At 41.8% G+C, this 144179-nt stretch overlaps 1 protein-coding gene across 1 annotated transcript; it reads left to right on the top strand.

The window, feature by feature from the left end:
• Positions 1-39136: 39136 nt before the first annotated feature.
• Positions 39137-90437, top strand: BLK (BLK proto-oncogene, Src family tyrosine kinase). The gene is made up of 13 exons (XM_075201213.1): positions 39137-39431; positions 55913-56015; positions 57371-57425; positions 60692-60785; positions 62149-62250; positions 63115-63218; positions 66714-66863; positions 69274-69423; positions 70799-70978; positions 71663-71739; positions 76875-77025; positions 88643-88774; positions 89920-90437. Exons 2-13 carry the CDS (start codon positions 55914-55916, stop codon positions 90120-90122), a joined length of 1500 nt encoding a protein of 499 aa, XP_075057314.1. The 5' UTR covers positions 39137-39431; position 55913; the 3' UTR covers positions 90123-90437.
• The last annotated feature ends 53742 nt before the right edge of the window (positions 90438-144179 follow it).

Below are 144179 nucleotides of genomic sequence, written 5' to 3' on the forward strand. Positions count from 1 at the left end.
GTCTGTCTGTGTGTGTGTGTGTGTGTATGTTAGGGGACTTAGACTGTAAGCTCCAGTGAGGCAGGGACTGATGTGAGTGAGTTCTCTGTACAGCGCTGCGGAATTAGTGGCGCTATATAAATAAATAGTTGATGATGATGGAAGGCTGACATAAGCATAACCATTGAGTTATTGACATTAATAATAAACAGCTGTATAGTGAACAAGCCTGACTAACCTGCTTTGTTCCATAGTCAGGCTTGTTCACTATACAGCTGTTTATTATTAATGTCAATAGCTCAATGGTTATAAGCTTATCCTACTCTTTATACTGCATATGTTTAATAAATTATTAATTTTTTATGTACTTGGTGCTTTGCGCTCCTCTTTTTGTGGCAAGTTTTGACATAAGAGCAAACCTTATAACATGATGAAATAAAGTACAGTCTGCTGCCCCCAAAATTCTGCGACCCTTAGCTAGGGCCTACGGGCCTGATCCATTGAGGATTGCAATTTGTGTTTTTTTTTAACACGGACAGAAATCACTCGCACGTATTCAAGTACAAGCGGATCTGAGTAAATGTTTCCTGTTGAGCACTGGTGTAAGTACACTCTGCCTATTCAGCACTCACCGTATGCAGACATACTGGACACACTGTAGGATACACTCAATGGATATGTACATATAAAGTCACATCAGGATGCACAGAAACAAAATTAAATACATTAACACCTGTTAATAATATAATCTTCAATAAAAAGACACCAAAACATTTTTCTTTCCTTTTTACATTTAGCTGGTGCAAGGCTGTGTAACCTCTACATAATCCCCGGATAGGGCACCTGAAATATAAAAGAAGCTCCAACTTAGCTGATAAAACACACATCCGTTCTTCCTCAGGTATCTTGTGCATTTTGGACATAATTTGAAAACTCTGTAAAAACACCCATCAATGCTTTCTTTCCATTATTCAAATCCAGAAAAGGCCGACAATATTTTTAGGGTGTTCCGATATTCCCAGATGAAATCAACAATCTCCTTCTTTCTTGAAGCCGCTACCGATGGACGTTCATTTTAAGTTGTTTTAATTCTTCTGGTTGCAATCTGCTCTGTGCAAAGTTCACTGCTTGCCACCAGTATTAACAGAGGTAATATGAGGGGGCCCTGCTCACTAGCTTACAATGTATATGACAATAGGAGTGTGATATAGGGGTAAGTGCCACAGAATGTATATTGGTCAGATGGCATTGGGAAATAGTGCTTAGTGGTCTATGATCCAGTCACACAACAATGTTGGTTTGGGGGTCAGTAGGCCGAGTGTATAAGGAAAGTAAATGTTTTGTGTGAATTGTGTAGAGTGGTCATTCGGTAGAATAGATTAATGAGGTCAGAAGGGAGGTGCAGGAATTTGGTAAAGAGGTGAGCTTACAGGTAAAGCGTGAGAGTTTAGAGGTTAATGGAAAGTCTTACACAAGGGTGGGCACTCCACAGAGCGGGTGCTGCCCGATTTAAAGTCCTGTAACTGGGAATGGGAGCGGGTATGGAGCATGGATGAGAGTCGCAGATCTTAGGAAGAGCGGAATGGTCGAGTTGGGAGATATTTTGAGACAAGGGAAGGGACTTATGTTAATGGGTTTGTATGCTAGTAGAAGGATTTTATTTTGGATTCCACAAAATATAAGCAACCGATTTAGTGACTAAGACAGAGCGGTAGGAGAACGTTTTGTGAGAAAAATTAGTCAAGCCCCATTCAAAATAGATTGTAGGGATGAGAGTCCAGATAGGGGACAACCCATAACAAGGGAACTGCAATACTAGATGCAGGAGATTCCAAGGGCTAGATTTACTAAACTGCGGGTTTGAAAAAGCGGAGATGTTGCCTATAGCAACCAATCAGATTCTAGCTGTCATTTTGTAACATGTACTAAATAAATGATAACTAGAATCTGATTGGTTGCTATAAGCAACATCTCCACTTTTTAAAACCCGCAGTTTTGTAAATCTACCCACAAGTGTCTTGTGTGATATATGTGTATTTTCTGGAAATGTCTCTTAGATGTATGTTAACTGGATTTATATACTGATTGGATGTACAGAACAAAGGACAGTTCTGAGTTAAGAAATGTCACGGAAATGTCACGGAACAGACCGTGATCCAATTTGGCAGGCAGTGACCGGAGAAATAGATTAATGAAGTACACAGTTTTATTTTGCCAAATAATAACCTTAACAACAGGCTTGTCACAGAGGATGCAGGTATATGTCTGGAGAGGTTGTACAATGGCAGCATAGTTTATAAATGGGGTTGGCAGTTACATGTAGCAATTTCGGACTATATGCCAATAATCTTTAGTGCAAAACTCCAAACCAAATAAAACACGGCAGTTTCCGGGTGATAGAATGGAATTATCACCCCCATAGAGGGGGCTGAATGATGTATAACTCACAAGGGACACTGGAGAAACTGTGTTCCACAAGGCGAGCTGAGGAATTTATACGTCTATAGAATGACAAATCCTAATCTACACAGCAGGCGATGTAGTAATCCTCAGGAGAACATACTATAATATACAAGTGATGGTAATATAGGTAGAAACATCTGTAAATTATCTCTGTATAAAGAGAAAGTTCTGATGTCATCACCTCTGTGTTCATTAGGAAAACTGGTACATTATAGGGATTAATGTGCTCCCTACTGTAAATTATAACGGACATTAGAAGTAAACTTGGATTTTGATGACTGATATAGAAGCCTTCTGCAGTTATAACGTATAATGTTTATAGTTCAAAACAGAAAAAACCCTGCATTAGAAATAAGTGATCGGTTAATTCCAAGCCCTTAATAACATATTAATATACCCTTAAATTGAGCTATTTGTCTGTCTCTGGTGTTTTATAAGTAGTAAATGAACTTAGTCAGTACAGAAAAAGAAGAAAAGAAACTACATTTCTATTAAAACAAAAACAACAAAAATAAAGTTGTTTTGTTTTAATATTTTGAAAATAAAAGTTACTTTTAATAAATGTGCAGTGATTGATCCTTAGTGGATTAAGCTATAGATCCTTCTCAGTAGGTATCACAGTTATAACAATAGGAGGACCTCCTAGAAAAGTAGTTTCTTTTCTTCTTTTCCTGTTATAACTGATAATGTGACGGAGCTCCTTATAATGTACAATCAGGGTATAATACACTGTATATAATTCACATGAGTTCTCTTCCAGTCTTCAGCATCTGCAGTGATACTGTCAATGACTTCTAATTAGGGATGTGCACCGGCCACTTTTGGTGTCTCGTGTTTTGGGTTCGGATTTGCTTGATGTTTTGGGTTCGGATTTGTTTTGCAAAACACCTGTCGAAAGGTTTTGGTTCGGATTTAAGGTTTTGGATTCGGATTTATTTTGAAAAAAGCATAAAAAGTTCCAAAATCAAGTTTTTGGGCTTATTTTCACTCCTACACTATTATTAACCTCAATAACATTCAATAACAATCATTTCCACTAATTTCCAGTCTATTCTGAACACCCTCACACCTCACAATATTGTTTTTAGTCCAAAACATTTCATCGAGGTAGCTTTCTGGACTGCATAGTGGAGTGGTCCGGTACCCAATTTGGTACCGGGGCCACAATATATCACCCTCAACTGATCTCAATTCCACCAAAAAAGTATCTGGACTGCGTAGTGGAGTGGTCCCCACAATATAATAAAAAAAAAACAATTGTTCTGAATTCCACCAAACAAGTATCTGGACTGCGTAGTGGAGTGGCCCCCACGATATAATAAAAAATCCCTCAACTGGTCTGAATTCCACTAAACAAGTATCTGGACTGCGTAGTGGAGTGGCCCCGGTACCCAATTTGATACCGGGGCCACAATATAATAATAAAACCCTCAACTGGTCTGAATTCCAGTGCACAGATGGCGGACACCGGATGGACGTCTAAAACCAACATAGCAGTTAAGGGCGCAGTTCCTCTTTTTTGTGACTGCACAAACAATTAACGTAGTAATAGAAATGACAGTTTTTTTTTTTTTAAATAGAGAAAGAAAGAAGGTAGTACTAGAAATGGCAGTTATTCGAATCCCCAGGAGAGTCTAAGTGGGGTGAGCCACAGAGAGATTATTTCCCTCAGTTTCTCTAACAGGTTGTCAGTGTTGTGCCTCTTCTTAATACCTGTGTGTTACGAGCCGCGGCAGTGCCCAGCCGCCGCGACTCACTCACCCGCGTCCCGGCCGTCGCCATGGCGACCGGGACGTCATTTCCGGCCATAACCCGGCCGTTGCCGGGGCAACCAGCAGACGCTTCAGAGCTGCGTCCCGGCAATAGGAGGAAGCCGGGCGCAGCGATTCTACAGCCTGTGGGCTAATTAAATAGGGGCAGATCATAGGAGGCAATTACAGGCATTAGCCTGCAACTGTGCAGGCCAGGGACAAGCCCTGATTGGCTCTATTAGTGACTGCTCTATTAACCTGCAGGAGTGTGTTCAACCTGTGATTGGTTCAGCTGGGTATTTAAGGCAATGAGGTCTGCTGCCTCATTGCCGGTTATAGCTTCTGTGCTCCAGTCTGCTGACCTGCTTGTTCCAGTTCCTGTATCCTGTATCTACGTTTGACTTCCCGTGTATGACCCTTGGCTTCGTATTGGACTTCGCTTGTGTTTCCTGTGACCCTGATCCTTGGCTTGTTTACCCGTTCTGCTACTTTGCCTGTGACCTCTGACCTCAGCTTGTTCATCATTACTGTTACCTGCTGCCGGCCTTTGACCTCTGCGTGGACCTGACTCTTCTTGCCTGGGTTCTCCCCAGCCGGTACACACTTCACGACCCTCTGTCAGTCTGCAGCCCAGTCTGTCCCCACCATCAGGGGCTCCAGTGAACACCTGACTGGCAGAGTAGACTCCGGGTTGTGTTGTGCCAGCTGGAGGGGTTCCTAACATTATAACCGGCCCACTCACGGAGACAAGATTAGGATGGATGCAAGTGGATCCACACCGTCTCCGGCACAAACCCTAGCAGGCCATGTTGAGTCTTTGTATCAGATGATGCAGGGATTGGCTGAGCGTATGTCTGTTCAAGAAGAAGCCACAAAAGCTTCACAATCTCCTCCAGATCCCATCTGTGAGCCCAAAATGAATTTACCGGATCGGTTCTCCGGAAATAGAACCTTGTTTCGGAACTTCAGGGAGAGCTGCAAGCTCTATTTTCGGATGAGACCCCGCTCCTCCGGTTCAGAGCAGCAACGAGTTGGGATTATTATTTCCCTTCTACAGGGTGACCCCCAGTCTTGGGCGTTTTCTTTGCCACAGACCAGTCCGGCCATGCAGTCCGTAGACTCCTTCTTTGAGGCATTGGGTTTACTGTACGATGACCCGGATCGAGTGGCCTCCGCGGAAGCTCACCTACGGTCCTTGAAACAAGGCAGACGGTCGGCAGAAGAATACTGCGCGGAATTCCGTAGATGGTCACCTGACAGTGGATGGAACGACCCTGCCTTACGTAGTCAGTTCCGTGTCGGCTTATCTGAACAGATTAAAGATTCGCTAGTGCAATACCCGTCTCCTAGCTCTCTGGAGGATCTGATGCACCTCTCCATTAAAATTGACAGGAGATATAAAGAGCGGAAAACTGAAAAGGAAACGTCATCACCTCCATCCGCCTTCGTTCCTATCTCCCAGGATGGTGAGGAACCAATGCAATTGGGAGCATACCGTCTTTCCTCTGAGGAGAGAGACAAGAGACGGTCACAAGGCTTATGTTTATATTGTGGCGCAAGAGGCCACTTCTCCCGTTCTTGCCCAAACAAGTCGGGAAACGAGCATGCCTAAGGAACGAGGGGAGAGTTCACTTAGGTCTACAAATTGTCTCCCAGAAAAATGCACTATTGGTCCCTGCACAGCTCACGTTCAGTGCTCGTTCTACGAAACTATCAGCCTTCATTGACAGTGGAGCTGCTGGCAACTTCCTTGACATCGAGTTTGCCCGCTCTGCTGGGATTCCGCGGATTAAACTCCAATCTGCCATTACGGTATGTGGCTTAGATGGTAGTCCGTTGCCAGGAGGCAAGATTACTTGGGAGACCCCACCACTACAGTTGAACGTTGGCGCTCTCCATTCGGAATCCATAGTCTTACGTCTTATCGAATGTCCATCGGTTCCTTTAATTCTTGGCCACCCTTGGCTATCCTGCCATAACCCCGTCATGGATTGGGCAAAAGGAGAAATTGTCCAGTGGAGCCCCCATTGTACACAGTCTTGCTTGACACTACCTCTACGTATTATTCAGTCTATTCCGGAGCAGCTCCCTTCTCAGTATCATGACTACTGGGATGTTTTCTCCAAAAAGGCTGCTGACACACTACCACCGCACCGCAATTTCGACTGTGCCATTGAGCTCATTCCGGGCTCTAAATTACCCAAGGGACGCTTGTATCCTCTCTCCGGTCCAGAGACCAAATCCATGCAGGAGTATATTGACGAAAACTTGGAGAAGGGCTTCATCAGGCCATCCAAGTCCCCAGTAGGAGCAGGGTGTTTCTTTGTACCCAAGAAGGACGGTGGACTCAGACCCTGTATCGACTATCGAGGGCTGAACCTTATTACGGTTAAGAACACCTACCCCCTTCCCCTCATCTCCGTTCTTTTTGATCAATTAAGAGGAGCCACTATCTTCACAAAAATTGATCTTCGTGGAGCCTATAATCTCATACGTATTAGAGCAGGTGATGAGTGGAAGACGGCGTTCAACACGCTCTCGGGCCATTACGAATACCTGGTCATGCCGTTTGGCCTGAGTAATGCTCCTGCCGTATTTCAGGATTTGATTAATGAGGTGTTACGTGAGTTCCTGGGACACTTTGTTGTTGTTTACCTTGATGACATCCTCATATATTCAAAATCGTTGTCTGCGCACCAGGGTCATGTCAGACAAATCCTACAGAAATTACGGGAACATCACCTCTACGCGAAACTCGAGAAATGCGAGTTCGAGGTCCAGAAGGTATCCTTCCTCGGTTATCTAATCTCCTCAGAAGGTTTCTCCATGGACCCAACCAAGGTCCAAGCAATTCTGGATTGGATTCAACCGAATAACCTCAAGGCGGTCCAGAGATTCCTGGGATTCGCCAATTACTACAGGAGGTTTATTGGCGGCTTTGCTGATATCGTGGCTCCTATTGTCACCTTGACCCGCAAAGGAGGTGATCCAACTGTTTGGTCACAACAGGCAATAAATGCATTCAAAACCCTGAAGAAAGCTTTTGTGTCTGCTCAGGTTCTCAGACATCCGGATCCTAGGGTACCGTTTGTTCTTGAGGTAGATGCTTCTGACGTCGGTGCTGGGGCTGTCTTGTCACAAAAAGACCCCCAGACCCACCGCTTGCATCCATGTGCCTTTTTTTCCCGTCAGTTCTCATCAGCGGAAACCAACTATGACGTGGGAAACCGAGAATTGCTGGCAATTAAATGGGCCTTTGAGGAATGGCGACACTGGTTGGAAGGCGCTGCACACCAGATCTCCGTTATAACGGATCATAAGAACTTACAGTATATACAGTCAGCCAAACGTCTGAACCCCCGACAGGCTCGGTGGTCGCTGTTCTTCACTCGGTTCAACTTTATTATCACCTATCGTCCTGGTTCCAAAAATATTCAAGCGGACGCCCTGTCTAGAAGTTTCCTGGCACATCATGCTCTGGTCACCTGCTCAGAGCCTATTGTTCCTGTGTCTATGATTCATGCCGCATTAACTCAAGATTTGAGCTGTACCTTACAAAGGTTCCAGAGGTTGGCTCCTGATAACACTCCGGCAGGATGTTTGTTTGTCCCAGTTCATCTAAGGAAGACAGTCCTTGCTGAGGCACACAACAGTCGGACTGCTGGGCATCCTGGAGTCTACAAAACACTGGAAATCCTTTCCCGTACGGTATGGTGGCCGTCTCTGTCTGCTGACGTCAAGAGTCACGTCCGGTCCTGTGAAGTTTGTGCCAGGAACAAAGTTCCCAGGACTCGCCCGGTAGGTCAGTTAGTTCCGTTGGCCGCCCCTGGTAAACCCTGGACCCATCTGTCCATGGACTTTATAGTCGATCTGCCACCCTCTGCGGGACACAATACCATTTGGGTCGTGGTAGACCGGTTCAGCAAGATGGCACATTTCATTCCACTCACTAGGCTGCCTACTGCTCGAGATTTGGCAGTTTTGTTCATTCAACACATTTTCCGCCTCCATGGACTCCCTACAGACATCGTCTCCGATCGGGGTTCCCAGTTCATAGCGCAGTTCTGGAGATCATTCTGTACCCTCCTGGGAATCAAGGTCAGTTTATCATCTGCCTACCACCCTCAGTCAAATGGGCAGACTGAAAGGGTTAACCAGTCCTTGGAGAAGTTCTTGCGATGCTACATATCAGAGTTCCATGACAACTGGTCCTCCTTGTTGCCCTGGGCAGAATTTGCCTGTAACAACTCCTGTCACTCATCCACGAAAACCTCTCCGTTCTTTTGCAATTATGGTTTCCACCCCAGATCTAACTCTTTGTATTCACTCCAGTCCGTTGGTATCCAGGAGATCCGTTCCACTGCCAGGGATCTCAGAGTTGTCTGGAAGAAAGTACATTCATCTTTAAAACATGCCTCACTTATTGCAAAAAAAAATTCGGACCGACACCGTACCCCCTGCTCCCTTAAGGTTGGCCAGAAAGTCTGGCTGTCTACAAAAAATATCAGGCTCAGACAACCTTGCAAGAAATTGGGCCCTAAGTTCATCGGGCCGTTCCTTATCATCAAGCAGGTGAACTCCGTCGCATTTAGGTTAAAAATTCCAGGCTCGTTAAGAATTCCAAACACCTTTCATTGTTCTCTATTGAAGCCAGTGCTTTATCCTGGTCAAGCCCAGTCTTCAAGTGTGCCTGGGAGAGGTCCCAGTGGGCCACAAAAATTCGTGATTCAAAAGGTCCTTGATTCTAAAAATGTTCAAGGACAGGTGCATTTCCTTATACAATGGAGGAATCGCGGATTAGAAGAGCGATCTTGGGTTCCGCGGAGACAACTCCATGCCCCAAAGAAACTGAAGGAGTTCTTCAAAAAATTCCCTAGGAAACCAGGATGTCGGGGTCCCTCGACCCCTCCTCAAGGGGGGGGTACTGTTACGAGCCGCGGCAGTGCCCAGCCGCCGCGACTCACTCACCCGCGTCCCGGCCGTCGCCATGGCGACCGGGACGTCATTTCCGGCCATAACCCGGCCGTTGCCGGGGCAACCAGCAGACGCTTCAGAGCTGCGTCCCGGCAATAGGAGGAAGCCGGGCGCAGCGATTCTACAGCCTGTGGGCTAATTAAATAGGGGCAGATCATAGGAGGCAATTACAGGCATTAGCCTGCAACTGTGCAGGCCAGGGACAAGCCCTGATTGGCTCTATTAGTGACTGCTCTATTAACCTGCAGGAGTGTGTTCAACCTGTGATTGGTTCAGCTGGGTATTTAAGGCAATGAGGTCTGCTGCCTCATTGCCGGTTATAGCTTCTGTGCTCCAGTCTGCTGACCTGCTTGTTCCAGTTCCTGTATCCTGTATCTACGTTTGACTTCCCGTGTATGACCCTTGGCTTCGTATTGGACTTCGCTTGTGTTTCCTGTGACCCTGATCCTTGGCTTGTTTACCCGTTCTGCTACTTTGCCTGTGACCTCTGACCTCAGCTTGTTCATCATTACTGTTACCTGCTGCCGGCCTTTGACCTCTGCGTGGACCTGACTCTTCTTGCCTGGGTTCTCCCCAGCCGGTACACACTTCACGACCCTCTGTCAGTCTGCAGCCCAGTCTGTCCCCACCATCAGGGGCTCCAGTGAACACCTGACTGGCAGAGTAGACTCCGGGTTGTGTTGTGCCAGCTGGAGGGGTTCCTAACACTGTGATACATAACTACACACACTCGGCAAAGCTTTTAAAAATTATATGCAGCACAGGAGAGTACCACTGGACTGGAGTTATACAGCAGTACCACTGGACTTATACTGCAGAATCAGTGAAATTTGTAATATGGCAGTAACAACAATGGACTTATACTGCAGAATGAGTGAACTTTGTAATATTGCAGTACCACTGGACTTATTCTGCAGAATGAGTGAACTTTGTAATATTGCAGTACCAATGGACTTATACTGCAGAATGAGTGAACTTTGTAATATAGCAGTACCAATGGACTTATACTGCAAAATCAGTGAACTTTGTAATATAGCAGTACCACTAGACTTATACTGCTGGATCAGTGAACTCTGTAATATAGCAGTATTTTTTTTTTTTTTTTATAATTACTTTTTTTGTAATTTTTTTTATAACTTTTTTTGAAATTTTTTAGAATTTGGGAATAATGGGGAAATAACTATGCCCTTAGAAGGACAGAGCACAGGACACAGCACCACTGGACTGAACAGGACACAGCACAGGACCCAGCAGCACCACTGAACTCAGAAGGACAGAACACAGGACACAGCACCACTGGACTGAGCACAGCACAGCACAGCACAGCACAGCACAGCACAGAACTGAACAGCACGAGATATAGCAGGACAGAGGACCACCTAACACACCCTCCCTCTACCCTGATCAATGCCCGAGTGAAGATGGCGGCGACTAGCGGGGAATTTATATGATCCGAGTATCGCGAGATCCGACAGCGGGATTATGACTCAGAGTCTCGGTTTCAGTTTTGCAATTGGCGGGAATACCCAGATCTGTCTCGGATCCGGCTCGGAACGGCAACGCTCGGGTGGGCTCGGATTTCAGAAATCTGAGTGCGCTCATCTCTACTTCTAATGTACGTCAGTCATAAAACTACTGGCCCGTTAGTCTGTATCCTTTATATACAGAGTTTAAAAGTTGAACAACGTGTCAATTTAATATTTTTAGCAAAATTGCACAAAACACCAACAGAATGTTTTCAAATGCTTACTACGGCCTATGGGAATGACTGTCTGTCTTGTGTGTGTGTGTTTGAGCGGCACAAAACATTTAGCAAGGGACGTGAGAATGTGGAAGATGATGAAGGCCCTGGACGACCTTGCACTTCAAGAACCAAAGAAAATGTAGAAGAAAAAAAAATCAGTCAGGTTGTTTGAAAAGACCGCCGTACGAATGATAGCTGAATCTATGAACATTGACAAAGACACCGTATGGAAATTTTGCGTGAGGATCTTAACATGATGAAAGTTTGTACAAAGATGGTCCCAAGGGTTCTCACACCAGAGCAAAAAGAACGTCGCAAGGAATGTTCTGTTGACATTCTGCAGTAACTTGACACAGATCCAAACCTGTTTCATAAAGTAATCACTTGTGATGAGACCTGGATCTTCCAGTACGATCCTGAAAACAAAAGACAGTCGATGCACTGGAAAACACTGTTATCACCAAGCATGAAAAAAGCTTGTCAAAGCAAGTCAAAATTCAAAGCAATGCTCATTGTTTTATTCGATATCAAGGGTGTAATTTTGGAAGAGTGGGTTCCAGAAGGCACAACAGTTAATCAGCATTATTATAAGGAAGTTTTGAAAAAGCTGAGAGGAAGAGTCAGAAAGAAACGGCCGCAAATGGGGAAAAATGGTTTCTTTCTTCACCAGGACAATGCTCCTGCTCACACAGCACTTTCTGTGAAGCAGTTTTTGACCGACAAACACATTACTACACTTAAACATCCTCCATATTCGCCCGATTTAGCACCTTGCGATTTTTATCTTTTCCCAAAAGTTAAATCAGTGCTTAAAGGGACACATTTTGAGTCAGTTGATGCTGTAAAGAAGGAAACAGTAGATATGTTGAAACAAGTGACAGACATTGATTTGCTCCATGCCTTCGACCAGTGGAAAACAAGACTACAGCAATGTATTAGTGCAAATGGGGAGTATATTGAAGGGGACAAACATTAAATTTGTAATACCAATAAATAAAGGTGAGTTATTTAATCAGTCTCGTTATTGAATAGTCATACCTCGTATATTGTCTTGCAACTGAAAATCAACACTTACCCTGCACTGCAAATGATTCCACTATTTACCCAAATACTCTCATTACAAGGAGCAACATTTGCACCCCTGCAGGTGCTGCCATTTTAATAGCATCGTTAACCACCAAAATTTCAAGATATCCCAAAACAGCATTTCTGCTGCACGGCCGCAGTTTTGCCAATCGACCTTTAAGCCCTAAATACGGCTGTAGCACTGTGCTCAAAATATAATACAGCTATTCTAGGGCTCCTTGTGAAGCTTAACTGTGGTTCTGAACTTGTTAATTGCTATTAATCTGCTTTGTGTCAATATTGTTTGCAGGCTTATTTAAACACAGACTATAATTATATCCGCCAGTTCCCTGCTTGTACAACACTCTATGAGCGGTCCAGGTTAATGACTCTCCATTGTGATTTGCTAATTAATGCCAGCAAGCGACTCTGCTCGTTGAAATGAATGGTGACAAGGGCAACACATTTAGAAAGTAATTGAGTTTCATTTGTATCCATAGGCGCGGTTCCCCGGCAAAACCTCACATTCCATTACATTGTTTGCACTAATGGGGTGTGTTATTGCACCAATTTAGCCTGTGCTTAGATTTATGTTTGCAATTGTATATTAGAGCCACACCAAATGTGTCAGAGGGGAAAAATATTACTCAATGAATAGAAACGAAACTTTGTGAAACACAGATTTCACTAATAGTCACAGTAATTGGTGACAGGACTAAAAACTGCCCCGGAAACAGGGCTGGGCAACATTGGTACATGTGCCCAACAGCGCAGGACATCTTGCTGAGCAGTAGAGAGTTCCGCCATTCATTGGGCAGCTTAAAGTTCTATCTATCTCTTGGTACCGCTGTACTCCAGGGTAGTAGTTGGAGCAGAGTGAGCGGAATCCTCAGCATGAGGTTATATAAAAAGCGAAGTGGGGAAACTGCGTGACTCTAGCTACCTTTCCCTTACTCTATCTTTTGTAAGCAGGGTATAACTGAGAATAAAAGAGCAAAAAAAACCACAGTAAAATTAATAGTTTGGTTCCTAACAGCTACTTACAAAAATCTGATTAAAATTAGATCAGACTGCTGCTCCTAAAAAGGAGGTTACTCTGCCTTCATTATTTAAAACATAATTGCCAACTCTCCCAGAATGTCCAGGAGACTTCCGAAATTCGGGTCGCACTCCCGGACACCGCTCAGATCCACTCTGCTTGTTTGAGAGAATAGAGGGGACATCAGGGAGTTCTTCGGGGGCCTGGAGGGTATAGTTGTGTACTCTCCCGAAATGTCCAGGCGACTCCCGATTTACTATGAGTTCTCCCAGACTCCCGGGAGGGCAGTTAAAACTCCCGCATCCTACCTACGTACCCTGGTGGGTGGGGGCGGGGCTTAATGACATAATTCACAGCGAGCACGTCCTTACTGTACTCATCCTACACTTGCATGACCAGGCCCTACCCTGTTCCGCCTCTCTAGGTATATGGAGATGCATGTCTTTAATAGGGATGAGCGCACTCGGATTTATGAAATCCGAGCCCACCCGAACGTTGCCGATCCGAGTCGGATCCGAGACAGATCCGGGTATTGGCGCCAAATTCAAATCTGAAACTGAGGCTCTGACTCATAATCCCGTTGTCGGATCTCACGATACTCGGATCCTATAAATTCCCCGCTAGTCGCCGCCATCTTCACTCGGGCATTGATCAGGGTAGAGGGAGGGTGTGTTAGGTGGTCCTCTGTCCTGGTAGATCTCGTGCTGTGCTGTTTAGTTCTGTGCTGTGCTGTGCTGTGCTGTGTTCTGCAGTATCAGTCCAGTGGTGCTGTGTGCTGTGCTCTGTCCTTCTGAGGTCAGTGGTGCTGCTGGGTCCTGTGCTGTGTCCTGTTCAGTCCAGTGGTGCTGTGTCCTGTGCTCTGTGCTTCTAAGGGCATAGTTATTTCCCCAATATTCCCCTGTGTTTAAAAAAATAAAAAAAAGTTATTTAAAAAAATACCAAAAACTAATTTAATTTTTTTCAATTACCACAAAATTTGCACAACCAATCTTGCAGTATAAGCCCATTGGTACTGCAATATTACCAAGTTCACACATTCAGCAGTAAAAGTCCAGTGGTACTGCAATATATATTACAAAGTTCACACATTCTGCAGTATCAGTCCAGTGGTGCTGTGTCCTGTGCTCTGTCCTGCTGAGTTCCGTAGTGCTGCTGGGTCCTGTGCCGTGTCCTGTTCAGTCCAGTGGTGCTGTGTCCTGTGCTCTGTGCTTCTAAGGGCATAGTTATTTCCCCATTATTCCCAAGTTTTTAAAAAATAAAAAAAAAGTAAAAAAAATTTAAAAATTAAAAAAAAAAAATATAATTATAACCAAATTTGCAAAACCAATCCAGCAGTATAAGTCCATTGGTACTGCAATATTACAAAGTTCACACATTCTGCAGTATCAGTCCAGTGGTGCTGTGTCCTGTGCTCTGTCCTGCTGAGTTCCGTAGTGCTGCTGGGTCCTGTGCCGTGTCCTGTTCAGTCCAGTGGTGCTGTGTCCTGTGCTCTGTGCTTCTAAGGGCATAGTTATTTCCCCATTATTCCCAAGTTTTTAAAAAATAAAAAAAAAGTAAAAAAAAATTTAAAATTAAAAAAAAAATATATAATTATAACCAAATTTGCAAAACCAATCCAGCAGTATAAGTCCATTGGTACTGCAATATTACAAAGTTCACACATTCCGCAGTATCAGTCCAGTGGTGCTGTGTCCTGTGCTCTGTCCTGCTGAGTTCCGTAGTGCTGCTGGGTCCTGTGCCGTGTCCTGTTCAGTCCAGTGGTGCTGTGTCCTGTGCTCTGTGCTTCTAAGGGCATAGTTATTTCCCCATTATTCCCAAGTTTTTAAAAAATAAAAAAAAAGTAAAAAAAAAAAAAAAATTAAAAATAAAAAAAAAAATATATAATTATAACCAAATTTGCAAAACCAATCCAGCAGTATAAGTCCATTGGTACTGCAATATTACCAAGTTCACACATTCTGCAGTATCTTGTGCTACATATAATGGAGACCAAAAATTTGGAGGATAAAGTAGGGAAAGATCAAGACCCACTTCCTCCTAATGCTGAAGCTGCTGCCACTAGTCATGACATAGACGATGAAATGCCATCAACGTCGTCTTCCAAGCCCGATGCCCAATCTCGTAGTACCGGGCATGTAAAATCCAAAAAGCCCAAGTTAAGAAAAAGTAGCAAAAAGAGAAACTTAAAATCATCTGAGGAGAAACGTAAAGTTGCCAATATGCCATTTACGACACGGAGTGGCAAGGAACGGCTTAGGCCCTGGCCCGTGTTCATGACTAGTGGTTCAGCTTCACCCACGGATCTTAGCCCTCCTCCTCCTCCCCCCCCCTACAAAAAATTGAAGAGAGTTATGCTGTCAGCAACAAAACAGCAAACAACTCTGCCTTCTAAAGAGAAATTATCACAAATCCACAAGGCGAGTCCAAGGATGTTGGTGGTTGTCAAGCCTGACCTTCCCATCACTGTACGGGAAGAGGTGGCTCGGGAGGAGGCTATTGATGATGTAGCTGGCGCTGTGGAGGAACTTGATGATGAGGATGGTGATGTGGTTATTGTAAATGAGGCACCAGGGGGGGAAACAGCTGATGTCCATGGGATGAAAAAGCCCATCGTCATGCCTGGTCAGAAGACCAAAAAATGCACCTCTTCGGTCTGGAGTTATTTTTATCCAAATCCAGACAACCAATGTATGGCCATATGTAGCTTATGTAAAGCTCAAATAAGCAGGGGTAAGGATCTTGCCCACCTAGGAACATCCTCCCTTATACGTCACCTGAATAACCTTCATAGTTCAGTGGTTAGTTCAGGAACTGGGGCTAGGACCCTCATCGGTACAGGGACACCTAAATCCCGTGGTCCAGTTGGATACACACCAGCAACACCCTCCTCGTCAACTTCCTCCCCAATCTCCATCAGATTCAGTCCTGCAGCCCAAGTCAGCAGCCAGACTGAGTCCTCCTCAATACGGGATTCATCCGAGGAATCAGAGGTTGAGGATGAGGACGACATCTTGCCTCAGTAGAGCCTGTTTAGTCTGTACAGGGAGAGATGAATAGCTTTTTTGGTGTGGGGGCCCAAACAAACCAATCATTTCAGCCAAAGTTGTTTGGTAGGCCCTGTCGCTGAAATGATTGGTTTGTTAAAGTGTGCATGTCCTATTTCAACAACATAAGGGTGGGTGTGAGGGCCCAAGGACAATTCCATCTTGGAACTTTTTTTTTTGCATTATATGACCAATCAACAGTCGTTTGCCATGTTCACGCAGTCCAGGTACATTTATTGGTGCGATTCATAAAAGTTCAGGGTTTTTAATATATTGTGGTGACCCACTCCTCTACGCAGTCCAGGTACATTTATTGGTGCGATTCATAAAAGTTCAGGGTTTTTAATATATATTGTGGTGACCCACTCCTCTACGCAGTCCAGGTACATTTATTGGTGCGAATCATACAAGTTGATGGTTTTCTTATTATATATATTGTGGTGACCCACTCCTCTACGCAGTCCAGATACATTTATTGGTGCGAATCATAAAAGTTCAGGGTTTTTAATATATACTGTGGTGACCCACTCCTCTACGCAGTCCAGGTACATTTATTGGTGCGATTCATAAAAGTTCAGGGTTTTTAATATATTGTGGTGACCCACTCCTCTACGCAGTCCAGGTACATTTATTGGTGCGATTCATAAAAGTTCAGGGTTTTTAATATATTGTGGTGACCCACTCCTCTACGCAGTCCAGGTACATTTATTGGTGCGATTCATAAAATTTCTGGGTTTTTAATATATATTGTGGTGACCCACTCCTCTACGCAGTCCAGGTACATTTATTGGTGCGAATCATACAAGTTGATGGTTTTCTTATTATATATATTGTGGTGACCCACTCCTCTACGCAGTCCAGATACATTTATTGGTGCGAATCATAAAAGTTCAGGGTTTTTAATATATATTGTGGTGACCCACTCCTCTACGCAGTCCAGGTACATTTATTGGTGCGATTCATAAAAGTTCAGGGTTTTTAATATATATTGTGGTGACCCACTCCTCTACGCAGTCCAGGTACATTTATTGGTGCGAATCATAAAAGTTCAGGGTTTTTAATATATATTGTGGTGACCCACTCCTCTACGCAGTCCAGGTACATTTATTGGTGCGATTCATAAAAGTTCAGGGTTTTTAATATATATTGTGGTGACCCACTCCTCTACGCAGTCCAGGTACATTTATTGGTGCGAATCATAAAAGTTCAGGGTTTTTAATATATATTGTGGTGACCCACTCCTCTACGCAGTCCAGGTACATTTATTGGTGCGAATCATAAAAGTTCAGGGTTTTTAATATATATTGTGGTGACCCACTCCTCTACGCAGTCCAGGTACATTTATTGGTGCGATTCATAAAAGTTCAGGGTTTTTAATATATATTGTGGTGACCCACTCCTCTACGCAGTCCAGGTACATTTATTGGTGCGATTCATAAAAGTTCAGGGTTTTTAATATATATTGTGGTGACCCACTCCTCTACGCAGTCCAGGTACATTTATTGGTGCGAATCATAAAAGTTCAGGGTTTTTAATATATATTGTGGTGACCCACTCCTCTACGCAGTCCAGGTACATTTATTGGTGCGAATCATAAAAGTTCAGGGTTTTTAATATATATTGTGGTGACCCACTCCTCTACGCAGTCCAGGTACATTTATTGGTGCGATTCATAAAAGTTCAGGGTTTTTAATATATATTGTGGTGACCCACTCCTCTACGCAGTCCAGGTACATTTATTGGTGCGAATCATACAAGTTGATGGTTTTCTTATTATATATATTGTGGTGACCCACTCCTCTACGCAGTCCAGATACATTTATTGGTGCGAATCATAAAAGTTCAGGGTTTTTAATATATATTGTGGTGACCCACTCCTCTACGCAGTCCAGGTACATTTATTGGTGCGATTCATAAAAGTTCAGGGTTTTTAATATATATTGTGGTGACCCACTCCTCTACGCAGTCCAGGTACATTTATTGGTGCGAATCATAAAAGTTCAGGGTTTTTAATATATATTGTGGTGACCCACTCCTCTACGCAGTCCAGGTACATTTATTGGTGCGATTCATAAAAGTTCAGGGTTTTTAATATATATTGTGGTGACCCACTCCTCTACGCAGTCCAGGTACATTTATTGGTGCGAATCATAAAAGTTCAGGGTTTTTAATATATATTGTGGTGACCCACTCCTCTACGCAGTCCAGGTACATTTATTGGTGCGAATCATAAAAGTTCAGGGTTTTTAATATATATTGTGGTGACCCACTCCTCTACGCAGTCCAGGTACATTTATTGGTGCGATTCATAAAAGTTCAGGGTTTTTAATATATATTGTGGTGACCCACTCCTCTACGCAGTCCAGGTACATTTATTGGTGCGATTCATAAAAGTTCAGGGTTTTTAATATATATTGTGGTGACCCACTCCTCTACGCAGTCCAGGTACATTTATTGGTGCGAATCATAAAAGTTCAGGGTTTTTAATATATATTGTGGTGACCCACTCCTCTACGCAGTCCAGGTACATTTATTGGTGCGAATCATAAAAGTTCAGGGTTTTTAATATATATTGTGGTGACCCACTCCTCTACGCAGTCCAGGTACATTTATTGGTGCGATTCATAAAAGTTCAGGGTTTTTAATATATATTGTGGTGACCCACTCCTCTACGCAGTCCAGGTACATTTATTGGTGCGATTCATAAAAGTTCAGGGTTTTTAATATATATTGTGGTGACCCACTCCTCTACGCAGTCCAGGTACATTTATTGGTGCGATTCATAAAAGTTCAGGGTTTTTAATATATATTGTGGTGACCCACTCCTCTACGCAGTCCAGATACATTTATTGGTGCGAATCATAAAAGTTCAGGGTTTTTAATATATATTGTGGTGACCCACTCCTCTACGCAGTCCAGGTACATTTATTGGTGCGATTCATAAAAGTTCAGGGTTTTTAATATATATTGTGGTGACCCACTCCTCTACGCAGTCCAGGTACATTTATTGGTGCGAATCATAAAAGTTCAGGGTTTTTAATATATATTGTGGTGACCCACTCCTCTACGCAGTCCAGGTACATTTATTGGTGCGATTCATAAAAGTTCAGGGTTTTTAATATATATTGTGGTGACCCACTCCTCTACGCAGTCCAGGTACATTTATTGGTGCGAATCATAAAAGTTCAGGGTTTTTAATATATATTGTGGTGACCCACTCCTCTACGCAGTCCAGGTACATTTATTGGTGCGATTCATAAAAGTTCAGGGTTTTTAATATATTGTGGTGACCCACTCCTCTACGCAGTCCAGGTACATTTATTGGTGCGAATCATAAAAGTTCAGGGTTTTTAATATATATTGTGGTGACCCACTCCTCTACGCAGTCCAGAAATTACCTCGTTGCAACGTTTTGGACTAATAACTATATTGTGAGGTGTTCAGAATACACTGTAAATTAGTGGAAATGCTTGTTATTGAATGTTATTGAGGTTAATAATAGCGTAGGAGTGAAAATAAGCCCAAAAACTTGATTTTTAAACTTTTTATGTTTTTTTCAAAAAAAATCCGAATCCAAAACCTTAAATCCGAACCGAGACCTTTCGTCAAGTGTTTTGCGAGACAAATCCGAACCCCAAAAATAACGAAAATCCGGATCCAAAACACAAAACACGAGACCTCAAAAGTCGCCGGTGCACATACCTAGTCTTTAATAGGCATAAAGCTATATACGGGTGCCTCTCTGGAGCACCTGCAAAGTATGGAAACGCGTAACTCCAACTATGAATCAACCAACCTGCACAACAACATCTATCTCAGGTTAATACGCTCGTAGCGTCCCTTTGCCTTCCACCCAGGCAACAATGGTATTGCCCTAAATTTCAAATCCAACTAACTTCCCCCCAACCCCCCAGTAATCACCACCACTGGAATGGTGACTCGCTGCGCACTGAGGAAATGACATCCAATCAGTGCAGCCTGGACTCCTCGCCTATGAAGTCATTGGGTAGGACAGAAGAAAATGCAATTTATTCAAGTGCTGAGTAAATGAGCTTGGGGTGATGAAATCCAGCCCCCTCCCAATCCAGCACTACATCAAAAGACACCCCCTCAATGACCACAGAGATGACCACAGCCTTCTGTGCAGAAGCAGGTAGGATCTCACTGCTGGAGCCTCCAAAATCAATGTGCCCTAGGCTGAAGCCTAGTCAGCCTATTGCTTAATCAGGGGCTGACCGTGACTCACCAATTCAACAACCCTGACCCTGCGCCTCCATCACTCTCAGAGCTAAAGGTCCTAGCATGGGACCATAATTCATGACCAAACCAAATCAGAACCTCTTACAACAGAATCCCCTGTGACATTCAATGGACTTGTCTTAGTGGACATCACTGTTACCTGAACCATAGACTTCCTAACAGCTCGTACAACCTGACTCCTCCGCTGGAACCACAACTTCAGAATCACTTTTAAACTCTGTGAGGTCAGAAAATGAATTAGAGCATCGGTTGTCCGAACTATGAAAATCCAGAGATATCTCCTGCATAAGGCTAAGTATCACAGAGCACCACAGTCCCCATAATTCAAAATGGGAACTGCTGTCTGGGCCAATATGAATAAATGTTAATAAACAATATTTATGTTCTTACAGACTTGGGGATGCAGTGGTAGAGAGCTTGCTTTGCAAATATGAGGCCCTGGGCTAAATCCCCAGCATTTCCATGTTTTAACGCAAAAAAACCTTTTCTGCTTAAATTCTGTGTTTCACGTTTCATGAAGCCAAAAGACGCTTTAATATTTCACAGCACTGAATGGTTAGCTGGCTCCCCCTGGTGTTGTCTTTCGGTATTAGGAATACACAACTATTCTTGTTTCTCATTTGTTTTATACGTCACACTAACTTAAATCTATCACTTGTCACTGTCATTAATAAATAATAACATGAAGAAATACTTCATACACTAAAAGTTCACTGATAGGTGAATTATTTTATGTACATTCTGCTTATGGCACCCTTACATTCATCATTATCATCATCATCATCACCATTTATTTATATAGCTCTACTGATTCCGCAGCGCTGTACAGAGAACTCACTCACATCAGTCCCTGCCCCATTGGAGCTTACAGTCTAAATTCCCTAACATACACACACACACAGACAGAGAGAGACTAGGGTCAATTTTGTCAGCAGCCAATTAACCTACCAGTATGTTTTTGGATTGTGGGAGGAAACCGGAGCACCCAGAGGAATCCCACGCAAACACAGGGAGAACATACAAACTCCACACAGATAAGGCCATGGTCTGGAATTCAACTCATGACCCCAGTGCTGTAAGGACGAAGTGCTAACCACTAAGCCACCGTGCTGCCCACATTGGACCTAAATCATGCAATGCTCACCCACATACATGGAAAATCATGGGCCTCAGTGTACATGCCGATATGATTTACTTATAAAGTGTGCTTGCTTCATTTTTATACAGAAGTTTAGTAAAATACATAAACCTAAGTTATCTAAACATTTGTTGATGTAAGTGAGCGCCAACACATTGCTAAAGTACAATACACTAATAATAACATACAGACAATATAACATAATGCAATCCACATACTTCAAAAGAGTTACGTTGTGAAATTCTTTGTCTTGTACATCAAGCGTTTCAAGAAATCCTCTTTAAGTATCCTACAGGAGGTGCGCCGTTTGTGGAATAAACAACGCTAATGTCTCTTTAAATGATCTACTTCAACTATGTCTACTTTTCTGAAGTCAATATGGAATCTTTACCCACACACAGCGCTATCCAATGACTTTGTCCAACCGCCATATGACCAAATCTGTGGTCATAAACGTGAGAGCCAAAGGAGACAAATCAGATCATCCGCGTGTACGAGTGACCAGATCATAGACTAGGTACCTACCACGTCCAGGTCGGCCGGTGGCTTCATACACATGCATCCAGTGACGTAACTACAAGGGTGGCAGCAGCTACGATTGTTATCGAGGCTCAGAGACCATTGGACCTGTGCGCGTTGGCCATCACCCCGGATGTATCATCTGTGTGCCCACATACACTGCCGCACAGAGTAAATATACATTCCTGTTTTTCATATTTTGCTCTTGCTGGATACCCGGTAGCTGAATCTATTATTAGTATAATGCTGCATTTAGGATCCCACAAGGGGGAAGTAAAACACAACTAAACGAGAAGCAGGAAAAGTAGACACGAATTCACGGCCAAGGTACTCAATGGCCATGGCTTAGGGCAAAGCCCTCTTGGGCGACGTCACATGTCAGTTTACGCCGATGTGCCAAGATTTCTGCCTGGGGGCATGGGTTTTGCGGAGGAAGATGGTTGCATTTGCGGAAGAGCCGATGAGAGGAGGTGGGCAGGTGAGGACGTTACTAGCAAAGTATGAAATAGCAGCATTGGTGCACCTAGTTCTAGGGAGAAACACAAGATTTCATTTTGCAGAGTGAAATTACTAACATGAGATGAAGAGGTACGAGGGCGCATCGCGATGGGGTGTTTTGTGGTGTGCAGGACGCAACACCGACATTTACACTGTCTAAAAACACTTGATCTTTGCACCAAATCAGAGATCAGATTTCGCCTTGTAATTTATTTTTGAAACTTTTTTTTTATTGCCCAATCTGAGTCACATTAGAAAAAAATAGAACTTAAAGAAACAAAATATCTCATTAAGTAGTCATCCAGCTCCAACGTCCTAGACAAATCTGTGACTAGGCAAATGTGTATTATGTAAAATGAAACTTGCAAAAGCCAGTCCAAAAATCCTTCGCACCACAACTTTGAAAAACTTCAGCCTCCGACACTTCCGTATTGACCTAAGTATGAGTTCTTAAAATGATGTGACACCCACGGTCCAAAGTGTAGAGTCAGAAGGGCCGATACAGAGTGGAGCGCATGAAATCGCTCTCTGCATGCCCAGAAAGTGAGTGCAAGTCCTATGCAGACTTGTGCAATTCTGGCTCCGCCAGGAGAAGTGGGACTATGGAAGAACGGATCATACAAACGCTGACCAAGTACACAAAATGTGTGTTCAGGCAATTGCGGCTCATGCAGACCTGCAGAAACACACCGCCTCTTAGGAGACAGGTGTATAGTATTTGCTATAGGGCATGTACGTGCTAATGATGATGACTTAAGATGTGTATGAGATGTGTACGGCTCTCCATATGGGAGGAAATACACTTGGTTCCATCAGATCTCATTGAATCCTACCTGATTAGAGTGGCCTGTGAGTCCAATACCTGTCAGTAGTGGTGCCCCTCTCTCCCATGGTGCTCCTGCCACCGATGTATAACTTAGAAGGCAGGGGGTGAGGGTGGCATCCTCTCCTCCTCAGTCTGGGAATGTGGCACTTGGCCGTGACATCATAGTCAAGCAACACGCTCCCTGTTTAACTCTGACATGGAGGAGCAACAGCTTCACGTGTTAAAAGCCACTGTCTGCTTTTCATTCATGTCAGCGGCCAGAGCTCAGTGTGACATTATCATTCAGGGGTTTAGGCGCCCCCTAACCATTAGTGCCCTAGACAGACGCCTAGGGTCACCTAATGATAGTGCTGTCCTTGGTGCTAAGATATAAGGAGTCATGTGCTAAAATTGTTTGACTCCTATTTATCAGGTAGATCCCAGGTTTGTCAATCTCTGGTTCCAACTCTAAAACCTAAATGTTTCCTGTGGGGTCCTTCAAGGCTCCGTCCTGGGATCATTACTGTTTTCTGCCTCATTCTATGACTTACCTGCAGTTTGTATGTCTACTCCCCTACACGACGAGACTATCCTGTGTGCCCACAGATCAAGCCTGTCTGACCTTAGTAATGTACTGAAACCATGAATCATTTCATGATGATCAGTGGATTACTGAACACTGATAAAACAGTATTGTTATTTGGGACAAAGGCTAAAGTTGCAAAGTGTCAATCACCGGTGCTACAAACTATATAAAGTATAAATATCTGGATATATGGCTTAACTTATTCCTATCAGTTAATTTACATTTATTCTAATTTGGGTCTGCTCTAGAGAAACAAATGCTCCCTACCGCTAATGAATAAAATAAAGCAATGAACTAGGCTTCATTGAATCTTCCTCATTCATGGAATTGGAGTAATGTGAAATATGATATATCCAATCAACAATATACTTATGCTTACATAAGCATGCAACATCTTATTGCCATATGTTAGGTAAATCGATGCTTCCTTTATGTCTAGTTGCCTTTAAGTTTTTCATAACTAATCTGTTTTATCTTCCGTTTAACAGAACGCAGATCGAGCAGGGGGTCAATGCAGGCTGAACGCTGTGTAGACGCGTCCTTAGACGTTTCTTACCTGCAATCACTGAGGATATAGGATAGACTGCCAGCAGTCTCCAGCGATCTATGATCCTGTCTCTGTGTATGTGTATTCACGCACAGCATTCCAAGCTTCCTCTTAGACGTTGCATAGACAACAGCCCAGAGAGCTAATCATTGACAGGAGCATAAGTGCATCTGAATGTGGCAAAATGAAACCCAACAAGGTACATTTACAAACGGCAAAAAGCAGAGCCGTAACTAGGGTGGTGCCGGCGGTGCCGTCGCCCAGGGCGCAAGCCCGAGGGGGCGGAGCAGCCGCCCGCTACCTGCCTCTGTGTCCTGGCTCTGTGAATGCAGGCTGCAGAGTGCCAGCGAGCCCATGCTGTTCAGGTTCCACCCATGGAAACTAAATATGTGAGCCTCCTCTTCTAACCTCCCCTGGGACAGTCTCTCTCCCTCAAATTCGCCCCATCTCTGAGTGTGACAGACAGCGGCATACCTCCAGTTTCACGGACTTTGGAGGGGGTGGAGCTTATCCGAAAGTGGGCGGAGCTTCACCTCTGTACATCTTCTGTCTCTGTAACACATCCCACTGTGTGTCACAACTTGTGTCTCCTCCCCTTTCCTTCTCTGCTTGGGAGAGCCTCTGTCCCCCCTTTGTGTGTGTGTGTCAGCCTCTGGCCCCCTCCCTGTGTGTGAGTGTGTATGTGTCAGCCTCTGGCCTCCTCCCTGTGTGTGTGTGTATCAGCCTCTGCCCCCTCCATCAGTGTATGTGTGTGTCAGCCTCTGGCCCCCTCCCTGTGTGTAAGTGTGCCAGCCTCTGCCCCCTCCCTCTGTGTATGTGTCTTTGTATGTGTCAACCTCTGCTCCCTCTCTCTGTGTGTGTTCATGTGACAGCCTCTGCCCCCCTCCCCTTTGTGTGTAACAGCCTCTGCCACCCCCCATGCAAGTGAAAGCCTTTGTCTCCCCTCCTCTTCACCCCTCCCCGCCACATGTCACAGTATGGCTGGCATTTGTGTAGAGGGGGTGACCAGACTCCTCCTGGCTTCTGGACTCTGCCCTCTATCCCCATCACGACGTCATGACGCTGCTAGTGGATTCAGAGGAGCCGAGAAGAGCCAGGAGCTACAGCGGCGGCTGGACTGGGAAGGTAGAAGAGGACTGTCTTAAAACAGCAGAATATAGAAGAAGAATAGCGAAGAAGAATACAGACGTATAGAAGAGAAGGTAAATATGAAGCAATAAATTGTCCACAGTCACATATGCAAAATCTGGAAAACAAAGTCACTTTAATACTACAATCTGTGCTTTTTCCCCACATGCCTCTGTTATATTCCCAGCACACCAAATAATTTAATATTCTACACCGTGCACTGCTAGCATCTCTCCATAGAAACACAGAATTTGACAGCAGATAAGAACCACTTGGCCCATCTAGTCTGCCCTATGGTAACCTCAAACCTTATTTGATCATTAGTTCTTTGTAAGGATATCCCTATATATATCTCAAGCATGTTTTTTTTATATATTTTTAATATGCAGGAAAATATATGGCTGATATCACCATCAGATGAGTTGTACCTCTCCCAATACACCATCACCTTTCACTCTGCCAAGAGTGTTGTTTGTACATTTTGTTTGGGATTGTGAGGGTAGTATGTACAGGAAAAGGCTACACTGTCTGGAATCGCTATATTACTTTTATTTTTGTTTTAAGCCAATTTTTTTGGTACTCATAACTAGAGCGGCTTACACCTGTGTCCCAGACCAGGCCCAGGTACAACAACTAGAGAAGGAGAAACACGCCACCTGACCTGTCTCAGGGTACAGTGGACGGACCAGGATTTTCATTTGCACCTCATCACTGAGAGAAGGACAGTAAGTCAAATTATTAGTTTTTGTGTGTATATATATATATATATATATATATATATATTGCGTAGTGTGTATAGGTTTTCTTCTAGATACAAGTTTTTTCACCATTGTTGGGGCTCTAGAAGGAAAAGTGCTAGCCACACCCCAACAGTAGGTTGGCCACACCCACTCAACAAAGGTCACTCCCACTAAGATGGGGGGCGCCGGTGCCCTGTCTCGCCCAGGGCACTAAAATGTCTAGTTACGGCACTGGCAAAAAGTGAACACAGTCATTATGTTCTTTTGCACAATTGCATCCAGTTTTGCAAGAAAGCGCAGCCCCGGATGAAAGCATCTGCACGGTGCAGAACGTTGCACCATCTAATGAGATGAATTAGCGAATTTAGCGCATCGGATGCAGATTAAGTGCACAAGTGCGCCTAGTTTGCACTGGTGGGCATGGCAAGAAATGGGTTTGGAGGAGAGGGGAGGAGAGAACGGGGCAGCCTGAAGCATCTAAAGGGCTAGGCACACGCCTGGAGGTGTGGCCACTCCCCTCATTGTGCATGCCATGTCCCCATCAGGCCATGGCCACACCCTCATTGTGCTGTGCCACGCCCCCTGTCCCAATACTGCCTACCCAAATGTTGGGACATGTTTTGCACATTCTAATTGCACTTCTGCAGTAAAGCACATATCTAGACCAATGTAACAGAAAGCTTGAAATACCCAACAGTGACCCATGTAATAAAGACAGCACCACTGTGCCCTCGTTATCATGGTTCATTGAAGATAATATCAGTATTTATTTTAAATTGTATTTTAGGAGATTATATCATGGCATTGTTTCAATTATAGCAGAGTGCTGACCTAAAGTGATACTTGGTTGGACTTTGACCTATTTGCTGTTTGCACCCTGCAAACAGACGAAACTGAGCACAGATTGACTTTGTGTTTCCAAAGACCTAAAAGAAGGTGTGCACCTTTAAATGTGATTGGCAGACGAGTAGGCGCATTGGCACACATAAAGATGTATTGAGGGTCCGCTGATTTTGTGGTTTGTAAACTAGCCACTGATATAGAATTGCCAGCTAGAATCAGCGTTCTGCACCAAGTTAATATTTGCTGACAGCCGTGTCATGTTAACATGACCTCCCAATGCAAGGTTTACCGCCTGAAGGCAGGCAAACGCTGCAGTCAAACTAGGTTGAACCGCCCCACATATAGGTTCGAGGATCTCCAATTGGTAAAATTTGCTTATTTGAGCCTCACACAATTTGACACATTAGTTTAATAATCAGAAAAAAATAAAACTTACACAGCTGACTGATTTGAAAGTATTCTTCCTTTGTTAATGTCAAGGTAACAAAGAAAGTAAATTTTAATTACCTGTCTCTGGAGGTTCGTTCCCACTGTTGGGAGCAAGATGGAGCGTGAGTTTGAACAGTCACCAGAGGCTGGAAATCCTGATGCCTGACCAGACGTTGTACCAAGATAGGTGTTATACTAAAGATGATCTGGAAAGAGTGATCTTTAATCAAGTCGGGTCAAATATACAGGAAGACCAAGAATATTAACACAGTTCCAAGGGTTAAAGAGTAACTGTGGCTGGATCATGTAGAAATAACTTATTGTAGATATTTATTGTAATTAGGGGTGCAGGGCACCGCTGTATATCATTGCAATTGTATTGGGTTTTTTTTTATATTGGGTTGTACTTCTGTATTTCTATATAGGAAATGTGTTTCTACAACTGTTTGAAGGCAGGTAATCTCATGTTAATTAGACCATTAAATCTCAGTGACCAACACCTCTGTTCAGCCTGAAAGCACAGGAGGGGGTAATTACACTTGCTGTCAAGCTTTCCTATGTCTCTTAAGCTATCCGATCGAATTTACATGCGAACGATGGTCCGATCGCTTGGTCCATGGACTGCATACACACTAGCCTTGTTTTAGACTATAAAGGGAAGAGCGGACGTCCCTTTAGCGACTTTTTACAACCATGTTGTCGTGAGCAATAATTTTAATTTCGTACACACTGAAGCATCATTTGCGGGGCATGTAACGATATACCAAAGACATTAGCCTAAAGGGGCAGAGCTTTCACTATAGTTAACACCCAAAGCCGCATAAAAAGAGAGGGCAACACTGTCTCTTCATACATTCCTATAAAATAGAAGTTTATTACCATACATACAATTTAGAAAAACATTTAACTGCTAAAGTGCAATGCAATGATTATTCCCTAATAACAAAATCTCTTCGTATGTAATGTATGCTCCATTCTCTGCGGGCATCATCGCTGATTGGTCCACAGCAGAAACTAACGCCCATGTCTGAGTGTATAAAATGACAGAGGAACCTGTCTGGCGCAGAGGGGCGTGAGAAAATGGCGAGTGAGAAAGTGTCAGGGGGTGTTAAGGTTGAGGAGAAGGTGTCAGTGGGTGTTAAGGTTGAGGAGAAGGTGTCAGTGGGGGTTAAGGTTGAGGAGAAGGTGTCAGTGGGGGTTGTGGGTGAGGAGAAGGTGTCAGTGGGGGTTGGAGCTATGGAGACGGAGACTGAGTCAGAGATGGTGCTGGAAAGGCCAAAAAATGTTGAAAAAGTTAAGGTTGGGGATGGAGATACTCAAGAAGAGCAAAGAGCAAATCCAATGAGCCCAAGGGAGGTGGAGATGATGGTCAAAGTACTGGACCAGGACGACAACGACATTAAAAAAGGTGAGTAGCACATTAGTGTACCTGTTTGAAGGACTTTATTTCATTCTAGTTTCACACAAAGCAATGTAAACGCCTAATTTGTAACAGGTTTTTTTATGTCAGAACGAAGAATTAACGGTGAGAAGGCCTGTTTAGATACCACTTGTCGAAGTCGTATAATTGGATGAACAAAAGTATATTGGTTAATATTGTTTTGCTGTGCGATTGCGATCAGTATGTCAGGTAACACGCTGTGATTGCACGGTAAAATACTCACGCACACACACACTCTAACATTTTGTTATTAATATATTTCATATTTATATTGATTCCATTCCACAGTGATTTGTGAGCAGGTACTATGTAGTTTATTTTTAGTTAATATATTATGATTATATGTACATTTTAGTGTTCAGGTTACAGGAAACGTGTCATGTCTGGTATCATTTTAATCCCCTATTCATCAGCAGTTGTCCGGTTGCTTCGCCGAAGAGATTGCACATTGCTAACTCTAGTTAGCAATGTTAGGGAATAAATGTTTAAAGAAATACTGACTATAAAATGCTAATAGACTAGTTGTAACTGGATTCTTGGCGGGAAGGTCAGAGCACAACCCCTGGAGAGATGACCCCCACCTTTGAATATTTTAGTTTGAACTAGCCTATGACCTGCAGCACTTTGGACCTTCCTGATACCTGGACCAATAGAAGCAAGCCACACCATCTGCATTGTTTTCACTGTAACACTGAGTGTATATAATACAGCTCTAACTGGCACTGGCCTCAGTCTTCTCTGACCACAGTATTCTGGAGTGAAGTACTGTCCGCTGGTACCAGTGGGAGCGCAGCGTAGCGAACGCATGTGGGCGCGGTATGTATGTATCTTTTTGGTATTGGCTGTACTGTATTATAATTATGTATTGAACTGCTAAATTTTACATCTGCTAAAATAAATTAGTTTGTGCTTTGGAAACACAATACAATCACTTGGGCAATGCTTATTTGAAAACAATAGAATTACTTTAATACACTGATACCACTAATGCAACACCTGTTATCAAACAAGGAAAAATTGAAAAAGAAAAAGATATGAAAGAAGTTAGACACAAAGGTATTTCAGTGAACATGTATAGACAACTAAATGCTTTGGGCTCATACCTGTACCGTTATAATAACCAAAATGACGCCTGTTTTCCAGAATGTATGGAGGTTAAGCCCGCTATTATGGCGATTGCGCCACAGGGACCAAAACATAAACTGATCTCGAGCAGTGTGCAAGGTGAGAAAATGAGAGTATTTGTGGCGTTGGATATAAATTACAGATATAGAAGTTTAATGGTAAACATTTTTTATTTCCTTGTTTCGTAGGTAAAGAAATGAAAGGGAACAGAAACCCAAGCGACATCACAAACCAGTAGTGCCTTTAAAGTGTAATACTATTTTTTTCACTTGTCGTATTGTAAAAAGTTTTGTACTTTTTTTCCTGCAATAAAACTGTTGCATGAACACTGTGTGGTTTATTCTGGGTATTTCACAAATATTAGTTAATAAAGGTTAATATGACTTTATAACTTTAATAGTTTATAAAGGTTAAAGTTTATAAAGGGTAAATATGAATACATTGCCAACATAGATGCACAGGGCAATAACACATGTGCTTTATACAAGTGTAATGGTCTGCAGCCAGACAGGTGCAATATACATCTATACAAAACACAGGCCTGTGATGTGCGGATACCGCACCACGTGGGACTGGGACAGACATAAAAAATTTACATACACACACCCCCCAGGTCGAGGAAGTATCGGAGGATTGTCGTGGATCGGACGGAAGTTTATACACACTACACAATGGAAACGAGATTGGAATGAAAATATTTAACGGTACGACCAACCAAATGAGGCGACAATCGTCCATTTGGGCAGACTTTTTGACCATCGTGTCACTGCACACACTGACCCGACTTTTGAACGAGCGGTCGTATGTCGGCTGGTTGAGCCGATTATTGGATGAAAACCGTGTAGTGTGTACCTAGCTTAATAGAGGATACAAGTGATGCAGGAAATCACAGCAAGCATTACTCTTGTAAGTTAAATTGCGTTAAATGCAAGATTCGAGAAATGTCACATCCTGATGCTAATATCTAAATGGAATATTTCAGACTTTTTGGTGCCTGGTCGGAAAAGGGGGCTGGTTTACCCCCTGTCAGGCTGTGTCCAAAACTGTATAAAAAAAATCACTGTTTGATCATGTAATGTATTATTATTCCATCTGTAACTTCTGGAAAGATTGCTAGTACCAGAAACTGGTGTGTAACTGTCCTTATAAGGGATACTTGAGCTAATAAAACATCACTGCTTCAAGATCCAACTTTGACCCCTACTTACCTGCAGAAATTCCTGTGACCTACAGATTAGTTGAATCTAATCAATTATCCAGCTGTTCTCAGGTTGGAACCCAGCATGCCAGTACCAACGCTCTCAGGGAAGGGCTGGCAAATTTTAGTCCAGGGGGCAAGACTCCACTCATCAGCCTATTAAAAACATTTTAAAGGAAAAAAAATACAAGTGGCCTAGTGACCCAGCCCAAGGTAGCCCAATATGGGACCGGCCCGGGGGCAAGTAAACCCACCCCTGCCCCCCAACCCAGCCTGCCCCTGAATGGGTTAAGTGTTTAAACACTTAACCTGCGGGGTCCCGACATTGCCACTTTATATTAACATTCATTGAGGTCGCGATGACGTCAAACTACTGGCGAACAGCTGTCCATTTGGAATAGCTTGCTGTCAGTATGCTGGTCTCATCGGTGATTTGCAGTGTCAGTTTTCAGGTAAGTCTGTTTATACTTCAATCGGTTTTTGCTCAATTCGGATTTTATTTGCAGGAGTTCATGGTGTCGGATTTTTCATTATCGTTCCAGCGTACCCAACCCGAATGTACAGCTGACTTTATGCCTTGCTCTTTTTTTATTTAACTTTTTTTTTATATTGATGGCTTGGTGGCTACATCTGCATTCTTTTAAATCCTCCTACCGAAATAGCTTTACTCATACGGGGACGTCGGTGGTCGCAAAGTTCGGCGGCCTGTTCTTCTTGTCAACTGCCGCTTGTATTCGGACTTAGCCGACTCCTCTAAAAGAATACCTGTGTTTGTCTTGTTTGATGGAATGACCTACATAAGATATGCTGATCATCATCTGTCTTGCGGTAGGAGCACCTATGTTTTTACTTAATAAATATTTTTAGCTACTACCGAAGGAGATATTTCTCTTTTTCTTCTCCTCTCTATGATTATTTACCGAGACGTTTGAAGAAGAAAAAAAGATTGTGTGTTTCTTTGAAGCAGAGCCGGATTTAGACCACTTGGGGCCCTAGGCAAGATACTGGTTTGGGGCCCCCTCCCTGAAAAAATCCATAGCACTATAGTTTTTTAGCATAACATATACCCCTATTCAGCGGCTGGCTGGAAGACTTTAGCCCAGGGGGGGGCAAGCACAAATCATTGGCCCATAAGTAGCGGCCCATTTTAAAAGGGTGGTCTCACCGCCAGCCCTGGGAGGGCCCTCTGGGGACCGCTGGGCCCTCGGCAATTGCCTAGGTTACGTAATGGTAAATCCGGCCCTGCTTTGAAGTGCCATTATCCAAGAATCTATGGTGTAAGTAGAACCCCCTGCGGGAGATTTCCCACATCGTATGAAAATTAATTACTACACCTGGTGGAACATCCATCAATTATACTGAATCAATTATATTGAATCATTATTGTCGATGAAAAGTTTTATCTCACTCATTCAATATATTGTTGTTTTTATAAATATATATTTGTGTATCATACAGAACTATACTATTATTTTTCTTTTCCCTTTACATGTTTTACTGCTATTTGAAAAAAAGAATACTTGAAAAAAATTGAATACTACAACATCAGTCAATATAAGTATTCTTCTTTTTCTTTTTTTATATTTGTATATTGTATTTTCTTACACTTTTTATTAGTTTTGTAAAGGGAACCACAGCGCAGAAAGGTGATCTACATCTCTCTATGACATTTAACTTTGGTGTACAGTTTTCAGTTTACTCATCTGCAGCAGTGGTATATGTAGCGGTGTAAGGGTTATCCGTTATATATTTTATGGATTTTTCATTATCATTCCAGCGTACCCAACCTGAATGTACAGCTTACTTTATGCCTTGCTCTTTTTTTATTTAACTTTTTTTTTTATATTGATGGCTTCTAAGAGGCAGCCTAGTGCTTTACAGCTCTAGACTGCCCTCTGGAGGAGTGACCACACCCCCATTGTGACATGACCCGCCCCCTCGTCCCCAATGCCAGGTACTCAAATCTTTGGAGGTGTGCTTATGTATATTTTACTTTTCTAATTCTAGTTTTCATTTGACCACTGCACTACAACCTCATTTCTGTTCTTTATGCAATTGTGAATAGTTTTGTTTTACCGCACAAATGGACACTGCACAGTACTACTTCTCACTATGTCATTGTCAGCAGCTGTTATCTGTGTGCGCTTCCATTGTTCTGTGTAGTTTTCTACATAGATTTGTAGCCCTCCATGCTACATGGTTAATATTTTCCCAGGCCCCCTTCTGGAGTTTCTCTAGGTACGGACTGATACCAGCTTTGCCCGCAGGTGAGGTCCTCAAGCTATTTGTGTTTGAGATCTGCCCTTTAACGTTCGGGGTCAAGGTTCTCGGTTCTCATTTGCCGTTTGTGCTCTATGTTCGTCATTTGCGGTTTTGCATTCGTTCTAAGATTGAGATTTTAATTCTAACTGCGTACACCCCTGTATTTGAAGATTGTCATTCGCGTACAAGGATCACCATTTCACAATTAAAAACTGTTGAGATGTATAAATATTAGAAGTAAGTGGTTCGGATTATGTGAAATCCGACGTAATCTGACGTTGGGGATCCAAGTGAGATCGAGCCGTGACTCGGTTTCTCCCACCAAACTCGGATCTCAAAACAAGGTAAAGAGTCATTTCCAGCAGTTTTTTTGCAAATGTGCGCTATATATATATATATATATATATAGATATATATATATCTATATATATATATATAGTTGCCCCTTGTTTTCTTCGGTGCCATTGTAGAACAGACAGCGGTTAGGGAGATGATTAGCTACGGTGCTCTGCTCAGAAAATAGCGTTAAGGGTGAATCAGGGACAAAGGAAAGCATTAGACATCCTGACATTATTGTAAAGCAGTTCTGTAGAGAATAGTCAGCTACAATAATCTGCTGATTGACTGCTTTTAATTTCAATCTTAACACACTTTACACAGACTAGTGGCTCTTGGTTGTTGTTAATGCATATATATATATATATATATATATATATATATATATATACAAGTTAACCCGTGCATGATACTCATGCATTCTATTTAAATCAAGCTACTTAAGGTGTGAAAAAGGTTCTTGTCACCTTCATTGCCACACACACGCCGCTAGGCTTTTATATATTAGATAATGCTAAGAATTTAGTAGGTCAGTGTAGTATATAACTGCGCCCAGCAGGTGGCGCTGCAGCTTGAACACTCTGTCACCCGGTAGTTTTTTCCACACACACACACACACACACACACACACACACACACACACACACACACACTAACACAGCATGTGTGTTCATGAGGTAAAATTACCTCACGAAAATGAGTTTAAGCCCTCAATTCGTAAATTTAGCCTTTACTACCCCTCCCACGGGGGGAAGGGGGGATGATGGAAGTTAACTGACTTCACTATTATAATTTTTTTGTCAAATACTGTCAGTATACCAAATTTAAGGTCAATTGGATGAGCCCTTTCTGAGAAAATAGTTTTTTTACACACACACACACACACACACACACACACTAACACACGCCGCTAGGCTTTTATATATTAGATATATATACTACCAATAGACAGTATATACAGAGTGAGTTAGATAGCTATCATTCTGAACTAACTAGTATATTTATTTCTTTGAGAAAAACGGAGCTTTTGCTGTCACATTATTATCAGCAGAATCCCCAAAACAAACAAATTTCTTTCTTTTAAAAACTAAAGTTTTTCTAATGAAAGTAATCTTGTGTGGGGCAGTGACAAGTGAAATAATTTAGAAAAAAACTGTTTGTGTGTGTGCGAGATTCAGCAGCACTTGCAGACCCCCCAAAAAGTTGTATATTATTATATTTTCTATTTCTCAATACATTTATATTTTGGAAGGGTCATTCAGTGAAATCTATATGTAAAGAAGGCTGTTAGTCAGGGTCAGAATGCAGCTGGATCCCCCCCAAAAAGGCTATATATTGTAATATTTTCTATTTCTCAATACATTTATATTTTGGAAGGGTCATTCAATGAAATCTATATTTAAGAAAAGGAAGTTTTTGTTAGAGGGTTTTGTCTGGGCATTTTCAACGCTCAGTGACCGCATTTAGAACATTGCAGCGGCTGCCAAAAAAATGTCAACTGCCATGCCACCAACTGAAGCAAGCCCATTGGATAAAATAAATAACAAAATAAAAATAAGTCTAAGGTGCAAGATTTAAAAATATTTTAATGCTACACACACACTAAATTTGAAACTGTATACAGGCATTATGGAGAGTGAAGAGGCACTAGTAATTGTCATTAGATGGACGGAGGTAGTGGAAGATATTTGCACAAGTAGATACCCAATTGTAAAGAGCTACCTAATTTGCTTCCGCTATATAAATAAATGAGGATACTGAGAGACGAAGATGTCCTGCACCCCTACTGCAACAATTGAACCTTACATTGCCAGAGTATTCATCGGTTGACAAGAGCATGGCTTTCATTACCTTTTTTTTACTAATATATTCTGTGCCAAAATGCTGCCCTTCTGAATCAAACCAGGGGACTCGTGTATATTTATGGGGAGGAGGGAGGGAGGAAAAATTGCTTCTGGCAATCTGATTTCTTTTTTTCACTCTGTTGGTTAAATTTCAGCCTGCTGCTGTTGTATGTCGCTCTGTTCAGTCTCTTCTTGTCTCTCTCTTCTCCGTTCCAACTTCTCACTTCTGCCTCCTGTCAGTTCTCTTGCTTGTCCCTTTCTTCCTCTCCTTCACACCTCCAGCCTCCTTTATCTCTGACCCCCTTTTTTCAGACCAACTGCTACACTACAACTGCCAGTTTCCAGTCATTCCTCTCATCTAACATCATAAAGGATTATATCTTGGGACCAGTGGTCTAATGACAATCTGACCTTCCACTGTTTGGTTTTGCTATTAGTTGTCAGCTGACTCACATTGCTCTCTCCACCATCATTTTTGCTTCAATAAGAACTGACCTTTTGCCGAATTTACATTGGTGTCTGTGTGATTATTTATTTATTCAATTACAGTAATAGTAACTCTGAACATGCAAAGGAGGTTTGGGTGCAATGAAAGGGAGATAGCAACAATATTCAGTTTATTCTTGTTTGAATTGAATCAGAAAAATGCAAAAGTTACAAAATCCTTCATTAAGACTATTGAAAATTGGGACCGTTGGGAAGGAATCATTAGAAAAAACACTTGAAATGACTGAAAATGAATGTTAGTGCTATAAATAGTAAGATAGGCGCACAAACAGCTCAAAATTACATTATTTTCACAATTTGTAATTAAATCCAGATCCAAAACTAAAACCTTTTTGCGAAAGTTCGAAAAAACTGGTAGCAAAGCCAGAGCACGAAGTTGGGTTAGGAGTTAGGACCGTCAGCAGTTTTGAAACCGAAACCCGAGGGTCAGCGCACTTCTCTAATAAATATGGTCGGACCTGTTAGACTTTCTGAAATGTACCTTGACTTTTTGTACCAATTCAGACTTGTTTGCAGATTTGATGTAGTCGGGTTCTGGCATTGCTATCATCATCATCATCAACAACATTTATTTATATAGCGCCAGCAGATTCCGTTACGCTTTACAATTGGGAACAAACATTAATAAGACAATACTGGGTAATACATACAGATAGAGAGGTTAGAGAACCCTGCTCGAAAGCTTACAATCTATAGGACAATGGGAGTTTGAAACACAAGGGCATGTGCTACATCATATTGTACACTGGACCAGCAAGAATGCAAAGGTAAAAGTATTGAGTGGGCTGTGTGTGTGGCAATGTTGGTCAGAGGGTTGTTGTCTTGCGTTAGCTGTGTAGAGGATGGTAATAGGGTAATCTAGGGAGATTAAGATGGTGGTTGAGGAATATCATAACCTTGTCTGAAGAGGTGGGTTTTCAGTGAACGCTTGAAGGTTTGAAGACTAGAGAAAAGTCTTACTGTGCGAGGGAGGGAATTCCACAAAGTGGGTGCAGCCCGGAAAAAATCCTGTAACCGAGAATGGGAGGATGTGATGAGAGTGGAAGAGAGATGTAGATATTGTGCAGAACGGAGGTGTTGAGTAGGGAGATATTTTGAGACAAGGGAGGAGATGTATGTCGGTGCAATTTTATTGATGGCCTTGTATGTTAGTAGAAGAATTTTATATTGGATTTGTTGAAATACAGGCAGCCAATGTAGAGACTGACAGAGCGGCTCAGCAGAGGAAGAAAGGAAAATCAATCAAGCCGTTGCGTGCAAAATAGATTGTAGGGGTTCAAGTCTGACTTTGGGAAGACCAGTAAGGAGGGAATTGCAATAGTCGATGCGGGAGATGATGAGTGCATGAATTAATGTTTGCTATGAATGACATTTGAGTAAAACAAAACATTGAATGGTTCTGGTGCTTTATTTAATCTTGTATTCATGGATTAAAAACGGCGACAGATCCTCTTTAAAGCATACTTGCTCACAGAGGCGGGCTGGGCCAGGGGGCAGGGGGGCATCGTGTCATGTGATGCGGTCGCCTGTGTGGCAGTGCGCCCCCCGGGCTGACATCCGTCAGCCCGCGCCTGCTTGCTCACTCTTTAGGGATTTCCGGGAGACTCACAAATTTCTAGCTGGTCCACGGAACTCCCGGAAAAGCAGGTCACTCTTTTAATAGAGAACTGGGTGCAACTGGGACCTTGACATAATTGGAGGCAAACTGGGATGGTAAACTGCGAGAGCAGAGGGGAGCAGAGTTACTCAAATCACGTCATTTTACACTCACTTCCCCAAAAACCGGGGGGATATGGAACCAAAATAGTGCAAACTATAAAGTTGGTAGGTACGTTCTAAAGTTAGTTTTTTTTTGACTTGTGTGCTAAAGATTTCAGCTATCAAGTATCATGTGAGTTTGAAAATATGGTACACTGTGCTGGTACATCCTTTTCCTAATGTCTACAGCAAAACTTGATAGTAAGCTGCAACAACTTTTAGTTTTTTTGCATTCTTGAAACAATATTGCTGCATTTCCAAATTAGCCAACCATTATATACTACAATGTACAAAGTGACATTTGCTGATGATCTACACTGACGTGCATCATCATCCTCACCATTTATTTATATAGCGCCACTGATTCTGCAGCGCTGTACAGAGTACTCATACACATCAGTCCCTGCCCCATTGGAGCTTATAGTCTAAATCCCCTAACATACACACACACAGACAGAGACTAGGGTCAATTTTTGATAGCAGCCAATTAACCTACTAGTATATTTTTGGAGTGTGGGAGGAAACCGGAGCACCCGGAGGAAACCCACACAAACACAGGGAGAACATACAAACTCACACAGATAAGGCCATGGTCGGGAATTGAACTTATGACCCCAGCGCTGTAAGGCATGTGCTAACCACCGAGCCACTGTGCATGAGGATGTCATCAAATTATTAAACACAGGGTAGCGCAAACGGCCGGATGCACACTTCGATATGAACACTTGGTCCAATACCAGTATGTTGGAATTTGTACAGTTTATCCTCCACATTCGTTCCCAAATTGCTCCAACATCCGGCTGCTCAGGATTCACCTTACATTGTGCTCTGATAAATGTTTCTCAACTATAAGGCACCAGGAAGATGGAATAGAATGTTTGTAAATCAACTTATTAACTGTGAGATAAATATTTAAAAATAAAACATTGAGTGGGCGGTGGACTGAAACAGACCACACTGGAAGTATAAAAATATAATTCTAGATCTGAAACTTTTAGACGTTTCCCTGTTCTCAGAAGAAATAAAAACTAAACACGTGCAGTCAGGTCTACACCTTGGTGGGAAGAGCCTCTTGTCTATGATACTCAGATATTTCCTCTTCCATGTACAATGATGCACCCTTATGAGAAGAGAAGTTCTGCAATTGCTAGCTGGATAAAGTGGGAACTTAGGTAACCAGCGACACTCTGCGGGCTATTTTAAGGTATTTGACATCGTCATCAACACACAACACGACCAAAGAGATTTATCATACAAGGGCTGGCAGGAAGCATCTAGTCGTGTGTTAGTCTAACAGACAGAGCACAAGGAAAACAGAACTGCGTGGGTACTTAATAATGAGCAGCAATTAGGTGTAATACAGACTTTTCTATGGACTTTTGGGGTTCTGAGGACAGTGAAGAGTGAGGTAAGTCATTAGTTAATTTTGGTGCTTTTTATATGTCATATTCATATATCTGGTGTCCAGTTCTCTACTATCTATAGGCAACTGCCTAAGGAGCGATGTTTAGAAGGGCAGCAAAATAAATGGTTTCATGGTCATTGTAATATTATTTTCTGTTTAATCTCCTTTTTTTACTACTACTCTGTCTTTATCAGCTGTCTATATTTCCCAGTAAAGGTAATATGGGGGAGAGGAACGGACGTTGGAGAGAGGGGCACAAAAATTTAAGGTGCATTCATACAATGTATCCCCTTTTTGCTCAGGACAGTCCCATATTTGTCGACTTTTTGAGGACTATAGTAGTAATAATATATCATATTAAAGCAAAGAAATATTACACAACGCTTTTAGTGTTTTCAGGTATAGGATCTATTATCGGGGGGCTCAGGGATTTTTATGCAAGAGCTTGTTTTGTAATTCGAAACGTCGTTCCGAAAATATCCTAAATTATAATTTTAATATTTCCCCACATTGCTTCTGGCATTTCCCTCCTTGATAAATGGTTTAGCAGCGCTCCTCACAGTGACCGTAGGTTGGAATCTCAGTATGACCATGTCGTTGTGTCGACATTATCACCAGACGGCTGAGTTTTCGTTTTCTTTCTGGATTTTGGAACTTACACTAACTCAGGTCTCCGGACAACAGATCACACGCCTGCGCTAATATTATAAAAACAACTTTATTATTGAGCGTTTGATCCATGGCCAAGCGTTAGCTCTTTCGGTATTGGTGAAAAAAATGTTCTACACTATTTAACACACTGTTGACACTACTTTTACCGTAACACATGGGGAAATATTTGTGTATCTTATAAAGGTGTCCGTTACATAAAGCAAGCTGCAGGGATAATATCAGGTCACGTTCTAGCTGCTTAGTATCAGTAATAAAACTATTTCAGCTACAATTAGTTTTTTTGTGTTCTGGAGCATTTTTTTTTTTAATGTGTTGAAGAACAAAATTTACTTGTGATAAAAAAAGTGCGAGGATTTGTGTGTAAAAACATAAGTATCATATTTTTTGTAATGGTTGGAACAAGTATTTGTATCTCCCAGTCCATAGAAAATAAGGAGCATTTCAGTCAGTAACAATCACAACTGTAAAGACTTCTGCAGTAAATATCATCAAGGCTTCAGCTGAAATAAAGCAAATTGTGACAACTTGCAGCGATAACGATAGCCCAAAATTGTACGGCCCTTAATTAGCCCTTCATTAGCACCGTCATCATGGGCTCTGTTAAAGTAAAAGAGAGAGGAACGCGCGCATTTTGGAAAAACAATCAGCTTTACGCATTTGTTTCAAGGAGATACTTTCATTAATTAATCCATTAATTGCTTTATCATTTATTCATATCTTTATTTAAAATGTAATTGGGGTCTTTCATAAACACTAGCAAGCAAATTATAATTCTAAATAAAGAGCTAAAACAGAATTGTCATTTCAATATAACCGCATTTAATTGTTGAATTTCCCATTTTGCTAGAGAAGCCTTTATTATATTCATTGGAATTTTATAATCACTGGTATGAAGTTATTTACTATATACAACTATCAAAGCATAAATTTAATATAAAAGTTAATTACGTTATAGTATACCGTTAAATGTAATATGATATGGCTAATATTATAATCAAATGTAATATTATACAGTGTAATTATTATACCATTAAATGTTATGTTATACGGTTAAATGTAATATAAAAGTAAATCATATTACATTTTACCATTAAATGTAAATTATGTAATATGTGTTGAACAGTTATTTTGATTAATTAAAGTATAAAAGTATAAAACAGAAATGGCATGTAGTAATGCAGTCAAAGACATATCTTTTTAATAATGTCTAAATGGTGTTTTTGAGGGTCCCAAACAGCCCTCTGTTCTCCCCCCCAAACTACTGGTTTAACCTTGTTAGATGCGGCCAAAGGATTGCATGCGACCCTACCGAACATGATCGTTCCCCTCTTTGTCCCTCCAGTCACGTCACGTAGTCCAAATTATTTTTTTGGCTTCATACCGGTTGTCTGAACTTTTAAGTTGTCCAGATGTGGCCCTCTTGTGAGGACCCGGAATAGTCATCATCATCAAAATTTATTTATACGCCACCACAGATTTCATAGCACCGTTACGTCAAAAATACAAATCAGAAGTATAAGAATATAGTTAAAAACGTATGAACACAGCTAGGTTATTATCAATATAATAATAATACATAAACACACGATACTGCATGAGCGCAATAACTGGAACAAGAATAGATAGATATCATGGCAGAGATACAAGGATAACAGCAGATGGTGCAAACAGTGTGCCGTGTTATAATAAGAGGGATATAGTAGGGACATACAAAGTAGATTGATGGACAATGGACATGGAGAGGACCCCGCTCATGAGAGATGACAATACCATGTTCCCTACCGATACCAGAAACTGTAGTATAATAAATGAGTTTTACAAGTCATTTGAAAAGCTGATACATGAAAATCTTGTTGAAAAAGTTCTATGGTTACTGGTATAGGACAGTAATATTATTTGTATATCTATGGTAAGGGAAATCTAAGCTTGTACTGATTATCTGCACAGCCGAGGGAGCACCTACAATAAATCCAGGGGTACAAAGACCACCAGACCCTTCTACCTTCATGACTTCTTTGTACCGTGGCCGTTGTACTGTCGTGTGATACTATCAGGGGCTGGTTGGCAAATTTTAGCCAAGGGGGGTGAGACTCGGGGGAGAAAAATGCAGGTAGCCCAACCCAAAGTAGACCACTCTGGGACAGGGGGCAAATGCCCCCCTGCCCCACAGCCCCACTGGACCCCTGGATACTATATGCTACCGTTTTCCCAGGTAGCTCAGTTACTGACGTAGGGATTAGGTCATATGTGGTTAAAGTGGATCTATAGTTGGGGCAGTTGCATGACCATTATATGAGCTGAACCAATATTCAATGTTCTAGAATACTGATGGGCAACAGACGGCCATAGGGCCGTATGCGGCCCTCCAAGCCTTCACCCGTGGCCCCAGCTCCTTGTGTAAACTGCCTGCTGACATGTTATTACAGATAGGTGTCTCTTTCTTTGATTAAATGTCTTGTTTTATCATATTTCTGAGATGAAGGGTAACGCGTGGCCCTTTTGAAGGTTAGAGGGCCACCTATGTGGCCCCTGAAGTGTATCAGGTTGCCCATCACTGGTAAAGAATCTAATGATATTGTTAACATGTTATTTTGTGCAGCAAAACATATTAGTTGTATCTATTTGTTCAATAAATGTGGTAAAGTTAAATAAATGGTGCTTTCCATAATAGCAGTAGCCGCTGTTGGAAAAAAAAAATTGTTTTAGTAATAATAGTAATAATACTATAGCAGGGTAATCTAATATTGAAAATGTTGTGTACACCAAGGAAAGTACTCAAAACCTTGGCCATAAAATGTCATTTTCTGCTCGGTGATGGAGGGTTGCAGACGAGAGAGCCGTTGGGCTTTGAATGCTGCGTTTGGTAAATCTAATTAGCACATAATAATATTAGGAGTACTTCTCATACATATTTAAATTATTCTTATGCTTGTTGGTGAAAATTGACTCCATATATAATTGGTATGAAATAATAAATAATTATTATTATTGTTTTGCTTTAGACTTTTATTAAAAGTTATTTTATTTTTTTTGCATCTCCAGGTTATGTCCTTTTATATTAGTCTATATCCTGCCTCACTTTATTCCTGTATCCAATTAGAACTCAAACACATACAGGGCTAGATTTACTAAACTGCGGGTTTGAAAAAGTGGAGATGTTGCCTATAGCAACCAATCGGATTCTAGTTATCATTTATTTAGTACATTCTACAAAATGACAGCTAGAATCTGATTGGTTGCTAAAGGCAACATCTCCACTTTTTCAATCCCGCAGTTTAGTAAATATACCCCATAGACTTCGTTTATATGTAGAGTTCGGAGGTAGCAGAGGTTAAGGGACACTGTTATTAAGTAAATGAAGCTAATTAGAAAACATTATACAATAGTCTCCCTGTTAACTGAAAAACATAAATGTTTACAATTTAAATCATGGTTAGCGGCACTTGATATGGTTAGTCTGATATAAAGATTATGTTCATATTCTATTTCGTATAAACGTTATTTTGTTATAGGAAAAAAAAATGTTTGTGTCTGTTTGTTTAATGGAGTAAACGTAAATAAATTGAGCATTTCACAAAAATAGTTGGGGATGCTGAAAAATGATGTTGTTTTAGTAATGATAATTTAGCCTATAATGTATTGCAATGTAATGTTAGAACGCACATTGCAAATTAATGTTAGTATTTCAGAATGGTGTCATATAAGTCAACAGCTGATAATAGCTGCAATAATATAATAAATGTAATTTATCTAGACAACAATTCAAGTTAAGTCCAAATTCCAGCTATAGTAGGTTCTTGAAGTGCACTTATCACCTACCCACATTGGCGACATAAATGTTGCAGGCTGAGCTACTAGAGGTGAGAATGCATCCTTGCTAAACACCAATGACATCACTGAGGTTTGAGGCTCAAGTTGTGCCTCAAACCTCAGGGATGTCACTGGTTCCTAACCTGTCGCCTCATTAAATATGGCTGAATGTCTTAAAGTTATCCACAATGGACAAATATAGAGATATAGAGATATATATGGTGTAAGTACATGGTGAATCCACATCATCGGAAATACTGTAATTCAGCTTGCGTCAGCGGATGAGGATGACGCAGATCTGACAGTCAGACTCAGTCTGTATTACTGGGAAATGTAAGACAGACAAAGTCCCACTTGAGGACATCTGTAAACAGGAAAAAAACATTTTACCAAAATGTTCTTGCAATAGGCTCTGGCCCTTTAAAAGATAAACGTGTTTCTAAATGGGGATTGGGATCGGAAATTTAAAAAAGGTTTTTATTAGTAGAACTCCAAGGCTCAGGTGGGCGTTAAATGCGAGGAGGTCATATCTGCCGTCTATGGAGCTGAAAAACGGACAAGGTGTGGAGCAAAATCAGTTTTGGTTCCACCATGCGCCTCTCTTTGTGCACCTAGATTTCTACCAAAGTGCATAGGATAATGGAGCTTCTTAAATGAGGCCCTTTTCCTTATTTCCATAGAATGCCCCATGATTTAAAGATTTGGCCCTGTTTTTTTCCCTATGAAAGTGTCCCTGTTTTTCATAATCGAACAACTACACCACATTTTCTGCGACTTGCATCCTTATGATTTATACATTAATTATGTATTATTTAATATTTGTTTATATCTCCTGGGATCAATAAGTTTATTGAAATGTAATATTTAATATTCAAAACAGTATGTTATGATCACGATCCAGTAAATAAGAGGTGATGGGGTTTGTAGTGCTCCATGATCCGCCAAGGCAATATCACATGTCATATGCTTAGATGTCAGGCTCACTGAGCATGTCCTGGCATGCAGAGGGCGGAACTGTGCATAGCCAGGCTCCTCAGCAAGATGTGGTAAAGGTCCAGCTTTAGCCTCCTGGGCCTCTTCTGAGCGTCTGCAGCGGCTTCACATGGAGCTCAGGCCTTGGAGGAGGGGCTGACCTGACATTTCCTGGCTCCCCAAATCTTTGGACCCCCTGTAGTCCATCCTCTGTTGGCATGTATAAATTTCAAATAATGAAAAAACGCTCTCAAAGCTCCTCCCAGTCTGAGCAGTATTTCTTCTGCTCGCAGCAGTCATATGAACTGGTGACTTGTCTCCAGCCTCCGGTGCAAACACGACTCTCCATTGCTGATCAGAGTCACACACAATGGGATACAGACACACTCACCCCAGGCAAAGGAGACCCCAGGAGAGGATTTCCAAAAATATAAAACTCTTTGTTGCGGTTCTGAAAATGGGTCTGAGGGTCAGACAGCCGTCTGACTAAGTAGATAGAGAGCATCATCAGAAACTTAGCGCTCTCTCTCTTGCCCTCCCTCTCTCTTGCATTCTCTCTCCTTCTCCCCCTCTTTCTCCCACTCTCTCCCCCTCTCTTTCTCTCCCTCTCTCTCCTCCTCTCGCTCTCTTCCTCTCCCTCATTCCCCCTCTCTCTCTTTCTCCTTCTCTCTCACCCCTTCTCATTCTCTCTCTCTCTCTGTCCTCCTCTCTCTGTGATTGCTTTTCTGAAAATGGGTCTGCGTGTCTGACAGTAGCCTGACTAAGTAGGTGTGGAGCATCATCAGAAACTTATCTCACTCTCTCTTTCTCTCTCTCTCTCTTCCTCTCCCTCTCTCTCCCTCCCACTCCTTCTCCCTCTCTCTCTCTCTCCCTCTCTCTCTCCCTCTCTTCCCACGCTCTCTCTCCTTCACTCTCTCTCTCTCCCCCTACCTCTCTCCCTTTCTTCTTGTCTCCCTCCCTTTCTCTCACTCTCCCTCTCTCCCTCTTTCTCTCTTTCTCTCTGTCTCCCTCTCTCTCTCCCCCCCTCTCCCTCGCGCTCTCTCTCTTTCTCTCTCTCTTTCTTTCGTTCTCTCTCCCTCTCTTTCTCTCTCCCCCTTTCTCTCATCCTCTCTTCCCTTGCTCTCTCCTTCTCTCTCTCTCTCTCCCCCTACCTCTCTCTCTCCCTTTCTTCTTGTCTTCCTCCCTTTCTCTCCCTCTCCCTATCTCTTTCTCTCTCTCTCCCTCTCTCTCTCCCCCCTCTCTCACTCCCTCTCTTCCCTCGCTCTCTCTCCTTCTCTCTCCCTCTCTTTCTCTCTCTCTCTCTTTGTCTCTCTCTCTCTCTCTCTCTCCCCCTCTCTCTCTTGCTCTCTCTCCTTCTCTCTCTTTCTCTTTCTCTCTCTCTCTCCCCCTTTCTCTCTCCTTCCTCTCTCTCTCCCTCTCTTCCCTCGCTCTGTCTCCTTCTCTCTCTCTCCCCCTACCTCTCTCTACCTTTCTTCTTGTCTCTCTCCCTTTCTCTCACTCTCCCTCTCTCCCTCTTTCTCTCTCGCTCTCTTCCCTCGCTGTCTCTCCTTCTCTCTCTCTTTCTCCCTCTCTCTCCCCCTCTCTCTCTCTCTCTCCCTCTCTCTCTCTCTCTCTCTCTCTCTTTCTCTCTCTCTCCCCTCTCTCTCTCCCCCTCTCTCTCGCCCTCTCTCCTCTCTCTCTCTCTCTCCCCCTACCTCTCTCTCCCTTTCTTCTTGTCTCCCTCCCTTTCTCTCGCTCTCTCTATCTCCCCCTCACGCTCTCTCTCTCTCCACACACCTCTTACTGCTTTCAGTGTCAATTTATACATTTTCATTCACTCACATAAGTTATGTTCCCTCTTCATTTGAGAAGTGACACTTTAGCTAACTGTGACATGTTACAGAGACATGTGAGCGAAATATCTTGGTATGAGATTCACTTCCACAGGCTATTTATATAACATTTCACACAGGCTGTTATCTGGGCTGCAGGGGGAATAACATGTGATGAATTAGCTACAATTATTAAATTAAAGGGTGACTCCAAAGAAGATGATTTGCCTCAATAAAATCCTTATGCTTGAAGAATAACTCCCAATACTGTGTTAGCACTTACACTTATGCCTGAAATGGCTGTTGAAAGCTGAGAAACACACTGCTGGTGACACTAAGGTTGTGACTAACTGACCTTCCTTAGCAACAACTGTATCCATATATACATGGAATATCCAGTTTTTTAAACAAAGCCCATCCCCAAATCATGTTTGACCTATGACAAAGCACAGTGCAAAAGTGTAAATGTCAAAATCAAACGACCTACTATTTTAGAACAGCACCTTTAATCGCATTTCTATAACCTCATTCTGCAAAGTGAAATTCCTTGCACTGCATTGCTCCTAAAAAGTAGGCACACCTGTACCTCTACTCCCTACTTTGCTAGGAACGTCCCCACTCCACTGCTCCTGACCTCGGCCCGTGCAAACTTCTGCTCCTTCTCAAATGCCGCCGTCTTGCCCTATAAACGTTTAGGGCCTGATGCAGAGTTAAACATACACCCATTTGCATAGCTGAAATTGCATGTCTTCGCTCTACGCATGGCCACAAAAAACCTGCAAGTACCTATACCCATGCAGAATTGCACCCGTGCACAATTGATCCTGCTTGTGCACGAAGAGTAATGACTGGGAAGGGGCATTCTAACTTAGGTTGCATACAGTAAGAGTGTGTTCACGAAATAGCGAGCTGATGCAGACCCGAACACAGATGAATTTTTACAGCTGCATTAATGTATGAAAACAAATGCTTGCGGAGTTTTAATGCGCTTGCAACCAGGTTCTGTATAGGTGTAGGTGGGTGTAAATACGCCTGTCGCATATGCTACAGATGCAGTGTTTGGCGCATCGTGAGATGCCTCCTATTCAGCATATGGGCTGAATAACGCTATTTTCCGGGAGCACCTTTGGGACGTAAGTTAAGCCCAACTCTGCTCCAGGCCCTTAGTCTCAGTCTCTCAGACTTGTTGAGCATTAAGGGAGATTTAATACAGCAACAAGGAAAAGTTACTGCAACCAAACCTGTCTGCTTGAAGCTAAAAGGTTGGAAAACAATGAATGTATAATATTTGGCAACAGATTTCAGTGGTCTTTAAGACTACATTTCCTGCCTCAATTACATTATTAACATTATGCAAAATTAGGACAGCTCCTGAGTAGTAGAAGAGAAGTAGAATTGTACAGTTATCCTTATACATAAATAACATAACATAGTATACAAGACAGGAGAAGTGGTCGTATGCAATTGGGAAATAGAACTCTTTATGTAAATCAGGGTCCACCCTTGACAGACAGGTATATCTGGTATTAATAGGGTACTTAGTATTTGAATACTCTCTCTTTCAGTAATGTAACGTGCAAGGATAAATAGGCAGACAAGCTTGCTTTCATTTCAGACTGTCTGAAATGCAACAAAAATAGCTCTATTATTTCCTGTCTTAACCATTCATCAGAAAAGTCTGACATTAATTGTCGTTATATAGAGCAAAACAGCCTGCTGTTTATACATCAATGGTTTGAGCTGTTTACCTTTGCGGGCTTGTGATTGCATGTGAACAGAGACTTAGGGTAAAAAAAATTGTACTATAACATAGTATCACATCAAGACCTTTTCAATAACCAAAAAAGTTCACATACACAAATTTGTACAAAACTTTTTAAAGAGACACAAGTTCTCACAAAATACATGACTCCTTTCTAATTCACAGGCACCATGGGCTTGATTCATTAAGGAAAGTAAGCCCAAAAAATGAGTAACTTTGCAACTTGGTAAAACCATGGTGCATCGGGGGGAGGCAAATTTAAAATGTAATGGCATATTTATAGTTGGGATATGGCATGTTCTAGATCAACTTTAAATTTCAGTGTAAAAATAAAGCATTTGTGTGCTACATGAAAAAACTGTCAGTATTTAACTTATGTGCAAAATAATAAACTCATTTGTACCCCTTGCATTGTAACATGGTTTTGTCCAGGAGAAAACTTACTAATTTTTCAGCCTTACTTTCTTGAATGAATCAGACCCCATATGTGCAATAGACTACCAAGGTCAGATAGACAGGTCTCTGAGCGGACAACGTACGTTGGCTACTAGGCCATGTCCCAAGCTATCGTGTTTTGGGAGTTTTATAATACCTCACTTACATGACTCTCCTATCTAAAAATATAGTCTTTGGTGGTCACCAGAATGTGTTTTCTTGTAGAAATAAATCATTTCCTGATCAAAAGAGCTTCACAGACTGTGGGTGAAGATGTGGACGCTCTGTGTTGATAGTGAGGCATTGTGTGCACTGAGCTGACCTTTTATCTAAACCACTGGTAGTTAACAGGCGGCCCACGGCCCACCGAGACTTGCCCAGGTCCTGAATCTCAATGCTCTGCTCTGACTTATTCTGTTTTCTTAAAACACAGAAAACAAGACTGAACATCAGTGACTTTGATCCAAAATCTCTTTTCAAGCCCATATCCTTTCCAGTCGCTCAAGTAAAACAATTATCAATAGGACATCTTAGAATCTCGGGTTTGTTTTACCACACAGTCCTGTTGGTAGTCAGTCACAAAGTGTTTAGGAGAAAGTTCCGTGGAGGAAAGTTAACTGATAACTAATGGTTTGAGGAGAGAAACATGGAAGGCATTATGTACTTGTAGGCTTAGAGGCGTTTAAGTCGAAATGTCAGCAAAAATTTGTTCCAGAATATCATGGTGCCCAATGAAATGAGGAGATGATTTGAGAAAGGGTACTTTGGATATTCTTTCTTTACCGGAGAGCTGAGTCTTACCTCTTGGATGTAACAAAAGAGTTGAAAATCAACATCTATCAGCATAATTCTTATAACGAGAAGAAACCGTAAGGAGTGTATTATGATCTTCCTTCCCGTTAACTTGGAGATTAGAGATAGTCCAGAGGTCACTTTGGTACTTAGTGCCCTGTCAAACTGTGAACAGACAAAGCCTAAGTAGTTTCCGAGAGGCCATTCTAGGCAGTGATCAAGTCCTATCCTTGGGGTTTTCTTGTTTTGGTGTTTGCCTGGATACCGTTTTCCCCATTCCATCGCTTCCCATACACACTTACAATTTGAAACCCTTTTGTCAGGATCCTGTGATCTTTCCTGCAGTTTGCCATCTACAGTCCATATGATATTCATTTTGGGACTCATTCCAGCAGGTCATAGATTAATGTGCTTTCAGTATTTCTGCAGCTGGTCCTGCAACCTAAGACTTTATTTAATACAGCTCAGCCTGACTCCCCATTGCCGGATCATTCTGCTTTGCCTGTTTGGAGTGTGCGGCCTCTCGGTTCTATCCTGGTAGACGCCCTGTCTAGTTTCTGTCCTGCTGGTGGGTTCTCTGGTTTTGCATCCTGCCTGCCTTGGACTTTATTGTTCGCCACCTGCCCTGTAACCCAGGGGTTGGCAATCTTTTTCTATTAGAGTGCCGGCTAAAATCTAGTCAAGCGCAGGTGTGCCAGTTGGGTGTGTGTGTGTATATATATATATATATATATACATATATCCAGGGCTGCCCAGAGAAATTCATGGCCCCAGTACAGCAACTTCATGGGGCCCCCCTTATAGTTGAGCATGGTAAAAAAAAATGTTACATACATAGTATGCCAAAGTTGCCCCCACAAATACATAGTATGCCAAAGTTGCCCCCACAAATACATAGTATACCAAGTATATGTGCCCCTCAATTTGCTGCTCTTACTTACCTTTGGAGACTCGTCTTCCTCCAGAAACCCGGGAACAGCTTCAATAAAACAGCCGGTGATGGCCGAAACGGAGCTTCTGCGCATGCGCAGAACCTCTGTTTCGACCGTCATCGGCAGCTTTACTGAAACAGCTTCAGTGCCGGCGTGCCAGACAAAAGTGGTCAGCGTGCCACGTCTGGCACGCGTGCCAGGGGGTTGCCGCCTGTCCTGTAACCTCTTGCTGGCTCTGAAAGATTTTCTTTGTTCTACTCTCTGTTGGTTGTCTGCTACTGCCTTGCATTGTGACTTGTTTTTTGTTCTGATACATGTGCAAAATCTTTTATTTCATCTTTCTTGTCATAGAAAACCCTAACAACTTTCCACCTTTTTTGTATCCTCTTCAACTGATGTATCTTGTAAGGGAAAGGCTGACACTTACCATCTCATCAACTTGATTCTGCCTCATAGTCACCTCATCAGCATCCTTTTAACTTTGCCATAGGTTTGGTGACGGGTACTACTTCTTCGGGGGGGCGGGGGGGCAATTATACCTCTTGTGAGTACCTGAAGCCAAGGCTTTGGCTGAGCACAAAGTAAAATTTGGAGAGGGGATCAATACACCTATCTAATTCTCCTGCTTGAGCTGGCTTCTTTTTTGTACAATGCAAATACTATTCCATGAGAGCTCAGATAAATTATAGGAGCATCTTTAGCTACATTCTTCAGGGGAGAATGGTCCACCTACATAGGTTCCTTGACAAGAGGGATCAGCGACTTCAGGACATTAGGAGAATGGAGAAAATGCTGTATCCTCCAGGTGCTCTCTTGTTCTTGAGATCTTTCCCAGTAATATATGTCAATCAGGTGACAATGAATGATGAGCTGGTCAAGGGAGACAGAAACGTTGCAACCAGACAATCTATCCCCTACGGAGTCTGAAAGTCCGTGAAGGTGACCACCGGAGTTCTATTCCTAGTTTCTGGGCCAAGCTCAGGAAACCTGACCAAGGTTAATTGTCTGAAAGTGGAAACAATTTCAGAAACATTAAATGGAATCCCAAAGAGTTGATACCCAGGTCAGAGCTTTTTTGGAAAGGAGGGAAGTGTTATCGGCACAATTGGCAACAACGTTCCTAGGCTACAGCCCATGTTGTATTGTACAAAAGTGAAGGGAACCCAGAGGATCTCCATTGTAATGAGGTTGTGCGTTAAGGTGCAGGTGGGATACTGAATTAATACTTGCTGCAGTTGCCTTCATCATCATCAATTTATATAGCGCCACTATTTCCGCAGCGCTGTACAGAGAACTCACTCACATCAGTCCCTGCCCCATAGTAGCTTACAGTCTAAATGCTTTAACATAAACTAGGGTCAATTTGAGAGCAGCCAATTAACCTACCTGTATGTTTTGGGATTGTGGGAGGAAACCCACGCAAACAGAGGGAGAACATACAAACTTCACACAGATAAGGCCATGGTTGGGAATTGAACTCATGACCTCAGTGCAGTGAGGCAGAAGTGCTGACCACTAAGCCACCGTGCTGCCCCAAGCGAGAGCATGTGGGTTGATAAACTTTGAAGGAATGGAGTGATGTGATGTGTGAGTGATGTGATCAACAGGGAGATCTGTGGTCTGAGCAAACTGTCAGATTTTGTGGTGAGGCAACCACAGGTCAAGGTCCCCAGGTACACTTCACTAGGCAGAAGTTGACACCAATGCTGGTGGTAAGTAAATGTGAATAAGATGTTGTGGAGAATAAAGATTCCAACAAAGAATTAACTTTTGTATTAGAAAACATTCCTTCACTAGTTCCCAATGATTGAGCATAGTTCTAGATAGCAGTTGGAGACTCATTCAACATCCAATCATTATGAACAATGAATGCTGAATTGCACCAACAAATTCTATAAGAGAAGGGTCTTTATTTATTAGCTGAAGCCTAAATGAATTTGGGTTTTGCAACCTAACAAGCATATGAAACACACAAGTCAATCTACGACAGAATGACTGGCGCTGAATAATATTTAAAGTCTTCACATCAACCCAAATGATTTTTTTGTGATGTGAGCTGAAATGAAAAGTCATTAAAGAGTTAAAAAAAAAGTTTGGTTTAGAGTAATGGGCCAAAATACCTCCAAGCGGATGTGCAGGACTGATTAACAGGAACTGGAATTTTCTGTTTGAAACTCTTGTTAATAAAGAAAGTTCCATTAGATACTTTTCAACTAAAAACAGTGAATGTAGAAACCATTTAATAAAGATGTTAATGAGCACAATTTTTACCATAGCCTTAATCAGATTCTCTCTGTTTATTATCAGAATTTAGATGAAGACCACGTGACATTTTGCACCAAATGAATGCAGCAATTTACAGATAAATTTAAAGAGGTACTACTGTATATCATTTACGGTTTTGTCACAATTGCTCAGCTAGGGCAGAAGGGATGTGTTAAAAAGAATTTTGAGATGGCAATCGTTCAGTTGCTGATTAATAAACTTTAGACCAGGGTTGTGGCGCAGCATGCCTGTAAATGTGGCCCAGGAGGAGTTTTGGTTGTGGCAAGGGGTCAGCACTCTTAATGGAAAAAAAAATCCTGCAAAAAAAAGAAAAGAAAATACTTACCTTGCGGTCACGTCAGCTGGTTCTCCGGCTCCCTCCCGTGTCTCCTCCTCCGTGCAGCGTTCGCAGTGAATGTTGGGCGTGATGTCATCACGCCCAACATCCATTGCGGAGCGCAGCACAGAGGAGACACCTGCGCGAGAAGAACAATCAGCAGCACAGAATTGGAGAAAAGAAGAGAAGAGGACAGGAGAACAAGCCGATTAAAAGGTAAGTTAAGGGGGATTTTTTTTCATTATTTCAAGGGACGCTGACAAGTGAATAAAAGTCACCTGGTCCTGGAGCATCATGGACCTTATCTCCCTGTTACATACTTCTACTTGTAATACTAATGGAGCATTATATATTATTCTCTTTGGCCCATTATAAGTTGTTATCCCTTAACTAACATAGTGGTGTAATTATCAAAACAGGTCACAATTTGGGGTCACAGTGGTGTATATGTCAGGTACCGCAGGCCTGGTCAGGGCACCCTGATATACAATGCCTGGCTTAAATGATATTGCATCGAAACAATACAAAAAGTGATTATAGTATAATAACTAGAGAGGATATTTTGAACAGGGCGATTGAAAGGTAAGTATAGGGGGATTTGAAAAAAAAGTGATATATATATATATATATATATATATATATATATATAAAACTATGTTTTCTATGGTTTTTTGGATGATCAGCTATCGTTATTGTTAGTGTATCTTATGTGCGGCCCAAACCAACTCGTTGTCTGCCAATGTGACCCAGGGAAGCTAAAAGGTTGGACACCCCTGCTTTAGACCTTTAATTGCTCACAGAGACAGGAAATCTAAAGGGAGGTATTGAGAATATAACTGCGGTGCATGGTGACTGCAGTGAAGCAAATATAGAAGAGAATTTGGTAAAAATTAAAGGGGCTGTATATCTTGTAATAAGCCTTGCTAGGTAGGCACACCTCCCCTAATGTACCTCTCCAGCAGAGGTTTCCTGCAGGGATTATTGTCACAAAAGAGGAGAGACCTGCCACTGGCAAGTGGGCAGGAATTTCATACAACCAAATACCAAGCATAGATTTGGCTCTCCCAGCTCATAACTTGTAGCTAATTCCAGTAAGTAGGGTGAGGTACAGTGGGGGTATCCTTCTGAAAGGGTACATTGGGGAGGTGGGGGTGAATAACAGAAGATGAACAAAGTATTAAAGCTTTATATTTAACAGCTTTAAGCCTAAATACCACATTCTATATAATCTAATTTGTGATTACAGTTAGGATTAGTTTTCCTCCGGGTGCTCCGGTTTCCTCCCACACTCCAAAAACATACTGGTAGGTTAATTGGCTGCTATTAAAATAAATTGCCCTTAGTCTCTTTTGGTCTGTGTATGTTAGGGGATTTAGATTGTAAGCTCCAATGGGGCAGGGACTGATGAGTTCTCTGTACAGCGCTGAGGAATTAGTGGCGCTATATAAATAGATGATGATGATGATGATGATGATTATAAGCGCACTCTCTATTCCCATATTACTTTGTAAGGTCTATTTATCAAAAATATTATGTATATAAAGGTAGTTTAACGTGCTCAGCTTACGATTTTTAATAAACCCATACATTTACAGATTTTAAGAATTCACTGGTTTCTCTTATCTATATAGACAAACTTAGGGCTAGATTTACTAATGTGCAGGTTTGAAAAAGTGGGGATGTTGCCTATAGCAACCAATCAGATTCTAGCTTTCATTCATTTAGTGCTTTCTACAAAATGACAGCTAGAATCTTATTGGTTGCTATAGGCAACATCCCCACTTTTTCAAACCCGCAGTTTAGTAAATCTGGCCCTTAGTCTTTTATTATTGCATACTAAACAAAGGTTATATTTTAATTCTGCTGGAGGACAATTTACTATAGATTTAGGAATGATACAAAAATATAAAATGGACATATTTACTTACTATTGAAGTACACTACACAAATTAACTCTTTTCCTTCAAAACATTTTTTTGCGAATAGCAGCAGATGTACAACTCCTTTAAGAATGCTCAGACTTAATTATAAACAATTTCTTCAATATATCTTGATACAAAAAAATGACTCTAATGAGTACAAAACTATACGAAATAATACAATACAATGTTACAATGATGAAACCTTGTGTCTGGTTGATGTCACTGATTCTTAGTGAATTACTAAGCTGCACTCTCTTGTCGGTTTAAACCCACATAATTCCGTTATCCACTATGTGCAGGAAATAATAAACTTTAACGTGTGCTTGTTGCTGTTTGATAACGTGAGTTTCATGGTCACAACAGCACAAGGGGTCTGATTCATTAAGGATCTTAACTTGAGAAACTTCTTATTTCAGTCTCCTGGACAAAACCATGTTACAATGCAAAGGGTGCAAATTAGTTTCTGTTTTGCACATAAGTTAAATACTGACTGTTTTTTCATGTAGCACACAAATATCAACTTTAAATTTCAGTGTACAAATAAGCTATCAAGCATTTGTGTGTTGCATGAAAAAACAGGCAGTATTTAACTTATGTGCAAAACAGAATACTAATTTGCACCCCTTGCATTGTAACATGGTTTTGTCCAGGAGACTGAAATAAGAAGTTTCTCAAGTTAAGATCCTTAATGAATCAGGCCCAAGACCCTTTATTGTTCACGAATAGTATGGTGTGAAATATAAGAAATTATTGTGTTTTTTCTTTTGCTATAAGGATGGGCTTGTTTGGCAGCAAAAGGTTCTCCTACAAAAAAGATCGACAGTGTCACCTGAGTCCTACTGCTGGGCAGTTTTACAAACCAACCCACCCACCAATAGTAAGTGACATGATGCAAACCTCTGGTATGTATGTACCAAGCAAATAGAATATGCTGTATATATACAACAAAAATAATACAATAACATGTTTATTTATGTTGAAAAATTAAGGTAAGCTGGTAAATACTAGTAGAGAAGGAAACAATTCAGAAGGCATATATGTATGTCATTTATTCCAAGTCACGCGCAGTGGTAGCGACAGACATATTAACAGACTCCTCCCTTTTTCAATGCGATCCATGCTATTAATACATATGTAAATATCCCTGGTGTCACAGACTGCTGGCATTGGCTGAAACTATAGCATACACCCCCAATAAGAGTAAAACTCTGGTTTAAAAGACAGTCTCTGCATTGGATCCGTATAAACAAAGAGTAAAGAAGGAAAATGAGCTTACTTGGGGCAATCAGCGATTAAAGTTCTGATAACATTTTATTCCTTTATTAAATCAATTAAAAATAAATTTGGTGAGACTTGCATATTTCCCACCTATATATTCAATTGCTAGTGAAATAGAGCAGCGAGCATAAATCTGTGTTAAAATTACCATGCTAATGGTAATATTAGTATGTGCAATGCTTTCAACATGGTGGACCACCCCCAACCCCCTCCCCATCCAATGCAGACCAGCGGGGATCTAGTTATACCTCCAAACTTTCTGTCCCACGGGACAGAGCTGTCCAGACCAGGATGGTGCTACAGAGCCCTCAAATCAGGACTATCCTGTCTAAACTGTGACAGTTGGGAGATATGATATAGATTCAGTAATAGAGGCAGCCCAGCGTTCTTTCTCAGAATATGGAGACATTCTTTTTGTAGTACAAGGAGCTGTGCACAATATTTTCTTTCTATATGAGTGGTAAAGCTCATGTAATAAAGAATAATTATGAGCTCAATTACCATAGATGAGAGAAAATCTAATGAAACCAAACCAATCATTTTGCCTGAAGATGAGCCGATCAAAAAGCGATCCGATCAAAAAGCGATCCGATCATTTTGAGACATGCCCCGAACATCCAGACAGCAGATGACTACACTAAAGTTCATAGATCTGTCCAAATTGGTCACCTTGGTTCATTGTAAGTAATATTTGTTCATGCCACGCGTACACAGTGAAAGCGGCCATTTTGTAGCGTTAATCAATAGTTATGCCTCAGTGATATCACTGGTTCCTATTGAGTTGATAGACTACACTCTCATGACTATTGGTTCAATCCTCAAACTGGCTGCCTAACGTGTGAGTAGACAGTTGGTACATTCTAAATGAAGGAAATGTTTGATGTCTGGGAGTCTGTATGCAGAACTGTGTCATAACACAAGTTAATAATGTCTCACTTTCTATTTTGACAACAGGTTCCAGCAAGTCGACCACAGAGTCTTTTAGCTCAAAAGAGACTATCGCAACAAGGTAAGAGGCAAAATATTTTAAGAACAATATTTGAAACATTGGTGCTTATTATAATAAACTGTGTGAGATTCCAGTCTTTGCGCACATTTGGGATAGCACTGTAAAATTCTACTTAGCATGTAGATATTACTGCAAGTGAACTTGAAGTATTGCTGCTGCAAGTAGGAAGCCCACTGTATTTGTTTGCTGTTTGTTGCAAAACAATTGCTCAGATTGGTGTGTACCAATGATGATTATGTGATCTTTGTGTTAATAACTTTCCTTGAAGTTGTATGTTTAATTAACACTGTGGTGCATTGTGACAAGTGAGGCTTCTAGGACGAACGCACTTAAAGGGCGACAGGGTTTGTAACAAGCTGAGTAATTACCTGGTGTAGTTTATCATGGGGTGGGTTCCAGCCAATGGTTGCTCACCTGGGAGGGACCTTGATAGAATATAGCAGGCTGCACTTCCTGCTTGTGTTCACTTGCAGCACGAGATCCCACCCTCCCATCCCTCAATTTTAGTGGGGTATTTTAAAGTGGGGTAGGAAGGCACTGCGTTCAGCGGCTGATTAATGGGCGCACGGGTAGTTGGTCGTAGGTCACTGCCCCCTTTGAAGCATCAGTAACTCCTTTTGGTCCTTCGGTGAGGAGGGTCCCTGTTCGGCTCGGTGAGGGAGGGCAGTGTGAGTTGTAAGGGGCAGTCACTCTGACGTCAACTCAGCGCTAAGTATGTAGGGATTTGTTCCCCGTGATTTGAGGACTCACGGCGGTTTGCGCCAGTCCACTAAGTGATCTTGTGCTATCAGCTCGTGAGCTGTTACGCAGTGCTCTTTCTCCGCCACCATAGGTTTTAGTTAATATAGAATCCTTACAATAAAATTCCTGCCATTTTTTAATAACTTATCCAGGTCTACGCGTCTTTATTTGCATGCAATGTTTAAAGTTTAAGGTTGATGTGAAGTTTGTGGGAGCATACACAGTGAGCCCTTTATATATATGAATATGTGGTTTTCAAACATGTGTAACTGGTCACTTATGGAATTTGTAAAATATGTATTCTGCATTTATCCTTATTTGTGTGGAGTGATCATTAACCACATTTAAAGGCTTACACCTTTTCTCTCCTCATTGACAAGGTGTGATAGTTTCTAACATAGCTACAGATTGGAGAGAGCCATAGCATTGCAAACTTTGTATTTAAAAATATTCTTAATGTCCTTAATGTTCTATGGTCCACTCTCCTCTCCCCCTGTCTGTGGTCCACTCTCCTCTCCCCCTGTCTATAGTTCACTCTCCTCTCCCCCTGTCTATAGTGTACTCTCCTCTTCTCCTGTCTATGGTTCACTCTCCTCTCCTCCTGTCTATGGTTCACTCTCCTCTCCCCCTGTCTATAGTGTACTCTCCTCTTCTCCTGTCTATGGTTCACTCTCCTCTCCCCCTCTCTATGGTTCACTCTCCTCCCCCCCTGTCTATGGTTCACTCTCCTCTCCTTCTCCTCCTGTCTATGGTTCACTCTCCTTCTTCTCCTGTCTATGGTTCACTCTCCTCTCCCCCAGTCTATGGTTCACTCTCCTCTCCCCCTCTCTATGGTTCACTCTCCTCTCCTCCTGTCTATGGTTCACTCTCCTCTCCCCTGTCTATGGTTCACTCTCCTCTCCCCCTCTCTATGGTTCACTCTCCTCCCCCCTTGTCTTTGGTTCACTCTCCTCTCCTCCTATCTATGGTTCAAGCTCATCTCTACCTCTCTGTGGTTCACTCTCCTACTCCAGCCCCCCCTCCTTCTCTCTATTTTTCTCTATCTGGTTCCCTCTCCCTCCAGTTATTAACACCCCCTTTCCAAATCTCGCATATTCTGGTTATATTTTCTCCATGTTTTTACTCCTCTTCCTGCCTATCTAATCCTCTCTTCTTTTGCCCCCAACACACTTTTTGCTTCTGTCTTCTCTTCCCCACCTCCAGTACTCTCTCCCCTTCTATGATTTGTTCTCCCCCTCTCTCTCTCTCTCTCACCATTGTGGTTCGCTCTACCTCTGGTTCTCTTTCTCTTCTCTCCCCCCACTTTGGTTCTCTCTTCTCCCCCCTCCTCTCTCTCTCTCTCTTTGCTTTGGTTCACACTCCCCCCAGTTCTCTCCCATCTTTCCCCACCCTTGTTCTTTCTCCGATCTCCTTCTCTGTTTCTCTCTCTGTCTCTCTTGTGCTCTCCTCCTCTCTATTTCTGATGCTCTCTGGTTCTTTCTCACCTACACCAGTTTTATCATCTCCCCCCTTTCTCTGTTTGGCTGTCTCTCCCCTTATCTGGTCCTTCTTTCTCTCTCCCCCTTTCCCACTCTCTCTCTCTCTCTCATTTCCTCTTCTCTTAGGATCGCTCCCCTTCTCTATTTAGTTCTCCCTCTAGTTTGCATTCCTTCTGGTTCTCTCTCATCTCTACTCTATATGTACATGTGTGGTAGGCGAAGATGCCTACAGCGGTTGTCTCAACTGGTTAGATGGAATGCTGGTGTTTGTGGCCTGTTACTTAGAGATCCGGCCTGTGGAACACATGAACATTATCAAATATATGTACATGGTTCAGGACATGTACATTAAGTCCAAGGGGCCAATGGGGGGAAGCTATGATGAGGCCTTTCGCTAAAAGCAAAACCGAAGATTGTTATTGCTTTTAGGAGAAAGGACCTTAGATTGCTGGTGGTGGAGCACTCTCTTTCAAAAAGGGGGGGCTCACTGTTCATAACACTTCCCTTCTGTGGGGGTTATGGGGAACCGTCTGGAATTTGATTGACTTATGCTTTTTTTGCCACCGCTGATTTGAGTTCAATAAACCTGTGACCTTTCTGTGCCAAACAAGTTTCATGTGTTGTTATTTCGCTGATATGGGTTGGAACGATTGTCAAGGGGCGCAATGCAAAGGGGATTTCAGATCAACTTCTAGATGGCTTATGCGATTTCAAGAAAAGTAGAGATGTATTATGGTGGTAACTAAACCATAGTAGCAGTGTAAAATAGCAGCGTAACGTTATCGAACATTTAGTGCAATAAAAAACCATCCTTAAAGCAAAATATACAATATGATGTGTTATAAAAAAAATTCCTTTACTTCTCTGGTGCCTCACACCTACCCTGACCCCTGTTACCTGGTTTCTTTATGTTCGGAATACAATATTTATTTGGAGGAAATAGATTGTACTATTTGAATTCGAGGACGTGTACAGCGGTACGCTTTTTAACGGACACGTGTCAACGCTGAAAACAATATTCACAAGTGTCTTCTTCTATTGGTACAGAGACGAGGTTTGTTGCTGCTTTGTATGATTATACCCCGGTTAATAATGAAGATTTACGGCTGCACAAAGGAGAAAAGCTGGAGCTCCTGTCTGAGTAAGTGCTAATAAAATGTATAAAGATTCACATTACGCTTTTGGGAACAGTCTCCGTTAGATAGGGATATGGATGTTCTTACTTACTCTTACAAGAAAATGCACAGGGTGAAAAGAGTACAAAAGCTACATCAATTCTCACCTGCTACCAGTTTAGCACCACCTACTTCATTAAGTTTAATTTTCTTGCTTTGCACCTAGAATACAGCTTGGTCAAGCAACATATTTTTCTTAAATGAATGATGAGTGTGTGGGAAGATCAGGCTTATTTATTATTGAATGTTAGTTTTGTATGTATTTGAACATTTTTATTATTAAATGAGTATCATTATCATCATCATCACCATTTATTTAAATAGCGCCACTAATTCCACAGCGCTGTACAGAGAACTCACTCGCATCAGTCCCTGCCCCATTGGGGCTTACAGTCTAAATTCCCTAACACAGACACACAGACTAGGGTCAATTTTGTTAGCAGCCAATTAATCTACCAGTATGTTTTTGGAGTGTGGGAGGAAACCCGAGCACCCGGAGGAAACCCACGCAAACACGGGCAGAACATACAAACTCCTCACAGATAAGGCCATGGTCGGGAATTGAACTCATGACCCCAGTGCTGTAAGGCAGAAGTGCTAACCACTAAGCCACCGTGTAAATATACGTACCTGAATAATTGCGCTTGGATGGTACAAGAGCTGTTTCAATGAAAGTATGAGATTGCTCCCAGTTACAGCAACCTTCTGGACACCCGTAAATAACCAGGGTACTCCCCCCATCAATGCACCCTTTCCAGCCCTTGAATTACATTTAATTGTCTCAGAGTCCTGGCTGGCAAACTCAACACAGAGCATCTCAGATTGCCTGAGCTATATTAGCCTTATTGCAGCCTTAATCTTCACAGGACAAGTGCATTTCAAATCCCACAACATAGTCCTAATTTCAGATTACGCCCCCACGATGACGGAGGTACATTTGTAGTGCATTGTGTCTGCTAATTTTAGATCAAAGCATGTTTGCCAAAGTTTAGTAATGATAAAATGCAAACCTATGAAATTGCGACTATGTACATATTGTAATTAATGCTCCTGTCCGGTTGGTATGGTGCCACGGCTAAGGACCGATTAACATTCATAAATAATTTCAATTCTATTTTTTATCTACTGGTCACACATTCCTCTAAATGATGTTTAATGAGCACAACACATTGTAAACAGTTTGTTACAGTTTTGTTTTTGTAACATCAGTTGCATTGATTATCTTCTGTATCAATTGTTTCCTGGCATCATCATCATTATTATTATTATTATTTTGGCAGTTTGAAAAAAGTAACATATAATATAAATTATTTTCCCCCTTTTATTCAGTTCCAATAAAGACTGGTGGTTGGCGAAATCTGAACTTACTGGTGAAGAAGGATACATTCCTAGTAACTTTGTGACACCTGTGAATAACTTGGAATTGGAAAAGTGAGTGGGTTGAATGTTAGCACAAAAATGCAATCGCACATGATAAGGTGTTAATCGAATTGAATCACATAGAGTTGGACACAAGTCTATATGTGTGGCACGAAGAACCAATTTCACTACTGCGCATGCCCACAAAAAAAGACTTAGTGCTAGATTTACTAAGCTGCGGGTTTGAAAAAGTGGGGATGTTGCCTATAGCAACCAATCAGATTCTAGCTGTCATTTATTTAGTACATTCTACAAAATGACAGCTAGAATCTGATTGGTTGCTATAGGCAACATCCCCACTTTTTCAAACCCGCAGCTTAGTAAATCTGGCCCTTACACTTGCATCTGTATGAGGAATTAACCGCATCTTGTGTATACGACACTTTACGCTTATAGAGACAATGCGACCGAAGTAGATCTGGTGCAGATGCAGATACGCTTATCAGGAAACGTATCTGTTGAGGGTTCTCCACCACTGGTGTAAGATATGAACTGATAATAATGGCAATTAGCTGAGATGCGCCCCAAGTCCACATACTACGAACAATGAATCTTTTTTTCGGACAAATTTATGCCTGTACTTTATATGGAGTTTGAGTCCAGTTCTACATGAGGCCCATTATATTACCAGTCCCTAGAAGTAGATCATAATAAGTAATTTCTTAAAAATCTTTGTTGTTGCTATGAAGTAAATTCTTAGAGAGGTGGCGTAAAATAATTGAAGTACGTAAGTTTATAGTTTGCATTTTCCCCAGTAATACATTACGTAAGTTTATAGTTTGCGTTTTTCCCCAGTAATACTGATTACAGACACTGTCACAACGTATATAATACTTAACGAGAACTCATGGGTAACATGTCATTTTCTACGTACAGATTCTATTTTAATAACATCAACCGTAAGGATGCTGAAAGACAACTCTTAGCCCCAGAGAACGTCCCAGGAACTTTCCTCATCCGTGACAGTGAAACAAGCTTAGGTATTGCATACAACTATATAACTTTGGATTATTTTATGTATATTGTTATGTAGACTGAGAAATGACTTATTTTTGAAACTATTTACTTATTGCAGTTTTCTTCCTTCTGGTGTAAATAATGGTAACCCCTTAATTGCTCAAATATTACGTCTTTCACCACCATATTCTAAAATTGTTCATGGTCGTCAATATTTAATTTGAATGTGGCTCAAAAATTGGTATGGCCGCATGTTAACATATTCAGATATACATAGTTTTCTAGGGCCTGATTCATTAAGGATCTTAACTTGAGAAACTTCTTATTTCAGTCTCCTGGACAAAACCATGTTACACTGCAAGGGGTACAAATTAGTATTCTGTTTAGCACATAAGTTAAATACTGACTGTTTTTTCATGTAGCACACAAATATCAACTTTAAATTTCAGTGTACAAATAAGCTATCAAGTATTTGTGTGCTACATGAAAAAACCTATGTGCAAAACAGAATACTAATTTGTACCCCTTGCATAGTAACATGGTTTTGTCCAGGATACTGAAATAAGAAGTTTCTTAAGTTAAGATCCTTAATGAATCAGGCCCCTATTTATTAAAGGGAGATATGCCCTAAATGCAGTATTTAGGGTTTATCCATATTTACCAAAGACTGCGATCAGTAAAGACTACTGCCCAATATATATATTTAGCTATCGCCACCAGCAAGCCTATTTGCCAAGGACAACTACCACTACTGTCCTCTGACTGCTAACGTCATCTTAGCTGGGGGTGCCCAAAGGAAAAAATGCTGTATTATTAAAATAAAGTATTTTTTCTATGTTTTACTAATATATTTATTTTTTAACTGTAATATATTGTTTGTAGACTCTGGCATGACAGCTCAAATATGCACAGATGGGTTCCAGGACTGGCTTGGCAAGGGGTAAGACTCATCCTACCACTGCCAACCAGTATCACCAGAGAGCTAGGCATCTCTCAGCTGCCTCGGGACATTTTCTTAGTAAATTACCTGATAAAAGATTTTCCGCAGGGATAGAAAACCTTGTTATTGGAGGGGGTCTATCTCCGTGTGTGGGTCTTTACCCACACTAAAAAAAGAAAATAATGGTTACATGAAGTGTGGAAGAAAAGAAGAAATGCTTCATTAGATATTAATTCATATTTCGGGTAAATTTGGTAAACTTCTAACAAGTTTTTTTTTAAAAATATATATATATATATAAAAAAAGAATATAAAAATATAGTTTAAATTATAACAAATAAAACATTTAACGAGTACAAGACACTGTTTATATATTTTTGTTTTATTAAGTCACATTCAATTTTTAGAGTCCTATACAATCACTGTAAAGTTCACACTGTGAATGTGTTTCCTGGGTATACATACACAGGAAACCCATCGCTTCAGATGAACATGTAGAAAGGTATGTCCCTGACATTTATCTCTTCTGAAGATCTGTGGTTGAAACTGTACAGTTACAGGATTCAGTTCCTTCCCACACAGGTACACCACCCTAATCTTACAGTAATGTTTGCTATGATATTCATTAAGGGATGTTTTTGAGTCAACGTGCCAGAATCATCACATATTTATATAGTGCCACCAATTCTGGAGCACTGTACATAGATAATCTGTCATTCACATCAGTCCCTGCCCCATTGGAGCATACAGTCTAAATTCCCCAACACTTGTGTTAACTTTGTCAGCAGCCAGTTAACCTACTAGTATGTTTTTGGAGTGTGGGAGAAAACTGGAGCACCTGGAGGAAACCCACGCAAACACGGGGAGAACATACAAACTCCTCACAGATAAGGCCAAGGTTGGGAATTGAACATGTGACCTGAGGGCTGTGAGGCAGAAGTGCTAACCACTAAGCCACCATGCTGCCATTTATGTGGATACTCTTCATGGGGGAAGTAGTTTTGAAATTTGTCCAAAATGTGACCAAAATAAAGCCACACTAGAGCAGACAGGGCTGCGAGGGCTGTGATCAGGGCCGAAACTCATCTCCCACAATATTTTGTGCTAGTGCCAACATTTCAATGATCTGATGACACCTCTTAAAAATAACAGCTCCTGCAACAATAAAACGGCAGCATATTGAATATATTGGTTACTTGGAAAACCATAGGTCAGAAATGACCGGAAGCGGCGCTTGCAAAAATTTACAAAAGACCAAATAACTATTTTCTGAGGGCTGATAAGACCTTAGGGTGGGTGGACTGGTAATGGAGGAGACCATAATAAATGGAAGGGGCATCTAAATAGGGGTTCGGATTCAAACATCAACCGCTTGTTAGAGATCAATATATCAATGATCAATGCTAATCGGGATTGTTGGCTATCCAACAGTTAAGCCAGAAAACCGTTGCCCAAATATCTTCTTTATGTATGTGCAGTGATTGACTGACCACACCAATTGGAACTCATGTGTTACAATCACTCTACCCACCCGCTACGCAAACATATCTGCCCAGTTGGACACCTGTATGTGATGCAAATCTCCAGGGCAAATCTGTGATACCATCCAGCCAGAAATTCAGGACCATGGTGTGTTACATCAGGATCACCCTGTGTCTTGCTATGTCACAGTCAAGTGTGCCCTCTTTAGGGTATGCAAGCATGTGGGAACTTTACTATAATGATCTGTGTAAAGCTTTACCTCTTAGACACAAATCAAATAGCAAAAAGAGAAGGGTGAAAACAATGTATTTATGAGACACATATAAGTGGCCAAATTTGATGACATTCAGGTTGTTGCGTGTTTGGGCTGAGCATCCAAGTCTCCTGCGATTGGAAGATGATCCTATAAATACTACTGATCATAGGTCATGTCCAAGAAAACCTGAATGGTCTATTACTATAAAATATGTCTGTCCATATTTAGAGTTTCATTACATTTACGCCCATCTCAACTATATAAATAAAGCTGTAACTGACTGGCATGTTAGTACTTGCATGGTAAGCATAGAACTTGTATCTATTTTGTGTGTGGAGCAAGAAAAATAACAATTCGAGGTAACGCTACATAGGCAAACCGAGCGGGGTTACATAGTGCCTGGAAACCCCCCTTCAAGCCTGGGGCACTGTATAATTGAGGTGGCTGGACCCTTCCCCCACTTCACATGGCTCTGCTTGAAAAGGGAGAGCTGCGTGCACCTAACAGTAGTGCACACAGCATTGCCCATATATAATATGGGGATAGGAAGAGTTGGAGAGCAGCCAGGCACTGTCTAAAATTATAGCCACGCCCCTGTGCATGCTGGTCATGCCCACTGGTGGCGTGGTGTGGAAACCTCCCTCTACAAATCCTGCGTTTGCCCCTGCTCTAACAGCCCCAACTCTACATGAGGCTCTGTTTTTATGCTTTCTAAACACTTTATAATAACTAAGGCTTAAGTTTAGTGGTTGTTTTCTGTAATCAAAATGACTGTAGCCTTACCTCAGTGACTGGGCGAATAAACATAAAGTAGAAATTAATATTGTACTTTTTTTTTAGGTACATATTCGCTTTCTGTCCGAGACAAAGACACCACCCGAGGAGATATAATCAAACACTATAAGATTAGAATGTTGGACAACGGTGGATATTATATTTCTCCGGTACTCACATTTTCTTCACTACAGGAACTTGTGAAACATTATTCTAGTAAGTATTCCCTAATTCTTATTTTAGTAATGCGATTCCTCCTGTACTCACTAGTAGGACATCTCATAATTCAGAGGCAATCTATTATTATTAGTATTATTGTTGATTTGTAAGGCACAACAATGCTCTTGACAATGGGGAAAACTGAGCATACGTTGAACAGGGACATACAAGGTAGTCAAAATAAATGACGATGTTAAAACAAAGAGTAGGGAGGTCCTCTGCTAATAAGAGAGCTTACAATCTAGTGGAGCGGAGACGAGAGGCGCTGCTGTGGCTCAAACTGGAGATTGGTACAGTTTTGAGGGTCTAACAGTGGGCTCTAATAAATAGGTGGGTTTTCAGAGAGCATCTAAAGATTTGAAGGCTGGTGGAAAGTGATCAGCTGTGATTAGGAATTCCGTAAGTGGGTAGTGTCACGGGAAAGTCTTATAGGCGTGAGTGAGAGATGGTTGTCAGAGACGTGGTGAAGCACAATTCAGAGATATATCTAAGAGCACATAAGGTAGAGTATTTTGGGGAAAGGTTTGAAATGCAGGAAGGAGGGTGTTAGTCATTTCAGGTGAATATATACTTTTAATTGTATTGTAGGGGAAATGAGTAGCCGGTGTAGGGGTTTATAAAGTTGTATGGAGGATGCCAAGCAGCAAAAGAGAAAGATCAATCTTGCCGCAGCATTGAGGATGAAATGAAACAGGGACAGATGGATGAAGGGAATTTGAGATAAGTTGGAGGTTGCAGTAGTCAAGGAAGGAGTTGGTGAAAGACTGGATAAGAGTTTTGGTTGCAGACTGGGCAAGAAAAGGCCGTATTCTCTCAATTTTTCACAGGTACAGTTGACAGGACTAGGAGAGAGACTGGTTGTGTGGAGTAAAGTAGAGGCAATGTCAAGTGTGACACCAAGGTAGCGGATTTGACCTCCTGTGGATATTGTGGTGTTATTGACGGTGAGGGAGATTTAAGGGGAGGTGATGACTCAGAAGGAGGACAGATGATAGGCTCAGTTTATGGACATGTTGAGGTTTTGGTAGCCTTGGGACATCCATTTAGGTATAGCAGTGAGACAGTTGGTCACACGAGATAGTAGATATTGAAGGGGAGAGGTCAGGGGCGAAGAGGCTGATGGAGGGAACTAGTTCACTAAAAGAAGAAGAAGTGTACAATGAGAAAAGCAGTGGGCCGAGCACGGAGAAGTATTATAAGGGTAGAGTGTGTTGAGGAATTTTGAAAAAATAATATCATGAACTGGATGTGAGTTTGGTATCAACAAATATCCAAATTGCACTGGAAGAGGGGAGGAAGGGGAGGGGAGAGATGTGGACAAGGTTGGAGGGATTGGTAGTATGGGTGGATGAGATATTTTGGGATGGAAAAAGAAGTGTGAGCAGATAGAGGGGATTGCACGGGACTAGGGGTTGGGGTGAGGTTTCACCAGAAGCCATGATACGGAGCTAGATGAGAAACAGGACATGAGACCCTTATTTGTGGGTGGAAGGTTCGTTTCTGCTCATGTAGATCGTCGAATGTGGTGCGTGCAGGAAACAAAACAGTTCATAGCTGCAGACTAGTGAGGAGGGAGGGAGAAAGGAGATATAGGCTATCTTTTGCCCCTACAAAAACAAAGTTATACATTTTAATATATTAAAATGTTCACAAATCCTTCATATCATTCAAAGCAGCAAAAGAGGTAAGGACTAGATACACTTTACTGGGGAGTGTATCTAACAACCGATGACAGATAAGATGGGGGTTATATTTGCAAAATACAACCTTTGCATCTTTTTGCACATTACCTCCCAAATAGTCCTCAAAAGTTGTCTTGTCACTTAGATATTGTCTAAGATTTTACAGCAGGAAGTAAAAGACAGAGAACAGTGCAGTGATATCTCTTTTATACTTAATTTCAGAACATTATCAGTGCAATAGAGTTCGGATTTTACTCACGTTTTCACAGCTACATAAAATATACTCTAAAAATATTCATATATGTAAAAATAGCTATGACAGACCATAAAGAGGATTTATGAGCACACAGACATGGTCCTTCCCTTTGCTGAGGTTATAACCACTTCTCCATTCCCTTACCCTTACCAAAATCTAAGCTGGGTCCATCACTGTATACAATTCCCCGGACATCTTCATGGATAACATACCACGGTGGTGGGATTGTATTGGTGGGAAGGCAGCATATTATTCAATGTCCTTTGTCTCCATTGTTTCAGAAGAACATAGTTATATTACATAATGTAGGTTAATTATCTTAATCTTTGCTCCAAGCCTAATGTCAAACCCCTATTTTGCATCTACCTGTGATTCATTGCTTGAGAAGGTCCAGTAGCCTTGATGCTCCACTCTCTATGCTCGACCCTTCTAGATCCCTTTCTATCTTCTCGTTGTGTTTTTCTTATAGAAAGGGCTGATGGCTTATGTCGCAAACTGGAGAATCCCTGTCCAGCATTGGTCAGAAATAAGTGGGAGACCGACGTCTGGGAGATCCCACGGGAGTCCGTTAGGCTGGTGAATAAACTCGGAGCCGGGCAATTTGGAGAAGTCTGGATGGGTGCGTATTATTATATAATAACACAGTAGCATCTTGTATGGATATCTCATTTTCATTTCTTCCTTAGAGGGGTTGTCCACTTTGAACCACCCCTCCTCACTACAAAATGCAACTCAGCTGAGCAAATGAGGACTGAATCCATCCTCATCTCTGCAATGGTGGGCAACACAGTGGCTTATTGGTTAGCACTTCTGCCTCAAAGCACGGGGGTCATGAGGTCAATTATCTGAATAGAGTTTGTATGTTCTCCCCGTGTTTGCGTGGGTCTCCTCCAGGTGCTCCGGTTTCCTCCGACACTCCAAAAACATACTAATAGGCTAATTGGCTGCTACTAAATTGACCTTAGTCTCTCTCTCTGTGTATGTTAGAGAATTTAGACTGTAAGCTCCAATGGGGCAGGGACTGATGTGAGTTAGTTCTCTGTACAGCGCTGCGGAATCAGTGGCGCTATATAAATAGCTGATGATGATGCATAAAACATCTTTAGTCTTTAGTTGACCACCATAGAACTACACTGTTGCCCCAAACGTGAAGGGGGCTGCTGTTTTATCAGTGATCACTTAATTACACTTATTTCATTTAAAAGGAAACTTTGTAAAGCTCACAAATAGTCTGCTAAGCTTTCTTGCCATAAACATTAATACATCACAGTAAAGTTGAAACAATTAAAAATGGGGTTGGTTGATTATATAGTACTGACCAAATCGATTACTCTTTGCCTAACAGAGAACAATGTTTATTTGACTAATAACTGTGTCGTGCCAATTAGTCTAGGTAATAGCAGGGGTGACATTTAACTGCTTACATATATATCTCTATATATATGTATATTACTTCCTGGGACCATTCCTTTATTGAAATGGGCAGCATGGTGGCTCAGTGGTTAGCACTTCTGCCTTACAGCACTGGAGTCACAAGTTCAATTCCCAACCATGGACTTATCTGTGTGGAGTTTGTATGTTCTCCCCGTGTTTGCGTGGGTTTCCTCCGGGTGCTCCGGTTTCCTCCCACACTCCAAAAAAAAATACTGGTAGGTTAATTGGCTGCTAACAAATTGACCCTAGTCTATGTCTATGTCTGTGTCTGTGTGTGTGTATGTTAAGGAATTTAGACTGTAAGCCCCAATGGGGCAGGGACTGATGTGAATGAGTTCTCTGTACAGCGCTGCGGAATCAGTGGTGCTATATAAATAAATGATGATGATGATGATGAAATGCAATGCAAATAAACATGCAGACAAGCCAGCATAATAATGCAAAACATGAAAGTGCACACAGGCCGATAAGTTAATGTTTTCTGGAGGTGAAAATGAAACACGATTCTTGTCTTGGATCTGTGTCCGGTTCAAAATTGTTTTCTCTTGATCTTCATTCAGGGTATTATAATGGTGACTTTAAAGTGGCCATTAAGACATTGAAAGAGGGCAGCATGTCGCCCCTGGCGTTCCTGGAAGAGGCCAATCTGATGAAGATGCTCCGGCATGATAAACTAGTACAGTTGTTTGCTGTCGTTACCAAGGAACCCATCTACATTGTGACGGAGTACATGTCTAAAGGTCAGTGATTGCGGGCGTGCCAGGGCGCGACCTTCTACAAAACTGCGCTACTGCTCATGTGCACGCAGGGTAACATACAATTCTATCAATGAAGCAAAGGAAGTAAATCACCGCACCAGGTATATTATAATGACCATGGGCCTGATTCATTAAGGATCTTAACTTAAGAAACTTCATATTTCAGTCTCCTGGACAAAACCATGTTACAATGCAAGGGGGTGCACATTAGTATTCTGTTTTGCACATAAGTTAAATACTGACTGTTTTTTAATGTAGCGCACAAATATCAACTTTACATTTCAGTGTACAAATAAGCTATCAAGTATTTGTGTGTTACATGAAAAACAGTCAGTACTTAACTTATGTGCAAAACAGAATACTCATTTGCACCCCTTGCATTGTAACATGGTTTTGTCCAGGAGACTGAAATAAGAAGTTTCTTAAGTTAAGATCCTTAATGAATCAGGCCCCTAGATCACATTATACTGTGTGGATCCTTATTATCACGAGGTACCTAGCCTCAGGTGGCCAAATTCTTGGGGTGGAGTGTGATAAGGTTAGAAATCGGTATGGATACTTGTCAATGAGAATTTGCTCTTCTTACTATGATACAACTGGACTTTAGACTATTCCTCCCTCCGGACTCCAGAATCCCACTGATAACAATATGTATTGTCTTTCTAGGTAGTTTGGTTGATTTCCTGAAGACAGATGAGGGAACATATCTTCGTTTCCCAAAATTGGTAGACATGGCTGCCCAGGTGTGTAAAATAAAATGACGTCATTGATATTTACCGTCTTGTGTATATGTTTATATAGGATGCTTGCGAGCAGGGCCCTCTTACCTCTCTGTATAGATGTATTACCCAGTATAGTTTTATTACTGTTTGTTCCTAATTGTAAAGCGCTACGGAATCTGCTGGCGCCATATAAAAAATGATGATGATGATAATGCTCTCACCGTGTCTTATTACTTTCTGTCTTAATGGATGTAGTCATATTTCTGGTGTTTATGCTGTAAAAGACTGATGGCTAGATTTACTAAGCTGTGGGTTTGAAAAAGTGGTGATGTTGCCTATAGCAACCAAGCAGATTCTAGTTGTCATTTTGTAGAATGTACTAAATAAATGACAGCTAGAATCTGATTGGTTGCTATAGGCAAACTCCCCACTTTTTCAAATCCGCAGCTTAGTAAATCTAGCCCTGAGTGGCCATACATTTGTAAATCTATGGTGTCTTTTTGGAGAATTTAGAGTTTCAGCCCACACCTCATCCATCACCATTTACTACATCTTTACTGCTCTTGAGGTAAACTCCTTTATTGCAGTCTCAGAATATGTCCTTGCGTCATTTGCCGTAGATTGCTAAATTATTCTGTAACGTCAGACAGTCAAATGCTTTATTGAAAGTATTGATTATTACAGTATTTTTTTTTTTTATAAAATGAAACTGTGTTTAGCAAGGATAAAATTAGATAATCTGTGTCTATATTTAGTCTGTGGTCACTTGCTGACTTGTTTTGCGGCAGGAAGCTGTCAGTCTTTTTTTTTTTTTCCATTGCATAGACCGAAATTTTACAGCGTTTTTTTTTTTTTTTCATGTTTAGTTACAGAAACTTTCGAAGCTCATCTTAAAACCGATACAGATCTTTTTATTTTTATCTACTGATTGCTTTGATAATAATTATTTTGGAACATGGGTTATAACTTATAACTATATTTGATAAATTAGTTAAGCATGTGGGGACATTACTTTTAAACTTTCCTTTTTTCCTTCGATAAGTCTTTGTTTGTTGTGAGAGCATAAGTCCAGCATGGTCTAGTGAGCAGGAGACCACAAAAAGGAGAAAAAAAACATCTCAACAGAACATAAACTAGAACTGATTTGGTGCCAACATCCCTCTGCGTAAACATCCTTCTTAATAAACGGCGACTAACTGTCAAACAATGTTAATGTCAACAGTTTGAAATGTCTTCTACACCTGAAAAGAATAGGTTTTGTAGGGTTTTCCGCATGATTCTGTTTTGGAAATACATGGTGCCTAATTCAGTAAGGAACTTAAGTGCCGAAGCCAGTGAACGCAAGTGTATACAATTCATTTTCGAACACACTCAGTCTAAGGGAGAACCAAGCACATACAGCAACGTCCGATTCAAGCTTTGGGGCATAGATGCAAGCAGTGGTGCTAGGGTCCTTGGCGCCCTAGGCACAGTGTGAAAATCGCCGCCCCCCCCTTTTAAAAATCGCGCCCCCTCTTTAAAAATCGCCTCCCCTTTAAAAATTGCCGCCCCCCCCCTTTAAAAATTGCTGCTGCGCTTCCCTCCCCTCAGCTCCCCTCCCCACCCCATGTCTTTCTTTAACTTACCTGCATGAAGCTGCTCCTCTCTGCTCTGTCTTCTACCCTCCACTCACAGACACTGTCGGGCCGTGATGATGACATCATCACGGACTGTCACTGTCAGTGAGCGGAGGGGAGAAGACAGAGCAGAGAGGAGCAGCTTCATGCAGGTAAGATTCATAGCCCCTTCCCTCCTCTCCTCCCCGTGGATTTCCGTTTTTTTTAATTTTGAGGCGCCCTGCAGAGCCCGGCGCCCTAGGCAATTGCCTAACCTTGCCTAATGGGAGCGCCGGACCTGGATGCAAGGGAAGACAGTGTAATTTTGCCACTGTATAAATCGTTGGTAAGACCTCATCTTGAATATGCAGTACAGTTCTGGGCACCACTCTATAAAAAAGATAATTTGGAACTAGAAAGGGTTCAGAGAAGGGCGACAAAATTGCTAAAGAGTATGGAGTCATTACGTTATGAGGAAAGGGTAGCCAGTTTAGGCATGTTTACTTTAGAAAAGAGGCGTCTAAGAGGGGATATGATTACTATGTACAAATACATTAAGGGTCAATACAAAGAACTTTCATGGGAACTTTTTACCCCAAGGACTATACACAGGACACGCGGTCATCCCCTAAGGTTAGAGGAGAGGAAATTTCACAACCAGCAGAGGAAGGGGTTCTTTACAGTAAGGGCAGTCAAGATATGGAATTCATTGCCAGGGAAGGTTGTGATGGCAGATTCAATAGATATGTTTAAGAAAGGGTTAGACAAATTTTTAGCGGAAAGGTGTATCCAGGGATACGACCGTTAATCAAAATGTAGGATAGTAGTGGATATAGGGTAAAAATAGGACTGCAATATTGGGTCTGGGGGGACTTTCACAATTGAAACAGATTGGCGGTTGCTTACTCTGGATTAATTTCAAATATAAGTGCAGGATCACAGGAGATCCAAAATAGGTTGAACTTGATGGACTGGTGTCTTTTTTCAACCTCACCAACTATGTATCTCTAAGTTAAGTGTTTTTCTGTCATTTAAGCAGCGACAGGTCAGGTGTAAGTGCTGAAAGATAGTGATGACGGACGTTTATGCTAGAATATGCGTTTACAATCAAGAGCAACTATAAAAATGTATTTTATGCATACTTGACAACACTCCCGGGTTCCGGGTAGGTCCGAGTGTGGCAGAGTCCCCCGCATCTGTCCACGTCCTACTGAAGTGGGCAAATTAGATCCAAAACCATCATATTTTAAAATGTAGATTTAGCATTTAAATTCAAACCTGATCCATGCGCCCTGTTGCTGAGGCCTAGACTTATGGGAAAACATCACCCAAAGTGTTAACATTTGTTTATTTCTTATTTTATCTCATTACACAGAGCGCAAAACTACACACATAGCAAACTCAAACTTTCGTTGCCTGGAATGTGCTAATCATGCAACCTGAGGTGCGTGTCCCAGGCAATAAGTATCAGTGAGAAGCAAAATGTTTTAAATTAATTTACATAAATGCACATCTTCAGAGGCGGAACTCTGAGCTGTGGGCCCCGGTGCAGGGAAGCGGGGAGGAGGGGAGGATGGAACCGGGGCCACTGCTCGTTAGTTCTGACTCTGCATCTGCCATGCAGCGGGCTCTGCACATTTTTGATAATACATTTTAAGGGGCAGAATCAATTCCCTAAATATTCGTGCAAGGTGCCTCCGGAACACACCTTGCGCAGATTTTTTTTTTCAAAAGTAACGCCGATTTTTACTTGCGCCCCATAGAGGTGCGAGTAAAACTCAGCGTTAGCTTTTTACCGTTGTGACGGTGAAAAAGCGTGTCCGCGATGTTCTAAGGAACATTGCGGACAATCAAATCTGCCCCTTAATGAGTGTTTTTTTTATTTTGCTGGTAGGTTTAATAAATTAAAGTCACAATGTTTGTCTACTGCCAAATTGCTAATATTGTAGAATGAGTGCCTAGATTTACCCCCTGGTAACTGAGAGGGGATGAACGCGAGAACAGTGGGGGATGGGAGGGGGTTTTAGCCAAACAACAGGTAAAATAAATCCTCCCCTCTAAACAAACCGGGTGTGATTCATCAAGGAACACAAAACATACATAGTGTGCGCCTTTTATTCTAACCGTGCGTAAATCAGGCAAACGTACGTCCGTATTCAGCAAGGAGCGGATCTGAAGATACGTCTGTTGACGAATACGGGTCTAGGTCCGCTCTGCTCTAACAGACAATACACTGCAGATACGTCCGATACATATGTGGAATACAAAGTACCAAAAGAACGCACAGTGGAAAAATAAATTTTTCAAATAATGTCACCTGTTAATAATTTAGCTATTATGTGACAAAAAATAAAAAATAGTTTTTTTTCTTTATTAAAATACATTAATGATGATGTAATTAATGTCTACTGTACCTAAAAAGCCTTTTTACATCTGCTTCTGATTTCAAACACATGTTCTAGCATGCATACACATGTTCTAGCATGCATACACATGTTCTAGCATGCATACAAGCCCCAAAAGTTTGAATCGGGCGCTGCTACATGCCCTCGAGCTTGGCACGCTCTTACTACACATTGACTAGGTGCATACGCCGAGTCCCCGGCCCTTCTGCCCATGAAATCGTAGGCTACGGTAAGGGTTCTTGAAGATGAATTGAGCAATATTGCTGAGAGATATTGCACAAGACACGACACGTATTGGCATTTTCGTGCCTTAATGAATCAAGCCCACAATAACAATGTCAGTGTTTTAATAGACCCCCTGACATCGCTGTTTTTCTCAGTAATAAGGATGATGAACAAAGGTAGAGGAACAAGAGCTAAAAAGGAGATGTGACCTCCCACTAACTTCCCACAGATCCAGTAAGTGGTAACATTTTCACCTATAGGGAAGGAAACGATAACAAATATATTTTACCCTTCACCTAGTCACCTTTTGACATCTAATGATATACTTGCTAAAGGGATGCTAAAGAAATCTAAACAAACCATGCTCTAAGCTGCCCATACACTCGGTGATAAGCAAATTTTATAGCAATCTGGGCTACAAATGTCTGGAATCAGACATCAATCGGGACAGGCAAAGAACAACCTTCTAAAAAGAAAAAGTGGAGGTGTTGCCCATAGCCACAAACCAGGTTCTAGCTACCGTGTTCTAGAGTATACTAGGTAAACGATAGCTAGAATCTGATTGGTTGCAGTTGGCAACACCTCCAATTTTTCCTTTTATGAAGGTTTGAAAATTGTGAAACTTCAAGTCCCAGAATGTCCTGCCAGCTATCGGCTGGCTACTTACTGGCAAAGCATGCTGGGAATTGTAGTTTGAGACCTGGAGAGCCAAAGGTTGGCTAGTCCTGGCATCCAGCTCCTACCATCAGATGTTGTCTTGCACCAGCCAGCGGAAGCTGACGTCTTGATGCTCAGATCAATTCACTGGCAGTAAATATGGGCTCATTTGCACCAAATAGGCGCCTGACATTGCAAAATGTTTTTTGCGCTTTCAAATGAGTCTAACGTTAAGTACATTTGCTATATTTTAATTGGGCTTCTCTCCTTTCAGATCGCGGAGGGGATGGCGTACATTGAAAAAAAGAATTACATCCACAGAGACCTGCGAGCCGCCAATGTCCTGGTGTCTGATATACTTTGCTGCAAAATAGGAGATTTTGGGCTTGCAAGAATCATTGATTCTGAGTATATAGCAAAGGAGGGTAAGTCACAATTTTTTTAAATTTCATTATTACTGCAGCATGTACTTGTAATACCAATATATGTGATTTGTTTCATATAGAGGACTGTTTACACAAATACCTCTATATGCAATAGGGGGGAGAGAGGTGAAGAGCAGAACTCACTAATGCCAAAAAGTCCTGCTCAAAAAATCCTCTAACTACGTTGTGCTACTGTGACATTCGTGGCACAACTAAATTGATAAGGGGCAGTCTGTGCGGAACACTAAAGGTCAGAGATCGCTGGAGAAGCAAGTTCCGCAGCCCCACATGGAATGAGGCAAATATTCCACTGAGTGTAACCCTCCCTTGTGACGGGAGAGGAGCGTTCCCCCTTCACTCCAATGTGCATACATGCCAAATCTCCTGAAATGTCCAGGAGACTCTGAATTCCTGGTAGGTCTCCCGAAATCCCGGGAGAGTTGGCAATTCTTCTGCATCTGCCGGCATGGAGGGGTGTATGGGCGGAAGGGGGGCAGCCCGTCGTGATTCGCGTCATTTTGGATCCGGCCCCAGAGACGTAATGCCTGCTTTGGGTCTTTTTACCACTGTAAAAAGACCCCAAACAGGTATACATAACTGGGGGCGGGGCCAAAATGATGCAAATTGCAAAGCCCCGCCCTTCCGACCTCCCTTCACACCCCTCTTCAGTGATTTCCCAGAGGGAGCCTGTCAAAAGTAGGTAAGTATGAATGTGTCAGTACGGAAATAATTCAGCTGTATTACCATGACATTAAACGTGTCTGTCTGACACAACGGTAACTGATGGTGCAATTAAATTGTATGTTGTGTCTTCACCAGGGGCTTTAATAAGAGGCTGACTAGTGATTAGTGCACCAAAAATGTGTTGTAACAAATAAACCGTATTTCGACACCTGTAATGACTTAGAGTGTGATAAAAAAAAATACACCGGACAGGAGACCAAAGTGTTGCTCGGAACATTTGAATAAGAAACAGCCCTTATGACAAGTGAAGAAGAATCTTATTATTGCGCTATTCAGCACGCTGTAAGAAGCGCACCTGCTAAGACGAGGACAGGAGATGCCTCCGTACACTGTAAGTGCCAATAGACTTGCGCAAAGGCAGAAAAATCTGGAGAGGCGCACTGTGCAAATGTATAAACATCACGCTAGAAAGTTCAAACTTCTACCCCTTTAGAACCGTCTCTTTCATTTAACTAAACCTTACAGTGTTCTGGTAAATACTGCTTGATTTACGGGTTAAATTAGTCAGGAGTGCTAGGGGATATTGTGGCTGTGTTTATTACATGTGGCACGTGTGGCTGTGTGTGTGATTGTGTGTGTGTGTCTCTGTGTTTGTCTGTGTGTGTGTGTGTGTGTGTGTGTGTGTGTTTGTCTGTGTGTGTGTGTGTGTGTCTCTGTGTGTGTGTGTGTGTCTCTGTGTGTGTGTGTGTGTGTGTGTTTGTCTGTGTGTGTGTGTGTGTGTGTGTGTGTGTGTGTCTGTGTGTCTGTGTGTGTGTGTGTGTGTGTGTGTGTGTGAGAGATGTTTTTTATTGACAGAAGTGTAAAGGGAAAGATGTCCCAATTAAAGTGTAGGATGAGATCCGAAGACCACCAGCTCTGAGCTGGGCGAAATTCAAGTCCTTTGTGCAATGAAAGTGGCCACATCTACACACGAAGGAACACTCCTAGCAATGTTTGCACACCCCCCTCCCCACCACTTTAATTCATTGCAATAATCTTGCTCAGCAAAGTGAAATCTAGTATTTTTTTTTTATATTTGCAAAAGAATAACCCCACGATGCAAACACTTTGGCAGAAATCTGGATCAGTTGAATTATTTCACCTGTCCCTACCTGTGCTTATATATGTATGTGTGTGTGTGTGTGTGTGTGTTGGTCAGCTTAACATATAGTGCAATATGTTGAAATATATATATATATACACACATATATATATATATATATATATATATATATATATATATATACATATACATACAACTCTATATATATATATAATAGACGCTCACATAAATATTTGTTATTCCCATTAGCTCAGCAAGGCAACTGGTGCTTCCACAGTTGGAACTTTCAAGAAGTTCTGGACTTGCAATGCATATTGGGGTCGCAGTGTTTCCCCCATAGTGGTCCCTGATCTCTGCCACTGTACACTTTTGCTGCGTAACTTTTTAGCAGTAATGAGAAGGCAAAAATGTCAGGTTCTAATAAAAAGTACTTATATTAAGTGAAAAGCAAAAACAGGAGAAAAAGCTTCCCCCCCATGGTCAAAAAACTTTTAAATATCTCTAGTTTGAAATCTATTATACATTTATTTCTGAAAGTCATTAGTAGATCTGTTATCCAAATGAATGTACATTTAAGGTTTAGGTCAGGTGTACATGAAGCATTTCAGACATAAAAATGAATATAGAAAGTGAGTTTATGACATGTAGTTATGTGTTTTAGTTTGTCTTTGTGCCGGTAGAAGCAGAAGTAAGAGATGGCCCCGTCATAGTGATACTGGCAGTTTGATGTTAAGTTCCACATTTACATGTGCAAAAAAAAAGTGGATACACGCTGGAATCACGGAGGAGCGCAATTGACACAACTTTTATATCAGTAGCTGAGACAAGGCCGGAACACTAACGCTGGGTGCACACTGCAGAAAATTTGGGTTGGGTACCATTTAACGATGTTGGTAATACCGACATAGGTTACACCTACAAAAAAAATTGCGGTTTAAATAATGGCTACAAAAAGAAAATATTGACTTACAATAAAAATGACAGTGGACATCCTCTGCATCCTTACGCTACATACCGATCGGTGTCAATGCCGGGAGTTTCATTTCACGTCAGTGTTGACAGCGACAGTGATATGTTTGTATTTAAAGCGGCAATGCCTAACCCTAACGTGTAAATGAGATATTAAAGTGGTGGGGTCCTTGCATTGCTGCTTTAAATACAGAGATATCTCTGTGGCTGGGAAGAGTGACGTAATTTGAAAGTGTCGGCATTGACAGGAATCGGTATGTAGCGAAATGAGTACACACTGACACTCATGAGTACACACTGCAGGATTGGATGTCATTCCATCGTTAAACGAGATTTTTAGTCCTTTTTAAAAATCAAATGAAACGATACGATGTGCTTTGGAACGATATTCACTAATGCGATGTCGTTTACCCTCTGATTGGCCCAATAATCAATTGAAAACACTGTAGTGTGCACCCAGCTTTACAGAGTAAATTGCTGTGTTACTATCATGTGTAAAATAAATTATACATAACATTATAACGGTAGTTAGAATATATCTTATATTATTTCTGGGTGTTTGCAACCCAGGAAAAAAAATATTCATTTTTGGGGAATGAGATAATAGTATATATTAATTTTAAAGAATCCCACACTGAAAACAATAAATATTGCAGGTAGTAGCCCATTAGAATATAGGATGAAGGAAAAACATCAGTTTTCATCTACAAAAGGGCTTACCCAAGTTTATAATTTGCCCCCAAACATAATCATCATCACCATTTATTTATATAGCGCCACTGATTCCGCAGCGCTGTACAGAGAACTCAATCACATCAGTCCCTGCTCCATTGGAGCTTACAGTCTAAATTCCCTAATGTACACACACATATAGACAGAGAAAGACAGACTAGGGTTAATTTTGATAGCAGCCAATTAACTTCTTAGTATGTTTTTGGAGTGTGGGAGAAAACCGGAGCACCCGGAGGAAATCCACGCAAACACAGGGAGAACATACAAACTCTACACAGATGAGGTTATGGATGGGAATTGAACTCATGATAGTACATAATAGTACATAATACAGCTTTATATATCCGAAGGCAGTACCGGTTAATTTCACTTATATGCGTGACTAAGTGCCTTTCATATGTGTTTAAATGGGATGATATTTAAAGCTATATGTGCTCGAACTCCAATCTTACAAAGCCACGTTTTACATAACATTGAATTGGCAGCTGAACATAAAACCTAACGTCAGAATGTTTTGATGTCATAAAAAATGCTCATGGTATAATATGTGTGTACTTACACAATACATGTGTTTATACTAGAGATGCGCACTGACCCCCGTGAAGTGGTTTTGGATCTGGATTAGCTTCGTGTTTTGGTTTTGGCAAAATCACCCTCATTTGTTTTGGCTTTGGTTTGGGATCTGTAATTTTTTTAGAAAAATTGCTAAAATATGCTAAAATCACATAATGTTGCTATTTTTTGATCCTACATTATTGTTAACCTCAATAACACTAATTTCAAGTCATTTGCAGTCTATTATGACCACCCCACAGGTCACAATATTATTTCCATACACTTTCGGACAAAGACTGCAGTGACCTGGCTGGATGGTAAGCGACAGAGCAATGACTCAAACACACGGCAGTTCCTAGCACATCTAGGTAACATTGGCACACAGCAGTGGCAGAAAAGAAAAGTTGTGCAAGATCTAATTGTCCTTGGGCCCTGCCATCCACCCTTATGTTGGATCTTAAAAAGGACATGCACACAAACCAAGCACTTCAGCCACAAAAGTGCCACTCCTTGTGGCTGAAGTGTTTGGTTTGTTTGGGCCCCCACAAAACAAGGTAACAATGGCCTTAAGTCACCTAAGGTAACAGTGCTGTTAATTAACTCTACTGTGGCAAGATGTTGTTGTCATCATCGTCAGCCTCACCCTCACCCTCATCAGTGTGTACATCATCCTCACACATTCTTAATTCATACAGAAGTCTCAGTATTTTGATGTAATTGGCGGAAAAGGTCTTCCTCATGGAACTTGAAGTTCATTTTTATGAACATCTTCTTTTCCACATTTTGAGGAAGTAGCCTCCTACGCCGATCGCTGACAAGGTTCCCGACTGTGCTAAAAACTCTTTCTGAGTACACACTGGAAGGTGGGCAGCTTAGGCAGTGCGAAGCGAGTTGGTACATGGGTCTCCAAATTCCCTTTTTTTCCTCCCAGTATGTAAAGGGACTGTCTGATGTGTTTATTTCTATGCTGTTGTGAAAATAATCCTCCATCATCCTTTGGGTGCTGATAGTAGGATCAGATGGAGTTACAGCAGAGGTGTCACGTTTTTTGGTCAATTCTTTTAGACCAGACCAGATGTCAAAATTTGGTGGAAATAAAGTGAAGACATAGCTCTTAAACCGAGGATCAAGCACAGTGGCCAAAATGTAGTGATCCAATTTCAAGATTTTGATAACTCTTGGATCCTGGCGAAGCAAATAAAGTACTTGATCTAAAAGTCCGACATACTTAGCTGAATTGCTTTGTTTAATCTCCTCCTTCAGTTTCTGAAGCTGCTTTTCCAAAAGTCTAATTAAGGGAAGCTAGCAGTGTCTGAACTCACTTCACGGGTGACTATTTTGAATGGTTTCAGCACCTTGCACAAAACAGAAAGTATTCTCCACTGCGCTTGATTAAAATACATCCCCCCTCCTTTCCCAATGTCATGGCTTGTGGAATAAGCGTGGATGACTTTTCGCTGTTCCTCCATCCTCAGAAGCATATACAGGGTGGAATTCCACCTTGTCACCACCTCTTGCTTCTGTTGGTGGCAGGGCAAATTAAATTGCTCTTGCAGCTGCTGCAATCTCCTACACGCTGTTGCCAAATGATGGAAATGTTCAGATATTTTACGGGCCACAGATAGCAACTCCAGCACGTCCCTGTCATTTTTTAAACAAGCTCTGCACCACCAAGTTTATTGTGTGAGCAAAACAGGGAATGTGATGGAATTCACCCAGCTGTAATGCTCTCACAATATTGGTGGCGTTATCAGAAATGACATATCCTGAGGAAAGTCCAAGCGGGATAAGCCATGTTGCAATGACAGCCCTTCGTTTTTGTAACAGATTGTCAGCTGTATGCCTCTTAGTGAAGCCGGTGATACACATAGTAGCCTGCCTCTGACAAATGTGACGTTCTTGGGTACATGCTGCTGCTGTTCCTGCTGGTGAAGGCGAATCACCAACCCAGTGGGCTGTCACAGTGATATAATCTTTAGTTTGCCCAGTTCCGCTTCTCCACATATCTGTGGTTAAGTGTACAGTGGGTAGAATGGCATTTTGTAGCCCAATAATTACATTTTTACAAACCTTCTGGTAGAGGTGAGGAATAGCCTTTCTAATGAAATGGTGCCGTGTTGGAATTTGGTCACGGGGACACAAGACCTCAAGTAACTGTCTAAAACCAGCTGCATTAATAGTGGATATTGGACGCAGATCTAATACTAGAATAGTCGCCATGGCGTCTGTGATCTGCTTTGCGACTGGGTGAAATCTTCCTCTTGCAAAGGATTGTTTAGCAATCAATTGTTGTAAACTACTAGTAGTCTTCTTCTTGGTCTGCTTCTGGGATGAAGATTCAGCAACAGCAGCAGCAGTGGGACTAACGCTTAAGAATTCTTCTGGGGAATCCAGGATAATGGAGGAGTCATCTAGCCTTAGCAACTTGGATACATGACTAACTCCGATCGCTACTGAGGATATTGACGAGGACGGTGTTGTGGATGTAGATTGCAAGCGTCGGGATGTAGGTAAGAGAAGGGTCCTAGCTGATAATGGACTGCTTGTTGTTATTTTTTTAGCATAAGTTTCTCATTTTCCCAACATCTTGCCATGAACTCGCGTCAAATGGTGTAACATGGATGAGGTTCCTAGATGGTTAAGGTCCCTACCTCGACTGACAGTGGCTTTACATACTCTACAAATGGCTAGACAACTGTTGTCAGGATTTGGATAAAAATAATTCCACACATAAGAAGTGGATTTTTTGGTCTTATGTCCAGGCATGACAATGGCCTTCTTCTTATCACGTGCCAGAACTGCTTCCACTGGTGCAGGACTTACACAAACCACATCATCCTGTCACTCACCGGAGTGTGAGTGCCTCCACTCTGGTACGTGGTTCTCCATCTTTCCGCTCACACCTGTGTGGAACCGCGGCCGTCCGCCATCCTGTCGCACTGGGCATGCGCAGGTCCCTTTAACAACTACACCTGACCACTAATATGATTGATGGATCAATCACCCCTCCCTACTTAAGGCACCTGCAGCCTTAGGTAGGGGCCTGATCTTGAAGTCTCACTCCCAGTGAACTTCTATAGGTGTGTGCAGTTTCCAAACTGCTTCCAGCTCTACTCCTGTGTGCAGTTTCCAAACTGCTTCCAGCTCTACTCCTGTGTGCAGTTTACAAACTGCTTCCAGCTCTACTCCTGTGTGCAGTTTCCAAACTGTTTCCAGCTCTACTCCTGTGTGCAGTTTCCAAGCTGTTTCCAGCTCTACTCGTGTGTACAGTTTCCAAACTGCTTCCAGCTCTACTCGTGCTTCAGCTTCCACGCTGCTCCCTGCTCAACTCAGCGGCGGTTCCCATACCGCTACAACGCTTCACTTCTCAGCTGATTCTGGATCAACACAACTGGGTATGCTCTACTGACTATTGACTATTGCTCACATACCAGTTGTATCCATTGTTGTTTGCTGTACAGGGTACAAGTACCCATATAGACTGTGTTACTGCATTGCTTCATTTAGGACAAGCTTTCACTCAAGCTACGATATCTCCTCACGCTACTACTTAGCGTTATTGTGCATATCTGCTGTGACCAGCTTCTCCTCCCTGCAAGGCATCTACTCTATACAGACTATTCATTGTGCCTTCCATCTCTGCCTCACAAGACATTGCTCTACTCGCGCTGTTTCCATACAGCCACAGTTTGCCTTTCAACTTCACTCTCCTGCACCTGGACAAGTCCTCATTCCTTCTCACAGCAGTGGTGCAACTTGCTGCACGCGGTCCACTGACTTCCCTGCTATCTACCCGCACCTGGACAAGTCCTCCTATCACAGCGGTGGTACAACTTGCTATACGCAGACCACTGACTCTCCTATTACCTACCTACACCTGGACCAGACTCCTCACCATAGTGGTGGTACAACTTGCTGAACGCAGACCACCGACTACCCTGCTACCTACCTGCACCAGTACTATTCTTCCCATCACTACAGTGGTACAACTTGCTGTACGCAGACCACTGACTCCTCCTCTACCTACCATCACCTATCCACGTCCACTCCTCGTGTCTACATTATCTTCAGCCTCCAGTTTACTGCTCCAAGTCGCTGACTTTCCTCTAACCATAGCTGCAAGTCGCTGACTTCCTCAGACTATCTCTACTCTCCTGCTGTTGTGTCGCTCCAATCATTCACCTGCCTGCTTTGAGGTGCGTGCCATAACCCCGCCTCTCTAGCAGAGTTCCATCTGGTGAAACTCGGGTAAGCAACTCCTAGGGCCCGAGACACATCCTCATCAACATCCTCATTAGCGCCCTCGTCGGCTACACAAATATCCCCCTCATCCTGTTCCAATTCCAAAGTGGCATCCTCAATATGTGTATCAGCGGCTACACTTGGGCTGTTCCGGCACACATCAGCAGAATGCTGAAAGAGGCCTATTTTATCAGTACACTATCAGAATGGTTACGATTACACATAGCACTCGTGGATGGACTCTCCTCAGGGATTTGTGTCATTTCTGAATCTGAACATACATTTTCCTCTAATGCCTTACTGTTTTCTTCCAGCTCTGCTTTTTTACGCGTAAAAGTATTTGGGCACCACTTTTAGAGTCCGAATGACAAGGTCTTGCTTAGTCACGAGTGACCTTACAAGAAGATGCCTCAGTGACAGCTGCAGAACACGCACTCATAGAGAAAGATGAAGGCCTCATTCTTTCTTTGCCATGTGTCAAATGGCATGTTGGCAATTTTATTTTTTCTGCAGATAACTTTGCCTGGATTACAGCTCTTTTTTCTTGACCAAGGTAAAAGGTTTTTTTTTACATTTTTGTTTCCCTGACTTAAAAACACTATGCATTTTTTAGGCTTTACCAGATGACTTACAGGGATTACTATCATCATGACTGGTGCCAGCAGCTGCTTGGTGCTCCTGCTCTTCTGTGTACTGCTGTGAATCCATTTTGATAACACTGTACACTTTGACTGCAAATTCAGAAGAAAAGCCTGCTGAGCCTAGTATTTGTATTTCAGAAATGACAATTAGCAATGGAGCAATGGAGCTCTTCTGTTTGTGTGTAACCTATATAACATCGTACAATTTGACTGCAAAGTCAGAAGAAAAGCCTGCAAGGCCTAGTATTTGTATTTTTCAGCAATGAGAATTAGCACTGGAGCTCTCCTCCTTGTGTCTACTGTTACCTATATAACACAGTACTGCAGAATTACACCAAGCCTGCCAGCACTAGTATTTGTATTTTTCTGCAATGAGAATTAGCAATGGAGCTCTCCTCTTTGTGTGTTACCTATATAACACAGTAGAATGTGACTGCAGAATTACACCAAAACTGCTAGCACTAGTATTTGTATTTTTCAGCAATGAGAATTAGCAATGGAGCAAATGGAGCTCTCCTTAATGTCACTGTAGACTTTGTTGAACACTGCTATCCCCTCCTCTTTCAATTCTATCTATGTTGCTGCCCAACTGTTCTACAGACTGTGCTACTCCTTCTGTGTCCCTCTTTCAAATGGCGCTATATCGCCGTGGAGGGCGGTATTTATAGATTTCAAAACTCGCAAGATTCCGAGATCCGACGACGTAACAATGACGTTTTGCCTCGTTTTCGATTCCAAAAAGTACCCAGCTGATTATGTTGAGCTGGATATGCTAAGTTCGGGAGTGTTCGGTTCTTGGGAAACCGAGCCTTAGCATCTCTAGTTTATACATGTGTGATAGGGATCTCATCAACCTGAGATGATGAAAAATAGACTTTGCAATAAAAAAATAAACATGGCCAAAGCGTGTGGGCTGTGAAGTGTGGGTGTGATCTTACACAACCAATGAAATATATGGAAAATGCTATAACCAAATACAATATGGCCCTGTTACCAGTATAGAATGCAAAGTCTACTGTTGTGGCCTCTGTACAAGACAGAGAACATTTAATGACAATATACTATATAGAGAACATTCTAGTACTAATATACAATACAAAGAACATTCTAGTGACAATATAGAGAACATTCTAGTGACAATACAGAGAACATTCTAGTGACAATATACAATACAAAGTAGTGACAATATACAATATAGAAAACATTCTAGTGGCAATATACAGTACAGAGATAATTCTAGTGACAATATACAATACAGAGAACATTCCAGTGGCAATTTACAATGCAGAGAACATTCTAGGGCCAAAATACAATACATAGAACATTCTAGTGACAATATATAGTACATAGATAATTCTAGTGACCATATACAATACAGAGATTATTCTAGTGACAATATGCAATACAGAGAGCATTCTAGTGACAATATACAATACAGAGACTATTCTAGAGACAAAATACAATACAGAGAACATTCTAGTGACAATATAAAGAAAATTCTAGTAACAATATACAATACAGAGATTATTCTAGTGGCACATTTTGGGAAAAGTTTCCCAACATGTGATTCTCAGCTGTAAGAAAATATGGTAAGGGTCCCTGGGGTTATGAATGGAGAGAGGGGGCGGCTCCATTTATCTGGCCCATCATTCTGGGTCTTCTGGGCCTCCAGCCTAAGTGTAGGCTGATTTGCAGCTGCACCTGTGTGTGGGTGTTTAAAAAGCAGTCAGGCCGGACTTGCAGTTTCTCAGACCGGGGGGAGGAAGTTAGATGCCTCCTGACAGACTCTGCAAACGGTGATCAATTACCTCTATGTTTTATATGTGTGTGGGACACAAGGACCTACACAGGAGAGAAGGACTTAGTGCCGGACAGGCCAGGTATTTATTTGTAAAGTTTTCTTAGTTTTTCTGCTTAATAAACCAGTTGTACCGAAAACCCTGGACTTGTGTGACCTATTTGCTGCTGTTCACTACCATCCTGTTCCCCTAATGCTGTCAAAATTAAAAAGCATAATAAAACATGTTGTGTAAAACTGAAAATAGACAAAGGACAACACTCCTGTGGTTTTGTGTCATCTGTTTTTCTCCCCCTGTAAGAGACAAGTAGAAAACACAGTTTGCTAAAAAAACTTGCTAAAAAACTCTTTGTCCCTCTTCCACAGGGATACCCATTGGCCACAGTCACCATATCTTGCTCATTGTCTTTTTAATAATATGAATAAAGAAAAATGCTGTTTTACATTGAATATACTAGGTTTTGTATCAGTTAATGGTTCTCCTACTCACATCTCGCTGGTTGTTTTTTCACTGTCGATCAAACACTGCAAGGGACTGGAACATGTATAGTTAATAAGTTAAAGTTATTTTACCTTATATATTAAAAAAGATATGGCATGCTCTGTCATTTTTATTATAGGCATGTGTTGATGAAGGATGGCTTATTTATAGGTTCTTATCATAACAGCAGAACAAATTCTTTACAGACAGCAATAGCAACAGTGCCCCCCCCAAGGATAAGACAGTGTATTGCCGTACAAAATGTGTTTACCCCCTCTTGGAAATGATATGCAATTAAAAAAAGTTATATATTTTTCTTTGTTACAAAGTACACTTTAAATATCATTACACCAGGTTACGTATATACATCTTGAAGAATGTTTTGCAAAAATCATCTTAATTTCCTATCACAGGTACAAAATTCCCCATCAAATGGACCTCCCCAGAAGCCATTAACTTTGGCATCTTTACCATTAAATCAGACGTCTGGTCGTTTGGAATTCTTCTCATTGAAATTGTAACCTATGGTCGGATCCCGTACCCAGGTAATCTACAGGGTCCTTAATGTATTTTCATCATAAGCAACTTATTTTCAATGTATTCTGGTTTCTTTCTCAAATTGAAACGGTATAACTTTCACCAAGACTCAATTTTCTAATATGGTACGTTAAATTAAATTGCATTCAATTAATATATTTCGTTAGTGAAAATAATTTTCATTTTGTTTATTTTTTTATTACAAAGCACCTCCTCTTTAACCAGTAGGTGTCACTGTTTATTACTGTTTCCATTGATTAAAACTTCTCCACCTATAGCAACATTCTAAAGAGGAGGAGCTTAAGAACACATGACACTAAATATATAGACAATAGCAATTCTGTATAACTGGTAAAATGCACAATGGTCCCTAAGACCTCTACCCATTATACAAAAACAGATTACCCCCAAATACAGACAAAATACTCAAAATACTCCCCAAAATCCTCATTCACCACTTCATGGGAAGCCAATCGCAAGCCTTCCCCCACATTGACTACTTGTGACTGCCATGAAGGGACCTTGAACTCCCCTCTATGGTCATTTCGCATTGGTAGGTCACAGTGCACAGGTGGGTCATTTTCCAAGGTTATTTTTCTGATTTTTGGTTGTTTATTTATCAAAGAAAAAGAATGCATCCATTGTTTTCTAAATGGACATCATCTTTTTCTTTCTTCATCTGTCTTAATCTAAATGAACATGTTCCTTCTCGATTCGTTTATCTCCTTACAATTCCCTTCCTCCCAAAATGAGATCTCTCTTTCTGCACTGCTTATAGCGCGCAATCTGACCTGCACTGCAAATTCTCTAGAAACTTTATCGAAGGCACACTAATGACAATATTAATGTTGCATGGGCTTCCCTAGCTTCCATAAAGGTGTTGCTATCTCTCTCCGTACTCTAGAATGCCATTGTTTTTGTCTTCATCCCAGAAGAACTGTACTTTCCAGATCTATTTTTCTGCACTCAACAGCTGTAATATAGCATCAAACAGGCCTATGTGTGGATAGGAAAGTCCACTTGTTCTTTATAATTATGAATAACCCAAAGTAAACACCCTTTATCTCTTTATTTGATTCCAGGGAGTTTCAATTTAGAAGCCTGTTAATATAACGTCCAGTTTTGATGTTACCGGTTCATGTTTTATTCCTAGGTATGAGCAACCCTGAAGTTATCCAACTCCTTGATGAAGGTTATCGGATGCCCTGCCCCGAAAACTGCACAGTGGAACTCTACGAGCTTATGATGAAATGCTGGAGGGACAAGCCGGAGGACCGGCCCACCTTTGAGTATTTACAGTCTGTTTTGGAGGATTTTAGCACAGCCACTGAAAAACAGTATGAGGAGGAACCTTAAGGTTTTAATTTTACTCCGGTGGTGAAATCCCGCACAGGCTAAAGACGAGAAAGCTGCCACAGTGGCCTGATGTCTCCAAATCACTTTAAAGACAATGGCAACGGAGACCACAACAAAATGGCTTCTGCATCATGGGATTCTGGAACAAACAATGACTTATAAACATTAATTTCTTCTCCTGCTTATAGAAAAATAGTAATAGCTGATATTTATGAAAACTGCTTCACAAAAGGGCTGTAACCCATAATTACCAGACTTTTGATCTTGTTTCCTAAAGGCTACTAGAAAATGGCAGCATTAAATTGGTTGCTATGAGCAACACCAACGTTTCTATACAGTTACCAATAGAACACTTTTCTTAAGTGTCCCCCAGTGTATTCACAGAAAGTATTCAGAAAGGGTTACTATCATGGTCAGAACAGCACAACCAATCATCAACTGACTTTGATCAGTCCAGTAAAAGTTAGAGAATGAAAGCAAACATTTGATTGGCTGGTATGGTTCACTGTACACTTTAGACTTGTCTACATTACTTTGGAGCTTGGTTAAATAATTTTTAGAAGCAAGTTAATTTATTGGTGTTTAAAATATCAGAATTGAAGAATACCCAGAATGCTCTCTAGTGGTTGACGTATTATTGGGTCACGCCACATTTTTCAAAGGTAAAAATGTATTATTTTTTAAGTAGGTTTTATTTTGCACAGAAAAGCCGACTTCCCTAACTATCTGCATTTATTCATAATAGCAAAAACAGCATACACCTTCCCTGGCTGGGTCATATAGAATGTCATATGTATAGTTGTTATTTAAGAATGAGCAGCAGAATGTTAACATAGACGGTTATCAGATCACCACACTGCATTTGCGCCTTTTGTGTTAGGTGGCGGTGCTGGGCGGGGCTTTGTACTGCAGCATGGTGGCTTTTGTAAAGCAGGAATTTTTTTCGCTGGCTGTTGTAAGACAGTGAATGTCCCCACAGATTAGAAGCTAGCTGCTACTTTGCGACCGTTTTGGCTACTCATGTTTAAAAATAGGTTTTTCCGTTGTGTGTGAAGTATTTAAATGTACTAAGTGTATGTCACTCCTGACTTCGTTGCTTACCCTGTGCAGAATGCCTGTATTTCAGCCTCAATTCAGAGATAGCAGCATCCACTAGTATAACATTATACATTATATAGCGCCTACATTGGCGCTATATAATGCAACCAACATTTAAGAGGCTAGATCAATATTGGGGATTTGCCAACCTTACTTAAAAATCGAAACGAAAACAACACACTATGATTAGAGCTAATTGTGGTACATACATTAATCAGGGGATGAAAGGTTTAGAAGTGTTTATAAACATAAATATAATGTAAGATAAAACTACATAAAAACAGTTTTACACATAAAAAGACATTAAAATCAAATCAAATCACAACAATACATACACTATATATATATATATATATATATATATATATATATACAAGTTAACCCGTTCATGATACTCATGCATTCTAGTCAAATCAAGCTACTTAAGGTGTTAAAAGGTTCTTGTCATGCATTTGGGCCATAGCCCAGGCCTCAACCACCAACCACTCCCCACTGTCACCCCCGGCAACCACCAACCACTCCCAATTGTCACTTCTCCTTCAAGAAATATATATATATTTTTTTAAAATCTTTATAAACACTTTTAACAATTAACAAATTAAATTAACAAATTAAAAACATCTTAGTATACCAAATTTCAGCCCTTTCTGGATTTTTTTTCCACACACACTAAGAATTTAGTAGGTCAGTGTATAACTCCGCCCAGCAGGTGGCACTGCAGCTTGGTTTTATTTTTTCCACACACACACAGACAGACTAACACACGCCACTAGACATTTATATTATATATATATATATATATATATATATATATATATATATATATATGAATAATATTTAACAGATATATTTTGGATTCTTATAAATCAATTATAGAATATGCAATTCTCACAAGCAATACACACCTAAAACATCCCTCAGGTAATTACTTTCATATAGGCACAATTCTACAAAATATATTCATATATCCATAATAATTGTATCATTAGTGCCTGTATTCACACTTCATATACCAGATCTGCCTCAATGTCTCACTCTATAAATGCTCCTGTTACAGCAGCACTCTGTTATATGCTTCTGTTAAAGCGGCACTCTGTGATATGCTTCTGTTATAGCGTCATTCTGTTATATGCTTCTGTTATGGCGGCACTCTGATATATGCCCCTGTTATAGCGGCACTCTGTGATATGCTTCTGTTATAGCGTCATTCTGTTATATGCTCCTGTTAAAGCCGTGCTCTGTGATATGCTCCTGTTATAGCGGCACTCTGTGATATGCTTCTGTTATAGCGGTGCTCTGTGATATTCTCCTGTTACCGTGGCACTCTGTTATATGCTCCTGTTACAGCGTCACTCTGTTATATGCTCCTGTTATAGCGCTACTATGTTAGATGCTCCTGTTATAGCGGCACTCTGTTATATGCTCCTGTTATAGCGGCACTCTGTTATATGCTCCTGTTATAGCGGCACTATGTTATATGCTCCTGTTAGAGCGGCACTATGTTATATTCTCCTCTTACAGCAGCACTCCTCTTTGATCCATTTAGATATGGATAACACTGTTTTTATCACCGCAGTTGACACAAAAATGTACAAAAAAATGTTGCCAGGCCAGTCGCTGTTCATATGTTCATGCGTGAGCTGGATAACCGACCTGTGCATGCACAGTGGAACTGAAAGTCCACTGAAAAAAAAAAAAAAAAGTCAAAACATAGATAAAATTCTTTACAAAAAAAAAAATATATATATTTTAAAAACCTTTATACATTAAAAAATATATATTCAAAGAATAACGCGTTTTTAAAATTATTTTCAACTGCGATATTTGTTAAATAGGTTTCACCATGCTCAGGTGTTATTGCTGGCGGTAACCCTTTGTTGTCTAGGTGCATAATTTAAAGCAAGATCATAATTCAGTAACATTAAATCAAAGTATTTGAGATCTGAAAATCCATAAACTTGATATTTATATATAATACAGGCAGCCCTGCTACTTACTTCCAAGAGTTATATAATAAGGCTGCCACAGACATCAGAAAGGATTGATGGGTTCCAAAAATAAATAAATCCTTAAAAATAAATAATTCTCAGTGCATTATTTTTGAGAAACGGGCTTTTGAGAGGCGCCATCTGTACCACCACATAGGGCACCACACTTGAGTGGGGTCCTGTGCTTAATGCCCTTCTGAAGAAGGGTGTGGGATGGGGGGACGGCAATGGGTATGACACTTGGCCCTGCATTTGCTAACTTGCTATATTTGCATTTATTGTGTTAAAGTATTTTAAGAAGGATATTTGAAAAGTTGTTTCTGCTCTTGCCTGTTTATATTTATTTTAGTATGTTACCAAAATAAAGAACAATACCATTCCTGAAATTAAAGACAATTAATTCCTTAAGGTACAGAGAATTGTTGCAAAAAAAATGATCTTACAAAACTAAGGAATGTGGTCTGGTCAGGAAAGTGTAAAATAAGCAGATCATGAAGGGGTTAATTCTTCTTTCTCTGCGATTATTACCGATTTTCTTTTTTTTTTGTTTATACTTTGTTTATTAAAAGCATAAAGATAATAAAAAGCATTAAGATAATAATAATAATAATAATAATAATAATAATTACAAGGCTTTCCACTTTCAAATATATCAATCAAAAAAGAACAAAAGAACAAAAACAAAAAGATACATATATGGAGAAAGAAGAGGGTAGAAAAAGGGTCGGGGGTGGGTGGATGTGGTGAGAGCTTAGTAGAGAGGGCATGGTTCTTAATTGTTTCCAACATCTAAGCGTGGGTGAAATAGTCGGGTGAGAAAGCAAGGGTAGATTGGGCAACCAGGGAGTGGTTTTAGATGGGGATTGAAGAAAATATTCTTCTATTGAGATCCATTGCTTGCTATCTTTGGATCTGGTCCATTCTAAGATCCTGTTTAGCATAATGGCATTGTAATAGCTAGAGATGTGTGGTAGTTAGTAACCCCTAAAATGCTTGGGTCTAAATAAAATTTCTTGTTGTATCTGGGTGGCTTTTTTCCCCAGATATAAAGCACCTGATTACACCCAGTACATCTTGGACCCATTTTGGAGGGATGTGGATTGGAAGAGTTTGCATTAGATATAGGAGTTTGGGTAATGTATTAATTTTAAACACATTCTATCAATCACATCATGACAGGTGTAAAGAGTGACATTTCTCATAATCCACCCTCAATGAAGAGGAAATAGACTAGACGTATGACTGGAAATAGGTCTCTGGTCAACTGGACCATCAAATAATTAAGGTGGGAAGGATGCCAAACAAAGGGGAAGCTTGTCTTCAAGCCTTCAACCACTGGTGAAGGAGTAGTCAGGTTCATTGGTATGGATTTCGTGAAATTGATTTTGGCCAAAATTCTTTGAAGACACAGGGGACTCAAACGCATGTCTCAGAAGGCTTGACATGAAATCCCAGTCCACTCCACCGAACGCCTTCTCGGCATTCGTAGATAACAGCATATTAGGGATATGTATCAGGTTGATTATCTTGGTGGTATTGTCTCGTGCTTTGTGACCAATTACAAAACCAACCTGGTCAACATGAATAAACTTAGAAAGGAGGAATTTTAAATGGTTGGCGAGCATTTTTGCATAAAGCTTAATATCTATATTTAGAAGCGAAATAGGTCAGTAGTTTGGACACAGGGATGGGTCCTTTCCGCCTTTCGGGAGAACTGTGATATGGGCTTCTAAGGATTGTTTTGAGAATTTTGACTAAACTGAAACTGGAGGAGCAAAGGAACAAGTTGAGTTTTGAAGGTCTTAAAATAGCATATGGTAAAGCCATCTGGACCAGTACTCTTTCACGAAGGAGACGAGGAGATAGCGATCAGGGGGGTGTTCTGCTTCATAGGTAAGGGGATGTCCTATTAGATTCGGCCTCTCCTATTAGTAGTGGCGTGTCAGTGGAAGCGGTGAAAAGGGGAAAAATAGAATTTCCAAATTTTTGGGCCATAAGATTTCAGAAACCCTCTATACCGAGGCACATCTCCCCACCCCTTTCCTTGTGCCTGGCAGGAGATATTCTCCAAGGTTGACTAGGCTATTGATTTGCTAAGGGGCGGATTTAAAGCCGCCAGATTTACTAAAGGTCAAACCGCCAATTAATAGGCTGAAAGCCAACACTTTACAGATTGACATTCCAATTTTTAACATGATCAAACTACAAACAGTCAGATTCACTAAAAGGCTTTTTGACAAACCGCCTGGAAAACAGCCAGAAAAATGAGGAAGTTGTGAGAGGTGAGATTGCAGCATGTAATTCGAGCTATTATATTGCCTTTCAGAACATGAGAGAAGGCACCATTGACTTATAAATTATGGTGGCAATCATTATTTATGGATTAAGGGGAGAAAATTATGTATAATTAAATTATGGAGGTAAATTTAATTGTTCATTATATTAGGGATGCAATTATATTATTGTATTATTATATGCCCCCTTTATATAATGCAAAATAAAATTTGCCTCCATAAGTTAATTATAAATTAATTTAGCCCTATAATCAATAAATAATGATTGCCTCATAATGTACAAGTCAATGGGGCCTCCGCTTATGTTCCACTTGTTGAGCTATCTAGCCAATCAGAAGCAGCATTAAAAACGCTTTTTGTTGGCGGTTTTAATGGCTGTTTAGCGGGAGCTTTAGCTGTTTTTAAGCCACCACGGTTTGGAGCACTAAACCACCGGCGATGTGCGGAGGTTTCAAACTGACCTGACACCTTTTAGTAAATCTACCCATAGGTAACTACATACATACCGACAAAGGATAATTAAGTGACATTAAATAGCACATAATGGAAGGTAGCATTTGTACCGTCGTATTTTCAATTGGTTATAAGTCAAATATCTATGGGAATTCCCTCAAGAGTAATTATTTTGAGATTGCGAAAACCAATCCATCACATGAAACGCAAACGTACGTAAGTGAGCAACGCCAATTTATATAGGTGCCATCTATGGAACAAACATTGTACAAGCTCCCTCGCACTCCCTGGACATGGTCAGGCAGAGACAGAACTGTGAGTTCTGGAGTAGGGATCCGGGGCCCACAACTCACTAGTACCCCTGCAGCGGGCCCCATTATCTCCAGGGGCCCCGGTGCACAATGGTAGTTCCGCCACTGTGGTCATGTGTATTTGCTATACAGGGAATCTACACTAATGCCCAACGCGGCTATTTTTAGTAGGCCGCATAAAAATTATTTTAAATTAGCTCTATTAACAACTTCCTTTTAATTTTCTTTTGCTATCTATTTTATTAAGCAGAAGTCTTACACTCATTTACTAATACCATACACTGTTATTTTTAGTAAGGTTAAACAAACTGACATCCCCTTGAATTTGTGTGAAATACCCCAGGGGGGTGCAGTTACCACACTTTGATAAATCCTTGACTAGATCCTTGACTGCAGATGCGGGGGAGGGGTGTGAGGAAGGGTTTGGGCAATTACACCCCCCCCCCCCCCCCCCCCCACCCCACAGGCATTGCCTCCTGCACTTAGCAATATAGCGCATTGCTCTGAAATCTGAAAGTTGTATCTACGCTATCGGCAATAAAAGGGATTTTGAGTGAAAGGTGATGCTGTCAAGGGGACTGATTAAACAACAGGCAGATTAACCTGCAGCCTAGAGGGTGAGGCTTTTTGGGGGGTGCAAAATTTTGTGAGTAGATAATTGTGACAGGGAGACGTATAAACTGAATTCATTTTAAAATATTAGAGAATAGTTGTTCTGCAAACATAAAAGAAAAATGTAGTAAGGTTTTAATTTTGACATATTCCCATGGTAGAGGCTGAAGACAACGAGTCATTCTTGGGCAGGCGCTTGAGGATAAGCGAGTAGCGAGACAAGGACGGCGACAGACGCGGTCCACCAGCCTCCCCCTCCGCCTTCACCCTCAGTAGCGCTAGTTTATACGCCTCAGTTCTGCTATGCAGTCCTGATGTTAATGAAGACTAAACGAGTGACAAAGATGTCCGCGACCGTTTTTAAAAATCCAATTGGAGCTCAGTTTTGTAAACACAGGAACATAAACATTGGTGGGAGGGGAAGTAAGTACGGAAACTGGATTTTAAATTAGAGACGAGTTCGTTTTTACCTACCTCGTATTAGCCTGGAGTGCAAGGCCAAGGCTACGAGCCAATTAGTCTAGGGCGGCCTGAAACAGTAATCAGGCTTTGTATTATATTTGTAATCTCTATACTAAACTACATTTTTATATCTCTTTTACATTGTTCTGGAACCATTGTTTGCGAAGGTCCCAGTGTCTGTAAGAGAACCTTGTGCATCAGCGGATCACACTTTGTCATTTCTTAAACTTCATTTATAAGGGTCTGTCACATAGATGAGTTATAGATAACTCTATCAACTAATTAATAATAGTGCAACATAGTGAAAGCTGACACAGTTCTAAAGGTTTACAAAATATAAATATAAACTAATAAAAATTCCATTTGACTCGTTTTGCCCTCAGTCCAATGACTCATGTTGGAAGGTAAGATAAGGGGCAGGAAAACATATTGTTCAGTTAAATAAGGTTACAGTTGCTGAAGGAAGACACAGCTTGCCGTTCTTCCCATGTTTGCCAGGTGAGGGCGATCAAGCTCTATGTAAGAGTTAAAGCTTTTTCAGACCACATACAAAATTAATCCAAGTAGGGGTGTCAGAGGGTCAATTCCATTTACACAGATGATCCCCTCCGGGGGGGAAATGAAGATATCAGCTGTATTAAGGTCTATTCATATTATCCACGATACAATGCTGAGATCAAGGGATGGTAATTGTATTTTAATTTTAATATACATAAGTTTTATTTTTATTTTGTTATTAATGTGCAGTAAAACTGATACAGATTATTCTATTTGTTCAGAAATATATTTCTTTCTCTCCTAAAGGGGAGCAACATTTTTTATTTTTCTTAATTTAGTTGCTCTCTACTTTCCCATCCTGCTGCATTCCCAAAAGGATCTTCCCCGTGCAGATCTATAACCATTTATATACATCACATTATACACCTGTAGGATTCAATTAGAACAGGGCATCCTACTGGCCAAAACAAGACTAAAAAAACTTTTTCTGTACTTTATTTAGGATGTACTTTATGTTTATTGGACTTTCAAAATGTCCATTGACTTTTTAAAGCTGCCAACTTGGTAAAAGATTGCACTAAGCCTCCCTAGCCGGGGACTGCCAAATCCAGGCATTTTTCCTAGATTCTCCCTGTTCTTTAATGCAGAACTGGCAAATCAATTCCGTTCGCCACTTAAATTAGCGACAGAGGAGGTGGGAGGGGCTGAGGAAAGCTGGAGGACCAATCACAATCTCTTTATTGCAGGTAATGACTGTCAAGCCGCTCACCTCTTTCACTCTTTCCCCGTTTTCACTCACCAGGGGGTAAATATATCAAGCTGCGAGTTTCCGGCAGATTTGAAAAGTAGAGATGTTGCCCATAGCAACCAATCAGGTTCTAGATATCATTTATTTAGTACAGTCTACAAAATGACAGCTATCATCTGATTAGTTGCTATCATCACCATCACCATTTATTTATATACACTAATTCCGCAGCAGATGTATGGATACTATAAAGCTGTTTATTGTATTTATTTATTTGCAATTAGAGTTTTATTTCCCAGTCAGTGCTGGATCCTCATTGGCTCTTATGCTCCTTGTAATGGCTGCTCCTAACATTATTGAGCCTTGGAAGTGAACATAGATCCACTGACCTGGAGTACATTTTGTTTCCATGAAATTATGCAGAATGAAAATCTTTTTTGACGTAACTGCGCAAGCGCCTTATGTCCACTAGGTGGCCCCATATTTCTACCAAAAGTAATAATACACCAATTGGAGAAAAAAAGAATTGCTCCGCACTTTAATTTCTGTTACAACATTTGTTTCTTATAATTGACATTAATTGATTGCAATCACATATGAGAAATTCTATAATTATATATAAGATATATTGGGGGTTCGTGGTTGTTCTATTGCATAGCTTAAAAGAGAAGTAAAAAAATAAAATAAAAAAAAAATTGAAAAGTATAAAACATGTTTCTTTACATGATAAACCACCATTTATTTAGAGGATTCTCTCAAAAATAGAGTGCAGGCAAAAATGAACGATCACCAACTTGGATGCCACCATGTCTGTTGGATGAATAGATGGGTTTTAGGGAAGGGGGGGTCAGGGGTGTTTTGCTGTACACGTAATGTGACATCCAATCAGCTTCTGCCTCTCCTGTAACTAATGGCGGTGGAAAAAGGGAATTTAAACTGCCTATTTCCTAGCATTTAAGCACTGAGACATCTTATGACCGAATAATAACGAACTTACATTATTGTAGAAGTTATTCTCAAAAGTGGAGTGCAGAGGAAACGAAAGATAAATTTGATAATCTGTATTTTACTACTATATTATACCTTTGCTTCTATACGTTATATCACCCCCTTGTGGCTGTCATGGGAAGTTCTCCAAAGTGCTGGCACCAGGGAACGGAACTATACATCGATGTAAAGAAAAAATAAGTGACATGAAAACGCACAAAGGAAGGCGAAATTTGTACCATCATGTTTTCAATTTGTTAGACGTCAAACATCCGTAGGAAATCCATCAACAGTGTAATTAATTTTAGGAACTGTTGCCATAAATCCACCAATTATAAAACAAAGTCATTGAAAATAACAAGAAACTGATGGATTGATTACAAACAATAAAACTGTATTTAGGACAGTAATTGGAGAGTCAGCAAATCCCTCTACCGTCCTTTATCGTGTCTGTATGAGACTCTGGGGTTCATTTATCACTGAGATCCCCATGATGGCGATAAGTCTGATTTATTTATATTCATATCAGTCGCTTGGTCAGGCCGGGTTTGCAGATGTGCTCAATGCCTCAGATTTGCACTTTCCATTTTACTTAATATTTTTTTTTTTTTTTTTTAAATAAACAGATTAAAAATCGATAACATTTATTTAAAAGATAAAAACCCCTTAAAACCTTTATATACTAAAAAAAATGTTTTATTCGGGTAGTAAAGTGTTATTTCATGGTCTCAGGACAGGAATCGCGTCATTACAAGCGCCTGTTTTCGCTGACAACAAGGCTCTTTACCTGTTGATACAAATGTCTTTGCATCACTTCCTGAATTGCAACCGTCATGGAAGTATTGGGCACATTAATTTATTCAGCGCTGCACTGGCAGTGCCCACAACACTACCCTGCCCCTAGTTAATTTGTCCATGCTTCAGTTTTCACCTTTTTTGGGCATTAATCCCAAATCTACATATTTATCGTGAGTTATGCAAAATAGCAGACTGGCAGTTAGTTGGTTAAACGGAGTTTAAAGGGAAGAAAAATTACTCTTAAAATGGGTCTTTATTACTGAGTGCAAGCCCCCACTCACGTCCTACAGACAGGTCAGTAGTGTGTCAGTATATTTTACCAATATACAATTTAGAGTGTAAGCTCTTTGGAATAGGGAATACTCTTGCTTCCTCCTGTCAACATTTAATTAGTTTCTTTATATTCCGCACTTTGCCCTCGTCTGTAAATGATAAATGTGTAAGGTGGTAACTGTTGTATAGTCTACGTGTTTCAGCTTTACGGACAGGCACACCAATGTACCAATAACTTTAATCAGCCAGTGATTAAGTCAGACACGCCCCCAATCAACTGGGGGGAGGGGCCAATGTTATCTTTGTTGCCCCACGTTCTTCTCTGTCTGATAGTTGTTGTATCTACTTCTTATGGACTATGGGCCTGAAACATTAAGGCAGCGTACTGAGCACATTGTGCGTTTCATCATCATCATCATCATCATTTATTTATATAGCGCCACTAATTCCGCAGCGCTGTACAGAGAACTCATTCACATCAGTCCCTGCCCCATTGGAGCTTACAGTCTAAATTCCCTAATATATACACACACTCACACAAAGACAGACAGAGAGGGAGACAGACAGAGACTAGGGTCAGTTTTTGATTGCAGCCAATTAACCTACCAGTATGTTTTTGGAGTGTGGGAGGAAACCGGAGCACCCGGAGGAAACCCACGCAAACACAGGGAGAACATACAAACTCCACACAGATAAGGCCATGGTCGGGAATCGAACTCATGACCCCAGTGCTGTGAGGCAGATGTGCTAACCACTAGGCCACTGTGCTGCCCTGTGCTTGCGTTTGTTTGGAACTGTACGTAACGTATGTGCAAAATAATAAACTAATTTGCACCCCCTTGTTTTGTAACATCCTTTGTCCAGGAGCAAACTTACTCCTTTTTTTTTTGCTTTGCTCTCCTTAATGACACAGGCCCAATGTATCTAACAGGTAAACATTCTTCAGAGATGGCATTTGTCCTGTTACTTCCTAGGATCCTGTCTGTACCAGGACACGCGTTCTACAGCACGGTATTCATTGATTATTTTTCTCTATATCTTGGGAGCACTTGTTATTTATTGTTAATGGACTGACTGCAGAGAGGTTATCTCTTAATCACTAAAAACTGCTGTTACTGCGGCTGCTAAATTGTCGCTTTATAAGCGAAGGTTAAAGAGTGATCTGAATATAAGAGGGGTGACAATCCCTTGTGGTTCCCCGTTACTGATATTTGGTAGTTAGATCACAGGAAGTGTGTTATACTAACCATCTAATTAACGCCTCGGGGAAGCACTGCATATATATATATTATACCAAGTATAAAAGGTCTTGTAGAACGGGAACTATCACAGAAGAAAACGCTGGACTTTCATGGGCGCTATCCCACTCTTTATTTTGCTCAAAAGTCACAGCACATGCTGGTATATGCAGAGCATACACTCAGTACACACATACTGTAAGTATGGTATATATATAAACCCTGCCCTAGTATAGTGCACCAACTATATTCTACAATAAATATATATTCTGAATGAAATTCACAACAGGTACTACAGTTTTCTATAAACATTGTGATAAGGGTAAGGGTGTTTCAAAGGTGCAGAAGATATCCTTACTTCTGGCATGACCAGTTTAGGGGGTTTTCCAGTCGCCCAGAACCCCCCCCCCCCCAGTGCTCGAGTCACCAACACCAGGTGCTGGCTGCAAGGAGAAGGGCTTTTATTGTTACTTTGTAACAAAGGTGGGTTACTCCTTTCATCTCTCCCTTCTGTCACTATAGGGGCTGTTCGCTGCATGGTCTCCAATTCTATCAGGACTTAAACATCCACCCTCTCTGTAACATTGGATACGCTGTGCCTGTTGACATTTAGAAAGCAATGCACGGCACTTAGTTTGCAGAGCGAGGAACTCCCCCCCACAAATTACATTATTCAATTTATTGTGACAAAGAGGCTTGTTTGCCACATACTCCTGCAGAAGGATAGGTAAAAACCCGAGGAGTCTGCAGGAACAGAATACAGACAGGGTTAAATTCCCTCTGGGTTTCTCCTACATCACATAAGCATACAGGTGCATCACATGGGACTAATTGGTATGCTGTTTTTTGTGATTGGTTTCTAGTGATTGGGCGGAGAAAACACTGTTTGTTCTTGTGGATGGGGCGACCGATGCCAGCTAGTTGGCCGGTGACTAAACAGCTGAACTGTGTCTGAATAGAGCGAGGGTCGCCTGGTGTCATCCTGACAAAAGTCTGCTGTGCTATTTGTGACATGAACAATAGAAATCAGTTGTTTGTGTCTGTCATCTGCCGGGTGTCAGTATCACATTATTGAGATTTTTTTTAAAAACAGCATTTATAAAAAAAAAATGATCTCGTACCGCCATCCTGAGATGAGTAATAGGTATTGCGTTGATACAAGTACCGCATGGTGTGTAGCAGCTCGATCATGAGTGAACCAGCTCAATTCATGTGCGAATCGGCTTGCCCATTGTCAAACGGGTGCGAAAATGGTCATACCGGTTCAGATTTATTTCAGATTTTTTAGTCAATCTAGCGTTCAAGAATTTCCGTTGAATTTAGAATTTTGAACTTAACCAATTCAACCAGTTTGAGGGACACCTCTACCCTTATCAAGAGGAACATGGAAATGATTTAGAACAAACTTTTAACAAATAAATATAAAATGTTGTAAACTTTATACACGTAGATATGTGTAATCTGAAGTGTACTGTGACCAGGAAACACAAGACATCAGTGTGTATCGGTGTGTGTGTCTGTGTGTCAGTGTGTGTGTCTGTGTGTCAGAGTATACATCTGTTTCATTACATCTCGCTCTTTCTGCTTGTGTGTCTGTGTGTCAGTTGGTGTGTCAGTGTGCGTGTCTGTTTCAGTTAGAGATGGGCGGGCTCAGTTCCCCCGAGATCCGAATCCTACCGAATTTAGGGTATCCGAGTACCGCCCGTTCGGTTTCGAAATCGAGGCAAAACGTCATCGTGACGTATTCGTTTTTCTGAGCTCGGATCTCGCGAGATTTGAAAAGCATAAATACCTCCACAGCAATCCATTGACAGAGGGAGAGAGCAGGGTTAGGTCACACTGGATATATCAGCGCAGGGACAGTGATTGATTGTATTCAATACCATTGAAAGCTTAATACCAGTTGTTACAGCAGTAAGAGGAGAAGAGAGGAGGGGTTTTGTTCAGTTTCTGGCACTCCAAGTGCTGTTGGGGTGTCCCCCATTCTTTTGCAGAAATTTATCTGGCTGTGAAAAAAATCCTATTTTGCAGCAGTGTCAAAAACAATTTGTAGCACTACAAGTGCTTTGGGCTCAGAATGGATTCAAAGCAGTCCATATATGAGCAAATGAGCAACCAGGTTCTGTCACCAGTCCTGATGGTAGTGTTCCCAGTACGTCATCTGGGAAAGGCGATGTTAAACTACACAGTGTTTTGAAATCAGTCAAGAAAACACACACCAAAATTTTTTTTACCGTGTTGAAGCGAAAAAGAAGTGTAACTGAGGAAAAGTTAAGTGCCGATAAAAAAATTTGGTTACTTTATGCCCCAAAAAATTGATTTTCCAACAAAATAGCAAATCAAAACCAAACAAAACCAAAACCAAAACATGCAATGGCGGTTTTGCAAAACCAAAACCAAAACCAAAACACGACGGTAATCCAGATCCAAAAACAAAAACAAAACCAAAACACGGGGGTCAGTGAGCATCTCTAGTTTCAGTATATATCTCCCTCTTTCTCCCTGTGTATCAGTGTGTGTCTATGTGTGTGTGTGTGTGGGTCTGTGTGTCCAACTCATATTCTTTTATTATTAAGAATTAGAGATTATTTACACAATGATAAATTTACATTAAAAGATATTTATGGTTCAGGTCCTAAGAAATGTATGATGTTTGGGCTTATATTAATCTGCATTTTTTCATCAGGAATCCGGTATCATCGGAGAAGCGATGACACATTGCAATTGCTAGTTATGATTAGTATAAGATTAATTCTCAATAGTACTCTATTAATGGGTTGGTTTAAACCAGTTTTTCGGCGGAAAGACACATACGCAGCTGTTGGAGTGAGTTGCCCCCACCTTTGGAAAGGCATCGTTTGAACTGATCTAGGACCTGCTTTGTACTGGACTAACTTGAACCCTGGACCAATAAAGAAAGATCTAAGTGTTATCTTTGTGTACATTGTGACATCACTACTGTTTTTTCAATTTAAACTGCATATAGACTGATCCAGCAACAGTCTCTTTCGCCAAGCAGACTTCAGGGTTGATGGGCTGTTACTGGATTCCAGTGGCTGCGTAATGTATCGGTTATACTTTCTTGTACTTTATTGTATTTTGTAATCTATAATATAAAAGCCTAGCGGCGTGAGTTAGTCTGTGTGTGGGAAAAAAAAAAAACAAGCTGCAGCGCCACCTGCTGGGCGGAGTTATACACTGACCTACTAAATTCTTAGCATTATCTAATATATAAAAGTAAAAGCCTAGTGGCGTGTGTTAGTGTGTGTGTGGAAAAAAATATTTTCTCAGAAAGGGCTCATCCAATTGACCTGAAATTTGGTATATTGACATTATTTGACAAAAAATTTGAATAGTGAAGTCAGTTAACTTCCATCATCCCCCCTTCCCCCCGTGGGAGGGGTACTAAAGGCTAAATTTACGAGTTGAGGGCTCAAACTCATTTTCGTGAGGTAATTTTACCTCATGAACACACATGTTGTCTAAGTTATTTTATTTCCGTCTCTTTAAAAAAATAAATGAGATGAGCAGGTTTCCAAAATATAATATTTCTATAATTTATTAAAAAGATATAATACATAGATACAGCTATACTGGATGAAGCAGTACATCCAGGGTCTCAAAAATGCCAATTGACCCCCTATATCTGTTCAACGTATTCTTTTATAGGAGAAACTCCTTCTTACTTTAAAACACACCTTCCCAGTTTACATCACTACTGGCACTTTATCATTAAAATAACATGTTCTATTGGATGGTCAGCATATGGACATATCCGGAGATGGTTGCTTAATCATCATATGACCATGATATAATCTGTTTTTCTCCTGAAGTGTGCAACAATGGAAAATTACTAAAAACCTGTGTCTCATTAGTAATATTACATAACTTGTTTTTCAGCTAAAGTACAGGTATTTATAATACATTGGTTCTATATATATTAGTATTATATGTGAATTCATATGTATTTCTGTTAGTTTCAGTAAAATTTACTTTGACAATGTGTAGCGGCGTGTGTTAGTGTGTGTGTGTGTGTGTGTGTGTGTGTGGAAAAAACTATTTTCTCAGAAAGGACTCATCCAATTGACCTGAAAGTTGGTATACTGACATTATTTGACAAAAAAATTAGAATAGTGAAGTCAGTTAACTTCCATCATCCCCCCTTCTCCCCCCGTGGGAGGGGTAGTAAAGACTAAATTTATGAGTTTAGGGGTTCAAACTCATTTTCGTGAGGTAATTTTACCTCATGAACACACATTAAAAAGGGCGCTTGTGTCGGGAAGTAACGCTCTTCCCCTGAGGAGGCCTGGGCTAGGCCCAAATGCATGACAAGAACCTTTTTAAGACCTTAAGTAGCTTGATTTGACTAGAATGCATGATTATCATGCACGGGTTAACTTGTTTTGCTATATTTTGCTATTAAATCTCTTGTGTGTTGGAACCACAATAATCGCATTGGACAATCTTTATTGGTGACAATAGTTGTGGACGATATACTCTGTGTCAGATATACATATATATAGATATACATATATATATATATATATATATATATATATACATCACTCTATATATATATATATATATATATATATATATATATATAGAGTGATGTACAATATCATGACATCTGTTAAGCATACAGCCCAGTTGAACAGCCCTGTACTGGAATAAATCAATGTGAGTTGGCCGGCAAGTTTTTATTCTTTATTCAAATCCTTCAAGTGAGGCATTCCTTTACAGCGCTATATTTATAAAATTCAGGGGCTAACTTAGTTTAACTTGTCATATTCAGCTGAATCACTTTTTCCAGCAAATCTCAATCCAAACTGGTCTCCTCCATCCTCAGGTGACTGGCGCTGGAGACGGGGTCTATCCCAACACTTAGTTTCAGAGGGAACTTTAAAGATCATTCCATTATTAATAAATCATTCTTGCTCAGACAGTCAGTGTATGAACATCATGACGAGAAGGACATTGACATTGCATGTGAGATCGTGACAAACCCCAGCTCGTTCCAACGCTCTCACAATAGCAGATTAATCTGTGAATACATTTAAATTTAGCAAATCCTATTTGTACGGGAAATGTAGAAACAAAGTTTCAGGAGTGTACACCAGAGACTTCAAGAGACTGTCAGAGAGAACGGTCATTAATCACTCGTTCTCCCAGCTGAAGGTTGTGTAATGCTCACAAGTCAAGAAGTGAGAGTAAAAAGTGGATTTTATATTGTGTGAGAAGAACGCTATTGTTTAAAAGGGAACTTTCGCTCAGAAAGTATCGCTGAACTTCCTATGGAGAGAGGAACGGATACAAAGGCAAGAAAATTGGTTAATGCAGCAAAATCATTTGGCAGGTCATTGGGTGACAAGTTCAACGGAAAGCGAGCAAACTACCTCAGGATTTATGGACTTGGAAAAGGATACGGCAGTCAAGAAAATGAGATATGGTTGGAGAGAGTATCCTGGCACAGGTTCTCTCCTCAGTTCATAGAATAAATTTGTAGTTGAAGTTTGACATTACAGGTAAGGCTGCATTCTTATTTCCCCATTCCCAATAAAAGCTCAAAAATAGAGGATACGGAAAAGAATGCCTGCTGCACGGAACTCTGGGTAGTGGTATGCATATTGGAACCTGTGCTCAGGGCCGGATTAACCATAGGGCTAACTGGGCTACAGCCCAGGGGCCTATGGCATCCAGGGGGCCCTTGAAAGTGCTCAGCAGCAGTATTGATTGGTCGGGGCGGGGGCACGATCAGTGCTGCTGAGCACTTTCACTGCGGTCCTTCTCCGGCGCGCTGTAGTCTCCTTACTGAGGAGATCTCGTGAGTCTCACTCTCACGAGACCTCCTCAGTAAAGAGCGTACAGCCCGCCGGGGAAGGAGGTAAGTGCCGGGGGAGGGGGGCGGGACATTCAGCTCGGATCATGGGGGGGGCCCTCACGGGGGAATGGAAGCCCCCTTAGCCCAGGGGCCTCCATTCCCTTAATCCGGCACTGCCTGTGCTTAGTGGTATGCAGGTTCATTAAACACTGCTGACAATCGGGAAATAACGGTTGTCTAACCTGGGAGTGGATAGCTCAAGTGCTGCCCCCTGCTGGTCTGTAGCTTTCTCACCTCTATAGGTGGCTACACAGGTTGTCCTTGTACGCTCGGCTCAAGGGTCATGCAACAAGACCACTCTCTAATTTGGTCACTCATTAAAGGGAAACCCAGAAATCTATTGCTGGGACCAAGGAACTGGTTCATTTCCAGACCCTATGGAGGCCTGCTGGTGAGGGATGAAGAAGAAGAGAGCCAACACAATTTGCAGGGCCTGGGACAAAGGCTTACGAGGTGGGTGCGAGCCCTATACATACGTCATTTTAGCAAGGCTTTTGCCACTGGAAATTTGTTATTTGGATTTGTAATTCACACTCAATTGCATCCATGTTTACAGAATTGATGGTAGTGAAGAACACTTCATAGTCTGACAACACTTAGAACCCAACATTGTAATTACAGAGTGAGAAAAGGTTCTGGCTTATATTTTTAATAGTGCAAGCAGAACAGGTGGTGTAACCCATAGCAACCAATCAGATAGCTTGTTTGCACCATTCTGATTACCTTAAACTATTATAAGTTGTTCTCTGTTTGGCTGATAGTTTACAGCACCTTATTGCACCTTGTTATTAATGTAGTGCCTGCGCCGATGGGCTCCTCAATGCACCTGAAGGGTTGGTAATCCTCAGTTTTTGGGTTGTCTCAACTTCTCCTGGTAACCTAATGCCTGAAACCTGCTAAGTAATGGGCAGCATATAATGTAACTGCAAGATAATAAATGGATAATAGCAAGAAAAGGAAAAAATATATAACCAAAGGCGAATCCCAGGACAAAACCAGCTATAAGAACCATCATAAGCGTATCCTACTAGACTAAGACATTTGCATAACACTACAAATAAACATTGTGCAAATAGTTCCCAATTTTACCCGACTTCCGACAACTGGGTTACTCTTAGAACAATGATTTATACCATCGTATCCCAGGAACTAACTGATGCCTGAACATTCCCTTCGTCTTATTACTCTTTGTAAGGTTGGATTGGAATAAAGATTTTCTGCTCTGTAATATGGACCTGTCACATCCACGCAAATGCACATGTCTTACTATTTCTTGCACATAGTAATCATACATAATAGCCAAAAACACGATTGTATGACATGGATGCAAATTGGACACAACATTTTTTTATCATAGAAATTGAGAAGCAGATAATTAACAAAAACATTTTATACCCTTCAAAACCTATGCGCCGAAATGTAAAATAACTACCCTTTAAATACCCTTTCCAGCTACCTTATTGTCCAAGCATGTGATATACTACTCCATACATGATAATTAGCCCAATGCCAGGCTAATCCAATCAGACGGAAGGGTGGCAGATGTGGTTCAGTGATGCCTTAGATAAACTCCATTATTTTATTAGTGCTTGTTCCAGGGGGGTCTTTAAACAAATATTTAAACATGCCTACTCTAGAGACCTGTCCTCCAGGAGATCCCAGAGTGGGAAGTCTATGGGGCAAGTACAGGGGGCATAATGTTAGGAATGAAACCTCAGCCCCACCTTCCACTGCAACTGTACAATGTCACAATTTGTGTCATTGCTCAGTGGAGCTATGATGAAGCAATTTGCACTTTGTCATCACAGCCCTGTGCCACCCACTTTGCAAGAAGATCGGGCAGGATCTGGGAGGGCAGCCCACTGTTCTGGAAGTTCAGGAAAACTCGGAAGTCTCCTGGACATTCCGAGAGATTAGGCAACTAGGACATGTCTAGACTTCTGGTCTGGTAGAAATTAAAAAGAGTGTGAACATTTCATGACCGGTAAGGGCATGCTCACGTCATGTGATCACCAAAGAAGAGGGCGACGGACAGGCTCATGATTGGCTCTGAATGATCATATTACATTAGTGTATAATGGCTTTTTATCACATCGGTGCAGATCCTGAAGTCTTAAACTGAATAGTTAAATAGTTTTGTGTGATTCTGCATAATATTGAAAGCTCCCATTGTAGTTATATTCATTAAAGAGTAGTACGCTTTCAATATTGCGCATAATAAAGTGCTAACAAATGAAATAACTGTATCATTAAAAACTTCTGAATCTATTGATGTGGGATAAACAATGGGAAACACACACAAAAAATGCAGGATCATTTGGAATTCACCTGACGACTCCAGAAGCGTGTCCAAATCTAAGGCTTTTGTATAACTAGCCTGTTTGGCTAGTGATGGTCCTACTCATCTCAATGCTTGTATATGCATAAAAGATTTTTTTTTCAAATTCACTTTATTTTTAACTCATCTTCAGTGTCCTAAACAAGTGGAAAAATGGTGATTTCCAAGATTTATTTATTAAATACATCATCGTAGATTCATCGGTTTTATACTTACAAATGATCACTTAACGTTTCAGTGAATTTGTGATATCTGGTGGGCTTTTTAGAGGTTACCAAAATTGGTGCTTTATTGTTTGATTTGACTGTAACAGTGATTAAGAAACTAACCTGTAAATCAAACAAAAAAAACCCAGGGATTTTTATCACTATTTCTGCAAATCAACCTTAGTGTCTTCACCTTCTGCTTTCTCCCCCCGTTCCAACCAGGACGCACCCACCGGTAGCTGCACAGAAATGCCGGTCGGCCAATGAATACTTAATTATTAGCGGACGATAATGTTGCTGCCTTAAGATAGCCGCAGACACTTTCCCCGCCACCAGCAACAATCAAGGGCGGAATTCTGCCTCTCTGTGTGTTCAACGCCTCTCTTAGATCGCAAGCTCCTTTGGGCAAAGCCATCTTTACCGTATGTTGTATGTCATTGCATGTAAGAGGAGACAGAAATTAGCGTCGATAAAGCAATAGTGTATGTAGCACTGTATAATTAGCAATAGAGGCACGCACATTCCATAACAGTGTAAAATGTAAAAGAAAAGTTGAAGAGGACTTAACTAAAATGTAAAATATTTTCAGACAAGGGAAAAGTATAACGATGATTACGTTTATAAGGAAACATGTTATTTATCATACATGTTATTGGGGTATCATGAAATGTTTTAGAACTCTGTACACTGCCTGTTCTCAGAGGGGTATCCGGAGGGGTTAGTGTGTGTTTATGGCGCTGCTTAGATTGAAGCCACCTACACTAGCCCTGATACCACCTCTCTGGTGAACTGTGCAATTATCTAACAATCTCTTGTGTATCATTAGTAGTATATAGTACAGGAAGTGTTTTGGTGTATATATATATAGTTTACAATTAGAGATGCTCATTGACCCCGGTGAACTGGTTTTGGTTTTGGATCTGGATTAGCTTCGTGTTTTGGTTTTGGCAAAAACGCCCTCGTGTGTTTTGGTTTTGGATTTTTTTTTTTAGAAAAAAACCTAAAATATGATAAAATCACATAATTTTGCATTTTTTTTTGTTCCTACATTATTATTAACCTCAATAACACTAATTTCCAGTCATTTGCAGTCAATTTTGACCACCTCACAGATCACAATATTATTTTCATACACTTTCGGACAAATACTGCAGCGACCTGGCTGGATGGTAAGCGACAGAGCAATGACACAAACACACGGCAGTTCCTAGCACATCTAGGACACATTTCCGCACAGCAGTGGCAGAAAAGAAAAATGGGGGTCTGCCCTCCCTCCTACCCACTGTTATGTTGGATCTTAAAAAGGAATCCAAAACTCGCGAGATCCGACGACGTAACAATGACGTTTTGCCTCGTTTTCAAATTCGAAAAAGCGCAGCAGTACCGAGCCGACTTGGCTCGTACTCGGATCCGCTAAGTTTGGGTATGTTCGGTTCTTAGGTAACCGAGCCTGAGCATCTCTAGTATATTTATATATATATATATATATATATACATATCCATATTCTGATTCTGGAGTGGAGACAGACTGGACAGCATCCTACAGAGAGGTCTGAGACCAGCAGAGCCTGAGGACCGCAGGGCTAACTTGGAAAGGCAGCAAAGAGTTTGTTAGCGGTGTTTGCGTGGGGACGGCTGCCCGAGACCAAGAACTACTGCATACTACACCTGCTGGTTACCTGTTCCTGACACACTAGATGGAGCTGTGATTCCCTCCTGGAGACCCTGATACAGATAAGCTGTTTTTATATTACTTTTCGGTACGCTTCCATCTATTACATTGTTACCTGGTCAACTGTACTTCATCATTTACAATTTATTTATCCTTGTCCCCTTGCTGATATATAATTGGAAAACTTGTGGGCTGGGATACTGGTCCAGCCAGTTCTGTTTGACCAGCAATTGCACATGCATGTTTATTGTGACATTGGAGTTAATTTTCTGTACACCAGAGTCTAATACGGTTGTTCATTCTGTGTCTAGCATTTGGATTTAAGAACTGGATTATTGCATACACTGTTGAATACCAACCCAGAGTCTTGCACTTTATCCTCATGCTTATTCATCTGTTCCCACTTTGTTTAGCATAAACTGCAAACATCACCAGTGCGCCATCCTTCTGTTGCACCTATCACTTTTATTTCCGGCCTTACCAGCCAGAGTTTGTAGGAAGGCTGCCTCCTCACATGGAAGAGGTGTATATGTGGGTTTGAACTATACTACTGTACATACACAATACTGTTTTGAGCGCCAGTGTTTACATCGTATATCTACATATATATATATATATATATATATATATATATATATATATCTACTATATAAATGCCTAGTGGCGTGTGTGAAAAAAAAAAACCAAGCTGCAGCGCCACCTGCTGGGCAGAGTTATACACTGACCTATATATTTCTTGAAGGAGAAGTGACAGTTGGGAGTGGTTGGTGGTTGCCGGGGGTGATAGTGGGGAGTTTTTAACACCTTAAGTAGCTTGATGAAGGATGTAGCGATGAAGATGAAGGATGAGGTGATGGAGAAAAATGATGAGGTGGTGACATGTGGACAAAACCACGTTAAAAAAGGGCGCTTGCATCGGGAAGTAACGCTCTTCACCTGAGGAGGCCTGGGCTAGGCCCAAATGCATGACAGGAACCTTTTTAACACCTTAAGTAGCTTGATTTCACTAGAATGCATGAGTATCATGCATGGGTTAACTTGTATATATATATATATATATATATATATATATATATATATACATGTATACAGCTAAATGCACATATTTCCCTAAAGGAAACACCTCATCCATCATGTTAAGCTCCAGATATGCCATTTTAATGATGCCTGGTCTGTCTTTTGGCACAATACCTCAGTCTCTGCCTCCACAGCTTTTTTTTTTTCGGGGATTAAGAAAATACTGGGAGAAATAGTCCAGGCTCTATAAGTATCAACTAAATTGTATTAATTCAGGACTATACTGGACATGATTGAACTGTAGGGCCTTAGATCGTGTTAGGTCAACTAATAATTCCTGTATATCTGGCATTTCAGTATTTATTGTATTGTCAGTGAATGTTCTTTTTCTTTTACTGTTACTGTTTGCATGGTGTTCTTGCTTTGCTACAGTTTAAAATCTTGGTGTATGATTACTTTAGGGTCTATTTTTTGGCAAAACCCAACCCAGGTATACTTTAGCTGCTACCCATTAAATATATTAACAGAGGATATAGTAAAATAAAAGTTTCAAATTAACCAATCTCCCCAATGTCCAAACTTTTGTGGGGCATTAGTGATTTGGGTGGCCTACCGGAAAGGGGAGTGGTCTCATGTTAAATGGGAGTGGTTTTAGGAATGTTGTGAGACAGGTTGGAGAAAAGCAGCCTGCTCTGGTAACCAGTAATAGAGCAACGTGCTTCATCAGGAGTGCCATAGAATCTCCCCAGATCACTTTTGCCAAATCCCTGGTTTCGTCACTGCAAAAGATAAAAAATCCAGGCGGATAGCAGCCCTATATATATCTATCATTTTGGCACTGGAAAACTGTAATATGAATTTGTAATTCACATTTGCAGGGGCAAACGCAGGATTTGTAGAGGAGGGTTTCCACACCACGCCGCCTGTGGCCGTGACAAGTATGCATGGGGGCGTGGCAATAATTTTAGACAGTGCTTGGCTGCTCTCCAACTCTTCCTATCCCCATAATATACATGGGCAATACTGCGTGCACTACTGTTAGGTGCACGCAGCTCTCCCTTTTCAAGCAGAGCCGTGTGAAGCGGGAGCAGGGTCCAGCCACCTCAATTATACAGTGCCCCAGGCTTGGTGGGGGGTTTCCAGACACTAGGAACCCCCCCCCCCCCCCCCCTCCGTGTGCCTATGATTTGGATGCATCTTGTTGAATTAATGGCACTAGACAGCAATTCACAGACTTACAGCAATAAGGAAGCAGTAAGGAAGTCATTCTGTAAGCTGAACCAATACGTGTGAGAATGCGGCCTCAAACATGTGCGCGGTACTCGTAATCGTCAATAGACCCTGATCCAAACTGTCAGTTTGAAATTTGTGGCCCTTGTTTGAGGTTTACTACTTCCATTTAAATAGGTATATTTGAAAAAAAAAACACTATTTAAATAATATTTTAAATTAATACAAAACAATTTCAACATGTTTTTAAAAGGAACTTTGAACACTAACCTGTTTGAAGCTCGACATTCCAGGTTTGCTATTTTCCATAAAAACCCGACAGAAATATTGCAAATTTAACTCGAACATATCCGCCAAAGCGTGCGCATCCGACTCGCCCGTGTGCGACCTCAAACACTGTCGAAAAGGCTCAAACTAGTTCGATCTGGCTCAAACATGATGGAACCTGCATGACTTTATCCTTATTTTTAAATGGTTTTAAAAGTTGAGAAAGTCCAGTGAATTTTTAAATTTCAAAACAGATTCGTGGAACCGGTGCTAGAATCAGAACATGGCTTGAGTGTCTCTACTGGTCACTGGTGAACAGAGGGGCTGAATATTGGCTCAGATTACAAAAATGGCTGATTCCGCTGTGTGCGGGGGCGACAGACACACTGTAATTACATTTTATGTCACATGCGTGTCATTCTTTCAGGCATTTAAAAATGGCAGCTCTGATCAAAGTGACGTCCATCGTATTGGAGAATTGATGAGAGACACACGATTGGTGAGAGAAGAGACAGCCGCATGTGGGTAACTGTGAGCTGTCTATACATGTGAAACGACATCTGACTACAAGTCCGCGCTGTTATCACACGTCAGTATCACATGGTCAGTAATAACAAACTACAGTGTTGGCAAATTTTGATAGTTGAAGGTGTAAGAAGGAAATAGAAATAACACAAGATAACTTAACCCCGGTCACATGCTGTATACATACATACATAACGCACATGAACACCGGCGTATCACATGGTATAACTTGCTATAAGGAGCATCATAATCTTATCTTACAAGACTAAAACATTTGCATAACACTACAAATAAACATTGTGCAAATAGTTCCCACTTTCACCTAACTTCCGATCTTAGGGTTATTGTTAGAAGCCATTATTTATACTATTGTATCCCAGAAACAACTTATTCCTATCATTGCTCTGTTCAGAGCGAGGACTCAGAACTTAAAAGGGCACATCATCCCTACCGGACAAATAAAAATCTTTGCAGGTGGGCTGCCCTTCTGCCGTGAACTGGGAGTTTGGGGGTTTGAACCTTGGTGCTGGGTGTTTGAACCTTGGTGCTGGGATTTTGAACCTTGGTGCTGAATGTTATAACCTAAGTGCTGGGGGTTTGAACCTAAGTGCTGGTGGTTTGAACCTAAGTGCTGAGGCTTTGAATCCTAAGTGCTGAGGGTTATAACCTAAGTGCTGGTGGTTTGAACCTTGGTTCTGGGGGTTTGAACCTTGGTGCTGGGGGGTTTGAATCTTGGTGCTGGGGGGTGTTAAACCATGGTGCTGAGGGTTATACCTATGTGCTGGCGGGTTTGAACCTTGGTGCTGGTGGTTTGAACCTAAGTTCTGAGGGTTACAACCAAGTGCTAGGGGTTTGAGCCTAAGTGCTGAGGGTTTTAACCTAAGTGCTGCAGGTTTGAACCTTGGTGCTGGGAGTTTGAACCTTGGCGCTGAGGGGTTAACCTTGGTGCTGAGGGTTATAACCTAAGTGATGAGGGTTATAAACTAAGTGCTGGAGGTTTGAATCATAAGTGCTGGAGGTTATAACCTAAGTGCTGGGGTTTGAATCTTGGTGCTGGGAGTTTGACCCTAAGTGCTAAGGGTTATAACCTAAGTGCTGGAGGTTTGAATCCTAAGTGCTGGAGGTTATAACCTAAGTGCTGGGATTTGAATCTTGGTGCTGGGAGTTTGACCCTAAGTGCTGAGGGTTATAACCTAAGTGCTGGAGGTTTGAATCCTAAGTGCTGAGGGTTATAACCTAAGTGCTGGGGTTTGAATCTTGGTGCTGGGAGTTTGACCCTAAGTGCTGAGGGTTATAACCTAAGTGCTGGGGGTTTGAATCCTAAGTGCTGAGGGTTATAACCTAAGTGCTGGAGGTTTGAATCCTAAGTGCTGAGGGTTATAACCTAAGTGCTGGGGGTTTGAACCTTGGTGCTGGGGGGTTGAGCCATCTGTAGTAGACCTCTGACAGCCATTAGTCACATGCAAGCCTCACCCCACAGGCTCCTTTCTTACAACAACTTCTCACAGGAGGCGATTCAGCAACCAGACACCATATTTCTTTTGCAACCACTCTTCTGTATGGCTTTTAGTATGATAAATTCCAGTCTTGAGACACCCAGTACCCTCTACAGAAACCTCCTTGGCGCTATGGAAAGGTGTATAATGGGAGTGTATGGGATAGGCAAGGTTTATGAGATAAAACAATTGTTTTTATTCCATATATGAGCTCTGATCTTATAGTCATCAAGCAAGGACCCTCTATTGGGTGATATTTATCAGTACATCCTTCTAGAAGGCACCTCTCTTAATACCAATGGTGGCCATTGTTTTACACATTTGGACCATAACAAGCAAAAAAGTGCATCTCATGAACTGGGCTTGAAAATTACATCACAGATGTGTTTGGTTCGGGTGTAGGATTAATGCATAGATACAGGTTATAAGTCCTCCCACAGCCAAACAACCTCATATTTGAGATATGTAGCAATCAATACATATTTATGGAAAACATTGAAAAGGCAGCAAATAATTTTTTTTTTTTAATTAACTGAATGATAAAATATTTTATATAGTGTTGCAATTTCGCTAGTCTGGGATATAGGTGTGGAAGTACCGCTATACGACTGTGTTTTTCAGATCATGGCAGTTCTCTGGAAAAAGTGTGAATTTCGTATATAGTTGAGTGACATAACTGTATATATATCGCACACAGAGCCAAAACAAACTATCAAGTGATAGCGTGTTAGTAAACGCTGATACTAAACAGAACCAGGAATAGTAATCAACGTAAAGCCAGTCACATGCTGTATGGAAACACATGTGTACAAACATGGAAATTTCACATTGCTTTCTTTTAATTAGAGGAACGCTGCTAAGCCGTCACTGCTTAAAGAGCATTTTAATAAAATCTAACAAAAAGTATAGCTTTATTCTTTACAAGAATATAAGGCCATAGTTCGCTTTCTGTTATCACACTCTAATACTGACTGCACAGTCACTGATGCACTATAATGATCCATTGAAATAGATTTAATCATTATGGAACATGATGGTAAAATGCGTTGGGTACTTACTGCTATCAGTCTGTGTGTGTAGCCGTCTTCCATCCAAACAAACATGCTCTCTTGCAGGTTGACCACCAATGTGTGTGGCCACATTGGACAATGACCCTTTTTCCCATTGCTTGGACCAATGGACAAGATCGGACAGTGTGTGTCCAGTTTATGGCCTAATACCCATTGGGCTTTATTTTTGCATTTGAAAAGGTGTTTTCTCATTAACGCACATTGCACAGTTTGGTGTATGTTTTTGTAGAGTTTTATAAGCTCAGTATAAGTTCCCCAATGGTTACAAAAATTTAAACAAGCAGCGTTCAATAACAGCTATGAAAAGAGAGTCCCATATGGCGACAGCACTTAAACGCACACATGGGGCAGTAAGTGAAGATAACCTTACCTACAGGAGTTAAAAGGCCACATCCCAGGCCAACCAATGAGGAACGAAGGGGAGTGCCTGGAGATCTGGTTATATAAGTCCTACCATGTCACAAGCCCTCTCTCATTCACTGCTCGAGATCCCAAGAGAAGAGTTGTTGAGAAAGGATTTACATTCAAAGACAGTTTGCCGTGCCCTGTTTTTTTTATGTGCTTTGTATTTTCTGTTTCTATTAGTTTTCCCCGCTCCTTTGTCATTGTTTATCCTTTCTGCTTTCCCTGATGTTTTTTCCGTTTGTTTTTTTTTCTACTCCGTCCTCCCTCCTCCTTTTTTTCCCTCCCCATTCTCATCCTTATGTTTCCCCTTTTCTTTTCTTTTGCTGTGCATATGTTTCATTTTTCCCCAGTCAGTACTATGCCTGGCAAAGAGTGCAGTCACTCGCCCCAGTAGACCTTGTGACTCCCCTCCTCCTCTTCTAGTACCCATCCTCTAGCAGTTAACAGGGAAGCTATTACAGTTTTCATTAGGCAAATCTCCTTTAAAATCAGGGCCAGTCTTAGGTCCCCAAGTAGACGGCCGCGCAAACGACTCTGGGCAGGGTGATGATAGGTCAGGTTTATCTGTAGGAAGCTCCAAAGAGTTATAGCAGGGAAGACCAGACCTCATTCCTTGATCCACTTATCAGATATTAGAGAATATCTGACAGTATGGGTTAGATTTCTTCAAACTTTTAACAGCACCCGGATCTGGCCCACCCCCCTAGTTTCCAACAAGCAACTTGAACTGTATAAGGACGCATCAGGTTTCCTGGGTTTTGGCGTTTACCTGAATGGAGATTGGTGTGCAGCCCGCTGGCTGGAAGCTTGGCATCTGTGTGGCATCGCCTCCAACCATTTAGTTTTGGAACTTTTTCCTATTATTGTAGCAGTAGAATTCTGGGCCCCTATCCTGCATGATAAACACATAGGGCTAGATAAACTAAGCTGCGGGTTTGAAAAAGTGGGGATGTTGCCTATAGCAACCAATCAGATTCTAGCTGTCATTTTGTAGAAGGTACTAAAGTAAATGACAGCTAGAATCTGATTGGTTGCTATAGGCAACATCTCCACTTTTTCAAACCCGCAGCTTAGTAAATCTAGCCCATAGTCTTTTGGTGTTATAATCTGGTACAGGCGATAAGCAGAGTGCTTCATCACCACATGCCATTAGTCTCCTCCGGCATCTCATTCTCCGTTGTCTGGAATACGACATCTGGTTTACATCACAACATGTTCCGGGGGTAAAATACAGTACTGCTGACTCCATAACGCATTTCCAATGGCGCCGTTTTAGGGCATTAGTACCGCATTAGCTGGGAACAACGTGTCCTCCTTATGTTTGGCAGATTATCAGGCTGGCAAAACAGGACTAGCGGAGCGAGCCCTGGGGGTAAATGTATGAATGTGCGGGTTACACGCAGGTGTTGAAGAACCCGCACGTTCATACATTTACCCCCTGGTCTCTTCCTCGAGACGTGCATACCAGGCGGCGTGGTGTCAGTGGTCCAATTTCCTGAACTTGAGGGAGACCCAGAAGTCAGGTCAGACAGATTCCATTATGGCTTTTATGTGAGAACGATATAGTGCAGGCGCATCAAAGGCAGCCATGGTGGCTTCCTTATCGGGTATATCATTCATGTCCCACCTTTATAATGTTCCGGATGTGACAAAAAGTTTCATAGATGCAAAAGCCCTAAAAGGTTGGGTGCGGGAGAGACCAGTTCCAGAAGACTTGAGGCGACCAGTCGATCTCCAGCTGTTGCGACAACTAATGCTGTCCCTTCAACCTTTATGAATGCTTGTTATTACAGACAGCCTTTGCGCTGCCGTTTTTTGGCGCATTTAGAATTTCAGAGCTAGTAGCGCAGTCCAAGCTTCACCCCCTCTCAGACCTATTGACCCAACACGTAGTCATTCAAGACGGTAAAGTATTCTGTATGATAATAAGGTCCAAAACAGGTCAGGCTGGTAAAGGTTCATGGATACACATATACCCAAAATCTTACATGGAGGTTTGTCCAGTGAAGTTGACTAAACAATTTTCTAATAATAGGCCTGCCCACTCCCCTATTTTCCTAGTGCATTTAGATAGCACCCCATTCATGAGGTTTCAGTTCCAGGCAATCTTTAAAAGAGCCCTAACTTTTAGGGGTTTGGACCCAGCACAGTATGGCACCCATTCCTTTTGGGATTGGGGCGGCTATATCAGCAGCCTTAAGTGGTGCATTAGTAGCGGCCATTAAAACATCGGGGAGATGGAAATTGATGTCCTATAAGAAATACATTAGGCCAAATGTCTAACCATATGTGCTTTGTTTTTTCCCTGATTACTGGGCCTGCTCACCTTCACTTTTCTCTCTCCTCAATTTCGGTAGCCCCTGGTTCTGCTGCTTGTCGCTATTATGCAAGGGCAAAAAAGGGATTTTTTTCTGATTAGTGGTGATTAGACTTCTGATTAGTGGTGCGCCTCTGAGGTTTTTTCAGTTTTATTTAATTTTCACAGGGGCTGCCAACTACTCTCACCCCCCCCCCCCCCCCCCCCCACCATGCCTTCTCTTAGCTCCCCCCCACCTTTTCTCTTTCTTTTCCATTTAGTTTCCAATTTTCCACTGATCGGGTCACAAGATGCACAGGAGAATTTTGATTGGGAATGGATGCCTCCATTTCACTGCTACATTGCTTATTTTGAAGGTTACGGTGACCATAGCGATGTTATATTTACAGGTCTCCCGACTCGGACTAAACGTATCTGGATTGTGGGCCACTTATACGTGTTCTGTGTGTCCAGACACAAAGAAGCTGCAAATTCAGTCAATTTACAATCCCGATTGACATTAGTTGGTTGGGCAGACGGAGTCTCTGCTGACCTGACCTGATTTCCTGGCTGACACGACACATAAAACAACGTGGCCCGCCTGATATCCTAGTACTACATTTAGGAGTCAACACCCTTGGTAATGGGAAGTCAATAGACCTGATTCTCAGATTACGCAAGGACCTGACATACATCAAAACCAAATGGCCGACCATCAGTTTGATATGGTCTGCAGTAGTGCCCCGACTTCAGTGGAGGTCCAACACTCCCTTGAATGTAATGAAAAAGGTAGTGAAAAAATTTAACCTGGGAGTAAGGGTACACATTAAACAATTGGGTGGCTCCGAAATCGAACACCCCTTGTTAGCTATAGGACAAACACAGCTGCTTTGCAGGGATGGGGTTCACTTCACAGACGAGGGTTTAGTTATATTCAGCAGATCTATAGTCACTTAAGAGTGTTTTGTGTTGGTTAGGCAGTGGTGGGCTGTCAGTCCCCTAAGGACGTCCAGCCTTGGTAGGAAGTCACTGTGGGCAGCAGCTGATCGTTACAGCGTTATTACTGATTGTCCTATTTCCGTGCTACCGTTCCTGCTCATAAGTTCTTACTACGTTGAGTTAAGTTCCGGGGGCATCTGAGTACCCGTGAGTGCGTCTAACTCTACGGGAAAGGAGGCTGCTATAGGTGAAGACCTCTCCTGCTAGTTCTTATGACGGTTACTAGGAAGCCGTAACATCGTCAAGAATTATATCCTGGGACCAGTGGTGTAATGGCAATATGACCTTCCACTGTTTGGTTTTACCATTAGTTGTCAGCTGACTCGTATTTCTCTCTCCGCCACCATTTCTGTTTAAATAAAAACTGTGACCTTTTGCCAAATTTGCATTGGTGTCCGTGTGGTTATTTATTTATTCAATTACAATAGTAATAAGTATTAACAGGCGACGGAGGTTTGGGTGCAATGAAAAAGGAGACATCAACACTTTTCAGTTTATTATTTTTTTAATTAACTCAGAGAAAGCAAATGAAAGGATGGCAAAGTTATAAAAATCCTTCATTAAGACAGATCGCTGCAGACTTTGGCCAACAATGGTGAAAATTGGGACCGTTGTGAAGGGATCATTATAAAATAAACTGGAAAAGAATGTTAAATAGTAATAAAGGAGTAAAAACAGCTCAAAATGACATAATTTTACCTATTTTTCACAATTTTTTATTAAATCCAGATTCAAAACCAAAACCAAAATCTTTCCCGTTTGTACGACAAATCGGTAGCAAAGCCAAAACACGAAGTTAGTTTAGATCCGACACCGGTTTTAAAACCGAAACACGGGGGTCGACGCATATCTCTAACATATATGTACAATATATGTTTCGTTTTACCAAACATGTTAAAATGTGTATGAATAATTACATCAATATTTCCACTTTTATAGATGAATTTCAATACCTAAAAAGACCTTAATCTAATTGTAGTAATGTACAACAATGGCAGCTACCTGAAATCTCATGCTTGATTTTGTAATAACATTTGGCAGATCTTGACACCGGAACGAGAATATTTAAGTCACTAAATATATACATATAACTTTTTGTGTATAAACCTTAATTTCCTTTATTTTCTTATTAGACTTTGTTATGACAGAGTATAATTAGTAGAATAAAGAATAAAATATTATAGAGTAGTAATTGCTTTGAGTATTAGCTTTTGTTCTAAACTCTTCTCAAGACTCGAGGAAACACTAATACACCTTTCCATGACCTTCATTACTTTCAACAGCTGAAACAACTAATCCACAGTGTTTAAAAGACTCATAAATTTGTAGAGATCCTGTACTCCTTCTAGAGAGAAACTGGTGAAGGTCACAGGCTGACAATGTATCTGCTATAATGAACCGTGTCTACTATATTGTCCTTCCTCTGTTCTCATCATCAGGTCTCTGAGTTGAGGGGGCACCGTATCCTCCTCCCCTCCGATCAATTCCATGTTTCCTTGACATAAAAACAAGCTGGAAGATTCAACACGTTTCATGAGCTCAAGGTGACTGCAGAGAGCAGATGAATAGGGCTCCATACGAATTATACCTCCCAGAGTACGTCCTGTACCCTACCCGCAGGAATGCCAGGAGGGAGACAACCTGCGTCAGATGGTATTAGGAGAAAGGCCTTGACACTCCTGTGGGAATAAGAATAAGAACATCGTGGACAACAGAATGTTCTGCTTTCAAATTTTTGTAACCCTATGATTTCTAGAAAGCAAATCTCTGTCTATGTGCCCAATACTGGAGATTTAAATCTGTCACATCACCAGTCACAATGTGAGGGTCAAATTCTGCCAATGTCCGATATTCAGAACCTGAGAACAATACTCTGGCGAGTATCCTTTAAAAAAATAAATCCTGTTTGTTTTATCTGCTAAATGGAGGTGGCTGGGGTTATTGGTGAATATTTCCAAGAGCCTAAAAAAAAAGGTTTTACTGTGAAAATAATAATTGCTAAGTGTGTGTAAAATGTAGGGATGAGCGCGCTCGGATTTCTGAAATCCGAGCCCACCCGAACGTTGCGGATCCGAGTCGGATCCGAGACAGATCCGGGTATTGGCGCCAAATTCAAAAGTGAAACTGAGGCTCTGACTCATAATCCCGTTGTCGGATCTCGCGATACTCGGATCCTATAAATTCCCCGCTAGTCGCCGCCATCTTCACTCGGGCATTGATCAGGGTAGAGGGAGGGTGTGTTAGGTGGTCCTCTGTGCTGTTTAGTTCTGTGCTGTTTAGTTCTGTGCTGTTTAGTTCTGTGCTGTTTAGTTCTGTGCTGTTTAGTTCTGTGCTGTTTAGTTCTGTGCTGTTTAGTTCTGTGCTGTTTAGTTCTGTGCTGTTTAGTTCTGTGCTGTTTAGTTCTGTGCTGTTTAGTGCTGTGCTGTTTAGTGCTGTGCTGTGCTGTGCTGTGCTGTGCTGTGCTGTGCTGTGTTCTGCAGTATCAGTCCAGTGGTGCTGTGTGCTGTGCTCTGTCCTTCTGAGGTCAGTGGTGCTGCTGGGTCCTGTGCTGTGTCCTGTTCAGTCCAGTGGTGCTGTGTCCTGTGCTCTGTGCTTCTAAGGGCATAGTTATTTCCCCAATATTCCCCTGTGTTTAAAAAAATAAAAAAAAGTTTTTTTAAAAAATACCAAAAACTACTTTAATATTTTTTAATTACCACAAAATTTTCACAACCAATCCTGCAGTATAAGCCCATTGGTACTGCAATATTACCAAGTTCACACATTCAGCAGTAAAAGTCCAGTGGTACTGCAATATTACAAAGTTTACACATTCTGCAGTATCAGTCCAGTGGTGCTGTGTCCTGTGCTCTGTCCTGCTGAGTTCCGTAGTGCTGCTGGGTCCTGTGCCGTGTCCTGTTCAGTCCAGTGGTGCTGTGTCCTGTGCTCTGTGCTTCTAAGGGCATAGTTATTTCCCCACTATTCCCAAGTTTTTTAAAAATAAAAAAAAAGTAAAAAAAAATAAAAAATTAAAAAAAAAAAAAATATATAATAATTATAACCAAATTTGCAAAACCAATCCAGCAGTATAAGTCCATTGGTACTGCAATATTACCAAGTTCACACATTCTGCAGTATCTTGTGCTACATATAATGGAGACCAAAAATTTGGAGGATAAAGTAGGGAAAGATCAAGACCCACTTCCTCCTAATGCTGAAGCTGCTGCCACTAGTCATGACATAGACGATGAAATGCCATCAACGTCGTCTTCCAAGCCCGATGCCCAATCTCGTAGTACCGGGCATGTAAAATCCAAAAAGCCCAAGTTAAGAAAAAGTAGCAAAAAGAGAAACTTAAAATCATCTGAGGAGAAACGTAAAGTTGCCAATATGCCATTTACGACACGGAGTGGCAAGGAACGGCTTAGGCCCTGGCCCGTGTTCATGACTAGTGGTTCAGCTTCACCCACGGATCTTAGCCCTCCTCCTCCTCCCCCCCCCTACAAAAAATTGAAGAGAGTTATGCTGTCAGCAACAAAACAGCAAACAACTCTGCCTTCTAAAGAGAAATTATCACAAATCCCCAAGGCGAGTCCAAGGGTGTTGGTGGTTGTCAAGCCTGACCTTCCCATCACTGTACGGGAAGAGGTGGCTCGGGAGGAGGCTATTGATGATGTAGCTGGCGCTGTGGAGGAACTTGATGATGAGGATGGTGATGTGGTTATTGTAAATGAGGCACCAGGGGGGGAAACAGCTGATGTCCATGGGATGAAAAAGCCCATCGTCATGCCTGGTCAGAAGACCAAAAAATGCACCTCTTCGGTCTGGAGTTATTTTTATCCAAATCCAGACAACCAATGTATGGCAATATGTAGCTTATGTAAAGCTCAAATAAGCAGGGGTAAGGATCTTGCCCACCTAGGAACATCCTCCCTTATACGTCACCTGAATAACCTTCATAGTTCAGTGGTTAGTTCAGGAACTGGGGCTAGGACCCTCATCGGTACAGGGACACCTAAATCCCGTGGTCCAGTTGGATACACACCAGCAACACCCTCCTCGTCAACTTCCTCCACAATCTCCATCAGATTCAGTCCTGCAGCCCAAGTCAGCAGCCAGACTGAGTCCTCCTCAATACGGGATTCATCCGAGGAATCCTGCAGCGGTACGCCTACTACTGCCACTGCTGCTGTTGCTGCTGTTAGTCGGTCATCTTCCCAGAGGGGAAGTCGTAAGACCGCTAAGTCTTTCACCAAACAATTGACCGTCCAACAGTCGTTTGCCATGACCACCAAATACGATAGTAGTCACCCTATTGCAAAGCGTATAACTGCGGCTGTAACTGCAATGTTGGTGTTAGACGTGCGCCCGGTGTCCGCCATCAGTGGAGTGGGATTTAGAGGGTTGATGGAGGTATTGTGTCCCCGGTACCAAATCCCCTCGAGATTCCACTTCACTAGGCAGGCGATACCAAAAATGTACAGAGAAGTACGATCAAGTGTCCTCAGTGCTCTTAAAAATGCGGTTGTACCCACTGTCCACTTAACCACGGACATGTGGACAAGTGGTTCTGGGCAAACGAAGGACTATATGACTGTGACAGCCCACTGGGTAGATGCATCCCCTTCCGCAGCAACAGCAACAGCTGCATCAGTAGCAGCATCTACAAAATGGCTGCTCATGCAAAGGCAGGCAACATTGTGCATTACAGGCTTTAATAAGAGGCACAACGCTGACAACATATTAGAGAAAATGAGGGAAATTATCTCCCAGTGGCTTACCCCACTTAGACTCTCATGGGGATTTGTGGTGTCAGACAATGCCAGTAACATTGTGCGGGCATTAAATATGGGCAATTTCCAGCACGTCCCATGTTTTGCCCACACCATTAATTTGGTGGTGCAGCATTACCTCAAGAGTGACAGGGGTGTGCAGGAGATGCTTGCGGTGGCCCGCAAAATTGCTGGACACTTTCGGCATTCAGCCAGTGCCTACCGCAGACTAGAGGCACATCAAAAAAGCTTGAACCTGCCCTGCCATCACCTCAAACAAGAGGTTGTGACGCGCTGGAACTCCACCCTCTATATGCTGCAGAGGATGGAGGAGCAGCAAAAGGCCATTCAGGCCTACACAGCCACCTACGACATAGGCAAAGGAGTGGGGATGCGCCTGAGTCAAGCGCAGTGGAGACTGATTTCCGTGTTGTGCAATGTTCTGCAGCCATTTGAACTTGCCACACGAGAAGTCAGTTCCGACACTGCCAGCTTGAGTCAGGTCATTCCCCTGATCAGGCTGTTGCAGAAGCAGCTGGAGAAAGTGAGGGAGGAGCTGGTAAGCCATTGCGATTACAGCAAGCATGTAGCTCTTGTGGATGTAGCCCTTCGTACGCTTTGCCAGGATCCGAGGGTGGTCACTCTTTTAAAGTCAGAGGAATACATTCTGGCCACCGTGCTCGATCCTCGGTTTAAAGCGTATGTTGTGTCTCTGTTTCCGGCGGACACAAATCTACAGCGGTGCAAAGACCTGCTGGTCAGGAGATTGTCCTCTGAAGAGGACCGTGACATGCCAACAGCTCCACCCTCATTTTCTTCCACATCTATGGCTGCGAGGAAAAAGCTCAGTTTTCCCAAAAGAGGCACTGGCGGGGATGCTGATAACATCTGGTCCGGACTGAAGGACCTGCCAACCATTGCAGACATGTCTACTCTCGCTGCATTGGATGCTGTGACAATAGAAAAAATTGTGGATGATTACTTTGCTGACACCATCCAAGTAGACATGTCAGACAGTCCATATTGTTACTGGCAGGAAAAAAAGGCAGTTTGGAAGCCCCTGTACAAACTGGCTCTATTTTACCTAAGTTGTCCCCCCTCCAGTGTGTACTCGGAAAGAGTTTTTAGTGCAGCGGGGAACCTGGTCAGTGAGCGGCGAAGGAGGTTGCTTCCTCACAACGTTGAAAAAATGATGTTTATAAAAATGAATAATCAATTCCTCAATGAAGTACAGCACTGCCCTCCAGATACTACAGAGGGACCTGTGGTTGTGGAGTCCAGCGGGGACGAATTGATAATGTGTGATGAGGAGGAAGTACACACTGTAGGGGGAGAGGAATCAGAGGTTGAGGATGAGGACGACATCTTGCCTCAGTAGAGCCTGTTTAGTCTGTACAGGGAGAGATGAATAGCTTTTTTGGTGTGGGGGCCCAAACAAACCAATCATTTCAGTCAAAGTTGTTTGGTAGGCCCTGTCGCTGAAATGATTGGTTTGTTAAAGTGTGCATGTCCTATTTCAACAACAGACCTCTCAACTGCAGCTCATCCCTCCTCTGCGGGGATAATGTCTCCTGTGCTCTGACACGTCACTCTGTGTACTCTCAGCCTCAGGATCTGACACTACAGCTACCATGCCTCTTGTAGCAGCCCTCACTCCAGGGCCTCTTCCATGTGCAGTGTCCCCCTCTCTCTTGGGTTCACTATAGTGGCATGGAGTTCTCCCCCTCATCCAGGGCACACATTCCTTGCCCTGGCTCAGTCACCACGCTCAGACTTCCAGGCAATGCTGGGGGAGCCTGGGAGCTTCCACCCCAGGTCCCCAGCTACAACTCTCCTCTCCTGTGTCTTCTCTCTCTTTCTGACACTTTAAAGATCGTGCCTTTAAATGAAAAAGTCAGTCTTCATTGCACGACTATGTGCAAGTGCAACAGGGACATTTTTTTGGGTTTACAAAGTCAAACAATAACACTACGACCCTGTCTGTCTGGGGTCTGTCAATGACGAATTGTCTGTAGCATGTTTGGAGGAGGTATTGTGGCCCCGGTATCAAATTGGGTACCGGGGCCACCCCACTATGCAGTCCAGATACTTGTTTGGTGGAATTCCGACACGTGGAGGGTTTTTAAATTATATTGTGGCCTCGGTACCAAATTGTGTACCGGGGCCACCACACTACGCAGTCAAGATACTTGTTTGGTGGAATTCAGACCAGTTGAGGGTTTTATTATTATATTGTGTGGACCACTCTATCTATACCACACTACAACTCTATACCACTCTATTTCCTACTTTAATTCTATTTAATTCTATTTCCTACTTTAATTCTATTACTAATTAATTACCATAAAGAGGAACAAAAAAAACCAGTTTTACCAAAAGTATAATATGACTTAGACTTACAAACACTACACTTGAAAGATCGTGCCTTTAAATGAAAAAGTCAGTCTTCATTGCACGACTATGTGCAACAGGGACAGTTTTTTTGTTTACAAAGTCAACTAATAACACTTGGACCCTGTCTGTCTTTAACATACTTGATGGGATCTCAATGACGAATTGTCTGTAGCATGTTTGGAGGAGGTATTGTGGCCCCGGTATCAAATTGGGTACCGGGGCCACCCCACTACGCAGTCCAGATACTTGTTTGGTGGAATTCTGACACGTGGAGGGTGTATTTATTTTATTGTGGCCCCGGTATCAAATTGGGTACCGGGGCCACCCCACTACGCAGTCCAGATACTTGTTTGGTGGAATTCTGACACGTGGAGGGTGTATTTATTTTATTGTGGCCCCGGTATCAAATTGGGTACCGGGGCCACCCCACTACGCAGTCCAGATACTTGTTTGGTGGAATTCTGACACGTGGAGGGTGTATTTATTTTATTGTGGCCCCGGTATCAAATTGGGTACCGGGGCCACCCCACTACGCAGTCCAGATACTTGTTTGGTGGAATTCTGACACGTGGAGGGTGTATTTATTTTATTGTGGCCCCGGTATCAAATTGGGTACCGGGGCCACCCCACTACGCAGTCCAGATACTTGTTTGGTGGAATTCTGACACGTGGAGGGTGTATTTATTTTATTGTGGCCCCGGTATCAAATTGGGTACCGGGGCCACCCCACTACGCAGTCCAGATACTTGTTTGGTGGAATTCTGACACGTGGAGGGTTTTTTAATTATATTGTGGCCTCGGTACCAAATTGTGTACCGGGGCCACCACACTACGCAGTCAAGATAGATAGATGCGTATCATAGATAAAGTACATTCAGTGGTGTGGGGCAAATTGAAAAATATTCAAAATGCACTGACATTATCAAAAACAAGAGGTTGTCACACGCTAAAACTCCAACATGTATATGATGGAGAGGATGGAGGAGCAGCCGTATGTGTAGTGTAATGCAGACCTGTTGAAGGTTTTTTATATATTTTATTGTGGTGCCCAGTGCCCACTCCTCTAGGCAGTCCAGGTACATTTATTGGTGCGATTCATAAAAGTTCAGGGTTTTTAATATATTGTGGTGACCCACTCCTCTACGCAGTCCAGGTACAATTATTGGTGCGAATCATAAAAGTTCAGGGTTTTTAATATATTGTGGTGACCCACTCCTCTACGCAGTCCAGGTACATTTATTGGTGCGAATCATAAAAGTTCAGGGTTTTTAATATATCTTGTGGTGACCCACTCCTCTACGCAGTCCAGGTACAATTATTGGTGCGAATCATAAAAGTTCAGGGTTTTTAATATATTGTGGTGACCCACTCCTCTACGCAGTCCAGGTACAATTATTGGTGCGAATCATAAAAGTTCAGGGTTTTTAATATATTGTGGTGACCCACTCCTCTACGCAGTCCAGGTACAATTATTGGTGCGAATCATAAAAGTTCAGGGTTTTTAAGATATTGTGGTGACCCACTCCTCTACGCAGTCCAGGTACAATTATTGGTGCGAATCATAAAAGTTCAGGGTTTTTAAGATATTGTGGTGACCCACTCCTCTACGCAGTCCAGGTACAATTATTGGTGCGAATCATAAAAGTTCAGGGTTTTTAAGATATTGTGGTGACCCACTCCTCTACGCAGTCCAGGTACAATTATTGGTGCGAATCATAAAAGTTCAGGGTTTTTAAGATATTGTGGTGACCCACTCCTCTACGCAGTCCAGGTACAATTATTGGTGCGAATCATAAAAGTTCAGGGTTTTTAAGATATTGTGGTGACCCACTCCTCTACGCAGTCCAGGTACAATTATTGGTGCGAATCATACAAGTTCAGGGTTTTTAATATATTGTGGTGACCCACTCCTCTACGCAGTCCAGGTACATTTATTGGTGCGATTCATAAAAGTTCAGGGTTTTTAATATATATTGTGGTGACCCACTCCTCTACGCAGTCCAGAAAGATACCTTGTTGCAACGTTTTGGACTAATAACTATATTGTGAGGTGTTCAGAATACACTGTAAATTAGTGGAAATGCTTGTTATTGAATGTTATTGAGGTTAATAATAGCCTAGGAGTGAAAATAAGCCCAAAAACTTGATTTTTAAACTTTTTATGTTTTTTTCAAAAAAAATCCGAATCCAATACCTTAAATCCGAACCGAGACCTTTCGTCAAGTGTTTTGCGAGACAAATCCGAACCTCAAAAATAACGAAAATCCGGATCCAAAACACAAAACACGAGACCTCAAAAGTCGCCGGTGCACATCCCTAGTAAAATGGCATCAGATGATTAAGTGGATGTGGCTGGCACTAGCATTTATAAAGGCTTGAATTTAAAGGCACCTAAACCATTTTTTCTAAATTGTCCCTTGGAGCTTATACTCTAAATCCTCACCACGCGCACACACTAATAAGGGTCCAATTTGTCAGAAGCCAAGTAGGCTACCAGTTTGTTTTCGGAGGGTGGGTGGAAACCGGATCAACTGGAAGAAGCCCACGCAAACCCAGGGAGGACAAACAAACTCCACACAGATAGAGCCCCGGTCGGAATCAAATTCATTACCCCAGCGCTGTGAGACAACAATGCTAACCACTGTGCCACCGTGTAGTCCCCACATGTGATTGTCTGCTTCCTCTCTTACTTACTAAAAGATCCCCCTTCTACTAACAGGCTTAGTAATACATTTGCAGGCAAAGTCCCATAATAAGAATAGCATTATCCATGCATCTCTAAATACTTCCATTACAAAAATGTAAAGGGGGAAAAACAAAAGGGTTGATAGCTGTCAAAAGAGAGCTGCAATAGGCAAGACATTAGATGATAAGTGGTGGAATCATAAGTAAAGAGGGGTGTAATTTGTGATATTTCTTAAATGCTAATTATACAATTTGGTCACTTATTGGAGATAATGGGAGGGATGACTGCAAACAAAGGCTTTTCGGTCTGACGATGGAACTGTAAGGACAGTAGATGGAGCTGTGGAATGCTGAAAATACAGGAAGTACTATTGTAGTACTACAAGTCCCAGCAATTCCTGGCAGACATTGGAAGCTGCTCTTATCAGACTTCTGTCTGCCAATGGTAGCAGCACTACCTACTTTTGCATTAGATTAAATGTAGACATACCTCCTAACATTTGGGTAGGCAGCGCTGACAGGGGGCGTGACCATGTTGTCACAGGGCATGGCCATATCCTCGGGGCAAGCCACACCCCACAGGGGGCAGGCCTAGTGCCCCCCTGTGGTACGCTAGAGGGTGGGACAGGGCCCTCAAATCGGGACCGCCACGCCTAAATCGAGACACTTGGGAAGATATGATTTGGGGTTTTCCAGCAGTTGTTGAACCATAAATGCCACATTAAGGCCGTATTAAAATAATTGTTCGCAGATATTTGTTCTATACTTACTTATGTTATTGTATGTACTTGTCTGTAATGTACAGCACTGATTCATCGCTCACATTTATCCAGAGATGATTGCGTTTTAACCAGCTCTCTCAGCCGGAGTCCTCATTAAACGAGTTTCACTGTACTTGTCAAGATGTTGATTTATTGTTTGCCGAGTGGGGATGATCTGGTCCTCATGACAAACTAATGCACAGTAATCACCCAGGACGCTGTCTTTCCTGGAATTACATTATCACACGCTTTAAAAGACTTTTCCAGTGTCTATCTTATCATATCTGGAGGCCTGGCCTGCCAGAGAGAAGGTGGATGATGGAACACTATAAGGGCAATGTGAGCAGCATATAAATAAATACATGGACTTTAACCCTCCTTTGCAGCTCTGATGTATAATTACGACCCAGGAGAAAAACATGGTCATTCACCTTGTAGTAAAGCAATGGAATCAATAGTTGAACACTCAGAAGATACAGATGAGATCTAATAGATTGTGCGCAGTTGGGGTTATCTGTAAGTGATAGCTACACACAGGAGATAAGATAGACTCTAGGGGCCTGATTCATTAAGGATCTTAACTTATTTCAGTATCCTGGACAAAACCATGTTACAATGCAAGGGGTGCAAATTAGTGTTCTGTTTTGCACAAAAGTTAAATACTGACTGTTTTTTCATGTAGCACACAAATACTTGATAGCTTATTTATAGACTGAAATTTAAAGTTGATATTTGTGTGCTACATGAAAAAACAGTCAAATATTTAACTTATGTGCAAAACAGAATACTAATTTGCACCCCTTGCATTGTAACATGGTTTTGTCCAGGAGACTGAAATAAGAAGTTTCTTAAGTTAAGATCCTTAATGAATCAGACCCCAGATCAGTGATAGACAACCTGAGACACATCTAACCTTAATCTCAGTAATAAAGTAAAACAATACATTTAATCTTAGAAACAGACACATATCTGTAATTTCATATCAGAAGGCATTTTAAACAAGTTTTTTTTATTTTGTTTTTATAGAGGCCCAAGGAGCGTGCTCCAGATCACTCAGTGCAGCGCTAAGACTGTGCTTGGGTCTTGGGTCTTGTGGACCCTTCCCTAAAGGGAAAGTGCCCCATTCCTCTGCATCACCCAGGAGCCAAAAAGCCCCAGAGAGGAACAAACTTCTTCAGGCCCTCCTTTGCTGAAGCTAGGGAGTGCCCCTTGACATCCCTGTCCCGGAGCCAAAAGGCCCTTTAGGAGACAAGGGTCTTCGAGCCCACCTCGACCGCAAGGCTCGGCTAGGCCCCTTTCTCCCTCACGTAGGCCAAAGCTTTCCCCAGGGGAACTGACTCTTCAGCTTCTCCCATAAAGAGGGAACCTCCAGAAACTTGGGGTTAGGGTCACCCATGAGGGTCTATACCCATTTTAAACAAGTGTTACAAGTTATAACCAACACACCTGACAATATAGCAGGAAGAAGCCGGGCCGCAGATGAAGACCCTTGGGCCACCCGTTGCCCATCACTGGTTTAGAATGTAGTGAAGACAACACGAGTTTACATATATATTGTACTGTCCTATAAATATAAGTACAGTCCATAAATACAATTTTGTGAAATCACAATTACACTTTTGTTGCCATTTTCAATGAACCAACAAAGACTTTAGTTAATGAATACCCGGCTTTATTAATACAACCGTCAGTTACCAGCAGACACTTTTAACTTGTCTATTGTATTACATATCACAATTCTTAAAGTACCACTAAGCCCCCGAACTGGAAATGTTCAGATATGAACCGTGTCTGTAAAGTACGCTGTTCAGCGCTACCCTGAAAATCTCCTAAACGTAAAGTGTCACCTCTCCCCACCCCATTAGACACTGAAGCCCATTTCTTAGAATCACAAATGGACTTTTCCAGCAACTCTGATGCTCCAGAGGTTTTTAATGGAACACAATTTGCGGTCTCATGTTGCACTCCAACTAATGTAATAAACACCCACGATCACACTGAAGTGACACATGTAATAAGGACTGATGAACTATCACTCTCATAATTCATCTAAGATAGAAATGAGGCCACCGAGCAGTATATAAGGAGAAGAAAATTAAACTTTAAACCTGTTAGCTGGTTGGGTTTTGAAGTTACTTTTTTCTGCTTCTACCATCTACATTCTCCGGTATTATTTCACAAGCTGCAAATCTAGGCGCAAATGGAGAGAGAAAAAAATTACTAACGGTGTTTGCAAATCATTTCCTTGTCAATTGGGGAATCTGAAGTTAAATAAAAATTAGAACACAAAAAGTAGACATCTCCTTTAATGCCGTCTTCTGTCATTCACAACATAAATTCAGTGATATCTACATTCACACATTGCCGTGGGGTGTAGTAGAAAGTATGTACATATGACATTTAGTTACAGGAAGAGAGATGTGGGCTTAATGGCGCTGACTGTACCCTGAAGACAATGGATCCAGTCTCGGAATGCTCTGTCCCTGCTCTAATACAGCCTGTGACCTAACCCTGCTCTCTCCCTCTTTTAAATGGCGATGGATTGCTGTGTAGGCAGGTATTTATGCTTTTCAATTATCGCGAGAACCGAGCTCTGAGATCCAACTACGTCACAATGACGTTTTGCCTCGATTTCGATTTCCGAATGGAGAGTACCGAGCCTGCTCGGTTCGGTACTCGGATAGGCGAAGTTCGAGTGGGTTCGGATCTTGGGGAACCTAGCCCGCCCATCTCTAGTTTCAAGTCACTTAAACAAGACAGAGACAGACGTTTTTTAGGCTGAACGAGGACAATTTAGCTTTCCAACTCCCTAGTAACAAGTGACATGACTATAGTACAAAGTGGCTCAGCGATTTCGCTTCTTCCCAGGATGCATTTCATAAATGGCCGCCTCCACAGTGTGCAGGTGACAAGTGCACTTTAATTAAACTGAGTTTTGGAGGTTTGATGCGTATTGTCAGGCTGCCAAGTTAGGAAATTGCTTCCAATCCCAACAGAGGAAACGGTTGTGACAGAAACCAGGCTTCTCCTTCTGTTCAGCGGTTACCATATTCCCCCAAATGAGATCAAGATTTGTACTAACCCCCTACTCAGGGGACATCAAGAGTTTGGTTTATATTCTAATCCTACAGAGTGTGTTAAATGTCACTGATGTGGGACAGTAAGTCAATGTAAACAAGACTGTGAAACACAGAACACACAATTAACTGGTTCATTGTGTTTTGTGATACAGATCCTATGATTCTATATAGTCTCCAGAAACCAATGACTGACCGAGGACAGAGCTCTAGAATGTTTCTATACTAAGCCGGGATTTGGTAATATGTACTTTTCTAAAGAAATAAATTGCATGTTTTAATTTAACCTAAATGACCTGGGTAGATCAAGCTGCTCAACACAAGTGCCAAGTGATCAGACCTGGCCTGTGCTGCTAAATCGGAAAGATCTGGCCACCAAAAATTCAGCTCCTTTGGGGATCAGTCAAAACGTGCTGAGTGTGGGCCCACGCAGGCAGCAATTTTCATCAAAATGGCCTAAAACAACCACATTGGCTGACAAAATTGCTGTGTGCATTGAAGCCTTGTCGTTTCATCGCATTCTCAATTAAAGGTCCATGTTTTCGGCAGGCCACAATTTAGTTTGGACAAATTTTGAGACAGGGCAGATGTGTGGCTAAAGACCCAATGCACCTCCCTCTGCCCCAACATCTCCCTTGTCACAATCCCAATCTCACCACCCACACAAAAACCACAGACAACAGCCACGTGGTGCTCAGCCATTATCCCTATGATATTTACCTTCCCTGGCTTGATGGGTGCTCTGTTGACTCCAGTGCTATGTGTGTTCTGTCATTTGTCCGTGCGTGGTGGTCTCGTTGTGTATCCTTATTTCCAACCTGCCTGACATCTAACCCCTACTTTCTTGTCTGTTCCCTTTGTATGTCCCATATGTTTAATGCCTACCTTACTTTTTATTTTACTTATCTTCGCTCATGTCTGTTGTCCTTGATTCCAAGGGCAAGTGAAGAGATTCGGAAGGTGGGGATGCCAACTTTGGCTTTCACCAAAAATATTTATGTTTTATGTATATACATACAATGCAAAAACTACTTATGTATATTAAATCGCCCACATTATATAAATAAATATATAATTTTAATCTGATATTATATATTCTACTCTGGAAAAGCTTACCAATCACACTGCACTGCAAAAAGGAATCAGTGGAAGTACTTTTACGGTGCTAACAGTCATTGGTGGGAATTCAATTCCCCCCGAAGTACCGATGTGTTAAAGATATTACCATTATTACGGTAATATTAACCCGGCTTTCTGCTCAGCTCAGGGAGCTGTGAGCAAAAATCCAGCATTAAAACTACCATAATAACGGTAATAATGCCAATTGAATTCCCCCGTGAATGTAACTTCATACATCAATCAGTATGCTTGATCTACAGGGGTGAATCTGGGGTGTCCCCCAATGTGCTTGACTCTCGAAGTCTTGTTTAATGCCTCCTTATCCTTCCCCTAAGCAGCTTTTGTACCTGTGTATCGTCTGCCCCTTGCATCAAATGTCCCTCATTGTCCTCCTCATGTCTTATCTGCCTGTCACTCCGTTGTCTGATGTCAGTCCCCCTTGTCTTCCCCTATCTCATCTGCTAGACTTGTCCCTTCTACCGATTTGTCTCCCACATCTATTCTTCCTTCCCCGCTGCTTCATGTCTTTCTGCCTTCCTTGTATCCCCCACGTTTATTATTATTACCATTTATTTATATAGCGCCACTAATTCCGCAGTGCTGCACAGAGAACTCACATCAGTCCCTGCCCCATTGGAGCTTACAGTCTAAATTCCCTAACACACACACACACAGACGGGTCAATTTTGTTAGCAGCCAATTAACCTACCAGTATGTTTTTGGAGTGTGGGAGGAAACCAGAGCACCAGGAGAAAACCCACGCAAACACGGGAAGAACATACAAACTCCTCACAGATAAGGCCATGGTCGGGAATTTAACTCATGACCCCAGTGCTGTGAGGCAGAAGCGCTAACCACTTAGCCACCATGTGTGTATCTTCTCTCTGTATCCACATCTTCTCTTTCCTATTGCCTAAGAGAAAAATAATTATTCATCGCCTCATTATTAATATACAAAAATAGCCTGAAATACCGCAGACCCTAAATATCAGCTATTTTCTATCATGGCAGTTAAATATTTATATGTTCATAAATCCATCTAAAACTTAAAGCTGCAATGAAATAAAGTCTTGAGATATAAATGTGATGTGAGTTCATAACCATTAATGAATACCATAGATACTTTGTGGATCTTCCAGTCTTCCCTGCACCTATCACAGGTGGAACAAACTGCTTTTGGTTTGGCAGCAGAGAGATGACTTTCAGGGCATAGCTCACTCTGTAGTTAAGAGCAGATAGATAATCTTTTCACTTTACACATTTGTCATTAAGCTGCGAGCTAAACAGACTGATTTAAACACACTGCAAAGTGCTACAAGAGTTATGTCTAATTATGTAAATGAGAGATGTGTTTTTCTCCCTGGTGCTGTTTCCTGAGATATTACCAAATCCCTACACATACAATGCAAGAAGCGCTAAGAAACATCGCAAGGATACACCAACTCGATAGACCAAAATCTATATAATATGTTATAAAATCTAATTATGGCAGATAATTATACAGTGGACAACCGGTCTTGTAAAACCGTATTATTTTTTAATATAAGTCATGTTTCAATAAGCAAACATTTAAAACTGCTAAAAATATATACAGGCACTTTTTTAATAAATGACTTACGACTTTTAATTATATATTCCGAACAAAGCAAATCAGTCTCAGTTATGTAATGTCATCCTCATCATTATTTATTTATATAGCGCCATTGATTCTGCAGCGCTGTACAGAGAACTCACTCATTTCAGTCCCTGCCCCATTGGGGCTTACAGTCTAAAATCCCTACCGAGAGAGAGGCTAGGGTCAATTTGATAGCAGCCAATTAACCTACCAGTGTGTTTTTGGAGTGTGGGAGGAAACCGGAGCAACCGGAGGAAACCCACGCAAACACGGGGAGAACATAGAAACTCCTCACAGATTAGGCCATGGTCGGGAATTGAACTCATGACCCCAACATTGGGAAGCAGAAGTGCTAACCACTTAGCCACTCAGCAGCACTTCTGCCTTACAGTGCTGGGGTCATGAGTTCAATTCCTGACCATGGCCTTATCTGTGTGGAGTTTGTATGTTCTCCCCGTGTTTGCGTGGGTTTCCTCCATGTGCTCCGGTTTCCTCCCACATTACAAAAACATACTGGTAGGTTAATTGGCTGCTATCTAAATTGACCCGTGTCTGCCTGTCTGTGTCTGTGTGTGTATGTTAGGGAATTTAGACTGTAAGCTCCAATGGGGCAGGGACTGATGTGAGTGAGTTCTCTGTACAGCGCTGCGAATCAGTTGCGCTATATAAATTGATGATGATGATTACCATCATCATTGCATACAACTGCGACAGCCCCGCCTTCTAAAAGGTGTATCTGCTGGTGCGTCCATGTCTGTGTTGAACTTACGCCCTTACTTTGCTGAGCCTACGGGTGCATTTGTGCAAAAGTATTTACACACCATTACCAAACTTTCATAAATGGCCCTTTGGTGTCTGTTGCCCATAGCAACAAATCAGATTCTAGCTATCATGTCCTAGAATGTACTGTACAAATGATAGCTAGAATCTGATTGGTTGCTATGGGCAACACCTCCACTTTTCCCTTTCAGACAGTTTAGTAAATCTATCCAGATGTCTCATCAAAGAATAATTACATCTCGCCCCTAAAAAAAATTCATCTATATAGAATTTACATAATGAACGCTCCAGAGAGGCTCACCTCATTGACAGCGTCAGACGTCTGAGAGGCATTGCCAGAATACGAAGCAGACCCCCCTCTTATGACAGAAAATGTATAAAACAAATACAGTAAATCCAGAAACCAGTCTACAATTTGCATTATCTGGATCGTTTCAGCAGTTAAATCACATAACAGACAGTCAGACGCACCGAGGTCTCCGCGTTGCAGACAGTAGGTTCCCTGTAGTTCTCTCTTTAACTCTTTGATACGACTTTATCGTTATCACAGTCGCTTACATAGTGTACATTAGTATAATTATAGTGATGTGAAGCCAGCATTATCCAACCAAAGTCTGTGCTTCATAAGTTGGAGTCCTGCAGCGATATAATATTGTGTATCATTTACTAGTTGTCCTGTGGCCGTTATATCGCTGATTTCATCCATGACGGGAGTCCTGCAGCGCGGATGCCTCGCTTAACGCCGCCACCTTTTGGACTCTTGACCGTTTGGTATTGTAAAAAACTCAGAAAATGGACATATTTGACATTGACCTATGGGTCTATGGACATTAAGGGCCAGATTTACTAAGCTGCGGATTTGAAAAAGTGGGGATGTTGCCTATAGCAACCAATCAGATCCTAGCTTTCATTTAATTAGTACATTCTACAAAATGACAGCTACAATCTGATTGGTTGCTATAGGCAACATTCCCACTTTTTCAAACCCGCAGCTTAGTAAATCTAGCCCTAAATCTAGCAACGGGCAAGAGGCTTTCGTGAAATGGCTGCCTTTGGCTTTACCCGCTGAATTAATGCAGTTATCATTAGAGATGCTCACTGACCTCAGTGAAGTGGTTTTGGTTTTGGTTATGGATCTGGATTAGCTTCGTGTTTTGGTTTTGGTTTTGGCAAAACAGCCCTCGTGTGTTTTGGTTTTGGTTTTTTTAGAAAAAATCCTAAAATATGCTAAAATCACATAATTTTGCTCTTTTTTTGTTCCAACATTATTATTAACCTCAATAACACTAATTTCAAGTTATTTGCAGTCAATTTTGACCACCTCACAGATCACAATATTATTTTCATACACTTTGGGGACAAATACTGCAGCGACCTGGCTGGATGCTAAACGACAGAGCAATGACCCAAACACACGGCAGTTCCTAGCACATCTAGGACACATTGGCACACAGCAGTGGCAGAAAAGAAAAAATGGTGCAAGATGGATTTGTCCTTGGGCCCCCCCACCCACTGTTATGTTGGATCATAAAAAAAAATCCAAAAATCACGAGATCCGAGATCTGCCTACATAACGATGACGTTTTGCCTCGTTTTCAAATCTGATAAAGCGTGAAAGTACCAAGCTGGCTCGGTACTCAGATCTGCTAAGTTCGGGTATGTTCGGCCTGAGCATCTGTAAGGTCCCTATCGGAGATGTGCCTCACAGGGCGACTAACTCCTAATACCTCCGAATTTACCACGATCCGCGTGGATGACTGGATCCTACCTCGGTCCCTGATTGGGGTTTCTCCGGACGCCCGCATGTAACACCTAAGAGGGAAAACACAGTTAAACCGAGCCTACCAAGTAAGGGCTGTCCGAGACTACGGCAAAGAACAAGGACATGGTCAGTCCAAGCTCACTTGCCGCCTCCTCACTTTGTTCTTGCCAAGACGCGGGGGACTACAGGCACTTAAGACCAAGACTAGTCCGAGGACTAATCCCGCCTCAAGTACCTCACACACCTGCCGGTGAGGGCCTAACCGAAAGGGGGAATCGAGCTTAATACTCACCGGGACACTCCCACTTCCGATCCGGTTCTCCTGCACCTTCCCGACTCCTGCGGATGACAAGAACACACAGCCTCCCTCTACGCTCTCAGTGAGACTAAGATGGCACCCACAAAACTGGACTGACTACAACAGCGACCCGACCCTAACAACGTTCTAATGGTCGGCAACGCAACTAGGTCAAACCACTATGACTAACTAGGTGTGGTGCACTAACGGAACTACTCACTTACACACTACGGGGAACACCAGCCGGTGTTCACGGACTAAACCGGAGGGCGGTTCCTAACACCCTCACCCAGGTCGTACCAAGAAGCTGCCTTCTTGCTATGGGGTCACCCACAGACCCTAAGGACCGGTTCTTTAAGCCCGGCTGAGGCTCAGTGGAACAGCACACTAACCCGCGGGCCGACTGCCGCACGGAACAGCCGATCGAACTGAACCGCCCGACTGCCTGTACTCGGGTATCTCACACGTGTCCCTACGTCCGGAACCACAGGTCCACCTGCATGGAACCGGCCTTGAGGACCCTTGATCAGAACCACGGCCGCCCCTGGAACTGCCTCAAGGTGTGCTGCACTGCCACCAACTCACTCAGCCACCCCCTCTGGGTACCAGTGTGACCCCGGGGACCTAAGGGACAGGAAAACTACGTGTGTTCTCCCCTGACTATGTGTACGCTGGTAACTACACTTGTCCCCACAGCACGGGTTAGCACAGGAAACCACAGGAACAAGAGCCTACCTTTAATGGGGGCCTGACGTCTTGCCCCTGGACACAATTACAAAGCACACCCAAAATACTGTAATTCAACAATACCCGCCTCACAGACAGAATACAATATACAGTACTTTGTAGGCTACTTACCAGAGCACACCGCTGCTAGCCAACCAGCAGGTTGCTACAGCACCACAGGAGCCTCCGCTCTACTGTACCTCCTAACTACGTGTGCTCACCTCACACAGGACCGCGCCTACACTCACGAGGCTCCCACGCCTCTACCTCATCACCACCAGGGCCTTCTGCCCTTCACACCAGGGGCCTCTGCCCAGATACACAGAGCCTTATACTCTGATTAATGGGCCTCAGCCCCCTCTCTACCTCAGGGCTCTGAGCCCACTAACTAGGGCCTTGTGCCCTGCTACTTAGGGGTCCTAGCCCCCTGCCTACCGAGGCCTGTGGCCTCCCTAGCTATCTACTAGGGCCTTGTGCCCTTTATAGCCTATGGGCTACCAGCGCCTCACCAGGCCCTGTGGCCTTCCTATGGCCTCTAAGCCACTAACTACCTAAGGGCCTTGTGCCCTTGTACACCTGGGGCTCTACGCCCCCTGTCTTAACTAACAGGGGCTTGTCCCCTTTACAAAAATTATGGCCTACTGGCCCACTAAATAGTAAGGGACCTAGTGCCCAAGTCCCTGGGCCTTGTGCCCCTAATTTACTGTGCCAACGGGCCTTGTGCCCGACTTTATTTAGTGTGCTGCGGGCGTGGGCCCGGGAGAGGAGTTGCCTGGCAAGGGCCTTACCTGGTGCTGTCTTCGGGGAGCTTCTCCTGGACTCCTTCCCCATCTGCCGCTGCTTCCACGCTCTGCCGCCAGCTTCTTGTCTTGATCACGCCGGTCTTCAGGCAGCAGAGGCGCTCTTAGCCCTAACAAGGGCTCTCTGCCGCCACTGCTGGTCTCCGCTGTCTTCTCTTCCGTTCTTGATCCCGCAGCTCTCCGCGACACGTCCTCTTCCTGCTCTCTCCACCGACGAACTGCACATTGCGGCGCGCGCGCCGTCTTAAATAGTCGGCGCCGCACTAACGTCATCACGTAGCGTTGGCGCGACGCCACGTGACGACATGGCGGGTCCGGGTTGGCCCGCCGCCATTCTTCCTTTTGAAATGGCCGGGAGGTGAGCCCTGATTGGCTCACCGTCCCGGCTGAACCGAGGGAACCGCCGCCCGAGGGACGACGACGGCCCCGGACAGGTAAGTCCTCCACACATCTCTAATATTTACACTCAGTGCCCACTTTATTAGATACACCTGCCTAGTACTGGGTAAGATCCCCCCTTTGTCCTCAGAACAGACGGAATTCTCAGTGACAGGGATACAACAAGGTGCTTCTTAGAGCTCCTGGTCCACGTTGACACGATAGCAACACGTAGATGTTGCAGATTCGTTGGCTGCAGATTCATGCTGCGAATCTCCGGTTCCCCCACATCCCAAATCTGCTTTATTGGATTCAGATCCGGTGGCTGTGGAGGCCATTGGAGTACATTGAACTCGTTGTTCTACACATCATTTTATTTCAAACCGTTGAACTCGAAGGTCAAAACGCGTGCAATTCTGGTAAATATGCCCTCGTTGTACTGTGCCCTCTTTTATTAGGCATGCTGCATAGAAATCAATAATGCAATTCTCAGAACTGTATGAATAATCTCAAATCCTAAAAATGTGTCTGAGTCATCCCTGGATGATAGCAATAAATAACGATTTGATTATTGATTATTCATTAAAACATTTATTGCAAGAAATGTTCGTACTCGGTTGAGCAGACCAAGGGACTCCAGGATGATAAGTCACCCTTATCGCTCTGGGTTGTCCCTCAAAGTCCACAGGGAGAAATTCAGGTTAAATTGGGGCAATAAGTGTTCTCTTTGCAATAATAAGCGATGACAGAAGATTAGATATTGCTGTGATAAGTCTTTGAGATAAGTCTTTCAATGATAGAAATACCTCTAAGTTCTGTAAAAAGGGCAGTTATGGCAAGATGGGGCAGAGAACAATTGCCCCCGGGCCTATTATTTGTACAGGGGCTAGACCAGAGCTGGGCATGGATTCCTTCACAGATAGAGTTAAAGAAGTTTTCCACTTTAAAAAACAATTTTAATAAATCCTTCGCCCACCCCCAATAACAGTAAATAGTAGTAATAAAATTGATTTATTTTTTTTAAAGTAGAAAATCCATTGAACACAACGAGTGAGGTCTTTGTACCTGTGTCTTCATACCAGGATGTTCTGTTATCGGCCATCCTGAGATAATAAGTGATAATAAGTTCTGCCACGATGCTCGTTACTTTGCACCTCTCCCTAGTACCTCTGTGCATCCTGACAGCCTTCGCTTCTCAACAAGGGCGTTTTAAAACAAACCCAGGTTGAGCTCAGAGGGCCTCATTCACCAAGGCGCGCAAACTGAGCGCAACTTGCGGTTGTTTTAAAAGGCACGGAATTCAACAAGGAGCGGATCTGAAGATAGGTGCGCTGATGAATTCAAGTGTAGGTCTGCTCAGCTCTACCAGCAGGATACGTTCGCATAAGAAAGCACAGAACAAAAAATGCAATAATGTCACCTGTTAATAATAAATGCATTAGTGATTAAACAATCCTTAATTTTCCAAGAAATACATTTATTAGGATGTTCTTAATGTCTACTGAACATAAAATACATTTTTAACGTTTTTCTGATGGCAAACACATGTTATAGCATGCATAAGAGACTGTCATCACTACTGATCAGGACTAAGACTAGCCCTGTAGCTGGAGCAAGAGATATGGCAGAAGAACAAGTAACTTTGAGATGCCAAAAGCTTGAATCGGACGTGGCTGCGTGCGCTTGAGCTTGGTACGTCCTTACTGTACATTGATTACGTGCGTACGCCCCTTACCCGCCTAGTTCCCT

This window comes from Mixophyes fleayi, chromosome 3, assembly GCF_038048845.1.
Source record: "Mixophyes fleayi isolate aMixFle1 chromosome 3, aMixFle1.hap1, whole genome shotgun sequence".
NCBI lineage: Eukaryota > Metazoa > Chordata > Amphibia > Anura > Limnodynastidae > Mixophyes > Mixophyes fleayi.

Coding starts and splice junctions, on each gene's coding strand:
- BLK (XM_075201213.1), top strand. CDS start 55,914: ATGGGCTTGTTTGGCAGCAAAAGGTTCTCCTACAAAAAAGATCGACAG. Junction 66,864..69,273: donor ACTTGTGAAACATTATTCTA/GTAAGTATTCCC, acceptor TTTTTCTTATAG/AAAGGGCTGATGGCTTATGT. Junction 71,740..76,874: donor TGGTAGACATGGCTGCCCAG/GTGTGTAAAATA, acceptor CTCTCCTTTCAG/ATCGCGGAGGGGATGGCGTA.